Raw genomic sequence first — 144,179 nt, forward strand, 5'->3', positions numbered from 1 at the left:
TTCACTATAAAAATTTGCTTCATTTCTCAGCCGATTTTCCATCTATTAACCGAACTTTTGCCTCAGACGATGATCCCGTAACATCATTTAATAGGGACAGATGGAACTAATTGCTAGCATTGACTTCGAGTCAACAAGTACTCTTCCTCGGTTACATCGACATCAATACTGTAATGGACCTTTTCTGCAGGCATGTACAGAGTCCAGCACTCGAAGTGTAACCAACTTCAGACCGCTGGCCCAGCTTATAGACGGGCATCAGTTGTTGTAAGTTGGCTAAATGACAGTCCAGAGTATTATTTACCTGATACCGGTAGCAACGCGAAATGTCATGGAGATGGTTCTGAAAAGACTGCAACGTCCATGAAATAGTTCAAAAAGTGAAGAAGCGACTTGAGTGAAATCCCCGACGAAGATCTGAAAACATCTAACCGTAGCATCCACGGCATACTGAAAAATGATCTCAAAGTCAAGCCTTACAAGATCCAAAAGGTGCATGATCTCACACCAAAGCAGCAACAAGTCAGACTTGAGAGAGCGAAAGAGCTGCTTCTCTTGGCCAAAAGCGGTTAATTTCCGAAAATTGACGAGAAAATTTCTGTCGAGAAAATTCTTCAAATTGAGCAATTCGTGAACTCCCAAACCAATAGGGCTTATTTGACCGACCGTTCATACGAGAATTTGAGTCATCGATTGGCCACCAGGAGGCAGCACCCGCTACAGGTAGTGGTTTGGACCGCTGTAGCCACAGATGGGTGCTCTCCAACGCGAAATATTATCGGGAAAGTATTATGGAGGTTGCTTTGAAGCCGTGGGTAGATACACACTTTGGTGATAGACCATGGACGTTTCAACAGAACTCATCACCGTCTCACAAAGCTCGAGTGAACCAAGAATGACAAAAAACAACGTTTCGAACGTCATTACGTCCAAACAATGGCTCTCAAATTCACCATACACGAATCCGATAGATTATTCCCTTTGGGCTATTTTTGAAGGCAAGGTCCGAGCTAAAAGATTCACCAGTCTCGAGGCACTGAAAATGCCATTGTCCGCGAGTGGGCCAAAATACATGGGAGTCACATTCGGGCAACTTTCGATCTGGATTTTTGGGCCATCTCAAGGCCACAGTCAAGGCAAAAGGTGGTAATATTGAGAAAAAGTAAATTGGTCCTTAATTTTGTATAATTTTCACACCTTTTACTTTGAATTGAATAAAAGTAATTTTCCAAACTAAATTTAAGGCCTTTTTAATTGTTACACTTCGAGTGCCAAACTCTGCAATGTGAGCGTGGTGCTTCAGGAATTTGACGCTCTTAACATTAATTTTAGAAACAAATCTTGTAAACATCATCAAATGGAGTGTTGACTGGAAAACTCCAGCAAACCTGATATAGTAGATTTACGTTGTTCAAATATAAGTATTCACAAAATAAATTGTAACGCAATACATCAGATTTAAATGAAAGTTCTACACGTCTAGAAAAAACACCCATTTAAACGGTTGTTATACAATCACCTCAGCGTCAGTTTATATATGTTTGTATATATTATATATTCTTGGTTAGGTAACCACTAGTCATCTACTCTTTCACTACATAAATTAATAGAGTTCTCAGACTTGCATAACCTAATCAAACTTAATTTATGAAAATAACTTTAACAAGGATTTGCAGTCCGCATTTTTGTGGCAACTAAATGTCTGACAGCTATTGCTAATGCATCCAAATGTTTACCACTCTGCGGCTTCTGCGGCAAATATTCGATAATTTGACTAATGCGCGAGAAGCAACAGATTTGTGGGCAGCAATAGATGTTGTATTTGGTGTGCTTATTTAGCGGCACATTTCAGATAGAAACATATATAAAAATTGCTGATATGTATGAAATTGTTTGCTACAGATCCTCAATCAATTTTGTTTACTCAAATGGACGTACAGGGCTATCGGGAAGGTCATTTTTGATTAATTTCATTATATGACATGACGTCCAAAACTTAATTGTTTTTGAGATATTCGATTTTGGGGATTATTTAAAAACAAAATAATCCTTTTTTTAGTTCCACGTCAACTTTTTTAATGATTGTTCACGGGTTCGATTTTTTTATGTTTTAGTTAAAGGGAATGCCAATAATAAATAAATGATTCACAGCAATAAAATATAAATTTTGTATGGAGATTTTCTGCAAATTGCTTATGCCTAAATTAAACTTTTACCTTTAACTTCAAATACATTTTGGCTCGTAGACGATTAGAAACAAATGTATGTAATCCTTATCTTCAATAAATAAATATAAGGGATGTCCGCAATTATTCGCTACCATCAGCGGTTTCTGCTTATCTGCCTTTAAAAAAAAATTATAAAGACTATTGAATTGTACCAAGAATTTTTGAGATTCTTATACATTTTTCTGAAAATTCGTATATTTTAGGCTTAGGTGTTGGTCCAGGATTGGAAAAAATATTCGTTTTTCACAAGAAAGAAAGGGATATATAATCTAATATTGTATAAGTCGCTAAAATCAGTGGTGTACTCAGTTTTTTAATACAACTAACCCGAAAGTTACACACGCGACCTAAAGTGACTATTTAGTATTTCCTGTAAGTATACATTTTTCCAAAAATTAAAATACATAAAATATGCGTTAATTAAATATAGGATCTCTATTGCTGGAAAAACGATCTTCATCTCTGGTTCTGAAGTAACTACTTAAATGAAAAGGTTTACTTAAATGAAAGTGATTTCTTTTCTTAAAGATTTATCGCTTTTTTCACCATATGGATCTCAACAATTAAAATTTCTTCACTACAGCTTCTACATATGTAAGGCCTAGTTTTCGCTGATACAAATTAGTAAATACTTTGTGAATTTTTTCGAAAATTACTTATTAGTTCCCCTTACAGACGCATTTTAAAATGGCATCAAAACATCCTCTGAAATATTTAAAAGAGTTGAGTTTTTGAAAAAAAAAATCATTTAGATACGACGCTAATAAAAAGTCCGCATACAGCTCATACACCAAGCACTAGCACGAAAGCAGTTTCAGTAATAAATTCGACCAAAGAAGTTAAGTTCGAAGTTGAAGGTCTGCAATATAATATACCAACTGGCAGACTGTTCGAATATCATAACATCAAACTAGGCAGCTAAATCAGTTTTTCATATCTACCGTCCCATTTCACCCGCTTGCCTTTGAGAGCTTGATCTAATCTGTAGTCGATAACGATCTCCAGTGATGGTTTCAGATAGTTTAAGGAGTGCATAATAGAGGGCACCCCTCTGATCCCACCAGATGCTCAACATAACCTTTGAATCATGAATACTTTTTTTCGCTGTCGATGGACCTGGTTCGACGCTTAGAGTTATCATAATAGATCCATTTTTCATCGCCAGTGACGATGCGATGCAGAAAACCTTTTCTTTTCTACCGTTCAAGAAGCATTTTACGCGTCACCAAATGTCTCGCGATATCCCTCTCCTTCAATTGATGTGGCACCCAGTTACCTGTTACATATCACCAAGGGTTCGACACTCTGTACAAGTTGTATTTAATGGAGTGTGATTTCCGTAAATATTGATCAATATAATACACGTTTCAGCTGCACTTTTCTTTAAAAGATAATACTGAAGCATTACATCTCGCAAAAGTTGTTTTTTTTTTTGTCGTCAGATAAAAAGAGATTTTTACGGTTCAAACGAATGTCAACTAGTGCGATCGAAACCTCACATATGCACCTTCAAATCACCAGTATATTACTAGAGCAACACAAAAGTAGTATCAGCAGCAACACCTCTTTTACGAGGGTGGAAACTTATTCCCATAACCAATATATGGCGCTTACACCCTAATCGGGCGTTTGGCCGAACTTCTCCTGCTATTTTAAACCGGCTCCAAAAGGCAGATGGATTTTTTATTAAGATCTTTTTCATGGCAGAAATACACTTGAAGGTTTGTCACTGCCTCCCGAGAGGCGCCCGCTATTGGAAAAAACTTTTCTATCATTTGATATTTCACACACCAACCCATTCGGATGCGGCACTTGCCGCATTAAGAAATTAAGTACGCCACTCACTTAACGGTTTTCTCACAATAGGATTAGATATCTTTTTTTTCCTCATGCAAAATAAATGTTTTTTTAGAGAAGGTACTAAACTTATAGAAAAACATAATTTTAAATTGCGTGTTTCTAAATAGTGCATGCAGTTTTTTCTGCATTTAATTTGACTTTTAGCATCCCATTGTCATATTCTGTTACCGGAAGAAGGATCTTAAATACTTTAGCAAAATGTATGGAACAAATAAGGCATTAACCCACACGTACCCACGGCATATTGGAAATGAAAATGAATACTTGAATGCTCTCTCAAACAAACACCCATATTATATATATGCAAAGGCTTCATTTTACGTCATTTTACGGTTTGCCCGTTTCTAACAAACCCAAAAAAAAAACACACACACGCGTCACAAACAAGCCGAAACACGCGCCGAGTAGTTTTGCTCGCTCATAATAAATGTCACTTGAGTACGAATACTTGTGCGCACGTAACTAAATGCAATATATTAGATAAGTTTATTTGCACACCCTCTTGTAAACTAAGGCGTAGAAGCATCCGCTAATTCAATTCACATTCACTTCCGTCGGAAGCCAAAGCATTCCTGTTCACTTCATGTTTTGGCCAAGAACCGCAAAGGAGCACAGCCTTTTCCCCCTTTGCCTGGAAATGACATCAGTCATTGAGTGATGTGTCAAACGCTTTGACATTTGATAAAACGCAACTAACTACTAGAAGCAATAAGCGATAAATTCTTCAAGGATGACAATGGACTCGTGAAGCAAATCAACCATCAACCGCAGAAACAACAAAGTCCATTATTATTCCGAAAATAGCAATATGTGCACAAATATATATTAGCAAGTACATATTGACGCCTGGTCACTGGACAAAAGTTGAAGTATTAATACTACAAACAACAATAAGTCCCATACTCCTTCACTTTGTAGTGACCTTCGTTGTTCCTGCTGTTGTTGTCGCAAACGATCAAGGCGTCTTATTAAGTTTCAGTTTCCCCATTTCTCTAACTTAGTTATGTAACAGTGTGGGTATTACTCGTATAATAGCTACAACTACATTAATATTATCTACAACAACAATAACAGTGGCAACTAACATATTATTAATGTGGCAATTAAATCCCTTTTCAAGCTCAGTTGGACGTCATTGTATTACAATAGAGTATGAATAGCATCCCTCTTTATGCTGCATAAGTTAGCTCACCAAGCGAAAACGTTGACGACACAAATGCGAGCTGGTTAAGCACATATGTACACATACAGTGGCGAGTCTAACCAAGTGCCTTATGATTTTTTTTTTAAATAATTTCAATGCTTTTCAAGTTTAAATTTCCTTGTTATATTTTTAAATATTATTCATTCTTTAACCAAAGCCATAAAAACAAACTTTAAAGCACAAAATTTGGAAAAATTTTAGAAATTTTTACCATAATTTTGAGCATGCAGTTTTATAGCCTATTGGTTTTTGGTATAATAAGGTCTTTGCTTTAAGCGGCTAGTTTCATTTTTTTTCTGTTAGGTGAGGGTACTTACGGAATTTTTGTAAAGCAATTTACATTTTTTTTTTGTTAACAATCAACGCATTTCTACCACAAGGATTTTATTTTTATATGGACCAAATTCCATTAAGCCGTCAGAAAAAAAATTATTAAAAATCCAAGCGATTTTTAGTGGTTTAAAACTCTCATAAAGCGATCCGCAAAATAAATTTAAAAAATTCAACCGATTATTAGTCGCTTAAAACTTGATCTTATTTCTCTAAAATTTGTATATGAAATAAGGGGTATAAAGCCGTCAAGAAAAATTTTTTTAAAAGGCAAAGCGATTTTTTAGCTGTTTAAAAGTTAAATTTTTTCCATAACTTCCTAATCACATTACTACATACCAAAGATTCAAATTAAAAAGTTCAAAATTTAGATGCAAAATTTTAAAATTTTTCAAAGTTTAGATGCAGTTTTTATAATTCTTCTAAATTTTGTATACAGTTTGAAAGTTTTATTTATATGATTTTAGTTAAAAATTAAAAATATTGAAAAAGCAACAACAAATTCCAACCCGAATAACACGGTAAATATTAAAAAAACAGCATGCACATAAATATGCTCACCACTGTATACACATACATTTAGCACACAGGTATCTATTTACATTAAGATTGCTTACCCTCGTAAATGTCGAAGTGTCCCATTAGGTCCACATTAACGCTGTATAATGTGGTGGTAATGGTGTGACGCATAAGTTTAGGCTGAGGTCTCCTCCCATTTGTGGTGTGCATATTAATTTTTATACCTGCACGCACTATTACACTAGGCCGTTACAAAATTGTTCTAACAGTCACATAAGCCTATATACAGGATAAGGAGCCTAAAATTAATCAAGGGATATATTTAAAGAACGAACAAACATCGACGTTTTAGGATGAATCGAACTTCAGCCAATGTTAGCCAAGGCGGAATGGAAGCCGAGCCGAAGATCTTAAAGAGGTCAAGTAATAAAAAAAGCACTGATTTTTATAAAAAAGGTAATTTTTATTACATTTACCAACAGACAAACAATGAAGTACGTATAGGCCAAAATAAATATTTCCATCGCTCAAAATCGGTTTTTTGTTTTTAATTTAGTAAAAATTTATTAAACAAAAACATGTTTAATTCTCCGCCCCTTGTTTTTTTTTTCTGGAGGGACAACCGTTGAGAGGAAACTCTCATGAGTACCCATATACTGGTATAGCAGTATGCAAGACTTGAATCCTCACAGCTACACCTACGTACTAAACAATTCTTCACTATCGACCACTGCCAAAGGTATCACCACACGCCCACTTGTACATATATACTTATGCCTGCAAAAACACCATAAAAAAATTATTTTTATGTGCGGACAGGTAGCACTTAATTATTTAGTATTCATTATTGAACTAAATTTTATTTCGTATCGTAATGCAAAAGCAAGAACCTTATACTTTGAAATTACTATACATGTATTTCGTTAGTACCAAGCTTGGAGACGCAACACTTAATTGGAGACCTTATTATAAGTTTTCCATTGATAGATTTGAGCGTATTCAAGAGACCTTTCGTAAAAATTCCATATCTATCCCTTTAAATCCAGTCTCCTTATAGTTAACCTGAAGTCCCTCCCTCTGCCTTTTTTGTTTGAGGTCATAGGTTACAGTCTTGACTACCCGTCACTTCTACGAATTATTCAGTTTCTTGTTCCAATACAAATTTTGCAAGGAATTTCCCAGTAGTGCGATAACTTCGACAACGAAACGGGTTTTGTATTACATTATGCTTGATTTTTCTTTGTCTAAATATATGTTTTTTAATCTATTAAATTAATATTATTTTAGTAAATCCCCAAAATGGTTCAATCTAGTTTATTGTTTTAGTCAGTAACAACTTTGTATTTTTATTTTCATTAAAAAATTAAGAAACAATCAAACCAAATACAAATAGCTCGTATTGCCACCGAATATATCGGTTCAATAGTAATATAACTACTTATAAGGGGATTTCGAAGTAAGATCTTTCTCATATAAAGAAAAAATTTGAAAAGAATAATAAACCGAATATCTTAGAAGAGAACAAATAAAAAGCCATACAAAAGCATTCGTTTCCATTGTATCAAGAAGGCCTGCTTATTAATCTACTTGTTTTTTTGGAAACTCGTTGTCTGAATAGACAAAAAAATTGTTTCATCTACTGAGCGTGTTGAAGTTATACCATGAAACTATTGACAAGTTTAAGATAGCGCACGATGTACCCAAAGCGTACAGTACGAAGAAAATAATCTATTAAGCTGCATAGGTATGCCTCCCTCCATTTGTAGAAAAACAACAAGCATAGTAAAAATAGGAGGAGAAGCTCGGCCAAACACATTCGTATGTGTACATATGTCTATAAAATAACTCTATCAAACTTTAATACACACACTAATATTTTTTAAATTACTGAAATCGGAAAAACCTTCTTTCTATATTTGAGATATTTATTTTCCGCTCGTTCGACCGTCTGCTACAATATAAACACAGTTACACATATGTACATTAGGGTGGTCCAAAAAACTCAAGTTTTTTTTAGAGACCTAGGGACCCTCTCATTTTGTTACATCTAATAAAATAATAATCTATGCAAAATCTTAGCACCCTAGAACATATAGAAGGCAGTGCTCAACAACGTTTAGTTTTCATAAATTTCTATAAAAAACTCATACTTTCGGGTAATTAACGCCTTTTTTTGTTTCAGGTTTGAACTATATTTCAATCAAAATGACTGCTCTTAAGACGCGTCAGGCGGACAGTGTTTACTTAATTGGTGTTAAGGACTTAGAACCTTTAACAAAGAAGAACCAACTTCCTACAACAAAAGAAGTTTTGTTAAGATTTCACTTTTTTTTAAGTGAAAAAAAATCTGTCAGGAACGCTAGTCATAGCACAATTGAAGAATTGAATGAAGTTTGGAGCAAAGCCCTAATCCCGACTAAATATACCAAGGATTCGATTGAAAAACTTGAAAGTGTGCATTCACAGTGGCTACTTTTAAAGAAAAATAAAGGCAGAAAAACAGAAAAACAAAGAACAAACGAGCAATCATTTGTAGACAAAATTGAAAAGCTTTTTGACATTGCCCATTCAGATGCTCTAATTCTCATGAAAATACAACAAGACAAAGATTTTTTAATTGACCAAAGAACTGAGAGAAAAATGATCATTTCATCTCAAGACAAAGAGTATACTACAAAACAAGAAAGAGCACTAGAAAGATTTGAAAAAGAAGAGAAGAGAAAAGTCTGTTTCTGCTGCAAAATCCACGTCTTCTTCTATTAATCCACCCGATGATGACTTTAATGATAGTTCAAGTGCCAAAAGCATTTCTGAAAGTGGTTCTGATGATGAATTATATCAACCTTCGTCCAAAAAAGATTTAGAAAAAGATTTAGGTGGCAAGAGCGAAGATGTTTCTGAACGAAAGGCTAAGAAGAGCCTTTTTGACATGAATGTGGTAGGGGCTTTAGACAGGAATAAAGTTTCCGATCGTGAAGGTGTAAGGCTTATCATTCCTATTGCCGCCGCACTTGGCCATGATCCTGCGGCATTGCCGCTTTCAAGAAGTTCTATAAAAAGAAAACGAGAAGCAGCAAGGCAGAATTTTTCAACAGAGATGAAATCAAACTTAGACATCAAAGAACCAGTTGTTGTTCATTGGGACAGCAAAATCTTGCCCGACATTTTAGGTTCACAAAAAGTAGATAGACTACCAGTGCTAGTTTCCTATGCTGGTGGAAATGAGAAACTACTGGGGGTGCCAAAATTGGCTAGTGCAACAGGTTCGAAAACTGGAGATGCAGTACTTAAAACTCTTAAAACATGGAATCTTGATGATAAAATCATTGGTATGGGATTTGACACAACAGCCGTCAACACTGGTGTCAAGAGTGGTGCATGCTCTTTCATTGAAAATACGCTGAACAAAGAACTTCTATGGTTGCCGTGTCGCCATCACATAATGGAAATCATTTTGAGCAAAGTACTTGCATTATGTTTGGGACCTTCAAGCTCTCCTGAAATTCCCATATTTAAAAGGTTAAAGGAATCATGGAATGCAGTTGATCGATCAGATTACACACCATTAAATTTTTTCCCTGGAGAAGCTGAGTTAAAAAACAGTGCCATCGAATTCCTGATACATCATCTTAGTAAGAAAGACCAGCCTCGAGATGACTACCTCGAACTTATTGAACTGACACTGTTGGTGTTGGAAAAAATTCACTGGAGAGCACCTGGGCCTATACACCACGCTCGGTGGATGGCTAAGCTTATTTATGCATATAAATTGTACCTTTTCCAAGGTCAGGGAGTTTACCATCTCACAAACAAGGAGAAAGAAAACTTGGACAGATTTGTCCGTTTCGGAGCACTTTTGTACGTGAAAAACTGGGTTGAGGCTCCAATCAGCGCCAATGCAGCTTTCAACGACCTAATGTTTTGGAAAGAGGCTAGGAAATACAGCGCGATTGATGGAGAGATAGCTAAAACCATCAAAAAAGCGTTCCAGCAACATTTGTGGTATCTATCCGACGAACTGGTCGGATTATCACTTTTTTCCACGAAAGTGAGCCTTGAAAACAAAGTGAGCATCGTGCACCGCCCAGGATGATTAGAGGAAATGCCAATTTATTAAGTGATGAATGTGAATTGGCAGATTTCGCTAATAGTAGAACAATGATGTTGTTTACTAAGCTAAACATTAAGCAAAGCTTTTTGAACAAGCACCCAAGTGAATGGGAACAGACGCCAGAATTCAAAGAGGCAAAAAATACTGTAAATAAAATCAAAGTGGTCAATGACATCGCAGAAAGAGGTGTTAAACTATTTCAAGATTTTAACAAACTCATAACAAATGATGAGGAGGAAAAACAGCTGTTGCTGCAGATTGTAGAGGCTAATCGGAAACAATTTCCGACTGAACCAACGAAGAAGGTCGTTCTAGAAAGCCTACAGAAACCATCCACTTTTAAAGAAAAAATGTAAAAACTTGCATTTTTATTATGGTCTTCACCATAAAATGTACATATTTTTAACATGATTTATAATGTAAAATAACCAAATAAATTTAAGTTTTTGTATTCTAACATGTCTTGTCGTTTTTTTTCAAAAATTGTAAAAAAACTCCCATTTTCATTTTTTAAACAGCGTTGAGCACTGCCTTCCAAGTGGCTTATGACCTTGAAAATTTAGCTCTTTACTTCTTATATCAAATAGAAAAGAATTGGGGGGTCCCTTGGCTTTTACATCCAACTTGAGTTTTTACCATAGGATCTTGGACCACCCTAATGTACATGCATACATATATTTGACGCAGACATCCTGTGTTTGTTATTTAGCTAAGCTTCTTTTCGACCAATATATTCCTATTCTATTATTTCATTATATTCTAAAGCTTTCATTGAAACATACATGCATACTGATGTACATATATGAATTGTATTTTGTATCCTATTTTCTTACTTAAACGTAAGTATATTCTATTAAGAAAGTACCGGTACTTGGTCGATTTAAAATGACGTTTACAGGGAAAAAGGGTCACACGACCCTAAGGTGGCTGTTATGAGGCATTTGAGCAAGCGAAATCATCGAAAGAGATCAGATTTTTCGATGTTTTTAATTATAATCACCTTCTCGCCTGAGATTACTCCGAGTGACTTTTTTATTTCTCTCAAAATGCTACTTTAGGGCTTTGAGTTGACAGAAAATATGAAAGAGAATTCGCAGAGAAAACTAAAGTCGATTCCGGAACATGAATTTTAAAGTGTACCGATTTTTTTTATTACTTGTTGGCATAGTTGTATTATTTCCGGAATGACCTACAGCGAAATCGATATGATCATTATGTAAAGAAAATAGTAAATCTGTTTGATTGACGAAATTGCGATACTTTTTTGACAGAAAATGCACGCTGTTGGTTCTGAAACAAAGAGCAGACTACAATTTCCGCTGGAACAATATAGAATATGTATGTATATACACAATTTTGGACGAGTTACAAAAAGTCATGCTATTCAGTGACGAGAATTGTACCAGTCGCAAATATATTTTTCATTCTATAAATAAGAACTCCCCCAACGTTAGAAATAATCGCAATGAAGATTAGACAAATATAAATGTTGATGGAATCAATCGCCTGCTGGTTTGGTCTTTTATGAACTAGTTCATTAGCTGGTGCAATGCCAATGCTGAGGAAACGTTATTCAAGGAAACATCACCATGTTAAAAATATTAGTTGTTAGCATTGGAAAGAGGTAGTTCAAAGAGCTGTGATTTAGAATTATATTAGTAACTTTGGCTGCAGGAATTCTTAAAATTTGTATTGTTTTGGAAAGTCATTTATTGTAGGCTTTCGTTTTTTTTTGCCACATTCTCTTCTGGTTTGGAATCCCAAGTGCTTAAAAGTGATTGTAACAGCCCCTTATTTTTTACAAATGTTTCGTTTTACTTTTTATTTTTTTTTTATATGTGCGATTTTATTTTACTTTACTTTCATTCTTTAAATGTTTTAAATTTTTGGTATTTTTTTCATTCATTTAATTTTAATTTTAGTCTTTTCCTTTTTCATTTCAATTTTACTATATTTTTTTTATTTTACTTCATTTTATATTATTTAGTTTTATTTTAGTTTAATTCAATTTAATAATTTTGAGCTTTATATTAATTTACTTTATTTGATTTTACTTTACTTTATTCTATTTTATAATACTTTCATCCCATTCCATTTTAATTTATACGAGTTTACCTTATTTCAATTTAATCCAATTAAATTTTTTTTATTTAAATTTTTTTTTTAATTTTCATAATTTTTTTCTGACTTGATTTTATTTACCTTCATTTAATTTTATTTTATCTTACTCCATTTTATTTTACTTTTACTTATACGATTTTATTTTATTTTAATTTAATCCAGTTAAATATTTTTTTTTGTATTGCATTTTTTTGTAATTTTTTAATTTTTTTTTACTTTATTTTAAATTTTTAGTTTCATTTTATCTTATTTTATCTTACTTCATTTAATTTTATTTGAATTAAATTGAACTAATATTCATTTATTTTAAAGTTTTTCATTTATTTTTATTTTCATATCATTTTGTATTTTATTTTATTTAATATTCTTTTTTTCTTGAATTCATACATTTTTAACTTTTTGTCATATTTTTTATATTTTCGTACTATTATTTATTTAACTTTACTCTCATTGAAGTAATTATCATTTATTTTAAATTTTTCATTCATTTTTATTTAATTTTACATTCATGTTATTTAATTTAATTTTATTTTATTTTAATTTTATTTTATTATTTTTTTTTCTTTCGTATATCGAACTTTATTTTCTAATTTTTTGGTTTAGTTTTTTATCTCACTTTTTATGTTTTAAATTTTTCAATTATTTTATTTTAGTTTTAGGTAATTTTATTTTAACTTAATTATATATTCTTTTTCTTTGTATTTTTAATATTTTTTATCTTATTCTATTTTATTCAAATAAATTTAGTCGTTATTTTTAATTTTATTGTTTTTTATTTATTTTTTTTTAATGTTATTTTATATTCAGGTAATTTTATTAATCTCCGTGAAACAACAAGATGAAGATAACGTTTTTTCTAATAGCGGTCGCCCCTCAGCAGGCAATGGCAAACCTCCGAGTATATTTCTGCCATGAAAAAGCTCCTCATAAAAAATATCTGCCAATTGGAGTCGGCTTAAAACTGTAGATCCCTCGATTTGTGGAATAACAATAAGACGCACGCCTCAAATTTGAAGTGGAGTTCGGCCAAGCACCCAAAGAGGGTGTAAGTGTGAATTATAGACATTTATAATTTTTCTTTATTTTTGTGTTAATTTTAAATTTTTTTTTTTAGTTTTCCATTTTGTTTTTATTTTTACTTTATTTAATTCTTTATATTTTAATCGTACTCACTTGAAATTTCGGCAACTAAACACCCAGCTAGGCTGTTAAAACCCTCAACTCAACGGTAGACATGTGCTGGCACTTAATTCCCACATGTAAGTATTAATGGCATTTTCTTAATGAGTGATAAACACAAACAAATACTACGTCACACTTCCCATCACTAACTCTGCCCACCCATAAGTTTGCAATTCCATATGAGTGCATTGCAGATGTCCACACTTGAAAATATAATTTCACATTCGTCGCGATGCTTTGTTAGTAATGAGTTTGTAAAGCGAAGAGTTAATGAGATATCGGTTGACAGCGGTTATATCCTTTGTCACACTTAATTATATTTACACTTCGTATTATATACATATGTACGAATATATATATGTGAGTATATTTTTCATTACATACATACTTGCTTCAAATTAACAAAAGCAATGAACCATAAGTAATTTCCACTAAAAGCCATTAATCAATAGGCAATATGTATTCGCAGAATCGGTTCAGTGAATATACGTATTTTTACTTTATAAATGACGCAAAAGAAATTTATTGCTGTCTAAACATTTTTTTCACTTCTAACGTTAATTAGCCAAATTTTAAAACTAGCAACCACCCATGCCGACATAATAAATCATATGGAAGAGAAATAATTTCTTTCTTCAATAATTTATGATTGCTTTGGCTGAAGTAAATTTCTTAGGAAAACTCAATGGTTCTGCAAAATAAGAGTAATGACTCTAAATGAGTTAATTTTCAAAGCAGTTACAGTGGATCTAATTCTCGAACCGCTAAGACACTATCACACTGTGGCACTATCGACATACATTCATATATTTGCATGTAAGAAAGGACAATTTTAATTGACAGTAAATGGAGGCAAACTCATTTATTTGCTACCTTTTATTTTTTTGTTCCATTTCTTTGTGGCGCCTGCAGCCGTTAGCAGTGCTTTTGTACAGTGCAAATTTTAGTTACAAAGTGAAAATTTATCAAAATAGAATTCTTTGAATTTGCTCAATTTCAATATAATTGAATTGAAATTCAATTGCTGACTATTACAAATTTCCTAAAAATATTTATTTGTATACGAACTATGTTTTAGAAGTGAAAGCATTAAGTGGCAGCGCCCTCATGGCATTTATAACATTTCGCCAGAATATTTATAAAACCACAATTCAGAATGATTCCTAAAGCTTCACTTATATATTTAGAGAAGCAAGCAACGAACAGCAATTATGATAAACAAAACTTCCAAGCTTTCAGAAACTCCCACTGAAAATTTTAACAACTAAATCGTTTATATTTTTAGCAGTGGAGGCATCAGTGAATTTAGTAGCGCCAATGCTCAAAATTGTTGAAACTTTACAAAATTGTGCATTTATTTTGATACTAAGTTGTTTTTGAAAAAAAGTTTAAAAGTTAAAGCAGCAAAACGGCCAAGATATGACCAATATGTATTGGACCGAGTGTATTGGATATGTAAGAAAGGTGTACTCATCAATCGTACTCACATAAAAACTTCATCGCTTCAATTTTGATGAAATCAGATATTTAGTGAAGATGCTCTGCTATATACAAAAATGACGCAAAATTAATTTTTTTGACTAACTTTTTTAATACATAATTTAAGTGATGAAAATCTTTATTTGACCCCTAAGCGCTGCACTGCTTGTCGACTTATATACTACAACCTTCTGGCTTTTTAAGTGTCAAATATGTAATTTATGTAATGTATGTATATAAAAATTATCTATCTTCTTATAGGCTGATTAATAAAGAAGCACTTTGCAGTAGAATAAATTTTGCAATAGTGGTATGAGGAATATTGATGAGTTGCCAAGATATACATAGATTACACGCTTTGCTGGAAGTTTATCCGTCTTTCTCGTCCAATTTGTAATGCTAGTTTTGATTTATTTTCCACCGCATAATTGCGGTAAATATTTAAAAATTAAAATATTTATGAATATAAAAATACGGACGCAATACAGCACACGCAGTTGCTATTATGAGCGTCGCAACGCGTATATTACACAGACGTACTAACATACACACAAACATTCGTAGGACGCTTGGTCTAAGCAAGTATTAGGTAGTGTAGTATAGGTATACATAATGCCTTCTCGCTCGCCGTGGCTCCGTAATACGCAGGCGCGCACACATACGTACTAACATACATACAAACACACATACGTATGACGCTTGAACTAAACACCAAAGCAAGTAATAGGCAGTGGAATATACATACTACAATACTCACTATACTAGCGTGGCTCAGCAGTACGCAGCCACACACATATACGTATATCAACATATTACGCTTCGTAGCCAAGAGTGTCGCTTTTTCGTTTCATCGAGTCTCAAATCACTTCCAACGATTCTAAAGAAGTTTTCACTTCAATAATTTTCCTTCTTGGTCAGAAATTTGATACATTTTTTAAAATAAAGTCGCTTTATATAAATCAAACGATTCTTTCAATCTATTATATTAATATCACCACAATGGATGCCATTATAAAACTATCAGTTTTTCCTAGTTTTTACATTTTTCTCCAGTAACAAGAATGAAATCATAACCCATTTTAACTATAAAGGGTCTTTCCAAATACGCGCCTAAAATAAAAATTGTAACAATTTGGTTTCTTTCAGGATTCACTAATTTTATTCTAGATACAGCTCTTACGAAAGAATTTCATCATTTAAATGCCCACCATGAGCACGTCTATGGGCAAAATCTGCCAAACAGTCGGTTCATAAATGCCGCATTGTTGAAAACGTTGAAATATCGATTGAAGGTTGTTCAGTAACACTTTTCGCTAAAGCAGCATTATTTTCCACAGAAAGTCTACTTTTTGGTCTAGAAGTTTTTTTTTATTGTTGCCAGAACCAGTTTCTTGAAATTTGTTCACCACCCTTTGAATTGTCGAATCGATCGGGCGATTATTTCCACCAAAAAAGTTACAAATTTTGCGAAATGTTGTTCCTAACCATTTTTATAATAAGTCTCAGTAATTTTAGTGCTCTGTTCTATCGTGTAAATATCCTTGGTAAAAATATACACCTTCCTACTTGACAAACCTTCGTGCATTCTCCAAAGACTTAAAAATTTCAGGAAGTGTTTCTTGAAATCATAAGTGCCCCTTTTAAGTTAAAACCCATTCGTTTGGAGGCAATATGAAACCATAGGTTCACCCATTCGTAAAGCAGTTTTCCATTTAGCGTCTGTAATTCGACTATTCGGCTATAAATAAAAAATATTCGTCCACAATATCACTATCTACATGGGCTATTCAGATTTTTTTGAAATTTGGTAAAATTGTGAAGGTGGATAATGTACTTTTAGAAACCAAAGCATTTGAAAAAAAATTAAAAACACCACATTGAACTTTTTCCTAACCATTACTTTTTTTTAATAAATATTTTCCATTCTTTTGTAATTTCATGTTGAATTTATCTTACAATGCTTTAGCTCTACCCTCATCAACGAATAATTTAGTACATTAAGCACTATTTAAGTGTCCACCATTTTTTTTTTATGAAATCTGAAATTCAATTTTTAAGCCACGTCGTCGTGATATACATACATATATATAAGTAGAGAAAATTCAAAAACGTGCACGAAGTACACTAAAAATTAAGTGAAAAATCGTTATAAATTTTTAATAAATTTTTTAAAATAAAAGTAATAGTATTTTAACTATAACGTTCACCTACCTTAAACAATATCCCTCTTTATATATTGTAATAGCCATAGCGTAACTCAAACCCATTAAGCTATATTTATTTTGAGATATTTAGAATAAGCGAAAACTAACTTTATTTCCCCTAAAGAAAATAAATAATTATTTTCAACAATATTTTCAAAACTAAAAGATTCTTTAGTTTAAAAATTACGCACCATTTTGTTTAGGCAATGTAGAAGTACTAAATTTATACATTTAATGTAAACAAATCAAATATAAATACACTCTAAACAGCCCAGCTGCAAATTGGAAGCAGCCATGCATATTGACGTCCACGGGATAATTAACACTGACCGACAAAAGTGAGCTTTTAATTTTTCCGGTATTTTTTACTTTTATTTATTTGTTTATTTATTTAGTACAAATAATATATAACACTAAAACTAATACGAAAACGAGGGCCTGGCAGCTAGGCGCTACAACTCTTTTCTACTTTTTTTAGATTCCTTTATTTATTTATTCCCTGATTTATTTAACTAGAGATTCCAATTAAATTATTACTAACTGAGCAGTTATAAGTAGAATCCATGAGCTTGTATCCATTTAGGGCTAGGCTTTTGAATGCCGCCCCAGTAAATATCAAGTGGGTATCATCGACATCATGGATTGTGTGCATTCATAACATAGTTGAATTTGCTTAATTGCACATGAAATATATCAAAATGGCGTAGGTTGACTTATAAAGTGTGATTTTTTAAGAGCTATATGAAAGTTTTTCCAAAAAACACACGTAAAATTCAGAAAAATGCATGAAATTTTTATTTAAATCGACAGTACAGTTCATATAATTTACCATAATGTTTGAAGATTATTTCATGCAAATGTTGACAGCGACTGCGCTTCAAATAGTCCATCCGCTTAGTCCAATTTTGACATACTCTTTCCAATGTTTCGGCCGGTATCTCACATATAAATGCCTTAATGTTGTCTTCCAATGCGTTAATTGAAGCAGGCTTGTCTGAATAGACATGAGCTTTAACATAGCCCCACAAAAAATAATCTAAAGGTGTTATATCGCACGATAAAGGATATCGCCACATCTGGGTGACCAATTGACAGGTCCCGAATGTGAAATAAAATGTTCACCGAACTCGCCTCTCAACAAGTCCTTTATTACGCGTGCTGTGTGGCATGTGGCACCGTCTTGCTGAAACCACATGTCATGCAAGTCAAGCTCTTGCATTTTGAGCACAAAAAAGTTGGATATCATTTCACGGTAGCGCTCACCATTCATAGTTACGTTAAGATTCGCAGCATCTTTGAAGAAGTATGGTCCAATGATACCTCCAGCCCATAAACCGCACCAAACTGTGACCTTTTATGGATACATTGGTAGCTCTTGCAATTCTTCTGGCTGATCTTCACTCCAAAATCGAAAATTCTGCTTATTTAGGTACTCATTGATCCAAAAATCGTGGGTCGATTAAACTGACCTTATAATGGAAGAAGCGCGTGATAAATTTTCTTAACAGAGCACGCATTTTTATAATAAAATTCAATGATTTGCAAGCATTGTTCGTTTATAAGACAATTCATGGTTAAATTATAGACCAAACGGAAGATGTTTCACAGTGAAACAAAACACGAAACGTGCGTCAGCTGTTTAAACCAACTGTTTACAAAGATAATAGGTAAAAAATCACCCTTTATGTTGACAGACAATATTCTCAAAAAACCAAGAATATGAATTTAACGTCGAAGTATACCCCTAGATGTTTAATTTGGTCTACATTTTTCAGTCTGGACCCCAAAATATGGTAGGTATGGTCTATGATATTTACTTTTCTTGAAAAAACTACTTGAAAGCATTTGTCACTATTCAAATATAAACAATTTTTTTCTCCCCAAGAATAAACTCTGTCTACAACAGATTGCAGCAATAAACATTCGATATGGCGGAGTAAATTATATCATTAATAATGATTATAAAGAGAAGTGTGCCGAAACTACTACCTTGTGAAACACCAGATAATACTTAGAAAGCGCGGCAAGTTGTGTTTTCCAGTGCAACTGAGCAGTTCCCACCAGATAAATATAACGCTACACAAGATAATAATTTGCTATAAAAATTGCTATAAATGATAAATAATTTGCTTGGTAATATTTTATGAGTGATCCTAAGAAAAGCCTTTGAAAAGTCAGTGTAGACAGCATCGGGCTTATGAGCTTTGCCTTAACAACAGTCTAAAATAAATTTTAAATTCTTGTCAATTTTGTAATAGTTCTATAGTTTGTGACATCATTCTTATTCCCACTTCTGAAGACTTGAGCTATGTGAGCTCTATATGTTTTCTGAAAGACAATTTTGTCACCTAAATTTTAAGCCTAAGTTTGTCTAAATCGACGAAAAATTGTAGAAGTTGAAACTGAAATTTTATAAACTAGTGTAATTGAAAACACTTGCAAATTGGAACCCATATTATGCCTATGATTGTATGAATGACTCAATTGCGTATTTTATGATTTTAATGGTGGAAAGCAAAGAAAGCTGAGTACAATACAATAATGAAGAACAATACCTAAGAGCTAATTATCAACCTGTTCAAAAGAAATTTTACTAGAAAGAAGTGCATTTTTTCAATGAAGTTGAAGCGTGACGCCAGCATTGGGAAATATAAAGTTCGGCTGGTTGTTCAAGGTTGTTTTCAAAAACGCAACATTAAATACCTTGAAACCATACCATATGCACCTGTGGTCGATAAGGGAATCTAAAAAATTAAAAAAAAACGTGTCCTTCAGTTCAACCGAAGCTGAATATGTGGCGATGTGCGAGGGAGCTAAGGAGATAATCTTCTATCGTCAACTGTTGCAAGAGCTGAGTTCAAGAGAGTACTGCAAAAAACAACAGATAACCAGGAGCAGAACTCCTCGTCGTAATCCAGTCACTAAGAAGAGAAACAAACATGTTGATATTATATATCATTATTTAAAGGAAAAATAAGAATCGAATGATATAAATATTAAGTATGTTATTTCGGGCGATAATGTGACCGATTTTTTGTCAAAATGTTTGCTGAAAATTAAGCATATGAATTGTTATAAATTAATTAAACTGAATTTGTAGCTTGCAATATTATTATATTATTTTTGTTTTTGATTGTAATGTGTTTGAGTTGAGAGAGATATTGTTAGAACATAATCGCTTATTTCTCTATATTACAACTCAACTACAAAACTATTGTACTTAACTACAATACTTTTCAAATATTCTCTCTAAATATTCCTATATTGCATTTAAATATTCTGTATCACACAAATAAATTTGCTTAAACAAGCCGGTTGTGTTCGCACTCTATTTCGCAAATACATAGTATCTATGCTAACTTTGTGGAATTCTTGGTATTAAAATGGTATTTCAAATAACTATAGGATACATAGAGGATATCCGAAAAAACAATGTCGGAATTCGATAAAAGACTTGTGGAAATTCACGGTGAATATTCTCTTGGTATAACATATTACTTTAATTAATTGAATAAAGGGCAGAAATACCAGAATTTTTTATGGGAAATAACAAACGTTGCAGGCCAGTGAAAATTTTGTATTTTCTGTAGTAGGCGCGTTGTTTATTTTGATAAGGAGTTTTAAACTTTCTAATGAGATATGAGATGCACGAATTATTTAGCAATCTTTATTTAGAGTTCGGAGCACTTCGTTTGAGCAGCAGCGCACTCGCTGTTTTCACGAACAAAGTATAAATCGCCCTTGCGATCTGCAATCAAAGTTGTAACGCCACTTGCATTACATACATAAGCACCTTCTTTGGAAAATGTCACTCTGTGTCCTTTATCAGTAATTTTGGCGCTCCTGGTGCTCTTTTCATTTCTTTTACATCTTCTTGAACCTTGGCAACAGGTTCACTGCTCCTTACACTCTGGTTATTTGGATGAGGTGAGAACTCCACACTTTTGGGACCGGCGCTATTATTCTCTTCTGCAAATGTTGGCAGCGACAGCAGCTCATCAATATCGCGAGTTGGGGGGGAATAAACCGGTTGTTGTTCATTTATAAACCTTGTTGTCATTTATGCTCTTTTGACAACCATACCCGATAACCCTTCTTATCTCGTGGATATCCCATAAACACGCCTTCAAATGACCTGGGAGCAAGTTTACTTTTTGAAGCTACTTTATCTAGTACCTTAGATCCAAATGTCCTAAAGTACTTCACATTGGGCTTCACTTTGTTCAAACACTCATAAGGCGTCTTCCCTTGTAAACTTCTCGATGGACATCTGTTTCTTATATGGCAAGCAGTTGCCACAGCTTCTGACCAAAAACTTCTACGCAGACCGGATTGCAACAAAAGACATCTAGTCATGTCCAGCAATGTCCTATTCATCTTCTCTGCAATACCGTTTTGCTCAGGTGTACGAAGGATGCTCAGTCGACGTGCAATGCCCAAATCTGAAAGATACTTATCAAAATCATTATTTACATACTCACGCCCATTATCGGACTGCAAACACTTTATTTTTAATCCTGTTTGCCTTTCCATGAATTGCTGATACATCTTAAAAGCTTCAAAGACACCAGACTTCTCACGCAATAAGTATATTTCGCACCACCTGGTGCAGTCATCTATGAAGGTAACGAAATATCTTGCTTTGGAAAATGACTGTTCCCTAAACAGTCCAACAACGTCCAAATGCACTATGTTCAAAGGCTTTGAACAAGGTACTCTGCCCTTATTAAAAGGAAGTGCAGACATTTTACCGGCCACACATACTTCGCACTGTGACAATTGCTTAACGTCGCCAAAATCTGATAAAGGAACGACACCATCATGCATTAACCTTGATAAATCTGCCGCGTTTAGATGACCCAAACGACAGTGCCACTTCAACAGTTCGGAGCACTTCGTTTGAGCAGCAGCGCACTCGTTGTTTTCACGAACAAAGTATAAATCGCCCTTGCGATCTGCAATCAAAGTTGTAATGCCACTTGCATTACATACATAAGCACCTTCTTTGGAAAATGTCCTTTATCGGTAATTTTTGCCACCGAAATTAAGTTCGTACGCAACTCGGGCACAAACAACGTGTTTTGAAACTCAATATGCCGCTGACCATTTTCACTTGACACTGACAACTTCACCACGCCTTTGCCTTTAACATCTGCACAAGCCTGACTTGCCAAATTGAGCTTCGCTTTTGACGTATTTTCCATCGTTTTAAAATTATATTCATCACCACACAGGTGCGCCGTACATCCACTGTCTAACACCCATCCGCGCTTTAATCGTTTAGTACTCACACCAAATGTCCCGTCTGTTGTCCCAGAATGGCATGCAACATACGTATCGTCAACACTATATGCTAAACTTTTGGAATTTCTACCGCTTTCATTCTTTGAAGGACATACGCTGATCTTGTGCCCTAGTACACCACACTTGAAACATCTTATTTCCTTATTACTTTTAGAAAAATGTTTACGAGTATTTTCACGTGACTTAGCAGTCATTCCTATTACTGTACTGCTCGATGACTGCTGACGTGCTTCGCTCTCTTCCATTATTTTTACTTTAAGCACTTCAGCGGTTGGAAGTGAATCACGTGACTCGATTGCACAACGAAAATTCTCATAAGTAGACGGCAAGCTGTATAGCAGCATAATTGAAAGAAGATCTCCATTTATCTGCACGCTCATGCTCTCCAACTTGTCTACGGCATCAAAGAATTTCGCAATATGCTCTTTCACATCTTCGCCTTCCGTCAACTTCTGTAGCATTAGCTGCTTCAGTAACGTTGCCTTTCGCGCCGGACCTTTTGACGCGTAAATCGACTCCAATTTGACCCATACTTCTCGTGATGTCTCACATCCACGTACCTGTTTCAATTCAGATGGATGTATAGCCAAAATCAAATCAGCTTTAGCCTTACGGTCATTTTTCAACCATGTGCTTCTCGCAGCAGGCTCGGTTTCTGACGGTATCGCTACATGACCACTTACATATTCCCAAAGATCATTCTTGACCAGCAATGCTTCTACTTGCATGCTCCAAGTATCGAAATTCTCCTTCGACAACAACTCGATCCGGGATGAGCTGGATGCAGAACTTGAGGCCATCACGCTAAATGTATCGCTATATATGTATGCGTCGATTTGATTTACCAAACTTTGAGTTTTCTTCAAAATATTATGGATGCACAAACTCCTATACTAGATACGCTTTATTTTGCAATCTTTATTTATTATTTTTTTTATTATTTAGCAATCTTTATTTAGAGTTTTACAAAAAACGATATTAATATTGTCACAGAAAAAAGAAGAATCAGAATAATAAGTAATAATAGATGACACGCATAGTGTTGCCAGAAATAACTTCAACACTTTCTGATGAAGACTGACGTCATGGAGCCGCGCTTTTCTTCAACGATTACAAGAAAATTAAAAAAGGTAACTAAGTGATATTTCCTTTTGAACAAACACGGAAAATTATTAATATCACTAACATAAAAAAAGCATCACATTTCTATGTAAACTAAATAGCATATGCAATCGTATTATAGATAAATGGGTAGTTGATAAATATTACTAATTCTTATTTATTAATCTATACAATAAATACATAAATTTGGTAAAAACTAAATAATAATGTACCATTACACCAGTGAAAGCTGATGAGGTCAGCTAATAAATGCTTTCTTTGTCTGAACAGTTTTACAACTCGATGCCTAACCCATTCTCGCCTTTCACGATACGGCGCTAAAACAAAAAAGTAATCTTACGTTGCGTGGACTGCAGGCAGCACTTCTCGTGTCATTTGAGCGCTAGTATATGCGATGGGTTCATATTATTATTATCTTTATTGAAGCCCCTCATCTTTAGTTGTAATAAAACATAAGTTTACATATAAACAGTATGTCTGCTTATTTTATGCTCTCTTTATTAGTCACTGCATCTTCTGATAATCCTGCAGGTATCCACTGCCGTCAATTTTACTATTTGGCTGATTTTATGTGGCACATAATGTTTTTCTTTTTTCTGGCATATAATAATTTGTTTCGTACAGTGACTGCGATTGATAGGCAGTTGAGACTATACGAATACTTAGTTCTCACATTTTTGTACACGTTTATTTATTTACTTAAAGAGCACTCATTCTGCCAAAGAAGTACCAGATTTGATCAAAAAAACACGAAATATTTCTTTAGCATTCACATTGGCCTTTAAAGTAGGTGCCTTCCAAAAAAATATTTTGGTATGCAAATTTGCTTGTGATGACTTTGATTAGATGCCTGCTGTGATAAGTGCTAGTCGAAATAGTCGGATCGAAAATATTTCGCATACACTTTTTTGTACTTTTTAACCATTAAACCGCAATAGGGAATTTGTGCTTCCTCATAAATTTATTCTCTGTGCCAGATGACAGAGCTTATGCTTGTTAAACTCAATCACTAATGCAGTTTTACACCAATCTTTAAGCATTATCTTTTAAAATTTTAAAGCATATTTTAATGAATACAAACTTCTGCAGCTTTGTTGCTCAGCTTATTCAGCTGTGTTCCAGGGCTACTAAATTATCTCTTTCTTTTCTCAGCCTATTTTCAAACGCGGGAATAATTCCATTTCGAAATGAGATTTCGAAAGGAGTCTTGTGAGTATTTTTTCCTAAACTTCAAAAAATGCACCTTTTTCTGAAGGCCTTTGGCGTGTTGAGCGTCAAAGCTCACTTATGCAGAATTTTAGAGAATTTTTTGAGCATTTATCTAATAACATTTAAAAAGATTTTGGTGCAGTGTCTTGGTAAGTAAACATTATAAGAATACTTTAAAGTCAATCCGTGAGCCAATGGAGCGCTTTTGTGCTTTCTGTTTTCCTAACAAAAAGTTTTCAACAATTTTGCATACGAAAATTCGTGATATTATTGCATAGCAATAATTTACTTTTTCCAATTGTACGTATTTTTTTATAATATATGAGTAGTTATTTTACTTTGTTATATTAAAAACAAAAATATTAAAAAATTAAAAAGTAAAAAAACGTATTTTAACTTCATTAAAAAACATTAAAAAATTTTCAAATATGACTCTAAAAAGACTCTTAGAAAAATCCAAATAAGAATACAAATAAGAGTCCAAACAAGCTCCGAAATTCACTGAAACTTAATAATAAAACGTATCGAATTCATCAAATTTAGTAATTTTTTTACTCCCAAACCCACAATGAAAAAAAGTGGCCCACTTGCACAATCATTTATATGAAGTCCTCATCGGGGGTTTCTACTAAATAATACAAACTTGTATGAAATAATAAAATAATTTTTAATATCTTTCGGAATTACCTATTTATGCATTTATTTGCAGAACTAGAGCTTTATTTTATAACCTTTTTCCATTATTTCAAAAATACATTTTTCCATCACTGCCCCTAAATAAAGTTTGGTATACTAGATTGCTGTACGTACTGAAAATTTGTATACCAAATTGGTGAGAAGATGTATTAAGTGCGACAGATTCTATATAAAGTCCAACGAAACATGTTCCGATACAACAAATGCAGGCGGGAATACTTCAAGGAAGCGTATTAGGCCCAATGCTATATCTCATACATAAAGCAGACATACCGGCTCCCGACGATTCCAGGTCAAAATCCCGAAAACACATGCCCGAATGGACATTCACCCGAAACCCAATCACCCGAAAATAATTTACCCGAATAAATTTGCCCGAATACGAATACCCGAATCTTATTAATTTTCCCGAAAAATGCCCGAAAAATGCCCGAAAAAATAAAAATAAATTTTATATAAAAATGTTAATAAATAATTAAAATTCAAAATTTTGTAAACAAGTTTTAATTATATGGCATGGTGTGAAAGAAATTGAATTGTGTGAATTTAGGATATTTGAATGTTGTATGCTAAATTAGTTAAGTATTCCAAAATTTTGTTTTCTTCTTTATATCTTTGGTATTCTTCCGTTATTGTGCGTAATCGTTTTTGGAGTGATATCCAGGTTTGACGTGGTGTCGCTCTAACTTTGCGTCCAAGACTCAGCTCTGTGAGGCTCGTTTCAGTGTCTTGTCCAGTGTCTTCCATTTTTATGAATAATTAAGAACGAATGACTGACTGATGAATTTGACACAAGAATTTTGACAACATTTGTTATGAATAAATAAAGGAATAGCACTCTTTTGTTCTTTTCTTGCATGTACTTCAAGTGTATACTAATTCTTAATTATTTTAAATTTTTTTTTCTTTTCGGGTAAAAGGATTCGGGCAAATGGGTTCGGGCGAAGACGTTCGGGCAAAAAAATTCGGGAAACTGTCAATTCGGGGAAATATACATTCGGGCGTGTGGATTCGGGCGGGTGTTTTCGGGCGTTTGGGCGTAAACGGCTCCCGACTACAAGAACCAGCATGTTTGCAACCTTGTCCAGCACTACAGTTCTACTGGTATCTGCCAGTACTGAAAGACACGCCACTCAGAGACAGCAATTAGCGCTCAATAAATTGCTTGATTGGTTTATAAGATGAAGAATGGATATTAATAGCAAAAAGATAGTCCAAGTTGTCTATTCCGACAAAAAAACTAAAAATACGCACATTGGAATATATAATATATTACTGACGTGATCATAGACATTAAAATCCAAATATATGGGGATCTCTATCGGCGCGAGGCTAAATTGGAAAATTCATTATGTAAATACACCACACTAAAATATTTATACCCATTTTTGGAGTGTACCATGAGGTTAACATTTTCATTTTCTAAAGAAAGCTGTTTTCTTCAAATCGGTGCATGTTTCATTGAAATTGTATACTCAACATATAAGACACGTGGCACTTAACGTATAGACTAAACTTTGAAAACCAATATGTTCATTTCTAAAAGAAATTCAGTTAGAAAACTGAAATTTGGAAGAATGCATAAATTTAACATATCGTTTTCATGGTGAAAAATGGTGTGTATTCGAAAAGGGGGAATGGCACCTTCCAAATAAACTGAAATTTCGAAATGGCTTTTCTCCGGAACCATAAAATCTAAGATAACAAAATTTGTACAATTACACAAATCGACAATACCTGTATTGTGGTGAAAAGCGGTAGGTATTTGGAAAAGGTGACGTAACTCTTCACACACACGGATGATAGATTTACAAAGTTTGCTCTTTAACTATGTTAAAAAAGACAATTGTGAAGAGAAGTTCGGCTTCTGAATTCTGCACGATCATTTCACATGTATTCACTTACTCGTCCAATCACACGTTGTTCAGACGGCAACGAAGTGGCATTGTGTTGATTTTTGTGTGTATCACCAACACAATCTCAGTATTTTTGTTCGCACATCCCCATTCAGTAAAATTATTATAGCTTAGAGCCGAATAACGGCCTATTATTGAGCACATATTCTCAATTTTTTTCACAATGGTCCCCAACCAAACTGAAACCTTCATATAACTATTTTCAGGAAACGCTTATGCTCAGGCACTGAAATTTCATACAGTTACAAAAATTACGAATCTTGTATTTAAGACGAAAAGCATTACATATTGATATGGTGTGTACAAAACAAATGAATCAACTAGAATTAAGAAATAAGGTAAAAAAAACAAATTCAGACAACTGAACTTTCTTTTTCCGAAGACAATCGAAACTACCACTTACAAATAACCTCTTTATATGCATGTAAGACTATAATATTTCCAATACTGGCGTAGGGCATAGAAGCTTGCTGTTGTAATTTTCACAAAAATGGTATGATTAAATATATGTTTTTCCGAAAATTTATTTGATCGGATTTTATCCGAATGAATACTTTATCGGAAGGTATTAAAATGTTTTGAAGTAACATTGAGGGAATAAGTTTTTGAGTAAATTTCCAGTTTACTCAAACCTACAAATAAACAAATTTTCAGAAAAATTTGCGGCGATATCCAAAATAATCACTTCACGTGGAATCACTCGACTGGGTAGCCTGAAAAATGTACACTTTAAATAGATACCTATGGATTCATATATACTTACATATAGATAAATATGACGTACAAGCCGAGACGATAGCGATATAAATGGCTTGCCCACTTTTCCTCAAAATATACAAACATTTCTGAGCACAAAAGATAAATAAACAAACAATAAATAAAGTAACGTCACATGTCGTAAATTTTGCGCATCTGGAATGGGAAAAATACCAAAATATTTGTGCACAAATGCATAGTAAGTTACGAGTATTATGCAGATGTAGCAATAAATTTGACAAATTCGCTAACAAATCCAATTTAATCCGCATATTTGTATTTATATAAGTACAGCTGGTCAATAGAGAAAATCTATGCACACGATAAAAACATGCTTATGGGCTCACTGGTAACATAGATATATATGTGCATACACACATGCATACATATATACATACACAAAAGCGTATTTGCTTGCATATTTGTATGGCCATCTAATTGTATGTGAATATTTCCAATAAATCACGTGAGCGGGCAATAATCTGCTTTGACATGTGGAAATTCTACGTACATATAAATGCGCCTAATGAGCATGGAAATACCCGAGCGTTTGCCTTTAATTTGTAGTGCATGCATAAAAAGTTATCCATAATTGGATAACTTTTATGTCGCCTCTTAAATGCAAATGGTTTTATTAGCAGATTTTTATGGCACAAATGTGAATAGGCGACAGCGATTAGAGAAATATTTTCCTTCCTACATCTCAACTATTTTTGTTACCACTCCATTAGCGTATGTCGACCTACTTGAGTTTTGGTTTTAACAAGCGTTTATATATGGAGCGGCAAGTAAACACCGTGCAACAAAAATTAAATGTTCTGTTATACTGGAAGAATTTTATAAGCAGGTGAAACAAGATTTTATATAGTAATGCTGTGTACTCGGATTTTCATTTGCTCATTAAACTCATTTTTAAAAGATTGTAGAGTGGAAAACGTAAAAAGGGATGTACATTGTGTATACTTTATTTTTAGGGAGAAGGGTTGAATTATTTTCTTTTAAGTTTTTTTTAAGAGTGAACAGAGGAGAGTTGAGCGATGTATTACTACCTATTATTAAATACTTACATATATACAACTTTAACATACATTTTTTCAAAAGTTGACGGGCCGTAGCCGATTATCATTCGGAAGTGCATAGGCTGGAATCTCCCCACATGAAACAACAAAATGATAAGGAAATATTTTTCTAATAGCGGTCGCCTCTCAGTAGGCAAATACAAACCTCTAAGTGTATTTCTGCTGTGAAAACGCTCTTCATAAAAAATATATCTCTTTCGGAGTCTGCTTAATGTATATGTATGTAAATTAGGCCGGGTCGATTTGTGGGGAGGCAAGAAAATCGCCCATTGCTCTGTGAAAATCATATTCTAGGGATCAAAATAAGAAACACTAAAAATTCGACTCAAATTGGGGGACATCAGAATTCGTTTTAGAGGTATGGTTCTCTAAAACGAATTCTGATGTCCCCCAATTTGGGTCGAACTTTTAGTGTATTTTGTGGGGAGGCAAAAAAATCGTCCATTGCTCTGTGAAAATCATATTCTAAGGATCAACATAAGAAACTTTGCCGAAGGAACCATACCTCTAAAACGAATTCTGATGTCCACCAATTTGGGTCGAACTTTTTAGTTTCTTTTCTCATGTAAAGGCCAAACATGGTGATATTTTTAAATTATTGTATGGGGAACCCCCCAGGGGAGTTCCAGGGGGTGTGCCACTGGCATGGGTGGATCGGCCGTCCAAAGTTAGTGGGGGTCGGTCATACATTTGGACTCGATTGGAGCACTCTAAATGGGTCAAAGTGGAATTTTTCGTTCGACCCAAATTGGGGGACATCAGAATTCGTTTTAGAGGTATGGTTCCTTCGGCAAAGTTTCTTATTTTGATCCCTAGAATACGATTTTCACAGAGCAATGAGCGATTTTTAAATCGACCCGCCCTAATGTACATATATATAACTTTTGTTTGGAAATTAAAAATTATTGTATAAGTACCAAAAATGAGGAAAAAAATCGATGCTGAAGGAAATCAATACTTTCAGAATATTTCGGTATAATTGGGAAAATCTCTAGTTTCGGGTAACAGTTTCGACACTGCATACATATATATTAAATGCAATTTCACACACTTGCACAAATGCTAGTTTCTGAAAAATAACAGTTTTACGGAAACTTATTGAATTATCTCTGCTCTTTGTTTCCATTTCCAATTGTTTAGGAAAATTCAATTATGTAAAGCAATTGGGAAGGATTGTGGTAATGAAGACTGCTGAGGATTTTTTAAATAAAATTTTTCATAAGATTTTGTGAAGTACTTACATATATAATTTGAGTGTAAGAAAAAACAAGAGACGTAATATGACCTGTCCAACCTACGCTCTAAAAATAACAAGATTTGGAAAAGTGTTAAATATTTATTTTATACTATTTAGAAATGAACTTTGGCTTGCCTAAAAGGATTGTTTTTATCATTTAAACACACATGTATACTAGAGTATAAAACAAAAATGTCATGAAATTAACCTAGTTCTACTTAAAAAACTATTTCAGTAGTTAACTTATTCATTAAAAAGAACGCTTCGCTTGGGCGTCCAGAACAGATGGAGCTTTTTCTCTCCTCACTCCATCATCCACTTTCGATGGCTAAATGTTTCATATTGTGAATAAGCTTATTGTCATACAAGAAACCCGTAGGCCTCAAGTTCAACTTCTCTTTCTTTTTACCTTAATTTCATAGGAACATAGCGCAATACTTTCCACAATAATTATATGCTTTTCATTTCAATCGAATTATAAGGTGCCTTCTAGATCTCAATAATCAGCAGCCAATTGTGGCAGTTTGAACTTCTTAGGAGATGTTTTACCTGCAACTACAAATACTCCTGCTTCAACTCATATCAGAGTGATGAGTTCAAATTTTGTCTCCAGTATTAACTCAAAAACTCGCGTAAACTCTCAAAGCACAGCTGTTTCTGAATTGGTGCCATTGTGGTATCTTTCTTGGAACCCACTATGCGCTGTCCGTAGACACAGCATAAGTACCAAGAAGATTAGAAAGAATATTCTTGTTAGTCTTAGATGATATTTATTTAGTTCTTTAACTTTTTCTTTTCTTTGGTTGCGCGGGTTAGGCCGAGCCTAACGAAGCGCGCCATTTCTTTTTTTCTTGTGCTATATGGCACCAGTTGTATACACCGAGTGAGGCCAAGTACTTGTCGACCTTATTTTCTTAATGCTGAGGAGACCTTCCTCTTCCTCTGCCAACAGCAGCTGGTACCGCATCAAACACTTTCAGAACCATAGCGCCTGAATCTTTATTCGCTGCACTACGTATATGTCGGTGTAAAGCTCATACAGCTCATTGTTTCCGTTGTCTGCTCAAAGATCTTCCGCACACTCCGAAAAAATATCTCATCGGATATTATCTTGCCCACGCTTCTGGGTCATATAATAGGAGAGCCTAACAAAGGAATACAATTTTATTATTATTAGCTATAGACTTATAAGTAAGATCTATGAGTTTATATATGAATTAGGACTAAGTTCTTCAATGCCGCTTCAGTAAATTACAAAGTATATTTAATTCACTTAAAATTCACGCAATGAGTTTATTCGGAGCCTGATTTAGTTTGTTCAAATGCACACGGAAAATGTCAAAACGGTGCAATTCCCTAACAGGTATATTAAGCGATTAAGATATCAGTACAACCAATATCAGAAAGGAACATAACAAAAGAGTTATTTTACTGTGTTTAACCTCAACACACAGTGCTCAAAAGCTGGCATTAAAAGTTACATGAAGTTCAGCTGCCGTAACGCAAATTTTGTAAAACTTTTTGTATAGGCTCAATTGTTTTTAAGTAAGTGGGTTGGACGGTCCGTTAGATAAAGCATCATATTCTAAACGATTTCTGCAATATAGTTATTTTGATAACATCGCCACAACTGCTACATGAGCTGTTATTTGAATTTTCCCTTCTTATAAATCACTGTTTCATCTGTAATCAGAAGGAATATCTGTCATAATGAACCAGCTCAAATCTCAATTTTCTTCATAGTTGAGGCCTTCTTTCTGGCCGACTGTCAATATGTATGTCAGTGAACGGATTTGACTCAAAACTAGTAATGTTATTTTTCACATCAGTCGGACTGCAAGCAGCCGGGGAAAATAGTTAATTTCAAAAGTATTAAACTTGTCCTGAGTAAGGTAGAAATTATATATAACTATTGTACTTATGTTCGGCCACCGTAGCCGAATGGGTTGGTGCGTGATTACCATTCGGAATTCACAGAGAGGTCGTTGGTTCGAATCTCGGTGAAAGCAAAATTAATAAAAACATTTTTCTAATAGCGGTCGCCCCTCGGCAGGCAACGGCAAACCTCCGAGTGTATTTCTGCCATGAAAAAGCTCCTCATAAAAATATCTGCCGTTCGGAGTCGGCTTGAAACTGTAGGTCCCTCCATTTGTGGAACAACATCAAGACGCACACCACAAATAGGAGGAGGAGCTCGGTCAAACACCTAACAGAAGTGTACGCGCCAATTATTTATTTTGTTTTTTTTTTTATTGTACTTATGTATAAATCAGAGGTTATGGATTAAAAATTATTAATATCACCGTTAGTATTATTTTTCATTTAGGAAATGTTTACTATTTTAGTTAGTCTATTTAGGAGAGCCAATATATGTTTTTATATACCTCATGGAAATAAGTATATGTGCATGACAATTTATGTGAAAAAAATATATTTCAAATGAAATAAAATTTATTGACTTATTTTTTACTTATAAATCTAATCAAAACAATTAAAAAACAATAACAAAAACTTCATTTTTTTTTTAACTTACAAAAATAAAAAATAAAATGAAAAAGTTTAATAGGAAATAATTATATGTGCATTTCACAATTTTGTCGCATTTCTTGCCGAAGTTCAATGATTTCAACTTATTTTTTTTAATTTAATAATTAATATGGTTGCCTTTGGCTGAAATAACTTTGTTTAAGCGAGTGGGCATTGAGTCGGCCAATTTTTCTAGCGTGGATTTGCTAATTTTTGCCCACTCAGCGACCACAGCATCCTTGAGGTGCACAATGGACTCAAACTGACGTCCATTTTTGTAAACCTTGGCAGAAAGTATGCCCCAAAGGTCCTTTATTGGATTAAGGTCAGGACTTAATGCTGGCCACTCTAAAACATCAATATTTCGTGATGAAAAAAACATTTTGGACAAGTTTGCAGTATGTATTGGAGCATTGTCCTGCTGAAAAGTCCACTTGTCAGGATAAAATGTTTCCGAATAATCAATGAGCTCTTGGTCAAGAAGCTGTATGTACATTTCCGCGTTGGTTCTTGTCGGAATAAAGCATATTCGGGACTTTCCGGCATATCCAAAGGCAGCCCATACCATTAACGACCCTCCACCGAAGTTGCGTTTGTGACGGGTTTGTCGGGGCAGTCTTTTATCTTGCCAATACTTGTGGCAGCCATCTGGACCGTCTAAATTAAATTTTTTCTCGTCGGAAAAAACCACATTTCGGAACTCGTGAGTCCAAAATTTGTATTTTTCCGCGAATGCCAAGGGGGCCTTAAGGTGGGCCTGGTAGTAGCTTTGGTACAGGCTCTCGCAAAGCATATGACAGATTCTTATTTTCGCAAATTATTTGGTTGACTCGTCTCCTGGAAACGTTGAGGTTCAGATGGCTGCAAAATTCGCTGCAGGACATCTCTTTTTGGGCAGCAAGACGCCAAATCTCCCTTTTGGAGCGTTCTTTAAGAGACGTTGGTCGGCCGCTGCGCTTGCTTTTACCATAACTGGATGCATTTTTGCAAAAGTTTGCTATGGAGTTGATGTGACGATCTACGCGGGAAGAAATTTCTGCAATTGTTTTGCCACTTTCTCTCATTCCCAGGATCAAACCACGCTCTTCAGCGGTCAAATGGGTCCCACGTGGCATTCTACAGTTCAATTCAACAACAATATGACAATTTCTAATTGCTCACGCTTTTAATTAATTACTTACGTGATTAATAATTAAAAAAAAAAATTAAAAAGAATTGCCAAAATATTTTAATGTGATCGCGATCGCTGCCAAATACCCACTAATGTCATATTGCACATATACTTATTTCCTATGAAGTGTGCTATGATGACACACAAAACTATGATAACGGTACCGCGAATGGTGACGAAGAAGAATTTTACAGTAATATTCTTGCAGTAGGCTCAATTGTGTATACCAAAAATAAATAAAAAATAAATGTACCGTTAATTTTAGTAGAGATACAGAAAAAAAAATTTGTGCACATATACATACTTATTTCCATGAGGTATATGCCAGGTATATACCTATGAAATGAGACGGCTATTAATCCATAGATGTCGCTAGGAGTATTTTTAAACCTTCCCAAATTACTTGTTTTTTGTCTGCCATCTGTCAACAATATTCAGTTCATTATTTGTTACATTTCATACAACAATGCATTTTTCTCGCTCTTAAAAATGTCGAATTTCGTGCCTTCAAACTACAATTTGCGGACATCGTTGATTTACTGTTATCAATTGAAGAAAAACGCTTCTCAAGCTCATCAAATGCTTATAGAAGCTAATGGTGGGCATGCTTTAAGTAGAGCACAGTGCTTCAGGTGGTTTAAAAAATTCCGAAGTGGTGATTTTAGCATGGAGAACCGTGGCCGGCCACCGAAAGAGTTTGAGAACGCCGAATTGCAAGCATTGTTGGATAAAGATAATGGTCAACGCAAGAAATGATGGCAGGCAGTTGGGAGTGACCCAAAAAACCATTTCCAAACATTTTAAAGTCATGGGCATGATTTCGAAGGTCGGAAGATGGGTGCCGCATGAACTGACAATGTGACAATGCACCGCCACATCGAACAAGAGCGACCCGAGAATCGGTGGAGACGTACGATTGGAAACCGCTGGTGCGTGCGGCTTACTCACCAGACTTGGCGCCTTCCGATTATAATTTGTTTGCATCGATGGGCCACGCACTTTCCGAGCAGCGCTTCAATTCTCACGAAAAAGCCAAAAAAATGGATCGATGATTGGTTTGCGGCCAAAGATGGCCAATTTTAATGTAAATGATTAAGAAAGCTATAACTCTTGTTATTGGTGGGGGTTTTAAAACTATAAGCAGTCAGCGATAAGAATTGATGTGAGGAAGCACAGAATAATCAAGCGTCCTCTTAGCGGTAGTTAGCCAAAAAATTAAGACATAGAATTGTCTCAGTAACTACATATTCCCCAAATATTCTGGTAGCGAATTTATGCATCTTAAATCAGTCTTTTTAACTACGCGCATTGTGTCGAAAGTGGTATTGAAGCCCAAAAATGGAATTGTTTATCAAAACACTAAACAACAAGATATAGCAATGAATGTTGTGAAACCGCCTGACCACCATATCAAGCAATGCAAATATTTTCATTTCTATATTTCAATTTCTAATACTCAATTCTCATGTTACGTTTCTACAAACATACTTATACAAGTATATTTACATATTATACATACGTTCATAGATATATAAAAGGAATGTCATAAATTATTCTTAACTTACCATTAAGCAATTCTTTTATGCAGTCTGCCTTCATTAGTCTTCTATTGATAAGTAAATTATCGGTATTCCACCAATAAATAGTTAGATGTACAACAATTGGAATCAATATGAATTAGAGACGCAGATGAAAATGTTGTATAAAAATTATTTATTTGAAGTGCTACAATACTCGCTATTTTAATATAGTACAAGTGCGAGTGCCTAAATTCCATTTCGAACTGATCGCAATTATTCGATAGGCTTTCCCCTAACCCAGCCATCAGTTATTATAGTTGCTGTCACTACAGGTTTGTGACCGTTGCCTATGTATTACCGCAATGTTTTGTACCGCAATCGTTGTCGTTGGTGTCGCTTGGTAATCCATCGACGCTTGCGTGCGCTGTGCCTTATTTCCTCTTACTCGCACGTGCTGTGTTAGCTTAGCCCACATCCAAGGTTTTGGGTAAACCTACATTGTCATGAGCGGATATTAATCAGACATTGCTTATGAAGGAGTTCGCTGGTTGGTGTTTTGTATTAAGTTACGTTTTTATTAGAAATATTCTTATATTTATTTTCCATGTATTTCATTCTTTTCAAATATATGCACACATGTACATATGTAGAAGCGTAAGTGCATATTACAGGTTTGTTTTGACGATTAAATTATTATTTTCAATTGCTCACTTAATTCATAGTGGCAGTTAAATACGCCCACCAACACTCACTCATATGTACAGGTATCATCCTGAATGTTCGTCATACGACCTGGCGCACATGACCCATTCATTTTGTACACTATTTAGTTATTTGTAAGTGTTTACGAGGTTTTTGCTATTGTTAAGAATGTTTTTTGTAATTGTTTACTTTGTTAGTGTTCTAGCGTTGCGTACAAAATATCTTGGAAAAAAATAAAAATTAATGCCTTTCGTAATAAATTTGTCCACATAAACTTATAAGTCATTTAGTATTTGTTATTTTAAGCGTATGCTTATTTTTAATCAACTTTTGTGCGCAAAAGGCTTTTGAAGTGGCAAAAAACATTCAGTGGAATATATGAAAAAAACGTTTTTATATTTTACTGTCAAAATGTGAAGACAATTTTATTTAAAAAAAGAGGTCCCATTGAAATGTATCCATGGGAGGTAAAATGAAATGTTATCAAGTATAACTGCAAAGTGTAGCTATAAGTATATAAGTTTATAGAAGAAGTTACATCAATTTTTGTGTAGAAAATGGAATTAAGTGCTCAAAAACACTTGAACTGTTGACGGTGGTATACGGTGATAGTACTCTGGTTCCAATAAATGTTTACAAGTGGTACAAGCTTTTCATAGAAAGTCGAGAAGATGTGAATGACAACGCTCGTTCTGGACGCCCCAGCACATCAACAACCGATGAAAATGTTGAGAAGGTGAAGAAAATTGTTATGGAGAATCGTCCAATCACAATTAGAGAAGTTGCTGAGGATGTCGGCATATCAGTTGGCATGCATGCCATGCAATCTTTTCGGAAATTTAGGGCATGAAGTGTTTGGCAGCGAAGCTCTTTTGTCGTAACTGGTGATGAATCATTGGTATATGGGAGTATGGTTATGACATCGAAACCAAAACTCAATCGTCCCAATGGAAGACTCCAGGAAAGCCAAAACGAAAAAAGCACGCCAAGTTCGATTAAATGTCAAGGCTTTGCTCACCGTTTTCTTCGATTACCATGGCGTAGTGCATCGGGTCGTACAAGGTCATACGGTAAATAAGGAATGTTACCACGCGATTTTCGGGAAGCAAATGCGTGCCTGGAATTGTGAAAAAATAATTCACAGCTTTTGCATCATGATAATGCACCTGCTCACTCATCTTTGCTTGTGAGAGCTTATTTGGTCAAAAACAACACCGTCATCATGCCTCAGTCACCGTATTCATTAGATGTGGCCCTCTGCGACTTTTTCCTGTTCCAAAGATTGAAGAGAGCCATGAAAGCACGGCCTTTTTGCAACGATTGAGGAAATAAAAACCGAGTCGCTGAGAGAGCTCAAGAACATACCAACAAGTGCATATCAAAACTGCTGCGAGGATTTTTTTAGTGTGAAATGTCACCTTGACAACGAGCATAAACTTTAAGTTGTTTGATCCATACTTTAGGAGATATCGATCTCTATACACAGCCATCTCTTCTTCTTCTTAATTGGCGCGATAACCGCTTTCGCGATTTTGGCCGAGTTTAACAAAGCGCGCCAGTCGTTTCTTTCTCGTGCTAACCGGTGCCAATTGGACACACCAAGTGAAGCCAAGTCCTTCTCCACCTGATCTTTCCAACACAGAGGAGGCCTTCCTCTTCCTCTGCTACCACCAGCTGAATACTTTCAGAGCCGGAGCGTTTGTATCCATTCGGACGACATGACCCAGCCAGGATCTTTATTCGCTGGTCTATATTTATGTCGTCGTAAAGCTCATACAGCTCATCGTTCCATCGTCTGCGATATTCGCCGTTGCCAACATGCAAAGGTCCAAAAATCTTCCGCAGAATCTTTCTCTCAAACACTCCAAGCGTTGCTTCATCGGCTGTTATCATCGTCCAAGCTACTACGCCATACGTTAGGACGGGCATGATGAGAACCTTGTAGAGTGTTAGTGCCAGTAAAATTTTTTGATAAATGTATGGGAAGGAAGTAATATTTAATTATTATATTCTCAATTCTATTTTTTTAAGTGCAATTAATAAATATTTACTATTTTTTTCTTTTATGACTATAAGTAATGAATATTTTCGAGTTCGTTTTTCTATCTGAATATAATATATATTAGTATAACTTTTCCTCAATATAGTATAACTTCGTCTTGATTTTAATATTTCGTAACAAGGCTAATGATTGTCATTTGATTTTAATTTTTCACCCATCAACATGCAATTTTTTTGCATAGAAGTACTGATTATTACGTAATTTAGTTTTTTCCACATAAAACTCAAAATCTTATATATCCTAGACTATAACAATTGTATTGAAATTGAATATTAACCTGCCCTTTATCATTAGGCATCTGGAACTTGTGCAGTTGCAAACAGCTAGATACCTATGTAATATTTTGACCATTTTGGATTACTTATTTTTATGCATTTAGTTTTTATAAATTTTTTATAAAAATATACATAGTTCATTCTATAACAAAATCAAAGCCTGAAACTTTGTAAAGGATTTATGAATTTCGTCGAAATTTTAAGTGTTTTTATCAGAATTAAAAAAAATGGCCGCTTTATATCCCACGAGAAAAAATTTACAATCTAATCAAATTACAGCGGCCGTCGTAACCAAGGGGGTTAGTGCGTGACTACCATTCGATAGTGTGTAAGTGCGAGTCTCCGTGCATGAAAAACAAAATGATAGATAAAGTTTTTTCTAATAAAATAGGCCACTTCTGCAAGCAATGGCAAGCGTCCGAGTGTATTTCTGCCATGAAAAAGCTCCTCATAAAAAAAATAGTATCTGCCGTTCGGAGTCGGCTTGAAACTGTAGGTCCCTTTTTTTGTGGAACAACATCAAGACGCACACCACAAATAGAATGAGGAGCTCTACCAAGCACCTTAGAAGTGAACACGCCAATTATTAACTTTATTTTATAATAAATAATAAAAACAAAATAAAAATTTCGAATATTATAATCTTTATTGGTAAAACTCTAGAAATAAATATCCTTGTAGATTATTGTAGTCCCTATAAAAACAAATATGTGAGAATAAAGTATAATTGCTTTAAGAGGTTTAAATTAAAAAATAATAATAATTATAACAATAATTGTTTTCCGTCCCTGTCTTTTAACTCACAACAAAGCAAATCGTAGTTTTCTCATGACACATATGACAGCCATGAAATATTTAAAGTGCAGAAACTTTTGTTGCTTTTAGAACCTAAAGAGGAACTTTTACGATTTAAAATAAGTGAGAGGCCGAAATTTACCTACGCTGCGTATACGCAATGAACGCTTGCTAGAGCTTCACTTAAACCTGTGGTTTTTCAAGCAAAACAAAAAAATAGCGGGGACAGCATCAATTCTGATTTGAACTGTTTTATAGAGAACAGATAACTTTTGATAAAAGCGGTTTAAGTTGTAGCACATCAGGGCTCAGGAGTATAAATATAGAAACTATACAAATATGATCAAAGCACTATTTATGAGGTTTCAACCATTTTTAAGAAAAAGTGATGGAAAGTTTTTAGCCCAAGATGCGAATTAAAAAGATCTGCAAGATTTATGCAATTTTATCTGTACATCTCAAAAATATTCAGCTTTATCGCACGACAAAAACCATGAGTATACTTTTCTTAATGTGAATTTCACAACATTATAATTAATTCTGCAAAAATTCCTCGCCCACACAATGTCTCTGACTTCAAGCATAATCTGAGAAGCTTCAGGAACACTTTAATCTGTAAAGAAATTTGATTGTTTAAATTTTATGCATAAACTGAAGCTCAAAATGGCGAATAGATGATACAAGAAGGCATTCTTTTGTCTATGCCCTAGAAGTTTCGGAGTCTCTCTTAAAAGAGAAATGTTTCAACAAAACAAATATTACGGTAACAATTTAGAAAGAAAATATGGAAGATTTTTGTAAATACCATCGAATTATAATACATATATAATAATAAAAAAACTGCATACAAAGAGTTTCAGTAAAAACAAGCCCCGTTTTAAAGAGCAAGGTGAATATTAAGCTAAAACAAAAAATATTATATAAGTACATTTAGAATTTTATTTCCAATAGCATATTAAACAGATAAAATTAATTTTTTTACTATACACTCAACATCTTTTTTTATTGTTGCTCGAAGCCGCAGACTTTTTACGTTTATATTTTCTTTCCGTTCATATTTCCCAGAACTGATACTCATCTAGAACTTACTTTACATTTTTTGCTAACATATCTTGTTCCTTTTTTTATAGTAGGAATTCTACATATTTCCTGCTTGCTTCACGCACAACTTTTAACGTCAAGCCTGACAGTTTTGTAAACAACTGAATACGCCAGGCCATCACGAACACACGTATGAATACTTGAATGCATAAATGCAGATGTGTTTGCACTAAGGTGGTACAAAAAAGATGAAATATTGAATATATATTATATAGAATACGGCCACAGTAAGACATATTTTTCTTATTTTGTAATCCGTTGATATTAAATGGCGCCACTAGACTCATGAGTGTAACCATGTAGCTTATGTGCGAAGAAATCGTTTTTTCGGGAAATTGAAATAAAACCGCCTAAAAAATAGTCTTAAAATATAACTAAAAATTTATGGCCTTCACAAATATTTGTTAACAAAAAATTACACCAACTGCTTTTTAAAAGGCCACAAACTAAGCTTTCAGATGAAAAAGAGTAGATAGATATTTTATATTACTTCTAAAAAGATATATTTTCTTGACTACGCCACTTTACTTATGTTTAATAGCAAAATATTACTGATTTTTGGCATTTTTTGCATAATTGCATATTTTTAAATTTCTTATTTTTAAACTTACTTATTAAACTTATAAAATGAGCAATGAACAAAGCAGTATAGGCATTAAATTTTTTTTTTAATTTATTAAGCTATAGAAAAACTATGATTAGGCAACACGCACATTAGATATTGATTTAAAAATTTTTATTTTTTATTTTTTTTTTACCCTTTATTATTGTTTCTATTTCAACTTAAAATATTTACAATTTTTCTTTCTTTTTGGGTTTCAACAGTATTTAGAAGCCAATACCACTATAGGTATACATTAATCTAAGAAAAAAAAAATTAACTCGTTATTTAATTAATTGAATTATTTAATGAATAAATATATTCATAAAATTGTGACACCATTTACATCTGCAGGTCAGTTGGTCGTTTGCGCTGAAGTCTCCTCATCTCGGTTTCCTCTTTTAATGGAAGTTGCCGAATTTCCCTGTTAGAATGTTGTAGTAGTCGGTTTGTGTGTCTTAAGCTGTTGTTGCGTATTTCTTCATGGACTGTTTTTACTTTAAGTTCTCGATGGATATTATCATTTAGTATATACCACTCTGCTTTTGATATTATACGGAGTATCTTATTTTGCGTTTGTTGTATAATTTTTATATTTGTTCTGCTCGCAGTTCCCCAAAGCTCTGAACCATATTTCCATATTGGTGTTATAATTACTTTGTATATTAGTATCTTATTTTCTAGTGAGAGCGTTGAATTTTTTCCCAAAAGCTAATGAAGTTGTTTAAACCTAGTCTTGATTTCGCGTCGTTTTTTTCCAACGTGTAACTACCAGTTAAGTTTATTGTCTATAATCATACCCAAGTGTTTTGCCCTTGTGTCGTGGTGGATTTGTTTATTCTTTATGGATATTGGATCGTATTGTTTTTTCTTTTGTTAGTGTATGTGACGTGGGCGGTTTTATCTTCGTTTATTTTGATTCCCCATTTCTCATTGAGTGGTGTTGTCAAGTAATTCCTGAAGTTTATAAGCAGCCGTTCTTGGATCTTTGTCTGATGCTAACAAGACAGTGTCGTCTGCAAATGTTGCTATTAGAGAATTCTTAGTTGCCGGTGTAGGGATATCAGCTGTGTAAAGAAGGTAAAGAAGCGGCCCAAGGACACTACCTTGCGGTACACCTGCTTCCATTGTTAGTATATCAGAATACTTATCTTCGAATTTTATATAAAATTGTCTTCCAGTTATATAACTTTTCATTAGTTCGTAGTAGTCTGTTGGTAAATAAGTCAAGAGTTTTTGTAGAAGTCCTGCGTGCCATACTGTGTCAAAAGCTTTGGCTACGTCGAGATATACTGCTTTACACGTTCGTTTTTTATCGATGTCTTCAAAAATTGTGTTTGTAACTCTGTGAACTTGTTGGATGGTGGAATGTTTTTGCCTGAATCCGAATTGGTGGCAAGGTATTATTTTGTCCTTTTGTATAATGGGATTGATTCTGTCAAAAAGTAACTTTTCAAAAATTGTTGATAATACTGGTAGTAGGCTTATAGGTCTAGGTACGAAGTTACTTGCGTAGGATCTTTGCATGGTTTTGGTATTGCGATAATTTGACCAATTTTCCATACTTTTGGGAAATATTTCAAGTTCAAGATTTGATTGAATAAGTTCCTTATATAGATAAGCCCCATCTCTGGGAGTTCTCTTAAAATTTTTCCAGTTATTAGGTCGTATCCTGGCGACTTCTTAGGATCAGTTTTCTTACATATGCATTATTTTATTTCTTCTAATGTAACATTTTTTGGTTTGCATGGATCCTTTTTTGCGTGGGTCGGGAAAAGGTTTACATTAGGCGTATTGTTCGTAAAAGTACTTTTGAAGTGTTTTGTGAGAACTTCAGCCTTTTCAAGATTTGTTCTAGTCCAGCTGCCAACAAGTTTTCTGATAGGTGGTTTGTATAAAATTTTATTTTCGATTTTGTTTGTAGCTTTCCATAGTGAATAGTTTGTCGTTATACCGGGTCCAAGTTTTTCGATGCGACTCTTAAGTTTCATATTTTTATGGTGGAATAGCATTTGCTTGATTTCCTTTGTAGCAGCGTTTAGCTTGCTTTTGTCAAGTGGCAGCGTTGTTACTTGCCAACGTTTACGTAAGCGGTTTTTGATTTTGGATGTGTGCAGGTATATTGTAGCTCGAGGAACAGATAGTTTCTTGTGGAGTTGATTTCATAGTGGCGTTCATTATTGTGTGATTGAAATAGGCTATCGCACTGTCGATTTCGTCAAAGGTCTTTAAGCTTATTTTATTGTTAAGATTACGGATGACCATTTCTCTAAATGTATCTCAGCAGGTTTTTTTGTTATATATGTTTCTATTCGAGGATTCCTTCGTATATGAGCTCTGATATATCATTATTATTGGGGAATGGTCAGACGACAATTCAATTAACGATTTAATTGACATATCTTCGTGGTTAACGTTTTTTGTTATAAAAAAGTCGATCAGATCTGGACTTTTTTTTGGATCAGTTGGCCAGTATGTTGGGTCGCCACTACTTATGAACTTGCTGTTGTTCCTTTTTATGGCGTCCAGTAAATTACGTCCTTTGGAGGTCGTCAATCTTGAACCCCAAATTGCATTTTTAGCATTATAATCCCCGCCAGCTATGTATCGTTTGCCAAGTGTTTTCAAAAAGTCGTAGTATTGTGGTATGGAATTTATGTATTTTGAGGGACAATATACAGCAGAGATTGTTAGTTTGCCGCCTTCATCTTCAATTTGGATCGATGTCGCTTGTATGTTTTCTTTTTCGTATTTTTCTAGCTCAATGCATTTAATGTCTTGCCTAATTATTATCGCTGTGCCTCCATGGGCTTTGTTGTCAGGGTGGTTTGTGACAAATATTTTATAATTAGGTATTCTTGCAAAGCTTTTGTCAGTGAAGTGTGTTTCAGAAATTAGTAATACGTCTATTGAATTATGGTTTATAAACACTATCAGTTCTTTCAAGTGTTGGCCCAAGCCGTTTGCTTTCCAAGCGACTATTTTCAGTCTACTTGTGCTGCCCATCTATTTTGTTCACGAGCAGTGTTATAATATTCATTATGTTTGACATTTGTGCGAAGACCTGCTTCATCATTTCTTTTAACTCTTTGATGTCGTCATTTGAAGTTGCTTCAGAATTTGTTTTAGAACTTTTCACACCCGATTGTGGGTTGTTAGAAATAACTTGGGCATATGACATTGTCGGTTTGACATATTGTGAATCTATTTGCCGATTTAAAGCGTTTTGCTGTTTATCAGTATTCAATTCTTTGTTACGTTGCTCTGGGTATTGTTTTATTTTGAGTGCTTTGTACCCCGCGCATCCTCTGTAGCTCGCTGTGTGTTTGCCTCCGCAATGGGCGCATTTTATGTTGCTGCTATTTTCTACAACACACTCTATAGTTTTGTGATTACCCGCGCATTTTACACAAACTGGGGTTTTTGTGCAAAAGTTTTTAGTGTGTCCGTATTTTTGACAATTTGTGCATTGTGGAATTGTTTTCTTTTGATGAGGCGGATCAAAACTTATTTTGCAGTGTAATAGATTATTTATTGAATAAATATCTTTATTGTTTGCACCTTGCTTCATCTCCAATGAGAACAATGGCAGAGGTTTCTTTGTGCCTTTTTGCAAAATATTTTGAATATTAATTATTTCATGGCCTAATTCTAGTAGTTCCTGCTTAATTTCATCGTTATCAGCCGAATAATGCATTCCCCTTAGGAATACTTTGAATCCTCTTTCTTCCTTTAGTTTAAAAGTATAATACTGGGTTTTCTTCTCCTTTAAAAAATTAATGATTGCAGTATAATTGTGTGATTCGAGTGGCTGTAGTTTAACTTCATTGTTTTTCAAAGCCTTAAATTCATATTTGCAATCAGGAATGGTACCCAGTGCCTGCATTAACTTATCAATGCGTTCTACGTTTTGTATGTAAATCGGGGGAGGCTTGCGTTTTTTAATTATTGGGTTTAAGTTTTCTGCAGCGGTTGGTATTTTTATTCCACTGTTATCGGTTGGGTCATTGTCTGGTTCGTCGTCTGAAAGCAATTCGAACATGTTTGACGATGTTTGCTGGCTGAGCCAATATGACGTTAGCTTTCTTTGGTTTGTTGTTTTGTCTTTGCTTTTATGTTTTTTGTGTAGTTTGGACTGCCGTGTTTTTGTTGGAGCTTTCACATTCGTTGTTTTGTTTGTTGGACTGCTTTACTTGTGTAATTTCCTTCGTTGTTTCTGTTTGCTGTTGTTGGATTGCTGGGATAGCTGTGTTCACTGTTTGCAGGGTGTTTCTCTTTGTTGTCATTATCGGCGCTGATGTGAATACGACTGATGTAGTTGTTGTAGCTGAGTAGAATGACGCGAGAGTGGTTATAGGCGTATTTGTTATTGAGTATTTGTAGTTTGTTTGGTAGGTCGTGCTTGTTGGGGTTTTGTTTTGTGTTCACTCCATGAAGTTGGTTCGCTTGGTGACAGTACATTTGGTGTTGTTGTACGAGTTAAAAGTTGTTTTATATGTACACATGTGTTCGCTGCGTTATCGCGAGGTTCGCTGAAGTTTGTTTTTGGCGCAAGTTTTGACGAATTTTGTCGCTCTTGCGGTGGAGAATGCCCCACAGGCATCTCAAGTTGTTTCTGTTTTTGTTTATTATTAAAATTATTTTTTGTTTTGCACTTTCACTTAAGTATGTAGAATGTCGAATAAGCTGATGTATATTTTATCACTTTGATAGGCTATACTCGAGAGCTGTTAAAATGACGTCCGTTCAAAAGTAACGTCCGAAATTAAGTTAAAGTTAAAAATTAATATTATAATTGTTACAATATTTCTAAAAAATGAATTTTCAAAATCTGAAATTTGAGAATTTAAAATTGATTACAAAATTCATATTTCAAATGTTTTTGAATGCTTTTCTTTCACGAAAAAATTATTTTAAAGTAATTTAATTAAAATTTATATTTATTTACGTACAGTTGTCTACTTTTTATGTATTTCCCAACTTATATTACTTGTTGAACCGTAACAAAAATGGCATTCAAATGTTTTGAAGTAAATAATTTCGCTTAATCAGCGACCCCGAACCCTTTTAAATAAAAAATTTCAAGGATATGTACTCATATTTTAAAATCTTTATGACCTATCAGCATATTTGAAAATCATTGAGTAGCGAGCTTCAGGATAAAGCAACTGTGTAATTATGGATAGTATAAAAAATGTTAATAATCGATTTCTTTTATGAAAAGAAAATTTTAAAATAAATACTTTTTTATAAAAATTTACATTTTTATTGTATGTTACATTTTGATGTAAGAACAAATAAAATTAATACACATTAGTTAAATAGTTATTACAATTTTTTTTGATAATTTTTAAAACCTTATATTGTGATAATTGTAAAGTCAAGTATCGTTGTCGCATTTAAAAGTACTCATCTCAAGCGATTTTATATCAAATTTATCAAAAAACTTTTTACCATATAAAATATACGAAATTGTTTGAGCTTTGCGGCTCAACTAAATATCGAACATTTTCAAAAAATAATTATACATATATAATAGGCGGCGCAAAATTAATCACTCCATCGGAAAATTGAATATGCTTACAAATGGTGTCGTGCGTCAATCAAATTTGACACTTGTGAACTAAAACGATACAAAACGCAAAGGTCGAAATAAATATCAGCACTCAAAATATTTTTGTTTATGTACAGCAATAAAAAAATTATTCGAAACCAAAATCGGATGATTAATTTTGCGCCATATTGTAGATATAAGTATTTTTTGTTCTTGTTTTTTCAAAATAAAAAAACTTTGAGAGGTGTCGTTCTCAATATTCAGCACTTCGATTTGCTGTGGATAACCCTAATGTACATTTCGGTGCATATATTCATATTGACATACTTGTACGTATTTGTACGTGAATACCACCAGTGCTTTGTCTGTATAATTCCACAATAGAAGTACTCTTTTCTGCGTTTTTTAATAATGGGGTTTTCAGTAGGGACATAACTATTTTGCTTTGAAAAACAAATTAAATTTTTTTATGGCCTGGCAATGTCGAAGGGTCACTAGAGGAGTACATTTTTATCATAACTAAATCACGTAACTTGCTAAATTTAGGAATTATTAAAAATTACTTTAAAAATGTCTGAGCTGGTGGTCATAGGATTAAGAACACCCCACCACAGAGGCTGAGCGTCCAACAGTGGAAAAACTACTACTTACTTACCATAGAATGCCTTTCTTTTACAAGTGAGACAACGATATGGCCGAAATGCTGATACCATAACAGTGAGGCTTCTCAGTGTATTTTTCGCTGTTGGTGGTGAAACCAAATGCAACCATTTGCTCATTCAAAGCAGCAAAACTTATCTCTTATCGTATTATTCCGCTCCGCAAAAGTTTCAATATAAGTCCCTAATATCTCCCCTATCTAATAATAGTGGTTTAGTGTAAGACATGCAATGTTCCATATACGTGCGTCTCCAAATGAAGAAATGCATCGTGAGATGTTGATTTTGTGCCGGAGCTGTTTTTATACTGCATTTGCCTTTGGACATAGCAAATTATGGCCCTGCTACGGTCGATATAAATGGCTATCAGGTTTATTGGAAGACTGTTTTCGAAATGGATAGATTGGATTAACGTCAGGAATATGTGGTTGCAGCAACATGCTGTCACACGCCACACAGCTATGCACATAATTATTGTATTGAAGAGAAAATAATTTTATGGTGTTCAGGAATTATGTTTCTATTCAAGGCCAACTCGCTCATGCTATTTAATGCCATTGGATATATATTTTATGGATACAATGAGAGGTTGGCATATATTAACATACCGTCAATATGAAGGGAGCTCAGATACAAAGTTGAGCGCGTAAGTTTCAACTTTCTTACCGATAGGAGTGAAACAATATTAGTTCCATAGAGTCAATTGCTCATCCAGTCGAACTCCGAATTAAATAACTATAGCATAGCGACTTATTGGCAAGTTTTGACTACTTATTTATTCCTCATTTAATTTTATAAAGTTTTGTATAAAACATAGTGCATTTGTCTGCAAGCCCCATACATACCAAACTTTGTGTAAATTAAAAAAAAAAAATCAGAAAATTCGTATAAAAATTCCACATTTCTTAACCACAGTCTTTAGAAAATTTTGGGGTATATATTTTTATAGTCCATTCAAATCTGATATAATAATGTTCATATCAAAAAATTTCGAGCATTCGCTGTGTGGAGAAAATGCCAGGAAAAAAATTCCCAATAATCAACATCGAATAACACAATACCTGTTCTTGAGGCACACGAATCTTGCCCTTTATTGCACTAGAATTCAAAGGCTATAAAATTGTGAAAATTTAATGGAAATTGTGAAAATTTAATGGAAATTTTTTAAATTCGCACAAAGTTTCAAGCTTAGAAGAATCAACTATGTTTTCCCAAAAATAGATGAAAATTAAATGATAAAGAAATAAATTGGCAAGACTTCCAAATACGTCCTTTTATAGTTATTTAGCGCTGTTCGCCGTTGGGCAAACGTTATTAGAAAAACTAGTAGGTGTTTTTTTGCTGCATGAGAAATATCGATATCGCTTACTATGGTCTGGAATCTGAAAATGGCAAACTGAACTGTTGGCTCTATGTCTTGCCATACAGCGCGAAATCAGTTTGGTAACAACTTTCTTTCCAGAAGTGGTACTGTTCACTGGCCCCTTGGTCTTTAGTTCATGTGATTTAATGCCTCTGGATTACTTTTTATGGTGCTATGTCAATGATTGGTGTATGCCGACAAACCAGAAACTTTTGAAGCATTGGAAGTCAATATTCAAGTCACCATTGCATCGATATGGCCAGATTTATTTGAAAATGTAGTCTAAAATTCGACTTATGGAATGAACCATGTAACTCATATGCTGCGCACATATGCCGGATACCATATTTAAAAAATAAATGCCATGAAATGATCTGCCGGATTTTAATAAAAAAATCTCATTCCAACAATATTTCTGTTTTGCATTATCATTTTAAGTTATCAAGCCCTTACAAAAAAAGTCCGATACCTACCGTATAGCAGTCGCGCACAAACCCATTCGACTGCGGCGGCTGCGGTATTGCATACACCGAGCTGGACTAAACCTCTATTATGATTATTATTCTGTGCTTTATTTAAGTTTTAAATTATTGTGTCCCTATTGGCATCCCCTTTATCTATTTATACAAATTTTACTTACCACATTCCGGGCAAATGTTCCCCTATCAACAACTGACTGTTGGCTTATCTTTTACTTTTTCCTTTCACACATTGCCATCGACTATATTTTCCATTTTTTTGTTGTTCTTTGCTGCACGCATGCATGTCTTGTTTAGCCACTTTCATTGCAAATGCATGCATAAACTTTCAACATGAGGAGCAATCAGATAAATTTGCTTGAATTTCCACTCTATTAACATATTCTCATGGGTACTATTGGGTCGAACTTCTAAGCGCATCACTTGTGCTACTTCCTCCGCTATTCTTCCTCAGCTGGCAACTCCATCGTTATTGCTACCATATTGTGACGAGTATTTCAGGGTACTCTATTGCTAGCTAAGCAACTGTTAAAACAAAGCAACTCACATTCAATGCTTCTGATGTGCCACCCTATTTGATTTTACAAAGTCTTGTTATTTTTGATTGCTCTGACAACCGACTTGTGTTTTGTTGCCTCATCATCGCGGTGTGTCATTATTTGCATGTCTATTGCGCTGCAGTACCTGGTGGTCGCGAATTTTAATTGCCAGTACTCCACACAGTACTCCCCATTGCAACTTCGCTTCACTTCATCATTGGCATACTCGGCACAGGCGCATTTCTTGTTTTGAATGGTAAATATTTGCTTTGCTCATTAGTCTCTGATTGCATTTGACAGTCAATTGGAAATGCATTGTTTACGGAATTTACTCTGTGCCAACGGCAGTGCAATTGAATCGCAACGGCTGTGCAGCTATGAATATTGAGGCAAGTGCTCATAAGTGCTTACATAAATAAATACAAATAAATGTATGCGCATACTCGTATGCGAAATGATAAAATTCTTATAACTATACATACATATGTAAATATTTTTTTTTGGTGCGAGTGTTCAACTGCACATTGTTATTATTATTTTTTTTTTTGCGCTCTGCTTAGCTGTTGTTGACTCGGTGGTACAGTGCAAAAAAGGTAAACTGAGAGATACGAAATTTTTTTACAAGTGATTGGCGTTGAGTGATTCGTCAAACGTTTCCTATTTTTGCGCTTTGTATATTTGCTATAGCACTCAGGCAATTGACGTTTAAATAATTTATAATTAGTATGTTTTTTTCGTTTTCCATATTTTTAAACAAAGTGAATATTCAAAGTTAACTTAGTGACAAAAACTCACCCATGACAAAAACTGTTATGTTTGCAGTGCGCCCTAACTTTTTTTAAAGGTGTTGAAAGGGATAAAAATGGATGAGAATGGATGACAACTTCACATTTTTTATGTTTTAAAGCCTCCCACGGTTTTCTGAATTTTTTTCGAAATTTATTAATGTCAGCAAAATTCAGAAACAATAAATTACTAATTCACATACATATGTGCGCATAATTATGAAAGTGGTCTAAGTCATACATAAATTTCTTGTTTAGAGATGTATAATGGACTGCGTTTGAACGAGTTAAAAAATGCTTTTATATTGTGCGACATTTTAATTTATAAATTTCTTAGTCTTGATTAATGGAAATTTATTATCAATATCAAATTTTGTATAAATTTCATACGAAAATGTTGTTTTTAAAGCTCTAATTGACTTAGTGCAATAAAGAGAGATTAATTTTATTTGAAGCAATAACTTTAACGAATTAATTCATGAACATTTATTAATTATTTTTAAAAAGTAATCCATTTTTATCATTTTTTCTAGTTTTCAAGATTCTTAAAATGTTCATGGTGAGATGTAAGGTGGGAAACACATAATATATTTATGTTTTTTTTTTTCTTTACTGGTTTAAGGGTGGTGTATAATGGAAATAATTTAATATTTTTGGTATTCCCCTTTTAGGTGACAGATCCAAAACGTGGAATTTAGAATCATCTAATGAAGTTTTGTAGAACATTTTATAAGGTCCATTTTTCAAGAAACGCATCCATTGAATTTTCAGCCAAGAGACAGATTTTCCACGGTATTTTTTATTTTTTTTTATATTGATTCTTCTAGTGACTTCGTCGAAATAATATCCGGCTGCGACATTCGTTTTACCAAAAATGGCTTTTTCCTTTTCTACACTTTTCTATCAATTCATAATAGTGCTCAGGGTTGTACTCGTATAAGTGTGTTGCTTTTTTAATTTCATTTCTATCAATATTAATATTATTGGACTGAGCCATTTTCATCCATGTTAATGCTACATTCATGTTACAATTGTGTCCTGAAGACGCATTACTGTAAGCCATTACGCATTTTTGAGTAGTTTTAATGTCCTCCATAAGCGCTAAAATGCATGATGATACTTCCTGTGCACCTCTTGATGCTGTATTTTCATCCTATACATACATATTTTCATTACGGAAGCCCAAGTTATAAACGTACATATATCGCTTATAATAGGCTAACAAAACAGACAGTTTAGGGTACGGAAGTGATTTTTGTAAATCAAACGAGGATCCATAGTATTCGCTAGAATTTTCTTTGGCTTTTTTCTGGTCCTCTGCAAGGCAGTTTCTAGCTCTTTCGGCATTTTGCAAATGTACATCATGACTTTATAAAAGATGTAATTTATCTTCCTCATTATTTCATGCTTGGATTTTTCCATTCAGAAAATGGCACTTTTGGCATGAATCTCTTCGCGGAACATGGAAATTTAAGTTAAATTCAGTATTAAAGATTTTCCTGTAGATCCATTCCTTAACAAAGGATTGGTTCTTCCCCCCACATTTGTCTACATATGGTGTAGGTCAGGACTCAAATATTCGCGACCAGGAGTATGCAGTGGCTCTCATATGCTGGAAAACTTAAAATATGTTCTCGCACAGCTTTTATCTAAATTTCATCTGTTGGCGTTTTCGCCAACATTTATTTTACCAGCCTACCATGTAGTTCAGAAGCACATCGAAAAGAGTCAAGCGCTATTTTCAAGTTTTAATTACAAGTATATCTAATTTTTACAAGTTTTTGACTTAGATCCCTTTTATAATTAACACTAAACGAATATCGTAGAGCATTGACGTTATTGTGAAAATTACATTAAATACATATAGTTTGAGATAATGTGGATGTGAAATAAGTGATAAACTCATTTTTTTGAAATTTTAACTTAGACCACTTTTATAATTATAGGCACATTTATATATTTTACTTTACATTAATTAGTGACTTTCTTCAAACTCTTTTTGACAGAAACTCACCCTGGTCTTATTTTTTAAAAACGACAAATTTTATTGAAATTGGTCAAATGATTTTTCACAGAAAATGGGTTCACTAGCTTTGGCTATGGTCGAAATATCTCAAAATTTGAGTTTTGAATGAGACCAGAATGTAATATATTTCTGCATTGTATCGCTACGCTCTATAAACGATTTCAAGTTAATATTAAGGATATTCTCACAAACCACATAAAATGACGTATTTCTATTTTTAAATAAATTGTAGATGGAGATTTTTATCAATCTTTAAGCTAAGCAAGATAATATCGTCTTCTTAACGGCGAAAAGTAAGTCCAATATTATATCGAAAGATATAAAGATCGAAATATCCCATCAAGTACGTAATTTAATTTATATAGTCTTAGAAAATAATACTTAAAGTGCTTTAATGTATTTCCCACTAAGGTCAACTCCTCAAGAACAAATGACCTAAAAAATTACTCTGTGGGCGGTGTATCCCCCGTAAACCATAATCTCTTCTTCTTCTTGTATGGAGCGATAACCGCTTACGCGATTTTGAATTTTCGTTTCAAAACTACGGTCTCAGATCTTATAACGGAATAATTATTATATACAAAAAGCGCATAAAATATGTTATGGAGATGTGCTTTCACCCTCTCCTTATCTTCTTCTTTATTGGCGCAGAAACGGACTAAGCAATTTCGGCTGATGCGATTTAGAAATTCCAAGCTAAGCCGAGTCCTTCTCTGATTGGTCTTTCTAATAAATCTGGATCATTGTTGACGTCATTCAACAATTCCTGAGCAATGCTCATGCGACGTTGTTTTTGGTAAAAATTCAGCAATTTTGGAACAAACTTCGCTGTCATATGCTTCAAGCCCAAAATTTCCAAAAAGATTGCATGGCAAGAGTCAACCAATATGCCGACATCCTCACACAAACGCACAAACATTATCTTTAATGTATTTGATAGACATTTAATATATAGATTTCCATTGCACACTTTCCAGTAATGCATTTGCCTACTAGTTATGGTTCTAGCAAACCGTCTTTAAGGGAGGATATTCATCCTAAAACATCAAAATTAACAGAAAAAGAAATTGTAAGCGCATTAAATAGAGATAGGGGAGTTTAGCTAATTTACTATTTTATTTATATTTATATAAGAAAAATGGCAGACGACAAATTGTCATGTCTTATGAAGATATATGAACAAAATGAATTGTAATTCATTTTTTTTTGGATTTCTAAAAAAAAATATTATATAATACATGTATACATGTATTACTACTACGAGTACTACTACTGCTAGTGCTTTTTACAGTTGCTTTAAAAATTTATCTGGACACAAGTATGGAATTAAATGTGTCTGGATATGTATCAACAGGAAAGTACTTCATCAATGAACTAAAATTATTATACAGCGTGGAAACACCTTCTTCTAGCACCGTAAAAACCCGGTTTTTGGAAACTTTCTCATCTGTTGTGCCAGAAAATATCGTTGCTGTGCGTAAAATGATTGAGCAAATCGTCATGGCCCATCACCAATGCTAAATCGCTCCATTAAATAGGCATTCTTGAGCGCATTAATAAACTAGCATTAATCTGCATGACCTCCTTGGGGAATAAAAGTTGTGTTCACTTTGGATCCCACATAATTAAAATAAAGTACTGGAAATATGACCGGTTGAAGTGCTTCGAAAATTGATTCAAACAAATATACAAGTATATTGATCAAAATAGAGGATATTTTTAAGCACATTTCTCATAGCTAGGCCAGAAATATATTTATCAAATACCTCTGTCAAACACCAACCACCAAACGGATCAATGAACGGACTGCTGATTAAGTTGTGGTTAAATAATTGTAAATACTTCCTATAAATTGAGTTAAGATTTTTTTTTTAGCATTATTTACTTTTATAAGTACCGTTCGGTGGGCCAATTTGTTGAAACTGCATTTGCTTTACTTAATGAATAAATGTATTGAATACTTTACAGTATAGTGTAATTTTAACTTCTTCTTCTTCTTGATTGTTGCGATAACCGCTTACCCGATTTTGGCCGAGTTTAACAAAGTACGCCAGTCACTTCTTTCTCGTACTAACCGGCACCCGTTCGACACACCACGTGATGGCTTTACTTTCTTCTCCACCTGATCTTTCCAAAGCAGAGCAGGCCTTCTTCTTCCTCTGCTACCACCAGCTTTATGAGAACTATCGATATCGATGACTATGGTTTGACAGCTGATAATAGCAAACTGGGTTGACATTTCTATTGAGTGAGATTTGACTAGTTTTATAAATTACAAGTTATCATGACGCCAGAACAACACTTCCGAATTGTGGAAATTTAAAACAAATATATTGTATATATATTCGCGAAGTTCATAGAGCACTTCAGTGCTTATTTCTTTCGATATGAATGAGCTGCTGTTACGCTGAATGGTGAGCGTTATCGAACCATGCTGAATGAATTTCTGTTTCCAAAAATTAATCAGCTAAACATCGACGACATTTGGTTCCAACAAGATGGTACAGCTTGTAATACAGTCCGCTTAACAATTGATTTATTGCAAAATTCATCCACCATAGACACTATATGACCAGATTTATTCGAAAAAATTATCAAAAATTGGACTGATCGATGGTACATTCGATGGTAACTCGAAGTCGCGACGGGCATATGCCGGATATCATATTTAAAAAATAAATGCCATGAAATTATCTACCAGATTATAATAAAAAAAATTATTTCAACAATATTTCTGGTTTGCATTATCATTTAAGTTCTCAAGCTCTTAAAGAAACCCCTGAGAGAGACACCGAATGGTACATGAAATAGAATTTTTGAAATACTACGATGCAGATAAAATTAATAAGTATACAGATAAAATTTATGAAAATGATTTTATAATATTATATATTGGGTTGGCAACTAAGTAATTGCGGATTTTTTTTCGCAAATCAAAGACAGTTTTCGCACTAAATAACTTTGTTCTGAAATTATTGCCCATTTTGATCAATGACCTTTTGCAATCTTTCAGTCAGCATCATAATCCCACATTCATAAAACTTCTGGTACGATTTCACATCATCATCATTATTGAAATTTTTACGATTGAAGGAGGTTTGTAAAGATCGAAACAACAAGTAATCAGATGGTGCAAGGTCAGGACTATATGGTGGATGTGGCAAGACATCCCAACCAAGCTCCAATAATTTTTGCCGAGTGGCCAAAAATGTGTGTGGCCTTGCATTGTCGTGATGGAAGCCAATACCTTTTCGATTTGTCAATTCGGGCCGCTTTTCTTCCACTGCATTGTTTAATTTCGTTAGTTGTTCAATGTAGACACCTTTGAGTGAAAAATCACCAGAAGGAAATTTGGCAAACCAATTTTGACACTGCCGTTTTTTTAAGGCTTCGCCACGATAAACAGCATATAAATGTTTCTGAGCTTGCGATGCAGTTTTCCCTTTGTGGAAATAAAAAAGCAAAATATGACGAAAATGTTCCTTTTGATTTTCTATTTTTCAACGAAGGTCAAACGAAAACTATGCTACCGATCAAAATCTTTTTTTACTGATTGACAGCTGAATTGCCAACTATCAAATAATAAAATGTGTTTTACATTTGTACTACGTCTGCAAACCTAAAAATTCAACTGAAGCCATCTATGAGTGAAATCCGCAATTACTTAGTTGCCACAACCAAACGTTTTTTGTTATTTATTATTTTTTTTTTTAATTGGTCCAACTATTTTATTATAGTACGAGGTGGTTCAAAATTATCCAAATTTGTTTTGGCATAACTTTTTCAATAAATGAAAAAAATATTTTGAGTCATGGAAATCTTTAGTTTGGCCTTTACGCCCTCCATTGCTTGTCTGTTTGTATACTACTGCTGTGTAGTTCACAAGTGTCAAATTTGATTGACGTATGAGCCCATTTGCAGAAATAATAAATCTTCCAAAAGGGTGATTAATTTTGTATTTGGATAATAAGTACTAAGCCTCTAGTAAACTAATAACAAAAACAAATCCAAATTCCCAATAGCTCAAATGAGCATCTTACTTAATATCCAACCATGATTTTTGTTTATTCATTTCGCTCATGTCAACAGCAAACTAGATAACATTGTAATTTAGAAAACTCAGTGGAATTTTAGTGTTCTGATTTTTTTTAGCTCTTCGACGAATAAATATGTCATAAGTCAATAGCAGTAGTCACGCAAGTAGACACGTGTAGCAAAGAGGCAAGTATATTTAGCTAGTTAAGCATGTACCCTGCTGGCCACTTGCCATTATGCTCCACAATACTTGCCTTGCACATAAGCAAGTAATAAAATGGTAGTAATGTACATAAATACCAAATTATTCACGTGTGTGTGAGTATGAGTATTTGCGAATCAACAAGGCAGATGTGTTTTTGTTTATGTGTAAGCACGGAAGCTAGTTTCTATTGCACGAGTGGATAGCTTATACAAACATAACACTAAGTGGACGGAGTCACACCCAACCGTGAATTTCCGCACACAATGAGCAGTAGAAGCTAAATTTTTATGATGCTGATAGTTCCAGTGAAGTCAGATATTGCCATTCCCTGAATATTTTCACGAAATTGTAGCAATATTTCACAAAGGAGCGAAATAAGATTTCGGTTACAATGGTTGGCATGCAAAAAAACAAACGCAATGCTCAAAAGTGTTGTTGTCTTTTTTCGATTGCTTTTTTTGTGTGTTACGAAACAGTTGCGCTGAAATGTGAATAGCCAGAAAATGCTGCGCATAAAGTTTAAAATAAAATAACATTTTATCCAACTGACCACAATATGCGAACAGCAACATAGAGTTGCTGAAGAAAAAAGGCAACAACAACTTCAGTCATCAGTTTGAGGGGGAAAAAATGCTATAAATATTAACATTTTTTTTATGTTATTTCCTTTAATGTGTGCCGGGTGATGTAGTCGCATCGAAAAGTCGGAAAGTGAAGAATACAATCACAAACATCTGTGGCAGTGGTGTAGGTTCACGTGAATATAAATTCAATCAAACTAACGAATTGACAGACTAACCGACAGGAGGATTTACCAAAAAAAATTGGTTGGTTAATCACAACATAGAAATGTCATTTTAGAAATTTCCAAGAAATCTTCTATGCAGCATATACATTTTTCTTTTTAACTTTTTTCTTTCTTTTCTTTACAGCAAAATTTAAAAGTGATTTCCAGCATCTACATGCCGCAAGTGTTAACGGAAAATAATATCGCATAAGTAATGCAAAAAGCGGCTTAAAACTTTACAACCGACAAGTTATGTAAAAAGTTGCACGAAAATATTCAATAACAAGCATAAAATTGGCCGATCCACAAGATGTTACAAAATCAGCAAATCACAACAGAGGAGGGTGTTTATGCAAATAATTTCAAAGCAAAATAAACAAAGTTAAATTATAAACAAATAAACCCAAAATTCATAACCCAAGAAAGGTGTAAAGTGGCAGCCGTGGAAAAATGCTCGATTCACACTTGCAACCAACGGCGAGTATAGTGGATGGTCTACAGCCGCACAACATCGGCTTCTTTGGAGGATTTGAGGGCAGCGGTAGCGGCATCATGGACAGCGGCAATAGTCAAGCCACTGATATTGGTGACATTGCTGAGGCCCTAGAAAACAATTATTCACAGTTTATTGGCACAACATCGATTTCGGATTGGTGTAATCAATCGTTGCTGCTCTATGGTATGAGCAATTGCAGTTCGGGTAATAGCAGCAATGGCAACAGCACAATGACGTAAGTGTGAAATGGCAAAAAAAATGCTTTTATTCTACACCCTGCGAAATAAAAAGATGGCCCTCTTGTGGTTCAGAATTTTGATATGTAGTGTTTTTAATGTAATTTTAACTAGTTTTTAGTAAACACATAGTTTATTTTCTAACAAAAGCCATATGAATAAAAATTCCTTATTTCGTACGAAATGCAGAAAAATACATAGATAGCTTTTTCATAAAAATTGCCAAATGTTTAATACGAAATTCATACGAAACTTTTGAGTACGCAGTTTTATAGCCTATTCATTTTTAATATAATACTGTAAATAATGAAGTGCATACGCAAAATTATTCTAAAAAAGTTACTGAGAATTTTATGAATTATTCTACATTTCGTGCAAAGTTAACAAATTTAATGTTGAAAAATATCCAATATTTTTTATTGAAAACTTGGTTAGAATAAATTTTGAAATTAAATGTGAAAATGCATGAACCCGTTTATTTCGTTACAGTATGCTTTTTTAGATGCTAAAACTTTTTTTTAAGTAAATCACAAAAAAAAGAATGCTTTTTTACTATTCTGGCTTCACTAACTTTTCATTTTTTGTGGTTTAGTATTTATAAATAATTTCGTGATTTTGGCTAACTCAACTGCATTTAATGGAGACAATTCGAACAGTCTAATTTTGTAATATTCTTTCCTACACATTCCATTACGCTAATAGCGTGGCAAATATTAGCACACAAGAATATTGTCGAAGATAACACAATTAATTTACCTAATAAATTATCTTCAGAATTCCTTCATATAAGCTAAACCTACATATATATATAAAGCTGTAAGCTCTGCTTTTCAAACGTTAAACTACGTCCAAACAGGCATCTAATTGGCAATTAAGAGCACTTCAGCAATTTTAGCAATTTAATCTTTATTTGCAAGCCTACGAAATCTACTTTAAAATAATATCAAAGAGTCTGTGTAATGAGAAATCAAAACACTATGAAAAAGAAATGGAATTCAAATCAAATAGAGTGAAAACAAAACAACGAATTTTCACGAAAAATACGTTTTCATAAAAACTTTCTTTGGAAAATAATTCTTCCTGTATAACGAAACCCCAAAAGGAAGAGCCTTGGATGAAGTGAGGGAGGTGAAGAAGTTGCTGTTCCACACAAAAACCAAAAAGACAAAAGACAGTCGATTCTACAAGGTGGCGCAAAATTAATCACTCCATCGGAAGATTTATAATTTTGAAATCATATTTGTCACTTATACATTCTGTCAAAAATGTACCGGAAATTGTTCAATAAAACCCAAAATAATTGGTTAATCATCAAAATTTATTTTTTCGCATTCAAATAGGCTCCATTCGAAGCAATATACATATGCCAACGATTAGGCCAGTCATCAAAGCACTTTTTAAACACGTTTGAAGAGATCTTCTTCAGGGAATTCTCCTTAAAGGCCTCTATCGACTCAAAGTGGCGTCCGTGGAGTGGCAGTAGTCGAGTAGCCACGCGTCTTGGCGTCTCATGCCCATTTGATGGTGTAAAATGTTGCGAATCGATTCGTGAGACACGTTATGGTCACGAGCTACCTCCCTCAAACTTAAATGATGGTTTTCCAGCACCATTTCCTTGACATATGTATGTGTAACGCGCGCTTTGAATGATTGTAACTAAACTTATTTTAAACTAAAGTTTGAAGGACTAGCAATCTATCCTCATTTTTCTTAACAAAGCCTGGTAGGTAGGTAAGATGGCAGTGACCAGTGAACACCGATCACCCAGTGACCAGTGAACACCGCAATAAGTTTGGAAATTGAATGGCGGGGGACTCCCATCACCTTAAGCGTTCTGTTTCTGTCGTATTGAGGCCATAGTGCTCTCGAAATAGCACACGATGAGACAGACCTCCATCTGTCTTGCTTTTTAGAAAGAAATTGTGTATTTTGCCTTTCCGGTTCTGTCGACCCCTTCCTGGCAAGCTCATCTGCAATTCCATTTCCCTCTATATTCCTGTGCCCAGGAACCCAGATAAGGGAAATGTTTCCTCCACGTTCGAGACGTTTGAGCTCCCCCTTACAGGAGTTCACCAGAAAAGAGCTGATCGCAGTTTGACTATCGGAAAAATATTAATCTCTTCCTCCCTTAGAGTTAACCCCCGCTCCCACTCCAGACTCCATCTTGGATCCTTCAGTGAGAACAGAGGAAAGATGGCCCTAGCACAACCCTCAAAGTTTGGACGATGGAGAGGTCAGTGCGAAGAACAGAGAAGGAAGGGGAGATCTGCTTCAAGATGCTACTATGTCCTACAGGAAGTTGTCTCCAAAGGCCAATATCCTTCAACCTAATAGCACTCTGAGCAGAAATGGATTTAATCTGCCGATCCACAGGAAGTAAGTGCAGAATAACGTTGAGGGCTGCAGTGGGACATGTTCTACAAGCACCAATGACGCCCCCTCATGCAGTTCTCTGCACTCTCTCTAGTTTAGTGGTGCTGTACCCCTTCTGAAGGGGCAACTAGACAACCGTATGTCAAAATTGGCAGAACCACTAAGTTGTACATCCAAAGTACGTCACGTGGCTTGAGACCCCATTTAATGCCGAACATAGATTTACAGGCGTAGAAGGCTATATTGGCCTTCTTAACTCGATTTTGTATATGCAGCTTCGACTGGAGCTTGGGGTCAAGTATTACACCAACATACTTGCCTTTCGATGAGAGAGTAAGACACTGGTTGTTTAGTCTTGGAAGCCTAAAAAATGGAGGCTTGTATTTTCTGGTGAATAGCATCAACTCCGTTTTGTCAGAGTTGACTCTAAGACCGCAACTGGCAGCCCATCTACTGAGTGTAGCCAGTGCACCTTCTAAAATTTCAGCCATAACTGATGGGAAGGGACCTGAGACCATTAGGACCAAGTCATAGGCATATGGTACCACCTTTACCCCACCCCTGTTTAAGCGAGATAAAGCTTCATCCATAGCTACTAGCCAAAGGAGAGGCGAGAGGACGCCGCCCTGCGGTGTACCCCTGTGCACGAATCTAGTGATTCTAGCCCCTCCTGCCACAGCATTTATTTCCCTACCACCCAGCAGGGATGAAATCCAGAAATAGATAGGTCTTTCTACCCCTAGGCTATTTAGAGCAGTGACAATTGACTCAGCCGTAATATTATTAAAGGCGCCCTCTATGTCTATAAAGGCCGCCAAAGTGAATTGTTTTCCCTCCAGAGGTAGATTTCCCTTTCAGGTAAGCGTGTTGGGCTGGAGAAAGTCTGGTTTCAAAGTGCTCTTGGATGTGATAGTCGATCACTCTTTCAAACACCTTAAAAGTAAAGGAGGTAAGACTTATAGGTCTGAAGTCCTTGGCCAGGGCGTGAAGTGCTTGGTTTTCTTCCAGCTTACAGGAACGTGGTTTAGCGAGATACACGCCAAAAAGATCTTTTGAAGAAAGGAAATCACCAAGGATTTAGTCTTCTGAAGCATTACTGGCATGATACCATCGATACCTGGAGATTCGAAAGGGGAAAAGCTCTCAATTGCCCAGTTTATTCTGTTGACGGACAGGACAGGTATCAGGGACATCACAGGTAACCCCTCTTGCTGGTTCGCGCCCTCGTTACAGACTGGAGCAATACATTTTTAAAGATTAGCCTGCAGATTCAGCCCACTTCCCATTCTCTCTTTTGACAAGAGTTTTACAAGAGTGGTCCTTGGATAGAACCCTGCTGAGTCTGGCCGAGTCTTTTACGGATTCAATGAATTCGTAGTACTTTTTCCAAGAATTGCGCTTCACATGTCTAATGGCTTTCTTATACTCTTTCAAAATTCCTCGGTAATGTTGGAAGTTCCCTATTTGATAATATTTATTGAAGACTCTCCTAACCTTCACTTTCAAGTCGGTCAGCGTCTTACTCCACCAGGGACGAAAGCCTTTCTTGCTAAAGGATACTGGACAGGCCATTTTAAAGGCAGTCTGATAGGACCTCACTAAGTGTCTAACTTGCATGTCCAGTTGTTCCCTAGTGGTAGTCAAAAACTCACTCTTGTTTAGCTTCTTGCAGAAAACCCTGTGGAAAAGAGACCAGTCAGTTCTTTTAGGGTTATCAAATTAGGGTTAATCAAATTAATTTTAGAGTTAAATCTTCTTCACAAACAAAATGCAAAACCTTTCAGCTGTCAAATACTAATCTGAACTTGTGGGAACACCAAACTCAAACGCGCAATTTAAAGCTTAGTTTTCTCAGCTCACTGGTCTGTTTGAACGTAGTCTAAAGGATAGCGTTATTTTACATACTTTAAAGTAATCTTCATCATATAGAAGAAGTCCGTATTTTCGATTTTTTATTGGTAAAATATAGCATATAAGTTTGCCACACTACTTTTGATACTGATAAACCTTAATAAGAAAGAAAACTTTGAGACTATCTGTAATACTGACACACACGACTTTGCAGTGATACTCGACTTGCAGAAAAAAAACTACTAAAAATAGGTTATTCGAAATTAAAATAAGAAAATGATAATAAGCTGCGAAAAATCTGTATTTGTTCTGGTTTGGTTTTTTTTTTTTTGATATCTACATTTTCACTGATAGCCAGGCGGCTATAAAATCACTCACAAAACAATAGACAACCTCCAAGGTATCCATGAAATGCCGCGCATCTCTTAACAAGATGGCTGAGTCATTTCATCTAATGATAGCATGGGTTCCTGGCCATTATCACATTGAGGGGAACTGCAGTGCCGATAAACTAACGAAAATCGGTACCAAATTGACTGATGAGTGCATAGACAACGATATAGGTATACCCTTGTAAACTTGTAAATTACTTATCCTCAAAGAAATTGTAAGAGTAACGAATGAAACATGGCGTAATGAAGCCACTTGCAAAATCGCCCGACAGCTGTGACTGGGTCTCAATGCTTAACGCACGGTACTTCTACTAAGAAGAGATAAGCACAGTCTTCATACACTGATTTCATTTATTACGGGGCACTGACTTCTGCAGAAGTTGTCTAGACGAGAAAGAGGAAGAGACGATCCCGTGCCTTCTACGTCACTGTCCTGCTCTATCCAGACGTAGACTCGCCATTTTGGGTAGACAATCCCTTAATGAATTGGAAGATCTCGGCTCTTTCGGAATTAAGGATCTTATACAATTTTTGAAAAGTAAACATTGGTTTTAAAAGGGATAAGGGCTAGTTCCCCAATTGCCCGATTGGAGAGCGCCGGTTTGCGGTTACTCGGCCCAAACCATTACCTGTGGCGGGTGCTGTCTCCTGGTGGCCAATCGATGACTCGAATTCGCGTATGAATGGTCGGTCAAATAAAACCTATGGTTTTGAGAGTTTACAAATTGCTCAATTTTAAAAATCATTGTCAGAAAACACAATGTTCGGAAATTGACGCTTTTGGCCAACCGAAGCAACTCCTTCGCTCTCTCAAGCCTGACTTGTTGCTGCTTTGGTGTGAGATCATGCGTCTTTTGGATCTTGTAAGGCTTGACTTTGAGATCATATTTCAGTATGCGGCGGACGCTGCGGGTAGCTATTTTCAGTTTTTCGCCATTTGATTGGCACTTTGTCGAGGTTTTTGCTCAAGTCGCTTCTTCACTTTTTGAACAGCTCCATGACGTTTCGGGATGCTTTCAGTATCATTGTAACGAGGTGCGAATGGTGTGATAAACAAAAACTTTATTTACTTTAAGGTGCTCGAACTCACGAACAATCACTGGTTGTGATAATTCAATTACACTATTACGTTTGAAATATATTACAGATTTTTTTTTCGATTTTACTGTCGGCAAAATGCTTCCACGCGCGTGTAAACAGTACTCTGGACTGTCATTTAGTCAACTAACAGACAGCTGATGCCCGCGCAAGATTTGGGCGAGCGGTCTGAAGTTGATTTCACTTCGAGTGCCGGACTCTGTACATGCGCGCAGAAAAAGTCAATCACAGTATTGAAGCCGATGTAACCGAGGACGAGTACTTGTCGCAATTAGGTCCATCTGTCTCTATTACATGATGTTACGGGAAGCGCCGTTTGGGTCAAAAGTTCGGTTAATGGATCGAAAATCGGCTGAGAAATGAAGCAAGTTTTTATAGTGAAATTACTTTATGTTAGAATAAGTTTGATATTTGACTTTTTCTAATTGGTGATCAGTTTTGCGCCACTTTCTATCACATTACCACCGGACCATATATATTAATCAACTCTTGTTTGGCGATGTTTAGGTCACTAAATTGAGAAAGCGTCAGCATAGTAATTTTGACCTAACCCTCTTTGCATGCTACTTGCTGTGGACTTGTAAATATTGCTATATAAAATCTGCAATTTGACATGGATATTAAATTTTTCGTAGATAACTTTACTGCTGTATGTTGTATTGATCTCCGACATTTGCCATTCCCATTACATTTACAAAGGGTTTAATTAAAGAACGAACTTCTTTGCTCAGGCTCTGATTTATGGGATTTCGGGCAGGGTTTAGCATTATTTTTAATTTCCCATTCAACTCAACAATTCAGCAGTGCGGCATTTCTTATAGCCTTTATAGCATTCAGAAAAAGTAAAATATTAACATTGCTTGACAGCCAAATGGGCATAACACAATAAAGCAAAAAAGGAGCGGCAGAATAAAAAATGCAAATAAAATATAATACATAAATAACTAGTAGTTCGAGTAGAATGAGAGACTGCTGTGTAACAAAAAGATTACCTCGGATTTCAAATTGTACAACAGTGCATTCGATTATTGCCAATTTTGCTATCCACACAACTTCCATTTTTATTCAATTGTTAATGCAAATAACAAAGCTGACAATAATGGTCCAATTTTCATACACTTGGCAGCCACAAGCAAGACACAAATGAGCAACATAAGTATGGAAAAATTTTGCTCAATTTAGGATTTATTTTAAAATAGATACGTTTAAAGTAAAAGAAAATGTCAACAGAAAGTCTTTAAATGAATCTTACATTCTAATGAAGGCTGTATAAAGTAGACTGTAGTTTAAAGTATTTTATTTCATGCACTAAAGGCCAATCCACCATCTCAGCATTCCAAATGCTTGCGTTGGCACTCACGTGTATGTATAAGTGTGTACATGTGTAAGTGCTGAAGTGTAAAACCCAAATAGGTGCTGGCACAAATTATCACAGGTGCGCTTGTGCCCCCACATACACGTACATACATGCATACGTAAGGAAGTGGCAACCAGAATGTCCTCCGCAGTGACACATTAAACACGCCCTGCCAGGCTTAATTGCAACATTTTCACGACTCCATATGCCTTGCATGTTAAATTTTAAACTGTCACAACTCTAAACCATTTCTTTTTTGGGTAAAAGCATCAAAACTTTAAAATAAACCATAAATTGTAAACAAAATTTGCTTAGAAGCGTGCGCTCTTTAAATTTCCATGCAGTGTGGCCCTTGTGTATGCATATGGAAATGTGCTGTTTTTGAATATTTTTTTTATTTTTGACTTGTGCCATTTAAAAGAATAGGTTGCGACACGTCAGCAAACAAAGCTCGACGAGATGTGTTGACAAAAGTAACAGCAGCCCGACATGTAGTATTAAGTAAGTGCTACATATATTTTTACTTAGCTATGTACGAATATTTCACCTTTCACTTGTTTTAAGCTACAGTGGGTAGTCAACCGATTGGCACGTCTCCAAAAATTTTTATTTTATTTATACTCCTATATATAAATATATTAATATATAATATAAATGTGGTTGCAAATCTCTGAAAACAAACGATATTAAAAGTGGATGGGCTTCTCGAAATTTGGCAGTCTTTTTCGCTTCCCTTGCCACGATCAGGCGACTCTCCGGATCTCGATCCGATTGAGCGTTAGTATATCTGAAACCACTGATTGTAGCCATTGAAGTTTTGAAATATGGCAACTCCAGCGCGGATATGTAAAATCTGTCAGCTCAAAGTTTAACATTTTTAATGATTATCGTAACGTGCGTCATGCTCGTGATATTTCTGTTGCTTGCAGGAACCTGAAGCATTCAAATTGATCAAAAAGCAATAGTTTTCAATAACTTTTACGTAATATAGCTAAACCCAAAAAACAATGTCCCAATCAACTTCATTCACTTTTGGTGCTGAATCACCATCTCGAGCACTATCGTTCACTTTTCTTCTGAACTCAGTTGTAGCCACACTTTAGGTTTTTTTAGTTTACGGGGGTTGTTAATCTCTACAAAGGTGTAAAAAGGTATATTAAGTACGAAAGCCTATGATATCACAACACCAATTGTTGGGCTCTCGTTTTATTTATTTCTTTATCTAATAAGTCTAGAATTATAAGTTAAACTGTTTCGTCTCTCGAACAAGCGATAAAATACTATAAATCACTAGGAATTCCAAGTCTGGCAGACATCCAAAGAATTAAGAGTTTAGACAGCGATTTCACGTTCTGGCAAGATCGAAACGATGACAGGAAATTCCACACTCTCCACTTTCTCCTCGTTTCTGCAGCTGTGACAGAAGTTATGAGAAAGTAACTCTTAAATGTTGTTGTACCCACTAGGCAGTGCTCGGTGATGATACCAACCATTGTACTAATGGAAGGCCGATCTAGATTGACGAGAGGCCTAGTTTGGTGTTCATTACTTCTAGGCCAGTCAAGTTATCTCACTAGTGGGCTTCGTGTAAAGTTGACTTAGTGATGTAGACCGGTCTAATGTAGAGCTTAAATAAAATAAATAAATAATGGACGCGTACACTTCTGTTAGGAGTTTGGCCGAGCTCCTCCTCCTATTTGTGGTATACTACTGTGGGCAAAAAGTAAGGTGAATTTGGTTGTAAAATGAAAAATCTTTATTTATTCTTGTAAATCAATTTCATCCCCTTCAAAATAATCCCCTCTCGATGAAATACATTTATGCCCACGATTTTTCCAATCTCCGAAACATGCCAAATAGTCCATTTCCGGTATAGCCATCAGCACCTTCTTCGATTCAGCTTTTATCTCCTCAATCGACTCGAAAAGCGTTCCCCGGAGTGGTCTCTTGAGTTTTGGGAATTGCCAGAAGTCACATGGAGCCAAATCAGGCTGATACGGTGGTTGCGGAACGATATGCGTGGAATTTTTGGCGAAATGTGTTGGTCATCTGTTGACGTCGATGGTCGTCCGGAGCGCTCCAAGTCATCAACACGTTCTCGACCCTTTTTGAAGTCTTTGTACCACTTATAAACATTTTTCTGCGACATGGTGGAATCACCAAATTCCTTCTGCAACATGCTAAACGTTTCCGCAGACGAAATTTCATTCCGCAAACAAAATTTGATGGCACTTCTCTGCTCAATCAAATCAGACATTGTAAAAGTCGAAAAATGCACTCTTGGTCGTTTGGTAAACACAAGCGTAAATATATTACTGATAATGACATTCACATGAAAGTTAGCCCAGATCTTATTAACAGTGCTGCCAACACATGAAAAAATAACTAGAGCGAAATTTTAATCCCGCGAACTTTGACAAATAAATTCACCTTACTTCTTGCCCACAGGTATACATATGTCTTGATGTTGTTCCACAAATGGAGGGACCCACAGTTTTAAGCCGACTCTGAACGGCAAATGGTTTTTAGGAAGAACTTTTCCATGGCAGAAATACACTCGAAGATTTGCCATTGCCTGCCGAGGGGCGACCGCTATTAGAAAAAACGTCTTATTTATTTTTGAGAGAATTTGAGAGAGAGTTTCATACCTACGCACTCCCGAATAGTAGTCACACACCAACCCATTCGGCTACGGCGGCGTCATTGAGCTCTTAAAGGGATGCCCATATACTGATCAGGATTGCCCAATTTAAACTTAGCTCACTTAGTCCACTCCTAGGCATCTCATCCGCTAGGCAATTTCCAGGAAAGTCTCTATGCTCAAAGAGCCAGGCAACGTTCGTGATGCACAGCTTAGCTAGGTCATTTAGAATACCTCTAGATTCGATTGCCACTTTGGATAAAGTACAATAGCACTGTAAAGAATTCATGGTATCTTGGCTGTGAGAGTAGAGCAGCTACACTTTACTGTAGGAGGAATTTCACAAAACCGCTGAAATGGGTTTTTGTACCTTACTGTTCCAGATCATTAACATATTTTGAACCATATTTCCTGGGTGTGGGAATCTTAGTCTTAAGTGAGCTGCTCATTCGCAGAGACACTTTCCTCTACTAATCCTGGTTTCATGAAATAATAACGAAAACTATAATGTTGCATATAAGTAATATCCAGTAAAAGTGCATTAGATCTCACTGTTTTGCCTACCGTTGTCGTAGAGTTTCCGCCTAGTCTCATATGAAACCCATGTCTTCCAGTCGTTGGTAACTTCCATAGTTCATGAACTAGAACATGCTTGACCATTAGCTCCACTCGCATACATTCAACATTGCAGAAACGTGGTGAATATTTACTAAATAATTTGGCAATTTCTCAACAGAGGCTATTGTCGGTTAGTACAAAGAAATGTTGACTAAATTTAATCAAGATAGATATAATCATTTCATATAGCGAATCGTGGATGTTCACACAACCCCTCGCTGCGGCAGCAGATGAGCCAAATCTAACAAAATGTCTTAGCTCATCTCGAAGAAAATGGTCGCTTGTTTTGCTATTAGAACAATATAGAACTATTAATTCTGAATAGTTAACTCCCTTTTATTTGCCGGATGTGATTGAAATAATGAAAGAAACCAATTGCAGAATGCGAATCATTCCCCACCATCACAATGCAACCTCTCACAAATCATCGGCTGACATTGACTGGAAAATTAAAAGATCATTCGCCGTACAGTGCTGATTCAGCATTAACCGATTTCAGCTTATTACCGCATACCAAGAACAAAATCTGAGATTAATATTTTTATGACGCTGCTGCTGCAAGCAATAAAATCACTTATTTTTAAATGAACTCAATCAGAGTGACAAAACAATTTGAAAATTTATCGAAACGCAAGCAAAAGTGTATCGTAATAAATAAAAATTAGGCCGTGAAAAACTCGTATGCACGTATTAGAAAAGACTTAGTGAAAAATAGGAAATTCAAGCAGGCATTTTAAACTACCAGGAATTGATTTAAATTATATTAATGGGCTTTATTAATTAATCACCTCTTTAACTAAAACGAGAAAAAAATTGAAACGTACAGCAAAACAAATATTTTTTATAGTAAACTTTAAACCAAATTAATCAGAAATTACCTAAGTAATGATTTCATTAAGTTACCCCTGTAAACCTGTATATACAAAGTGCGGCAAAATTAATCATCCAATTTTTTTTTTTAATAACTGCACTAAGTGAAATATAGATATGGAAAAATTAAAAGAACTGGGCCAAAGCCGAAGGTTGACGATAACTGTAAGGCAGAAATATAGCGAGTGACTGTCAACAAAACCATCAACCCTAACCAAATTAAGTGTGAACTTTCTCTCAATGTTACGAAGAGAAGAACATAGTAAATTTTGATTGAAGATTCGAATTTAAAATATCAAAACAGCGCTAAGTGTGCAAAGAAGTTTTTTGCGTCGAAAAATATTCTTGTGCTAAAGTGGCCCCCCATTAGACCAGACTTAAATCCAATGGATAATCTCTGGAGTATTCTTAGCAAAGTAGTTTATAAAGGCGAACGCCTGTTTAATAGCCTATTTGACCTTAGAAAAGCTATTCGAGAAGAATGGGCAAAAATCGACCATAGCGACTTTCAGTCTTTCGTAAACTGGATGCCACAATGACTAGTGTCAGTTTCAATAAAAAACGGACGACATAAAATCTATTAAATATAATTTTATATTGTTTTCTTAAGATTTATTATTTTCTTAGGTTTTATATTAATTTTGTCTTAAATACCTATTTCCATTTACGTCCTTGAAAATTACTAAACTTTTACTATAAAATACAGAAATGAATCTTTTATCATGTTCTATTCTTAAGTTTGTTTTCTTGCCTTATGCTAAAAAAAAAGTAGTTTGTTCAGCGTCCTATATAACTACATTTTTCGTTTAGCGTGTTTTACTATTTACTTTGAGAGATGGAAATCTTTATTTTAACCTTTACGCGCTCCATTGCTTGCGTGCTTGTATACTGCAGCTGTCTAGTTCACAAGTATCAAATATTATTAATGGACGGCGCCATTTGCAAAAATTATAAATCTTCCGATAGGTTGATTCGTTTTTCGCCACCTTGTATATACACCAACTCTCGTAGGCAGTGCTGCATTTTCATACGTTTATACAATATATGACTACCATTCGGAAGTACGTAGGTCTGAATCTCCGTGCATGAACATCAAATCATAGAAAAAGGATTTTCTAATAGCTATCGCCCCTCGGCAGGCAATAGCAAACCTCCGAGTGTATGAATATCATGGAAAACTTCCTCATAAAAAATATTTTCCTTTCGGAATCGGCTTAAAGGTAAAGGTCCCTTCAATTGTGCTAGAACATCAAGACGCACACCACAGATAGGACGAGGAGCTCGACCACACACCTAACACGTGTAAACACCTAACACCTGTACGCGCCAATTATTTATTCATTTTCTTTTTTATATAAATTTTATAAACAATCATTATTATAAAGGCACTACACATTGACAAGTTTCAACTTTTTACTTATTTATTACCCAATTATAAATATTTTTTTATAAAAACTTTGTTCATTCTACAGCAAATACCATATTAAGCCAAGTTTCAAGCTTTGTACAAAAAACGGCATGAGTGCGCAGTTTTATAGCACATTAAATTTTAGTGTACCGAAGTGCAATTTGAAGTAGCCAAGAATTCAAGTTTATTTGTGATACTTTTTTCCCCTGAAGGTGTTGCACATTTTCTTCATATAACGATTGCGTGAAATTTTTTTACTAGGATATATTTTAGTATTATTACGTTTTGTGCTACGCACACTTGTCCTTTAAGTTTGCTTGAAAGTGAAAAAAGTAAACAGTTTTAAAACTGCGAATGCAATTAAATAAATAAATACGCAAATGGGCTATTGGTTTTGCCATCTACCACCGATGTTTCATAAATTTTCGAACAACAACAGAACGAAGAGCAGCTCTAAAAATAGAGCATAATCAGCTGAAAGGAAACAATGTCGAATATGAAAGCAAACGCTTTGAAATATTAAAGGTAAAGCAAATATAAACAAAGTGATTGGTAGTCGGATTTAGGTGTAAGTGAAACTGTGCTGCAACCAAGCGTAGCTAAAGGAAAAGTGGAAGAGGCACTAAAATGCAAAACAAACTAAACAAAGGCTTTTGAAAACACTTCGCTACACTTGGCCACAAAAGTGGGCGATTTGGCTGGTGTAAGGAAACGCAAACGCAACCGAAAATGGTATTTAAATTCAAAAATACCCTTGGGTGCGTTTATTTGCTTTACTTTGCGGCATCGATTTTTGTGGCAGGTTGCCGCAACCAAATCCAGTGTAAATCCTTTAAGCTTTTTTCGCATTATCTTTTCTGCAAGCTCCACGCTTTCTAGGAAAACCATTAAGCAAAACCTTGTATGGACAGTTAATGATGTACACTTTTTTGGCTTTTGGAATATTATTTGACGAGTTTTCGCCTTGCCTGCTAATAACGATGATCCCCAACACCACGGCAGCATTTGTTTACAATCCCAGGCACAAATTGCAAACCAAACTACATTTTTTTTTTCTTTAAGTAGATTATGCACTTGGCTCTGAAAAAAGCCCCACTACCGAACACCACAGACATAAAATTATACCACAGTTCAATCAACTGTAATATGGAAACCAGACAAAGTCGAGTTATTGTAACTTTCATACATTATTTTGCCGGACCTTTCTACGAAGAAATTTAAATGAGGTATATCAAAGTTGACTTTCATTAAGAGGCTTTGCAAGACGTTGGCTCTTCCAAATTATTAAATTTTTTTCCAAATATTTTCAACTTTTTTTTGTGGTACCTAGACCGCTGAAAATAATAATCATTTAATAAGTTTTCCTTGCACTCAATTTTACGATTTAATTTACACCTAATTAAGATCGCTCAGAATGACGAATCGGCTTTTAACACGCAAGTGTTATTCAATCGCTTTCGAGAAGAAACATTAATTGCCATTAAATCACTAAGCAAAATTTATTTTTGCACATTGCATGTCTACCAGACTGTCTGGTTTATACAACGTCATTTGCTTGCAAAGGCAAATGTATTTCTATGTGTATATGTGTTTATAAATTTTTCCTTTTGCATGCCACCTGATTTTTGCTTTTTTTTGTTTTATTTTTCTTCTTTGAAATAATAAAATCTTATCGTCTTTAATTTACATAATTATAGCTAAGGTAAATCACGTTAAAACGAAAAATGGCATTGTGAACGTTTTAATTTTTGATTCAAATTGCGATATCATTTCGAATATATTTTAGACTAAAGTGAAAAAATTACTGAATTATCGTCTTTAAGCTTTTTCGCTTTCTTATAAGACTTAGTTCATTGAACCTTCAATTTACTTGTTTTGTAAACCCTCTTTAAGCACAGTTACATTATGCACATTAACCAAAAAACAGGCGCGGTGTGTCGGGTCGTATACGCAACACTGCGTTAATTAATTCTACAAAGTACTAGGGCGTATTAACAAATTTTAACAACCCATTTGTTTAATATTAAATTGTAATCATTTTTATACGAAAATATACTTTATTTTTCTGCAAAATCTTATTAATCCAAGTCTAAATCTTTTTGCAGATTACAATACAAAAATTAATAAAATTACAATCTTTTTAATGAGAATTTTTAAAAAATGTTCAGATAAGCAGTTTTATAGCATATTGAATATTGTTATAATTAAGTGAAAATTTGAAGTGGCCCAAAAATCGTATTGATTTATAAACATTTTTTATTTTGCTCGCAGTCTTGTGCATTTCCTCCATACAAAGAATGTTCGAAATTTTTTACATGTAAGAAACACCCAATACGAACTTCGGCTGGAGATAATTTGTTTCAGAATTACATGAGCTTAGGATAATAAGCCGAATTTGCTCAGTGTATATCATTTCGAAAGTGGTCTATATAGTGATCTCGCTTTCCCGGTGGAAATCTTGGCAGAAAATCAGTAATTAGTAACTTCGCGTTTATTCTCGGAAACTAAGTTGGAACATAAATGTAGAGGGTAGAGTAAAGAAAGCTACTGTAGCTCTATTTCATGGAAATAGGTCATAAAACACCCGTTGGGTATTTCTTCGAAAAGCACTAGCTGGCTGTAGTGGACCGTTATCACACCTATTCTTCTTTATGGGATTACAGTCTGGTGAGCGGCTGCCTCTCTACAAGACTACGCTTAGCAATATTCTTCAGAATTCAGAAGGTTTAACGTATGGCACTTATATGTATCAGCACCGCTCTTAGAGACACAGCCTCTGATGCTCTGAATACTCTTTTTTCTTAACTCGCCTGTTTAGTTGGTAAGCAGAATGCAGATATCGTCGAATTGCCGCAACTAATCAGATTTAGGTGTTGAACACTCGGTCATATCACTCGGTGGGTGTCCAACCAATCCTGTTGACTATTATTTGAATGAACCATATTTTAGCAGGTTTTTTGGCACAAGAATTCCAGCTAGACGCGAGTGGATTGACAATATACCTAGTCGAAAAAATTGCTTACGGTTCTTTACTGATGGCTCAAACCTTAACTATAAAGTTGGCTTTGGTGCCTACTGTAAGAAGCTACAAGTAAGTGTTTCAGCTCGTCTTTCTAATCACTGTAGCATGTTTCACGCTAAAATTCTAGCCATTAATGAGAAAGCTGGCCGCCGTAGTCGAATGGGTTGATGCGTTATTACCATTCGGAATTCACAGAGAGAACTTTGGTTCGAATCTCGGTGAAACACCAAAATTAAGAAAAATAGCGGTTGCCTCTCGGCAGGCAATGCCAAACCTCCGAGTGCATTTATGCCATGAAAAAGCTCCTCATAAAAATATCTGCCGTTTGGAGTGGGCTTGAAACTGTAGGTCCCTCCATTTGTGGAACAACATCAAGACGCACACCACAAATAGAAGGAGGAGCTCGGCCAAACACCCAAAAAGTGTGTACGCGCCAATTATATAATATATATATAATGAGAAAGCTGCCTCGTCAGAAGTCTATGTTTAATTCGATAGACAAGTGGCTTGGTACAGTTGTCACTAATTCCAATACCGGGGATTTCTTAACGAGGTGGCAGAATATTTCAGTTACCATTTGATACGGGTGCAATGCATAGCAACATACCAGAGAATTGTAAGGCTACCAATTCGGAGGCAACAACTGCAAGGCACTACCACCTGCGTACGCCTTGATATGGAGATTGTCAGTATACCCCTCTCAACCTACAAACTGCGTGGTATAAGTAACACTGTCACTGCAGCCAATACGAATGGGATTGATGGTCTGACATGTAATGCTATAAAAAGAATTTAGCTAAACTGGGACTACAGGCGCTCAAAGGCGCTACTTAATCGGTCAAGGGAAAACGTATCTACATTAATAGCTTTGGTCACAAGCTACAATCTGTTATGTCGACATGCTCAAAAATTGAACGCTGCTCCTTTTGACTATTGCAGATGCTGCAAAAATAAGGAGGAGGAAGAGTCTGTCAGACATCTTCTCTGTCAGTATCCCGCATGGCATATCACATGCTCAAAAATTGAACGCTGCTCCTTTTGACTATTGCAAATGCTGCAAAAATAAGGAGGAGGAAGAGTCTGTCAGACATCTTCTCTGTCAGTATCCCGCATGGCATATCACATGGTTTAGATACTTTGACTCATCGTTAATAATACTGATATTATTAGGGATATAAATCTTACCCAGGGTTTGCTCTACTAATGTAGTATCAAAATTGATCGGCAACGGTCTAATTGAGTTGGTTTACGACGGCCATTGCTTATTACATACTAAGATAACTTCAAGCTTAAACAACGTTCGGAAATAGTGCAAAATTGTTTCCGAAGCGCATTTTGTATAGCCGAAGCAGTTCCTTTATTGAATAATGTTTTTGGCCAAAATGTTCTTTTATTGAACAATGTTTAGACCCACCGCACCTGCTTTCCGGAAGATTATGCAAAAAGTTGGCAAAGTGCGGCGGATACGCTAGTGGGCAACACTCACGATGCCTGCAGTCCCCCGGTGTGCACTAATGAAAATGTGGCGGTCGTAGCCGATAGTATGCGACTCAATCCAGGAGCATCGACTCAACAACTCAAAATTTCACTCACCAACCTGATGTGAATTTTGCGAAAAGCTCTTGTATTAATTGCTTACAAAGTCGAATCGACTCAGCACTTAAAGACACATGAACATCTACTTCGTTATTGCATCTATATTTAGGCCTTAGAGTAGCTCAAAATGGACAACGATTGTGCTGGAAAAATCCTCTCTTTTGACAAAGCACATTTCACGCATCCTCATAAAGTAGCGGCTTACATTTTAACACGGTCGGATCATTGACTATTTTTTTTTTCATTTTTAAAAACGATGCTGTAAACACCATTTCTGCCAACGGTGAAATGATAAACGATTTTTATAACCGGAAATTGAGTACATGGGTTTGCACGGTCTTTGATTGCGCAGACTGGCGAGCTATGCCACCACCAATCTTTTGTGCACAATTCTCGGGAATTATTGTATGTTATAAGCCATCCTGGTGTTTTAGTGAAAGACATATGTTATGTGAGTAGTCAAGCTATTCTTGAAATAGAGCCCCAGATTTTGGAGCACTGGTTGAACAAAATGCGTAAGGATGAAATCAGCCGAGGCAGACACATATATGAAATCGCATTCCACAAATAATACACAAACCTATAAAATACCAAAGAGTGCATATCTATTAATTATTATTTACATTAAAAAACATTTTGAAAGTGACTTATAATATAATATATGGGGGGAGCTACAGTTTTATACCGCCTTCGAGCGGCAGATGTTTTTTATGAAAACCTTTTTCATAGCAAAAATATACTATTGCCTGCTGAGTGGCGACTGCTATTAAAAAAACCGTTTACTATTCTTTAGTGTTTAAAGCAAAACCCGAACTCCTGCACTTTCGAATTGTATTCACGCACCAACTCATTCCGCTAGGGCACGTTTAGGATATTATGAGGGTTACCTTTTATATTATATTTATCGTCTAATAATGAAAATACAGTAAAATAATAATGATAATGATTCCCGTATTCATTTGAAAAAAAATTGCAAAGCAATTTTGCCACTCAGAAGTAGATACCTCCAAACAGAGCTGTTTAAAGGATCCAACAACTACTTCAGGTATTGAAAAATGTTAAACTCGAACTTGATGTTCGGGAGAAGAAGAAATCATTAGATGCCAAATCATGGCCAAAAACTATCTTGTGTGAGCAAATACGTGAGAGCTCGCATTGTCTTGGTGTTAATTAATTAATTCTCCGAATGCTTCTGGGAAACAAATGGTTTGATGTGCTTCTTCCGCGAAAAACTTTTGTTGAATTAAGCTCGCCTTGGAACATCCATAATGTTGATTGCTGATATTTTTCTAGTTCATATTCATAGACCCAAGATTCACCAAGTCATCTGTTACAAAGGCACCTGTTCTTTGAAGCACCGCGGATGAACTTCTTCAACATTGCTTTACACTAATCAACACGAATCCGTTTTTGAGCAATTGTCAAATTATGTGGAATTAAAGTAGAATTTTCATGATAGAACAAATCTTATTGCCGACCAAATATTCGTGCAATATGGAATGCATGCTGCTCAAACTAATGCCTGAGGATGCTTTTATCCCGCAATATAGGTATCACAACACGGTTTTGCGTTATCAGTAGACGCACATTCTCGTCAGTTTCTAGCACAAAAACCGTTTTCGTGATCCGTGATCGAATTACATTTCATCATATGTAGTATTGCAGAAGCGTACATTTTATAGACAGCCCTCGTTGTTACAGAACGCTTTACGAATCAGCCTTAAAACCTTCAAATATCGGTTTTTTGTTCAATTTATTTATTTAAAGTAAGAAAGCGAAATAAATAAAATGAATTTTTAGTAGATATTAGTTTTTTTACTCAATGTAATCTCCCTTAACTTCGATTCATTATTCCAAATATCCTCTAATAAATTACACCATGATTTCAACCATTCTTTGGAATATCTGCAACATATTCTTATACTATAAATTTGGACTTTTACAAAAAGTATTATATTATACATTTAAACATTGATTTCTCTACTAGGTTATTGCACTTTTGGGTATTCACTACATGGTTCATATCCCCACGTTTAAGCTATAAACCCCGACGATGCACAAATGGAAATAAAGGAGCAGTTGGTTTACCACTTTTACCATTTTTTTTATCCAGTTCTATTGCTGATTAGTCTAATACAAAGAATTTTGTTAAGTCACGCAATTTTTATAGTAAAACAACTCATAAAGGCGTCAACTTCAAATGGATTGCATGTAAATGAAGAATCAATGGGCGGGTCGAAATAAAATTTATTTTGTAGTCAAATGATGAAATATTAAAATGGTTTATAAATTTTGATTCTTCTTATGTCTAGTAGATGTGCTTCTAATATTTTTCATCCAACTCTTATCATATCAGTAATAAATATTTAAAAGGTAAACATCAAAATTAATCAAGAATATATTAACCTTAAATAATTTGTATTACAATATTTATGTACAATTTCATCTATATCTGAGTAAGAAGACACTTTTTACACTGCAAATTTTACAAATAAATGACTTTAAAAATAATTTTTAATTGATTTCTATATAACTTCGGCAGCTGTGCAGCTGGCAGCTACACAGTTCACAGTCGTCTTATAATGATTACTGTACAAAGTAAACAGAAGCCCCCAGCATTATCTTACATGCTTGATTCAACTAAATGTTTATAAATCGGTACACACATTAACATATGTATTTACTTGCACCCACATTTCATCAATACGTGCCCACATATGTATGTATACATATATACATTTGTAGGTGTGTATTTACATACGCAATTAATTCGTGCAAAATGGCATTGTTTGCATTAAGCCATCATTCCATTGAATTCATTTATGTCTGCCTTTATTTGTTGGCTTACCTTGCACGCCCACACACATGCACGAATTATATAATTTCATCCAACAACACGTATGTATATGTGCTGAAATTAAGGCACACGCATTGGCATGGTTCAACAGCTTTATACGCATTATTGTCCTACGAGCACGCGGACACTTATACGCCCTGTCACACCAATCAAGCGCAGCCATGTACGAACATTTTACTGTTTGGCTCCCCAGAAAGCATTGAATGCGGTTAATTTGTAACACCAATTGCCAGTTGTATTTTTTTTTATTGTGTTTTTTTTTCTTTCCTTTTAATCTTTTCATTTCTTCTTCTCTTACCCTTTTTGCTTGCAGTGACGATGATATTTCATTCATTTTACCCTGGTGGCGCCAAGTACTGTGGTCTATACTATTCGGTGGCATGGTTATTGTGGCCACCGGCGGAAATTTAATTGTCGTTTGGATTGTCATGACAACGAAAAGAATGCGGACCGTTACCAATTACTTCATAGGTGAGTCATAGCAAAAGAAAACAAAAACAAAAAAACACGGCAACGTACAAATCTTTGTCAGCAATAAAAATAATCGAGTTGATAGGTGTGTGTTTTCATTGTCATGTTTTTTTTTCATTCAAGCTACGTATGAGTATTCAAAAATAAATATGAGTATGTAAGTGGGATGCAATCATGCACTATGGGAGGTAAACAATTCGGGAGAATGGCATTTTATATATTATAGATTTTTCGGCTAGCGAAGTCTATTCCGATATTATCTTTTTCTGTTGTCAGCAGTAATTTTATTATTCTTTTTTTTCTCGTTTTTTTCGTTGTATATCGTCCCACATATACACATTTTAAACATTTAAGTGAACATGAACTCAAGTCATTACTGCACTAAGTATAGCATCATATAAAACTGAAATAAAAATAGCTGACCCCACAAATACCAATGGTCTCACGTCGAGCGAATAGTCGTAGCTTGATGAAACGGGTGATTTATTGCACTTTAAATACGTATGTGGAAAATATGTACGTGGAAGATAAGAGAATTTGTGTCAGCATTTATATAAATGCTGGCCATACGTGAAGACATATTTACGTAGAATTAAATAAATTGCGAACAGCGGCTCTTTGCCAAGTGATTCAAGTATTTGGGACATAGTTTTAACTCTTTCTAAAAATTGTGTCCAATGAGGATTGAGTATAATAAAAAGAAAGTTGTGAAAAAAATTTAACAATTCCGTGATGTGCCCAAAGCTGAAAATTTTGGTATGGAGTAGTTTAACAAAGGTCAAAATAACAATTTCAATCACTTAGAATCATAAAAAAGTTACACACAAAAATTAGGATGATTAATTTTGATTAAATAAAATAATAAATAAATAAAATAAAATGATATAAAAATATTATATACACATCCTTGGAGTTATCGATTTTTTATGAAAATTTCATAGACATTTTAGCATAATTGGCGCTCTAGCTTTCAACCTTCGATTTATTTCTAGTTTATTTAGATAAATTCCATCTTTCAGCTGGTTCTATAGAAAATAATTGAAAGATTTTAAAGTGGACGACTTTGACGGTCAAATTGCTGCAGAATACAATGAAGCAGTGATGCAAGTGGAAACTGGGGTGTTCGATACACTTATCTTTCTGTGCCACTGCCAACTGATCTGTGAGAAAATTCTGTTTTAAGCATTCAATGAGTTAAACGAATTCCTGTAATCGATTTAGAAGTTTGTTGAACACCTAATAAAGCATTTCTCGCCAGAAAAAAAATATTTTCCGTTTGCAATTAATTTATGGTTTTGTTCGCTAATTTGCTTGGCTCACCGTCTTGCTGAAACCATATAGTATCAGCAATAATATCAGCAACAATAGGCCAAAAATGTTGTTAAAATACCTGCATTACTTCTTTACCCCAAACTCTGTTAGACAATAACTGATATAATATCGATAACTAATTTCTCGAGTTCTTTTGCGAAAATAGATTTGTTACAGTAAATTGCAAGATTTCTGCTGAAAAATCGTTTTGCACCTTTACGAGTACACGTTTCAATTATATAATAAAAGTAAATTAATATAAGTGTGGGGAAAAAGAAATTCAGTATTTTTATTTTTATTTTGCGCAAATGGTTTGAAATTGTTTTATGGTCGATCTTTAACTCTTGGGCGATGCAACGACTACTAAAACGCCGGTCAACTTCGATTATTCCTGTTCTTTTATCGACTTTTTCGACATTATGGACATTTTCTTTAACATCAAAAATGCCTGAACGCAATCGACGAGACCGAAATTGCACGTAATTAAATATTACAGTATCGGCATTAGAAATACCATTCACAAGTTCAGCGGCCTGGATTGCATTTTTGCCTTTATCAAAGAAAAACTGTAAAATTTACCTAATTTTCTCTTTGCTCACTTCTATTGTTAACCCCCTGTAACTCACAAGTGAATGGAACAAAAAAAAACAGCAAAAGAATTTAGTATGAAATGTCACCTTAACAACGAGCGTAAACTTTAAATAGTTGATCCATACTTTACGAGATATCGATCATTGCAGATGTCTACAGAGAAGATAATGGATTTATTTCTCCCCAAATTAATATTTTATTTTTTCACTTTATGTGAACTAGGCAAAGTTTTTAGTATCAAATAATGGGATCAAAATTGGAAGTATGGCAAAAATGGTTTCGACTTATGTGCATTACGAACTCTGAATATTGAGAAGAGAAAAATATTAAAAAGAGTTGAGACAATTAAAATTTGATACAATTAAAATTTAATGTTTTCCCCCAGTGCAAATAGCATTTTAGTTCTCCTTTTCTTAATCGTTTTGAAACAAAAATATTCTTGTTATTTTTCACTCAATAAATAACGACAAGACATTCGTTTAATATCTGCGGTCCTTACTAGAAATTGGTTCATTACGATATGTGCTTAAAGAGATTGTGCTTGCTTGTACAAAACCTTCTCTGCTCGTTTGTGAAACTATCTAAGCGAACGGCTCAAGCACTCGGCCGGCACTTCTTTGTAGAACTTATGTTTAGCAAAATCCGGAGCTTAAAGAAATTCCTTTTGAGTTTGGTTAATTTAGTGTTTGGAAACAGAGCTTTATATATGTAACATGAAATTTGACATTTGAATTGGTCAAGCCAAGGAGCACAAAGAGATTTGGTGGGTCCTAAAACACTCATGCTAAAAATCGCACTGTATTTAGAGCTCTGGAAAGAGGATAGATAGACAAGAAGGAAAGGAGAAAAGTATCAGAGAAAGAGAAACTCATATAAGAACAAACCTGTTCTGTCTTGCGACAGAGTTAAGCTTCTTCTTACATTCTTGAACCATCTTTGAGAATTGCTTCGCGTTCTCCAGGACCTTCAGTGCAGCCTGGCTATCACTGAAAACTTATGTGACATCGCAAAGCGCCAACAGCTTTGCTATGCTCACTGGAGGTAATCGCCCAAACTAACTTATATGGTAGATAATTCAATAACTTTATCATAAATACTAATTTTCTTCTACTTTGTTTTAATTTAATTAAACTTGATTCAAATATAAAAATAGTATCAAAAGATAAAGTATGCAAAATTTCATCTAAGTTCGCCCAATCAAATCAGAATCAAAGTCAAATATAAAATTGTAAACACTTCTCATCTCTTCTTAGTCAACTGGAAAAATTTATGAAAGCTTAAAAATGAGGGTTAAATCGTTACCACCTGCATAAATCATTTTCCAACCCAATAATTTTTAAAATCAAAGCAAGAATTCGGTCAATTATCAAGTTCAAAAGGCTCATTCACATGTAATTTTTCTGATTTACAAATTTACCAACTCATATACTTATGTATGTACTTTATTTACCCATGCATTCTTCCTATGCTTGGTTCATTTAATAACTTTAAACGAAAATCAAAATTTAAAATCTTAAATAAACACAAATTGTGCAGCTCCAGCAACGTGCTCTTAATATTCACATACATGTGTTGATTTTCTATGTTATACATACCTACATTTCGTGCCAAGGTCCGCTGCAGGCAAGCCTGCTAGTTCTGAACCAATTAAATACTTAAGTAACTTATATTATATATGTTGTCAAGGCTAGCAACTAGGGTCCCGCTGTTTTGTTTTTTAGTGAAAATACAACTTTATACTGAAAAAATGATTACAAGTGAATCATTCAAACTATTGCCCATCGCTGGCTACTACTTTTCCCCATCTTTCTGGTAGATCTCGTATACCGTCGCGGTAAAACTGTTCATCTTTTGAGGCCATCCACAGATCAAGCCATTTTTTATGTCTTCATATGAATGGAACTGCTGGTCAGCTAGACCATATGCCATCGATCGGAACAGGTGATAATCGGACGGCGCAATATCTGAAAAATATGCCGGCTGGGGTAGGATTTCCCATTGCAGTATTTCTGGGTAGGTTTTAACGGATTTGGCAACGTGAGGCCGACTGTTGTCATGCTGTAGAATCACTTTTCCTCTCCGCGTATTGCAGACGCTTCTCGCGTAGTGCTAGGCTCAATCGCATTAATTGAAGTCGATGCCGACCCCCAGTGATGATTTCGCTTGGTTTTAACTGTTCATAATGAATTACACCAACTTGGTCCAATCAAATACATAGCATGACCTTCGCAGCGTGAATATTCGGCCGAGGTGACGACGTAGAAGCAGGCAGAAGACCGGGCAGTCCTCATGACTTTCTTTTCTTTGGATTGCTGTAATGAATCCATTTTTCTTCACCCGTCACGATGCGATGAACAAAATCCTTCCCTTTTTGCCGTTGGATCAGTTGTTCACAGGCGAAAAAATGACGTTCAACATCCCTTGGTTTTAACTCATAAAGAACCCAAGTCCCCTGTTTCTGAATAATTCCCAAGGCATGACATCGCTCGGAAATGCATTGGCGGGTAACTCCTAATACTCAAGCAAGCTCTCTTGCGTTTGACATGGATCCTTATTGAGCAATGCCTCCAATTCAACGTCTTCAAAGGTTTTTGGCTTTCCTTCACGCGGGCGGTCGTCAATATTCAAATCACCTTCTTTGAAGCAACGGAACCAAGCTTGGCACGGTGTTTCACTTAAACCACCAACTTTTTGAGCTCTCGATGCGATTCAGACTCAGTTTTTTCGAATGAAAGAGAGAAAATCAACACTTCATGCAAATGACGATTATTCGGCACAAAATCAGACATTTTCATAAAACCAAAAATATATGATACCCAAACAAAATCAGCATCAAATGTGTGGATACATACTCTGAAATAGTGCCGGGAGACAAAGATTTCTTTAATGTCTTTTATGTATTTCAATTATGAAAATGAATATGCATTATGTATTACCTCAATACTCGCCAAAATAATATACAGTTAATCAATAGTACATAAATGCTGAATTCAGAACTTGTTGGAAGTAATATTAAAACTGAATTCGGTTCCACCAACTCAAATTAGGAGATATGTTTCATAAAAATCATGTAATAATAATTTCCCAAAACTCCGCGCAACAGATATTTTAAATATATAGGTACATGTTACCTATTTATGTATAAAACGAAATCGATTAATTTTTATTACAAAAAACACTTTAAATCTGTGCAAAGTTAAAATTCTACTCATAAATGCATACAACATATAAAAGTTGTCAGTGGAATTAGAAATAAAAATCCGTGTCACAGCTGTTCATCGCTACTTGATGATAAGCGTGCAAGTTATTTGCGTACTGGATAAAAAATGGTATCATCAATATATACCATAAAATGCTATGATCGATATGTCCAGCCCACCCATAAGGTTTGATTAAAATTATTAACTGTCTCTTTTAGGATTTTTCCTGTAGCTAAGTCTATTATTAGCAAATTTTTGGTTTCTAAAGTTGCTTATAGAATTATTGACATTTAAATACACAAAACCAGAGGTTACGCTGAAGTTTTCAGGCACATTGCATATCAGGATCATGAGTAAAAAAATTTGGTTCCCGTCGGTCTTGGCTAGTTGTAAAATATACATACTGCATCCTTTCAAGGAAAATATTTTTGTATGTATTACTGAAAAACCTTTACTAATTATACAGGGCCCGCCATTTATCGTTACGAATTTGAACCAGGTATTATTTGAAGAATGGTAACACTTAGCATTTTTATAGCACTTTTAATTCCGTAAAGTTATATGGCGGACCCTTTATAAGGTTTAGAGAAAAAAAATATTTTTGTTTGATGCTCGAGCAAGAGCGAAAAGTTCGCACAAGAACATTTGTTTGTTGGTGTCGATGTTTTTCAAAATCAAAAAAAAAAAAAATTGGGTGTATATTATAAACAAGTAAAACATATTTAGTTCAAAGCTAACAAAGCACCTAAGACTAACTCAATCCTTTATGTCACATGTGGCCATCAATAGGCAGCCTTCATTTGCCTATTTTATACATAGGTTAGTATACACCTTAAGCTGTAAAATTTCATGATATTCTGTTCATTATTCGTGAGTTATTGTGCAAAGAATAACGCAACTTTGTTATATGCAAAACAATGATTATTATTTGACTATGAAAGAGCTCTGTTCAAAGTGGGTGCCGCGTTTGCTCACGCACCGTGTAACAAGCCAATAACAAAATGGCAAAATTACATGAATTGAAATTCTAATTGCTTCCACATCCACCGTATTAGTCAGATTTGGCTTCCAGTGACTACTGGCTGTTCGCCACTAAGAGATTTAGCTCCAATGAGGAGGTTATCGCTGAAACTGGGGCCTATTTTGAGGCAAAAGATATATCGTTCTACAAAAGTGGTATTCAATTGTTAGAGTGGCGCTGAAATGATTGCGTTTCTCTCGATGGAAATTACATTGATGAATACAGCTAATTTTGAAGAAAAAACAACGCGTTTTCTTTGTTAGGCCCAGCACTTTTCAGCCCATGTATTATGTATATACTATATATCCGATGAGGCATCCCTTGGAGTGTTTGGGAGAAAGGTTCTGTGGAAGATTTTTGGACCTTTGCACGTTGGTGATGGCGAGTACCCTAAACGATAAAGCAATGAGTTCTATGAGCTTTACGACGATATAGGCATAGCGCAGCGAATAAAGATCCTGCGGCTTCGTTTGCTGGATCATGTCGTCCGAATTGATACAAACACTCCAGCTCTGGAAATATTCGATGCCATCTTAGCTGGTGGTAGCAGAGGAAGAGGAAGCCCTCGTCTGCGTTGGAAACCTCAGGTGGAGAAGGATTTGGCTTCACTTGATGTTTCCAACTGGTACCGGTTAGCACGAGAATGAAACTAATGGCGCGCTTTGTTAATCTCGGCCAAAATCGCGTAAACGGTTATCTAGCTAATCAAGAAGAAGAATATGTAGGTGGAACATATCTAAAAAAGTTTAAAAGTAAGAAGCATTAAAGTACCAACTTCAATATAGTTTGTAGTTAGTATTTTTATAGCCGCGAACTGGTGTCCAGGAATATTAAATTTTGTCCACATAACGGTTGTAGCAGCTTAAATTAATCGACTTAGATATAGGCATATATCATACATATTAAAATTCGCAGAATGATGAGGAGAGTCGGTTTAGCAATGCCTGTCTATTCGAGTGTCCATGCGCAAGATACTTCGAGTAAAAGCTAATATATTTTATTGTAAATTGGTACCCTTTGCCCAAGGTAAGTTAGTATTGAAAACTTGTGAAATCCGGCAAAACCACGACCACCTGCTATACATTGGTAATTTTCAAAAAGACTATTATTATTATTATGATTATAAATTCAGTTAATTTATATAGTAAATATAAATTTAAAAAAAGCTCAAAATATAGTCACTGAAAGCTAATGTTTTCGGCCTAAAAGTAAAAAAATAATAATAAATAGCAAAAAATTAATTCCCTTACAAATAAAATTTCGAAAAAATAGGTGATTCCACGCCCACTTTTGCGCAAATGCATATATCTCGATAAGGACCAAAATTTGTACACGCACTGCTCTTCAGTTCTGCTAGATTCAATTTAAATATTACCAGAAAAAAACCATGGCCACGTTTTAAATGTTAATACTAAATTTCCCTTCGTCCTTCTAAAGCGTTTTTCAGTAAGAGCGCTTCAACTTTTTTTTGAATAAAACACAAACGGTTTGACTTTTTTAACTAATTTTTTTTATTATCGAGTTTGAACATATACATTTAAGTATGAAATTCGATTTCTTTTGCATGACCACCGCGTGCACGTTTTACGAAGTCCAATTGTTGAACCCAATTTTCGACCACTCTTTTGCATAAATCGGCCGAAATTCCAGCAATTTCGCGTTCAATATTGGCTCTCAGCTCACAAATCGTCGCCGGCTTGTTACTGTAGACCAATGACTTCACATAACCCCAAAGAAAATAGTCTAGAGGCGTCAAATCACACGAGCGCGGCGGCCATTCGACCGGTTCATTTCTGGAAATAATGCGCTCATCGAACTTACTCTTCAACAAATCAATTGTAGCGTGTGCTGTGTGGCTTGTGGCCCCGTCCTGTTGAAACCACACGTCGTCTAAGTCCATACTATTCAATTGCGGCCAAAAATAATCGTTTATCATGTCGCGGTATCGATTTCCATTCACAGTAACGTGGCGATCGTTCTCGTCAACGAAAAAATATGGGCCAATTACGTCGCCGGCATGTAAACCGCACCAAACAGTGATTTTTTCGGGATGCAACGGTGCCTCATGAATCACGTGTGGATTGCTTTCTTCCCAGTAACGCATATTTTGCTTGTTGACAAAGCCATTGAGCCAAAAGTGAGCTTCATCACTGAAGATGATTTTTCGACTTTAAACTTTCTTAACAGAACACGCATTTTTATAATAAAATTCAATGATTTGCAAGCGTTGCTCAAGTGTGTAGCGTTCCATGATGAAATGTATACTAATGAAGTTTACAAATGACAAGCGAAAAATAAAAAATATTGCGACGTTCGCCCTCCCTATCGGAAAAAAGTTGAAGCGCACCTATTGAAAAACGCTTTAGTATTACAAGCTTTAACTCTGGCTTAGCAAATGAGTTTCTTCGATTTCAAAAATTCACAATCAACCCAAATTAAAATGTACTAAAATGTGCGCTGGTTCGGTCTGGAGGAAATTCGGCACTTCCTGACTTGTTTTATTTTAATTTTAATTAAATTCGTACTAAATACATTCACATGTACCCTTTTACTGTACTCAAAAAAACATTCACTCTTGTTACTTACTCAAAAATTTATTTTTGACCATATTCCCCCACATTTCCCTTTTAATGCAATGAATTTAATTTAATACCCCTTTCCTCTATATTTTTACCCACAGTGAATCTCTCCATAGCAGATGCCATGGTCTCGAGTCTCAATGTGACGTTCAATTATATTTATATGCTGGACAACGATTGGCCTTTTGGTGAGCTCTACTGTAAAATATCCCAATTTATAGCGACGTTGAGCATAAGTGCCTCCGTGTTTACACTAATGGCGATATCCATCGACAGGTGAGTTAACAAACCACAGCGAATGGCACTTGCAGCAACAAAGTGTGACGCAAATAACATTAAATTGCCCCAGTGGCAGAATACAGGTATGTCTGTGTGTGTATGTATGTGTATAGTCTACGTATATTAGAGGGATCGAGTGCACCTGCAACAAATTTCCGTGGCAACACTTTGCTGCTGCACACAGACACAAATAATTCAGAATTTATGTGCAGTACTTCATTTGATATTCCCTTTCTCCCCATCTTTACCTCTCCCGCTTTGGTGCATTTCAGATATGTTGCCATTATGAAACCGTTGGAGCCGCGTATGAGTAAACGGTGTAATCTGGGTATTGCGGCGTTCATTTGGGCCGCATCTATTACCATTTCATGCCCCATGCTACTCTTCTTTACAACCGGTGAAGTGGAGCTAAAGGATGGCACAAGAATTGTTTGCTACACCGAATGGCCGGATGGTCCGACGAATCACTCGCAGCAGGAATACGTGTAAGTATGTGATGTTATGTGCTTTAAATAACTGTAGCTCTGATCGGCAAAGAAACACTGACCATAATGAATTGAAATCTGAAAAATGGAATATAAAGGTTGTTTTTTTTAGAGGTTAGGTTTTCAAGATGAAATAAAACGTATATAATTTAATGTTATGGCCAAGAATTTAGCTTTATTATAAAGATAAGGGTTTTCCATTATGTTTTAAAAATGATTTTGGGCAAGTGGCCGCCGCGGCTGGCTCGAATAAATTCCAGCCGAGAAGCCCAATTTTCGACCACTTTTTGCAGCAATTGGGGCCGTATGTCAGCAATAACGCGCCGAATATTCTCTTCCAAGACATCAATCGTCTCGGGCTTATCTGCGTAGACAAGCGACTTCGCATAGCCCCACAAGAAATAGTCCAGCGGTGTTATATCGCACGATCTTGGAGGCCACGCCACAGGTCCACGGCGCGAGATAATGCGCTCACCAAAAGTTTCCTTCAATAAATCGATTGTTGCGTTGGCTATATGGCATGTAGCGCCGTCTTGTTGGAACCAAACGTCGTCCACATCAACATCGTCCAATTCAGGCACGAAAAAGTAATTAATCATGGCTCTATAGCGCTCTCCATTGACTGTAAAATTATGGCCAGCTTCATTTTTAAAGAAATATGGACCAATGATTCCCTCTGCCCATAGAGCACACCAAACAGTGACTTTTTGAGGATGTAACGGCGTCTCAGCAATGGCTTGTGGATTATGTTCACTCCAAATGCGACAATTTTGCTTATTGACATACCCATTCAACCAAAAGTGAGCTTTATCGCTGAACAAAATTTTCTTCGATGCGTCGCGCGAACCGAACCATTATTTTCGTAATAAATTTGCACGATTTGCAAACGTTGTTCAGGTGTAAGTCTATTCATTATGAAATGGCAAACCAAACTGAGCATAAATCAAGTGACAGCTGTCAAAAAGACCATCTACGAAAAAAGTAGTGCCAACTTGAAAACCTAACCTCTAAAAAAACACCCTTTATATATATATATGTATAATTGGCGCGTACACCCTTTTTGGGTGTTTGGCCGAGCTCCTCCTCCTATTTGTGCCCGCGACGTCTTCTAAGAAAAAAGGTCCGATGACTCCTCCAGCGAAAACAGCACGCCATACATTGACTTTGAGCGGGTGTAATGGCTCTTCGTAGGTTACACGCGGATTTTCAGTGCCCCAGAAGCGTAAATTTTGCTTATTTACGTACCCGCTAAGATGGAAATGGGCCTCATCACTCATGATTATTTTTGATGAAAAATCATCTTCCTCTTGGTGGTGATTAAGGATGGCTTGAGCGTATGTTAGACGCGATTGGCGGTCAGCAGCTAACATATAAAAATGTCTTATACCAAAAATAATTCACAATCATCAACCAAAAATGCAACGTGGTTTTTAAACCAATTCATACCTCACTAAATATGAATGGGCTATAAAACTGCATACTCCAAAGTTTTATAAAACGTCTGATTAAAAAGTTGGAAACTTTCGTAAAAAATTGTATCAATTCTTCGCATTTCGCACGAAGTATGAATCCTTGCCTCACATGCATGGTTTATGTTATATTAAAAAAATATAATATATGAATATATATATATGAATAAGTTCGTGCGGTTTTACAACAGATGGCGTAACTTGATTATTATTCCATCGATCCACATTTCCAAACATTCATTGGAGAGCTACTGTCGTAAGGCACAAACGTCAGTATAAGTTTTTTATTTGAAGCGTAAACAACAATATTTTTACCACACTTGAAAATGTCGAATTTCGTGCCAAATAATATGTTTTTGCGGGGAATTTTTTAATATGAAGAAAAAAGCAGCCGAAAGTCATCGTATCTTGGTGGAAGTTTATGGTGAGCATGCTCTAGCTGAGCGAACGTGCCAGAAGTGGTTTGCACGCTTTAAAAGTGGTGATTTTGGCTTGGAAGACGAAGAACGCGAGGGTGCGCCGCCAAAGTTCATGGATACCGAATTGGAGGAATTGCTCGATCAAGATCCGGCTCAAACGCAAGAAGAGGTTGCAAAAACTTTGGGAGTTGATCAATCAACCATTTCCAAACGTTTAAAAGCCATGGGAATGATCCGAAAGGTAGGCCATTGGGTGCCGTATGAATTGAAGCCAAGAGACGTTGAACGCCGTTTTATGGCATGCGAACAACTGCTTCAACGGCACAAAAGAAAGGGTTTTTTGCATCAAATTGTGACTGGCGATGAAAAGTGGGTCCATTACGACAATCCAAAACGTCGGGCAACGTATGGATACCCTGGCCATGCTTCAACATCGACGTCGGCGCAGAATATTCATGGCCTGAAGGTTATGCTGTGTATCTGGTGGGACCAGCTGGGTGTTGTGTATTATGAGCTACTGAAACCGAATGAAACGATTACGGGGGATGTCTACCGACGACAATTGATGCGTTTGAGCCGAGCACTGCGAGAAAAACGGCCGCAATACGCCGATAGACACGACAAAGTTATTTTGCAACATGACAATGCTCGGCCACATGTTGCACAAGTGGTCAAAACATACTTAGAAACGCTCAAATGGGATGTCCTACCCCACCCGCCGTATAGTCCAGACCTTGCGCCATCCGATTACTATCTCTTCCGATCGATGCAACATGACCTGGCTGACCAGCACTTCCGTAATTACGATGAAGTCAAAAAATGGATCGATTCGTGGATTGCGGCAAAACCGACCGAATTTTTCACAAAGGGAATCCGTGAATTGCCAGAAAGATGGGAAAAAGTAGTAGTAAGCGATGGACAATACTTTGAATATTAAATTTGTAACCATTTTACGTCAATAAAGTTTCAAATTTCGAAAAAAACCGCATGAACTTATTCATAGTCCTATTATAATATTTTTTTTTTATTGGAGGAGGAGTGCATGTTGAGTGATGAGCAAGCAATATTATTAGTTTTTATTAAAATCACCTAAAAACCTTCAGAATGAAATTTTGTTTAACACATCCGGAATGCAATTTTTCGCCGTAACTTAAGTGAATTATTTTTAAATTTCATTACCTAATTACTTAATTTGAATTATTGAATTTTTCTTCTTTCTAATAGTTAAAGTTTCATGGCATGCGTCATTCGCGTACATTTTATTTTCAGTTCAGGTTCATCTAATTGAAGGTAGAAACCTTCATCTAAAACCCAGATTCCCTCTTTTCTTAAAAGCCTAATAAAATAATATATCCAAGCTCAAAAGCCCTCCTTAGTTTAAATTCTCCGCAGGCGATTTTTTTGCGAATATCTTTTGTGAATTTACACAACCGTAGTTTACCTTGTATTCGTTTCCATTGGGGTATTTGCGGCTCTAAAAGTATTCGATGCGGTACAGCTGGTGGTAGCAAAGGAAAAGGAAGGCCTCTTCCGTATTGGAAAGATCAAGTGGAGATAAATCGCGTAAGCAAATATTGCGCAATCAAAAAAGAAGAAGAATGCATGCTGTATTAGCCTTTAATTTTTTGGTCTAGCGAGGAGGAGTAAATTGTCCTTACACGCATAGTTATGACACATCTATCTTTTATTGATTTTTTTTTTTAATTATGAGAACAGCATAAGCATAGACTCCGAACACGGCGCGACCTGAGCTATGGGAGAGAGAAAATATGAAGAGATATGGTAAGATTATTTTTATTTTACCCGCACCACTACAGAGGTAGTAAATTACATATAAGCGGCGGGAAATATAATTCCTCAGACCGTTTCAAGGTTACGTACTGACTGTCACGGGTAGTGTGAAGTTACTTCTATCTCCAGTGTTTTTCGTATCGACGTGCTTACTCTTGCTAAGTGTGTTGTCGCCTTTTGAAGCAAAACAAGTCAGATTTCCTTCAAGAGAGAGCATCGCCATTTATTCAGATAGTCGATCTGTCATTTTAATTCTTTCGTTTTAATAACCAATTTCGAACTGGTTAAGCAATAAATAAATTAAATATGCGGTCTTAATAGGTATTGCGATGATCATCAGAAATATTATTTAAAACTAATAAATGGAGATCGCCGTAGCCGAATGGGTTGGTGCATGACTACCATGAGGAATTCAGAGAGGACATAGGTTCGAATCTCGGTGAAAGACCAAAATGAAGAAAAAGTTTTTTTTAATAGCGGTCGCCCCTCGGCAAGGAATGGCAAACCTCCGAGTGCGTTTCTGCCATGAAAAATATCTGCCGTTCGAAGTCGGCACGTTGCTGTAAGTCAACAACAATAACAATGTCAAGACGCATGCCACAAATAGGAGGAGGAGCTCGGCCAAACACCCAAAAAGGGTGTACGCGCTAATTATATATATATATATATAATAAAAATGTCAGCCTTGAGATCCAACGGAATACTTGCTAATTTGGACTAAGTAAGCAATTGAGTAGTAAAGTCCTCCCTCAACGACCGAAAATCACACTTTATAAACACCTCATCATGTCCGTCTTATTGCATTACACAGTACCTTAAACGAAGACAATATCCCTTGGCGTGTTCGGGAGAAAAATTCTGCAGAAGATATAGTGTCGCGAATAAATATTCAACGACTACACTGGCTTTGTTTTATCATATAAATGGCTATAAATATTCCAGCTCTGTTGAAAAGATCAGAGGGAGAAGGAAAAAGTGCAACTGGCACCTGTTAGCATGAGAAAGAAACGACTGGCGCTCTTTCCTAAACACGGCCAAAATAATAGTTGATTATGTAGCAGATCTAACAAAACTCACTTATGCTACTTTAATTATATATATATAATTGGCGCGTACACCCTTTCTGGGTGTTTGGCCGAGCTCCTCCTTCTATTTGTAGTATGCGTCTTAATGTTGTTCCACATATGAAGGGACCTACAGTTTCAAGCCGACTCCAAACGACAGATATTTTTTATGACGAGCTTTTTCATGACAGAAATACACTCGGAGGTTTGCCATTGCCTACCGAGGGGCGACCGCTATTAGAAAAAACTTTTTCTACATTTTGGTCTTACACCGAGATTCGAGCCTACGTTCTCTCTGAATTCCGAATCGTACTCAGGCACCAACCCACCAAAAGCTACGACGACCGCCTGCTACTTTATTTATTCCTAATTTTATTCAGCTCACTTATTGCTACTTTAATTGAGCCCCTGAAGTAATCTAACTTCAACGAATCAATGCAGTTTATATCTATCCTTCATTTTTTAGCTCAGTTTCACATTTCACACTGTTTGTTAGCGTTTTATAATATATTTTATAATGAGAAATAACATTTTGCAGAAATATCAAAGCTATTCCATAAAAAGAACAATTTTATTGCTTAATCCTCCAAAGGCACCATGTTGATTGCGTGCAGACAGTCAATTTATATAAATACCATCTCCATATATTATAATTGTAAAGTAATTTGCAATGCATCGCATACAATTGTAATTTGTACTCGACCACTCTCCCAGGAATACAAATATATGATACGTATTTTTCAAAATGCACACCCAATTAGATTTTGCATAAGCCGTTTACAGAACTTTTATATTCCACACAAATCCCAAATCCCACAGCAGTAAGTCTGAGGTTAATGGCGAATTCGAATTTGCTTGTACTTGAACTGTCCCAATGTATATTTTTAAGATGAATGTGATGCATTTTTTCATAGCTCATTTTCTTTTGCCCTTTTGCGTTTATTTACAGCTATAATATCGTTTTTATGATACTCACGTACATACTGCCCATCATTTCGATGACAGTCACTTATTCACGAGTCGGCATTGAGCTTTGGGGCTCAAAAGCAATTGGCGAGTATACACCTCGTCAGGTGGAGAATGTCAGGAGTAAGCGGAGGGTAAGTAGAAACACAAACAGACAACGAAAGAAGATTTAGCAGACTTTTCTGTAAATTTTGTATATAAAAATACATTTATTTAAAAGGGGTAGAGTAGTTAACGATTATATTTATTTTTTTACGACCAAATGCATTAAACGGAAATTAAAAAAGAAATGTATCACAAGTTTTAACGTTTTCTTGTTACTGGCATATGTCGCTTCCTTATACGCAAAACGGAGTTTGCACTAGCTTCATGTAGAATAGTGGCAGGTGAAAAAAGAAAGAATAGTAAAAAATATAAAAACACTAATGCTTTCCTTATGAAATGGGAAGCATTAACTTTTTGTATATGAAATATGGATTTTAAAATGTTTCATGTAATAATTGAAAAAACAAGTGCAATCGAATATTGTTAACCATTACCAAATAGAGTCCAGTGCTATTTTCTCCCGTTTTCGAGAAAATCGTTTTTTCTGCATTGAAGCCAAAAGATATGAAATACTTAAGGTCACCTAAAGTGTATAGACTGGAAAAATTATGGCAACTGTTAAGACTAAATATTTATGATTTTCCATTTATTAATTTTTTCTTCTTTTCTTTATCGTCATAACTCAACCTCTTCTCATGTAATGCCTCAATTATACACACTCACTTACAGGTGGTCAAAATGATGATGGTTGTAGTGCTGATATTTGCCGTTTGTTGGCTGCCATTTCACACATACTTCATTGTCACATCATGTTACCCGGCACTGACGCAAACTCCATTCATACAGGAGGTATATTTGGGCATCTATTGGCTGGCCATGAGCAACTCAATGTATAATCCCATTATTTACTGTTGGATGAATTCGAGGTAGGTATACGAGCATGCATATGACATGTATTTGGCTCAAAAAATACGAAAACATACATACTATACATATGAATACATTAGGATGGCCTGAATGTAAAAATTTTGTTTTGCCTGATGTTTTCTCATACATTTGCTCCTTGGCGTTTATTTTTTGTCGTTGTTTTGCAAATGGCTATTGGTCACAAAAAATGATACCAGAAATAATAATAATAATAATAGAGGTAATATTAATATTAATGCATAGTACTATGTATGAGGTCAGTCCATAAGTTCGTACGTATATTTCATAATTTCACTTTTGTACGATTTTTGCATACAAAAAATTATTCGCGGAATATAACGGAACTATTTATATTTTCTTTGATATATTGTGTTGTGTTGTTAAAAAATAAAATGGGATCTTCGAATGCGTATAAGATATATATTTTGTATTTTTTTATAAAATTGGTAAAAATGTAACAACGGCTGCTGCAGAAATAAATACTGCTTACGGAGACGATACCGTGAGTGTAAGGACTGTGCAAAAGTGGTTTTCCAAATTTCGAAGTAGTAACTGCGACGTGGAGGATGCCCGCGCGCTGGTCGTCCTGAAGTCTTTAACTCCGACGCCTTGCTCGAACTCGTGGAAGCTGAGCAAAATTTGACAGTCGATATGATAGCTCAGAGGTTAAATTAATCGCATGGAACAGTTCACAGGCACCTGGTTCAGTTGGGAGAGGTTTAAAAGCTGGGAAAATGGGTTCCGCATAGACTTTCCGCGGCCAACCTTCAGCAGAGGGTGAATGTGTGTTCTCAGCTGCTGCAACGGCTTGAAAATGAAAGTTTTTTGAACCGTATCGTTACTGGTGATAAAAAATGGGTCCTTTACAATAATCCTGTTCGCAAACGCCAATGTTTAGATAAAGATGAAACACCAGAACCGACCATAGATCACCTGTCTATTTGGTGGGATATGGCCGGTATTGTTTATTATGAGCTTCTGGAACCAAACCAGACGATAACTGCTGACTATTATTCCCATCAGCTATCAAACCTTAATGAGGCACTTAACAATAATCGACGTCTTTAGTGAATAGACACAAAGTTTTGTTTCACCAAAACAACACACTGCCTTGCGGTAACTTTAGGCAAGCTGAACGAGCTCGAATGGGAGCTAATGCCGCATCTACCATACACTCCGGATATTGCACCTTGTGATTATCACCTTTTCCGTGGACTTCAAACGCATATGAGTAACAAGAACTACTCCTCAAAAGAAGCTATAAAAAGGGATATCGAAGAGTATTTTGGCTCCAAGGACAAACAATTTTTTGAGCAGGGAATTAAAAATTTACCTAAACGTTAGGAAGACATTGTAAATAATGAAGGAAAATATATTATTGATTAATAAATACTTTAAACTTCTTTTTTTTAATTTTAAAACCACCTTCAAAAAACGCACGAACTTATGGACTGATCTGAAATATATACAATATATATCTTTTCTTTAATTAAAACTGTTTTTAACAAATCATAACAATATACGAAATATGTACATATATCTTTTTTTAATTTTAAATTTTTTTGTAATTTAGAGCTTTTTCAGAATTCCTCTGAACATATTTTTATACAAAAGGGTATCATTTTAGACATCGATCTGTAAACATTTGATACCAAATTGACGAGAAAGAGCATGTTTGGAAGTGGAAATGGAAATTCATTAAAAGTTTTCAAAACGTTGGCGGCAGGATAAATATTGAATAAACAGAATAAAATATTTGATGTATATTTTGTTTTGCCATAGAAGAAATAAAGGAAGAGACATCAAGAAAAACGTAATTTTTTCTGGTCAACCTAAGACACCTGCGTACTTACACATACAAGTGTACAATATAATATGCAAATGTAAACATATTGAAACACTTTTTTTTTTACCCCTGCAGGGTAAAATCGTACAAATTGACGAATTTTTTGTTTAGCACTAGCGCTTATACAGCAAATAATGTACAAATTTGTATCAGATAAAAATAAACAGGAATAGTAACAAATATTCATGCCATGTTGCTTAAGACTGTGTTTGTAAAAATAGGACACTTTTTTCAACCATTTCAAATACTATGATATATATATATATATTTTTTTTTAAGTGCTTAAGACCCCAGTCTGTCTCTCCTTGTCCACATGTGCCAGGTTCCTCTGCCCTGCATCGTCACAACATCAAAGTATTACTCTCTTATGTCCCTTTGTATCGAATTTAGCCAGGTCGATTGTGGCCTTCCTTTTTTTCTTGTTTGCCCAGTTATGTTCATAGGGAGTATGATGATGTGATCTTCGTCTCTACGTATTACGCATTTAGTTTGGCCCCGCGATAGTTTCCACATTTCTCTACATCTCCTTTACTTTTGTATATTGGTATCAGGTAGTTATTTCTCCATACATTCTGAATACGGTCTTTTTCTTATATTTTGGTAAACAGATCCCTTAGCCATTTTACTCCTTAAATACCACATTACTTCCATACTTCCGCTAGTATCGGGTAGGGTCCACAGCTTTTGTTTTTTCTCATTTTGTTGATAACTAGCGTTATTTCCACTTCTTAAATTTCCTCAATTGGCTCTAAGACTGAACTACCTAATTGAAAAGTTTTGCCCTTAATGTATTCCGTAGTTTTGATATCGATAGCATTCATCTGCTTCTTTTTAGAAGTTGTATATATTAGTTTTTCAGCTCCGGATTTGTTCAGCTTTTCGTATACATCTTTAAGTGTTTCTTTTTGGCTTTAGCTACCTCAACTTTTGCCTGCTTTTGGCTACTTGGTATAGCTCTTTGAATTCCTCGTTCTGTAGATTTTGCCATTCTTGAAAAGTATCTTTCTTTTTCCTTAACGTACCTTCTCGTAGACTATTTATCCACCACAAGTTGTTTTTATCATTTTTGTTGTGAAGTAGATCTTTTGACTGTTTAACAATTGAAAACGAGGAAGGATGTAGGGCAAATAGTTCTTCGTGGAGCATATCGCTTTTCTTTGATTAGAATTTGATTAGAAAACGAAGGTTACCATACATCTATTCTGTACTCCCAACACAAAAGTGAGAGAACATACAATGGCAGAGCTCATTTTAAAAGCTCACCAGAATCTCTATGTATTGTATATTCACCATTAGAAAATAGTATACTTTCAAAAGGATCTAGTGGTCTGCCAGGCTTACAGTACGCCACGCAAAAGGTACTACTTATAAAAAACTAAAACGATTTTTTTGAGACTCTGTCAACTATTTTGTCAACTATGATTTGAGTACATGAACTTTGACTATTTGATCCCTTCCAGAAGAAGATTCCTGCACCCGACTATGTTACATTCTCGTAAACGCAAAGTTTGGCATTATCCCCAATCAATAAATGCATTGACACATAAAATCAAATTTTAATATTAATTTTTTTATTCCAATCAAAAATGTATCCCGTAATGAGTTAGTCAATACGTCTCGATTCACGCTTGATGTCTCTTTGATATTTCAAACTGAAAGTATGTTTTTGATATTAGAGCTGTGCAAAATACAGCTCTAGCAAGGCCCTCGTGTATTACGTCGGTTTGCAAATCGATTCAAAAATAAATAAGCAGTTACACGGTATTTTTCCTTGATTCCACTATAAGTATTTCAATAAATGGCAGCTCGAAAATGTAAAGGAATGCCTGAAACTTGCAGAGATTATTGAGTATATTCTCAGTTATTAATGAAGGGAATAAGGAGAAAATGAACTGAGGGGGGTTTTTGACAGATAATACAAAACTAAAATTTTCTCAGAAAGCTTGTCCTTACTTCCTCAGAAGTTTTGAACAAAAAAAATAAAATTTTATACCAAAAAAGTGTTTTTAATATATATAATATATTTTGTGTACAAAAATTACAAAAAACTAAAAATTTCTTAGGAAGCTCACTCAAAAATTGTGAACAAAAAATTAAATTATAAAATTGTTAAAAGCAACCATAGATATTTGATTTAGAAAATTTAACCCAAAATTTTCAACAAATTGTTTATAATTTCAAACAATGTTCATGAACAAACCCCAAAATTATTAAATTTTTTTTTTCAAAATGCCTCTGCTCAAAACTACTTCTTACTATGCTAAATCCCGCAAATAAACCAATTCGCAGAAAAATTCAAGACCATATCCATAACACTTGGACTGCTAAACATAGAATCGCTTAGATATATTGAAATGTAATGCATAAATTTGGCTGCTAAAACAAAATTTAGTCACTTTTTTTATTAAAAAAAAGTATCCTTACTATATAAAGTACGAAACACTTAAACACAAAAAAATGGCGAACTTAAAACTTTATGAAGCAACCATTTTTAACTGTCTGGCCTTGATTACAATTTTATTGATCACTTGTTAATTAAAAAAGAGAAAAGTCGGGCCATTGAATTAACATTAACAACAAAGCGAACGTATAGCAAAAAAACATTTATTTGTTTTAAGTAATCATTAACATAGAAACTTTTGTAAAACTGTTAATATTATTTAACCAAATTAATCGGAAACTTACAAAAAAAAATATTCTTAAGAATCTAGGGCAACTTTCCCGGTAACCTTGTATAGTTGATATATACGCTTTATCAACATTTACCAAATAATGTGGCCTCGATTCTTTAATTATATCAGGTCAGTCCATAAGTTCGTGCGTTTTTTAAAAGTGGTTTTAAAATTAATAAAAACTATGTTTAATGTATTTATTAATCAATAATATATATTCCTTTATAATTCATAATGTCTTCCTAACGTTTAGGCAAATTTTTAATTCCCTGCTCAAAAAATTGTTTGTCCTTGGAGCCAAAATACGCTTCGATATCTCTCTTTTTAGCTTCTTTTGAGGAGTAGTTCTTGTTACTCACATGGGATTGAAGTCCACGGAAAAGGTGATAATTACAAAGTGCAATATCCAGTATGGTGGAGGCGGCATTAGCTCCCATCCGAGCTCGTTCAGCTTGCCTAATGTTTTTTTAAGTGCTTCATTCAGGTTTGACAGCTGATGGGAATAATAATCAGGAGTTATCCTCTGGTTTGGTTCCAGAAGTTCGTAATAAACAATACCGGCCATATCCCATCCAATAGACAGGGGAATCTTCTTGGGATGAAGGCCATCTCTAGGGGTCGGTTCTGGTGTTTCATCTTTATCCAACCATTGGCGTTTGCGAACAGGATTATTGTAAAGGACCCATTTTTCATCACCAGTAACGATACGGTTCAAAAAACCCATTTTCCCAGCTTTGAAACCTTCCTTGAATTAAACCAGGTGCCTGTGAACTGTTCCATATCGACTGTCAAATTTGGCTCAGCTTCCACGAGTTCGAGCAAGGCGTCGGAGTTAAAGACTTCAGGACGACCAGCGCGCGAGGCATCCTTCACGTCGCAGTTACTACTTCGAAATTTGGAAAACCACTTTTGCGCAGTCCTTACACTCATGGTATCCTCTCCGTGAACAGTGTTTATTTCTGCAGCAGCCGTTGTTACATTTTTACCACTTTTATAAAAAAAATACAAAATATGTCTCTTATACGCGTTTGAAGATTCCATTTTATTTTTTAACAACACGTGCTTCTATCCGCGATTAAAATCACTTGTTGAATGCACAAAGAAAAGAAAATATAAATAATTAGTTCCGTTATATTCCGCGAATAATTTTTTGTATGCAAAAATCGTACAAAAGTGACATTATGGGTAAAATACGCACGAACTTATGGACTGACCTGATATTAACGAATATTGGCATGCATTTTTCACCACATTCCTAGAAGTGTTTGTGTAAAATTCGCTTTTGTGGCAAATGGCACCATGGCCGAGTGGTCGAATATTGTCGAATGGCACAGTTTCTAGTAGATTTTCATGCAGGATTTACTACCAAGGCATATACATATGTTATGTAAATAAATATCACTTTGCTTTATACTTTACACTGTTCTACCTATACACTGTTATATGTATACATACTCATATTGCTTATGCAGACTTATTTTAAGCGCTCACACCTGTGAATTCTATGAGCAGGACTAGCAACATTGAAAACGCCTTTAATGCCGTATGAGCTATTTGTACTCGGAAGCTCATAATATGTATTATGTGTATATATTTGCGGGAAGATAGACGACATATGGTTATATATGTATGAGCACATATGTAGATACAAACATTTACACTTAATGCTGCTTGGTTGGTTGCTTTACCACTACTCTATGTGGTAGTACTTTTTGAGTTTGAGCAATGAATAGTTTCTATTTTGTAATGGCAATCATCCGTATTAAATAGCCTGTTTGTGAAAGACATTATGATGGCCCGTGTATTGTGGCAGGTTATACACACATTATGGCCACAATGGGAAGGAAATATGTTCATTCAGTTAGCCACTAAAAGCATTGTGGGCCATTGTATCTTTCAATCAACCATGTAGTATAATAGTAGATGAGATGATATTAAATTTGAGATGAGATGAGGTATAGAGATTTATTATGGAAATATATTAGAAGCACTGAAATATATCCAAAGTGCTCAAAAGGTGTGAAGTCTTCGCACCAAATGAAGAGGTTTGTGCATTTAATAGTAGCCTATGAAAGAGACTTCTTTTCAATTTCAAACGTTTATTAACAAAAAATGGTTACAAATTTAATCTTCAAAATAATAGCCATCGCTAGCGACAAATTTTTCCCATCTCTCAAGCAATTTGTGGATGCCGCGCCAAAAAAATTGGCCGTCTTTGGCCGCAAACCAATCATCGAGCCATTTTTTGGCTTCTTCGTGAGAAGTGAAGCGCTGCTCGGAAAGTGCATGGCCCATCGATGCAAACAAATTATAATCGGAAGGCGCCAAGTCTGGTGAGCAAGCCGCATGCAGCAGCGGTTCCCAATCGTACGTCTCCACCAATTCCCGGGTCGCTCTTGTTCGATGTGGCGGTGCATTGTCATCAAGAATATTACTTTGTCACGCCGATCGGCATATTCTGGGCGTTTTTGGTGTATAGCGCTGTTCAAAGAGACAGCTGTGCCCGAGACAGTGGGGCAGCTGTTCAATGCACCAGTTATTGCCAAGCAGGCTGGTCAAAACTACCAAATAGTTGTTTAGTAGTGATTTCTTTGGCTTTCGGCCACCTGATATGGGAGATATAGGTTATGATGGGTCTACATCCAATCAGATCGTATACATCCAATGAATCATTTAAGAGTCTATACTGCATGTTCTGCTATAGAGGCTCACATGGCTCTAAGGGCTTTTTATATTCCCGTTTTGAGGTGAGAGTTCCAATTTAGACGATTATCTACGATATTATCTATGATATCAACGATAATTATTTGGTGAGAGCAACATTTAGTTTACCCTTATAGGTAAAATTAATTAACTAAATTTTAAATATAAGTTACTTCGTATTGAATAAAATAAACTAACTGTACAGACAAACTCGTTTGTTTGTCCGGCGGCAATGCTGAGAAAAACGGTTTGAATTCAATGAACTCCAAAAGTGTACTGTTTTATTTTTAATGTAGGCTTGCTTATATACATACACATATACTTAATTCTAAAGGTTCTAATTCTAATTTGGTCCCCTTTAATCACCTAATGTTCAAGGTTGGTACCCTTTAATCACCTGATGTTCAAGGTTGCGGGAATGCAATGCAGGGGCGGATCAAGTGATGCGGTCAAAAGGGCGCTCATAATATGACCAATCATGTGCAGGGGCGGATCAAAGGATGCGGTCAAAAAGGGCGCATATAATGTGACCAAACATCCCGGGCCCGTTGAAATGTATTTCAAGCAGGTAGTACAGCTATTTTATGACCCAGAATTGACGACGTAGTAATGCCACCAGTGCTTTAGCACCTGCATGGTAATGCATGATGTGTAAATGTCGAATATAGAGCTCCACGAAGTGGCATTTTCCTGGCAATATGATAGGGTGTTTCTGAAAATCTGCCAAATCTGCTAGCTCAAGACGCCCACCAACTAGTAGTAGACGAAAACCACCATGAATCTGCAGAAACGGGTTGAGAAATTTAAGTTGCCCAGATATTGTTTTGTTTTGGTTGATCAGCCGTATTTCGTCAGCGAAGTGCTGTTGTTGCACATTCCAAACAATGCACCACAGCGCTTGCTTCAAATCTTGAGGTGATAGAGTTCCTTTGTCTAGGTGAGTTTCAAGCGGCCTGCTTGTTAATTGATGAAAACGAAATAGCCAGGCTACAACTCGTAAGCAATGATTGTATGTACTGTTTCTCTCAAGCACCTTCAAAATGTAGTTTTCTTCGATGACTGCTTTAAAAGCTGACTTACGTTTTTCTCGAGAAACTTCTTCCATATCGAGTTGGCCACATTGATTGCTGGGCCAGTTTTCAGGTTCAAGTTGTAAGAATGATGGTCCTGAAAACCAAATTGAATTGCTTAGTTCAAGTGCAGTACAGCCTCGTGACACGATATCAGCCGGGTTGCACTTTGTTGGGACATGCCGCCAACTTGCATCTGCTGTGAGATCTTGAATCTCTGACACTCGATTACCGACGAATGTTGATAGGGTAGCTGAGTGCAGTTCAAGCCAATGTAGCACAATTTGTGAATCAGTCCACAGAAACACAGTGGTGTTGGCGTTGAATAGAGGTTTTATTTTTGCTAGTAGACGTGCCAACAGCAAGGCGCCACACAACTCGAGTTTAGGTAGCGATTGCTTCTTAATTGGAGCTACACGCGACTTGGCAGTCAAAAGGGTGACAGTAGGTTTGCCTTCTGTTGATTTCGAGCGAAGATAAATAGCACAGCCATAGGCTCGAATGGACGAGTCACAAAACCCATGAATTTGTAAAGAGTTGTGATTTGTTGATCCAGAATACCTTGGAACTGAGAGCGTACTCAGATGAGCTATGTCCTTGAGAAATCGTTCCCATGCCGTTTGTAGGTTCTGCGGCACCGACTCGTCCCAATTCAGCTTCAAAAGCCATATTTCTTGTAATATGATCTTTGCAGTAATAATAACCGGAGCGAGAAGTCCCAAAGGATCGAAAAGCGCTGATGCAATAGATAAGATTGATCTCTTAGTTCCACGTCCATTTACAGTTTGTTTCGACTGAAAAGAAAATAAGAAAATATCTCGTATTTGATCCCATTTTATACCTAAAGTGCTCGTTGTAAAACTTTCGTCGATATTTAAATCTTTCATGGTGTCATCTTCTCGAAATTTATGGTGGTTTGAATGCCACTTCGCCAAGGGGAAACAACCACGCCTCAGTATCTCCGTGACTTCGTATTTGATTCGCGATAGCTCTGCCAGGGTATCGGCACCGCATAAAAGATCATCAACGTAGAATGACGTTTTAATTGTGCTGGCACCGAGCGCATACTCTGATTCGTATGCATCAGCAATGTAGTTTAGGCTCTGTACAGCGAGATAAGGAGCGGACGCCGTACCATATGTTACCGTGTTTAACTGGTAAGTGCGTATTTCATCGTGGGGCGTACTTCTCCATGAGATGTATTGGAATTTGCGATCGTTTTTATCCACCAAAATTTGTCTATACATCTTTACGATATCAGCAGTAAGTGTGTAACGATATAATCGAAACCGTAGTAGCAAGATGTATAGATCGTTCTGCAGAGTAGGCCCCACAGCAAGAATATCGTTGAGCGATCTTTGGGTTGTACTCTTGCAGGAGGCGTCGAATACTACCCTGAGTTTAGTTGTTGTGCTAGTTGGCTTCAGGACGTAATGATGAGGCACATAGTAATGTGAATTATCGAAATCCACATTTTCAACGATGCTCATATGCCCAAGGCGGGAATACTCTTCCATAAATGCGATGTATCGTTGGTGAAGGTCAGGACAGCGCGTTATATGCCGCTCCTGAGCAATAAATCTTCGAAGTGCAGTTGCGTACGACTGGCCAAGACAATGAGGGGCCTCTTTAAACGGTAGCTTGACAACAACTCTCCCCTCGACGTTTCTCTGCACGGTTTGCATGTAACTTTGTTCACAATTCCTTTGCTCAGTGGTCCACATGTCTGCCTTTGATGGTTCATCCAGCTTCCAGAGGCGTTGCAAATTTGCATCCACTGATTCCTCAACCGACAGTAGGCAAATTGATGATGAATTCTCTATAGGTCGTTGATATCGGCCAGAGACGACCCAACCTAATAAAGTCTTCTGTAGTGACGGTAACCCAGGTGCTAACTTTATTTGCCCAATAGACAGGATGTCGAAAAAGATTTCTGTGCCGATGAGTAGGTCTACACGTGTTGGCTTGAAGAAATTTTCGTCGGCGAGTTCAATGTTAGCAGGCAAGTTCCAAGATGTGATATTAAATTCAGCCTCTGGCTGATAAGCGATTTGCGAGGTAACATGGAACGATAATGGTGTCTCATAGTCACACATTCGAGATTTGACAGTGGCTGATGTCTTGTGTTTGATGTTTGTTACCGAGTCCCCAATGCTCTGGATTTCAGCGTGGTGCCTTTCCCTTGGGAGGCGTAATTTTCGGGAAAACTCCTCGGTAATAAAATTTACTTGGGAGCAGGAGTCGAGTAGCGCTCTACCCAACTGAAAACAGCCAGACGCATCTCGGATGAGTACCACTGCAGTTGCTAGTATGACTTGGTCTTGTGGCGATTTTTCTTGATGTGTGTGCGCAGCTGCAGTACTTACAGGTTGCGTTGGTTGCTCAAGTGATGATGTAGGAAGCGATACTGACTGCATTTTGTTTGAAGTAGGAGCACGATGAAGTAGGCTGTGATGAGAACGAGCACAATGTTTACATCTGAATGCGGACGAGCAATGTGCTAGTTGGTGTTTATTAGATAAACAATTTAGGCACAGACCTAACCTTTTAACCTCCTTGAAGCGGTCAGCAATCTCCATTTGCTTGAAGCGAGAGCAACTGCCAATCAAGTGGTCTGAATTAGAACATAATGCGCAAGGGCGATTTGTACATGAAAACGAATAGCCCTTACGTGGCGGCTTATTCCTGTTTTCCTGTTTGTAGCTGAATTTTCCAGAATCACCAAACGAGAGGGAGCCCGATGCTGACTCTAAAAACTGACAGCGTCGTTCAAGAACCTTTGCGCACTGTTCCCAAGATGGTAGCGATGTGAAGTCTAACGACTCCTTCCACTTGTTTTGCGTTTCTTCATCAACCTTGTCCATTACAAGGTGAATGAGCAGTAAATGCGAAATGTTTTTATCAGAGCCGATTGACAACAGCGAACTATAAAGTGCAGACACGTTGTCGACCAAACTTTGTAACTGAGAAGCACCACCCTTTGCAGCAGAAGGCAGCTCGAATAACGACTTGATGGTTTCCATGAAGATGAGCGTGCTATTGTCGTAACGGGACTTTAATCTGTCTAATGCCTTTGAGTAGTTCTCGCTGGTGATTTGGAACGCCTTCACAGTCTCCAAGGCCTGTCCTTGTAAACAATTGAGGAGATGGTTGAACTTCTCAATATTAGACAGCGATGACTCATTTCCGATGACGTGCATGAATGATGCGATGAAATTTTTATATTCCGAGTACCTTCCACAGAATACGGGTAGCTTTAATGCTGGTATTTTTGAATGCGAGACAGGAATTGCTGCTGTTGATTCACGGAACGTTGAGTTGTGTTCATCTTCACCGAGCTGCATTTGGATGTTTGAACGGATGGTGACGTAGAGGTCTTCCAGGTCACCCCGACCATTGTCTTCTGGATCGAGCTTCTCGATTTGCGTTTGATAGCCCAATCCTTGCTTAAAATAGGAATCTAAAATTCCGAGTCGACACTTGAGTTCGATGGGCGAAAGTATTTTTCCAGTTTTACTTTCGCTTGTCTCCACTATTGTCCTTATGCGGGACATGTTTTTCCGGGTTAGTAAGCGCTGCTGCTTGACTTCTTCCAGCGACATGATTCACCAAATAAATTTTGCGAAAAGGTATGGATGTGTGAATTGCGAAATAACAAAACGATGAAAATGCTGAGCCGAAAAATATTTGGTGGTTGGTGAATCACTGCAGTAAAACTTAAGTTGTATGCCAAACAGCAGAAGTTGACAATAATCCACGGTTGCGAAAAATGTAATTGCTGAACCGATATTTACTCCGTTATCAGCGATTGCCACTAAAAATTAAGACACACTATATATCGTGCCCCACGTTGGGCGCCAGAAAATGTACAGACAAACTCGTTTGTTTGTCCGGCGGCAATGCTGAGAAAAACGGTTTGAATTCAATGAACTCCAAAAGTGTACTGTTTTATTTTTAATGTAGGCTTGCTTATATACATACACATATACTTAATTCTAAAGGTTCTAATTCTAATTTGGTCCCCTTTAATCACCTAATGTTCAAGGTTGGTACCCTTTAATCACCTGATGTTCAAGGTTGCGGGAATGCAATGCAGGGGCGGATCAAGTGATGCGGTCAAAAGGGCGCTCATAATATGACCAATCATGTGCAGGGGCGGATCAAAGGATGCGGTCAAAAAGGGCGCATATAATGTGACCAAACACTAACTAAAGTAAAAAAAATGAAGAAATCAAAGAAAAATTTAATGAAATGTTCACAAAAAAAAGTATTAAATACTATTCAGAAACCAAAAGATTAAACTCAAGGAAGAGAATGTAAAATTGTTAGAACTTGTTTGTTTAGACCCACTTAATGGCGCTGGGTAGTCACTTTTTTTAATGAATTGGAAAGTCTCAATACTGTAGAAAAGTGGAATCTTCTAATATGCTTGAAAAGTGCGCACTGGTTTTAGGAGAGATAAAGATAAGTTCCCCAAGAGGCATCACAACCAGATATGATTGTGTCATGTAGTGAACAACCCCTTCAACCTAACTTAACCTAACGTAATATCCTTCCAGCTCGATAAATTCCATATCTTAAGCCAAAACAGCCAAGTACGTATTCTATGGATTCCATTTCTGGGAAGGGACCAGGAAAGCGGCGTCCTCTCTATTTATAGACCCACACATTTTGTGTCATAGGAAAGATAACTTATTTTCTCTTGTTCAGAAAATAGAAGAAAGGCAAAGAAGATCATACTGGGACAATCTACTACTACAATCTACAATCTACTACTCGCAGTCCCTATCAATGATTTGCAATTGGCAATTTCAACCTAAATCGATTTAAAGGATGTATTGGAATTAAATAAGAATAATTTTAGAATTATTATAGAACTCTAACGGGGCATTGTAGATTGAATTACCTTCTTACGAACCTGGGAATATACTCCATTCGAACTTGCAGTTTCTGTAGGGCGGAAGAAGAAACCGTGCTGAGGGCATGCCCAGCATTGATGCATAAGCGGCACAAACAGCTGGATAAACATATTTCATCAGAGGAAATGCAATAAAGTAGCAATACTATAATTTATGGAGAAAGTTAGGCTCAGAGAAACGCCAGAACTCATGGTCTTGTGCCCCCAATTGACTTTCCAACTCGAGGTGCCAAATCCCATTACAATAATAATGAACTCCCAACACTGCCAAAAAAAGGTTTAAATAAAATTTTCAAAAAAATAAAGCTGAATACTCAAAATGTTTTTGAAAACTCTGACTAAAAACCTTGAAAGTTTGATGAAATTTTTTTTTTCTTAATTTGCGCAAAGTTTGAAACCTGGATTCATATTAAATTTTCTTTAAACCTGCACACTCGAAATTGGTTTGAAAATTCTGATTAAAACCATGAAAAGTTATTGTTTTTTTTTAAATTTGCACAAAGTTTGAAACTTGTATTTATTTTTATTTACTTTAGAACAGCATACTCGACGGTTTTCTGAAGATTCTGATTAAAAAGTGGGAAATATTACTGAAGATTTTATTAATTTTTTTTTTTTAATTTGCTGCATACTTGAAAATTGTTTAAAGACTCTGATTTAAAAGTTTGAAATTTTGAAGCACACTTTTTGCATTTTTTTTTTTTTAATATTTTTTTCTAATTTGGATTTATGTGGTTTTTGTAGAGGAATTAACTATATTTTCATAAAATTTACTAAAATTAAATAAAAAATTAAAAAATTGTCAAAACAAAATTAGTCCATGTACCATAATAATTGTTGTCTATGTTTTACAGCATCTGTTTCATTATTTAGTAGCCACACCTCGTACCATCCAGTATACAATAGGTTTTTCTGTCCCTTCCGGCTGAATTTAACTTTGAAGTTGAACAACTACTCGTATGACTAACCGATGGCTAATTTACAGAATTTCCATTTATTACTTCTATTTTGTTGCAAATGTATTTAATGTTAATGAAAAACTTCGTTACTGGAAAGCACACGCAGTACTCATAAACTTTTCCAATAAAAGTACTCAAACTTTGAATGGGCACTAAGTAATTAAAATACCCAAAATTCGGATATTCAAATTTGTGTAGCAAAATTTAAATTGAAGCAGCTTCAGAATTTCCGTAGGCTACCTTCTCTATACACATCCATGGTGTTGGTACTATAGATATTTAGCATAAATTTGTATATGTATGCGAGTGCACTGTTTGCGCTCGCGGCATTATTCCTACGCTCAACTAATTCATCACGTGCCTGCTTACTTAGCGCGACTCCATTGCATTAATCAAATTTCACCGAAAATATGCTTTTATCGCGTAGGAATAAGCCGCAACGAGTGGTACCATTTTCTAAAATCTATTTAAACAGAAATTCCCTGAATGTTCAATGGGTAAGTGGGTACAGTGCAATTTAGTAGCACAAAAGCGTACTTTTCAATCCAAAAGTAGTTAGGGTGTTCATAATGACATTTATTCACAACCATGAACATTAAGTTTGTGAAATTTATTTAAACGCAACCACAACGTCTATGTATATATGAGTGTATGTAGCTCGCTATCCATTAGATGCGTGCATTCGAAGACGCATTCGGCTGGTGCTCAATGCCAATCCGACTAACTAACACTCAAACGCCCCACCAATTGCTTGCACTCTATGGAGCAGTCAAAGTGCATCGAGTGTGGGGTTTATGTGCTTGCAGTTGAATTTAGCGAGAAAATGCGCACTTCCGCTGTTACGAACAAAAGCCGCAAAGGCGGCAACTTGAATTAATTGCAGTGCTGTCACCTGCAGTTGCAAGCTGTTGCGCCAAGTTGTGATGCACATAAGTGGCTGGTGCTCAAAGATTTGCGTAGAGTGATTGCAATGGCTTGCCATGAAATACACAGTATTCACACATGCACACGCCCACACACACATTCAAATACACAGACACAAGTAATAGGGCACACTTGGCAAATATTAAGTACAGCTACATTTACACGTGCAGCAGTTTTCTATGTATAGTTCTAAATTTCAGCTGTCCCTTATATGCTCACACCTACATATTTACATACACACATGCTTATAGGTATATCTATATATGTATGTATTTTTCGGTATTGATTTTTTTTATTTTTCTCCTCTATTTGCACAGATTCCGTTATGGCTTCAAGTTGTTCTTCCGCTGGTGCCCCTTCGTGCATATCGGCGCTGAAACATTGAATCGTCGTGATAATATGACATCGAGATACTCATGTTCCGGTTCGCCAGATCATAATCGCATCAAACGTAATGGTAAGTGAACTGTCGCTAATAGGCTTCGCGTGTGTGTAATGTAGCTGATAATTGAAATTCTCCAATTAATTTTGCATAACTGAAAAACACTCGATTCTTCCCCTCTTCATGCATTTTTCATTCCACGCCATTTATTCAACAATTTTGTCTGATTTTCTTCCGTTCGACCACTTGGTTCTGTATTCTCTCATCCCCAGTTGTACATTTCCCAGTCAATTCATCTTTTTATGTGTCTCTTCCAGATACGCAACGATCATTTTTGTACACATGCCCGAGCTCGCCGAAAAACCGGCGCGTAGCTTCACACTATGGTAAGTGAGCAAAGATACGTATAAAAACTATTATTAAATTTTAATGTGAACGCTATTTTAATGTTATCTTAAGCTATGATTTTAAAATGCTACTTTTTATAATTTAAGAGGAGTGTGCGTCGATTACAGTTATGGCTTTGTAAATGCATGCCAAATATCAAATCTATTATTAGCCTATTGAGTACTAAGAATCAGAGCTGAATGCCAAATTAGTCGTAGGGAAAAATTGCTGTAAAATTAATTTCATAATTTGATCACTTTCTTGGGGCAGAATGGCAACCCAAACTAGGCAGACTTGGTGATATGCACCAAGAAGTACGAAATCAGTCTTCCCTCAAATCTTGAAGTTATTTTGATGCGAAAGCTGACATGAATGTTAAAAATAGGGGAAAAGATTGATATGATTCTCAAATAAGTGTAAAATCATTGATAGAAAGCAATACAAGAGAATGAGCATGCCGATGCGCTGGCCAAAACTAGTGCAATCCTATCTTCGGTCAACGTATCACTCATCCATTCCTCTTCTAGCTATATAACTAAACTCGTCAATACTATTGCTACCATTGCTTGAGAAGTTAAAATACCTTATCTAACGGTGCATTAGAAGATTAATGTGCAAGCTCATACAAATTATCATCACATTTTGTTATGGATTACAGGACATAAAAACTTTGGAAGTTGTGAAAATTTCGAAAATAAGCGACACAAAATTGATAGATACTAATTATATAGTGAAATGAGGCAGTCGTAGAAGTCGAAGTTAATTCTCAAATAAATGCCTGTCATTTAAACTTGTTTAGCTTAATTTTAGAAATTTAACTGCATCTACGATTTGTGTTAACAGCCCATAACTTCCTCTTGTGGACTAGCTGTCAACTTTTATTTATCTCTCGTCAAAGCGGCTTAGGACAACTCCTACATAGAATTTGCACGTAGACAAAGTTTTACAATATGAATTACCATCAACAAAATAAACATTTTATTTATGTATGTGTGAGTATTACTATTTGCTCTAAGTTGGTACAGTTTGCCTAGAAAGTATCCTATCAATTGTCTTTTATGTTTTCTCTTGTTAATAAAATGTTGCTATGATAAACAAGATTTTAACTAAATATAAAAAGAGTAGGAGAGTTTAAAGATTCCGAAAATTTTTGTATATATTTTATTAAATTTTATTGGAAATTTTTAAATTTTAGAAAATTCGAGTATTTTTGTTAAAGTTTTTAAAATTCTCAAAAAATTTCAACATTCTTAGAATGTTTGAAAGTTTCCAAATGCAAGTTGCAAAGACATATTTTAGCAATGTCTTTTTACAAAATAATAACAACCAAAATTAAGAAAACTTGTTTACATAACATTTTTAAAATCTTTTAAGATTTTCAAAAATCTTGCTGTTTAAAGATTTTAAAATTTACAAACAATTTCAAATTTCAATGTGCGAAGTATTTTAGCAATGTTTTTTACAAAGTAATAACATAAAAAATTAAGGTACTTTTTTTGTTAAATTTTTTTTAAATCTCAATCAAAATCAAAATTATTTTCAAAGTAATGAGATAAAAAATGGAGAAACATTTTTTTAAACTTTCGAAAATGTTTCTGTTTACAGTTTTTAAAATTACTTAAAAAAATCTTTAAAATTTTCGAAAATATCAACGTGTCTAGAAAATATTTTCGCAATGTTTGTTTACAAAGTATTAACTTAAAAAATTGAGAAACTTTCGGAAGTCTTTTTGTTTAGGATTTTCGAAGACGTTTCCTTTTCAAAAATTAAAATTTCAGTAATTTTTGTGTAAAACTCTTAAGATTGTCCAACGAGGGATGAAGTATTTTAGTATTTTTTTTTTTGAGTTTTAGAAAACTGAGAAACTTTTTGGGAATTTAAAAAACAAAAAAATTTATTTATTTTTTTTAACTTAAATTTCGAAAATTTCATTATGCGAAGATATATTGTAGCGATGTCTTTTTACAAAGTGATAACATTAAAAATTTGGAAAATTTTGTCAAAAACTTGTTTGTATAACAATTTTTTAAGCTTTCGAAGATTTGTCTCAAAAAATTACAAAATTGCCTAATGAAAATTCTCCCAAGTTTTCGAAAATCTCAATTTTCAATGTGGAGAGAAGAGTTTCAGAATTTTTTTTTAACTTTTTAAATTCTGAAAAAAAACTTTTTATTTTTTATTTAAAATCTTCGAAAATTTCAAAGTGTCGAGAAAGTATTTTTGCAATATGTTTTTGCAAAGTAATATTGGGTAGTCGAAAAAGTCTTTTCGTGTATCTAATCAAACTTCAACTCATTTTGTTTTATATTTTTAATGAACTTTATTAAACCAAATATGCACCATTTTGGTCGACCTCCTTTTGCCATTTTTCTTCTAGAGACATTATTCCATCAGCGTAAAACTTGTGTGGTTTCTCGGCGAAAAACTGCGACAAGTAATTTTCACAGGCTTCTCTTGAGCCAACTTTATTCCATTAAGGGAGTTCTGCATTGACCGAAAAAAATGGTAGTCCGATGGTACAAGGTCAGGGATATATGGTGGATGCATCAAAACTTCCCAGTTTTTGCCGAGTCATCAAAGATGTGTGTGGCCTAGCGTTGTCCTGATGGAAGACGACGCCCTTTCTGCTGATCAGTTCTGGCCGTTTTTTTTCGATTGCTTGCTTCAATCTCATCAGTTGTTGACAGTAAAGTGTAGAATCAATCGTTCGAGCAGGCTGGAGCAGCTCATAGTGGATTATTCCTTTCCAATCCCACCAAACACACAGCATAACCTTTCGAGGCGTCAATCCTGGCTTTGTGACCATTTGTTGAGCTTCACCACCCTTGCGCCATGATCTTTTTCGCACGCTATTATCGTATTTGTTCCACTTTTCGTTACTATTAGCTTCAGAAATTATTCGATTTCATTTCGTTTCAGCAAAGAATCGCAGATGTTAACTTTTTCACAGACAATTCATGTTGTACCCAAACATCGAGCTTCTTTTTGTAACCAGCCTTTTTTAAACGGTTCAAAACCGTTTGATGATGAATGTTTAGTGCCTTGGCGATGTCATAGCAGCTTATGTAACGGTCCTGGTCAATATTTTCCATAATTTCATCGACTTTTTCAACGATAGGTCGACCGGAGCGAGGTGCATCTGTCACATCGAAATTTCCAGAACGGAAGCGAGCGAACCATTGTTGTGCTTCATGAACTGATACAGCATCGACTCCGTAAACTTCACAAATTTCATTGGTGGCTTGCGTGGCATTCTTCCCTTTTTTATACAAAAATTTCAAAATATAGCGAATTTCTTCATTATTTTCACTCATTTTTGAACAGCTATAACTTTTTTTTCAACTTCTCCGAATTTAATTTTTTTTAGTTAAATGAATCTTAAAATGTCACCTTTCTAACGCCATATGATATGACACAATGTGATTGGTAGCACTGGAGATAGATGGCTCCAACGACATCTATTGACAAAATACGAAAAGACTTCTTCGACTACCCAATATTATAAAAATTGAGAAATTTTCTGTTAAAATTTTTGAAAATCTCAAAAAGAAATCAAAATTTTTTATTTAGAATTCTTAAAATTTTCAAAAATCTCAAATTACAGAATTGTGCAATATCTCTCGTAAGTTTACTTAGCTTGAAATCGGCTTATCTTGGAGTAAATTGCAGTTTCTATGTATGTACGTCTTAGTTACCTATAATTTCCTGTTATTCGTTCTGTATTACAGTCTTCAACTCTGCTAAATTTTTTGTTGCTTTCTTTGCCATATTTTCTTCAATAGCGCCAAAAATAATTTACTAATTTCATCTTGCTTCTGGGTTGATATCCAGCTAGTCTTTTAGAATTATAAAGGCGGCACACATTCACCATATGGGTTCTATTTAGCTTGGCAGCTTTATCTTGATAGAATTTAAAAGTAGGCCTGTTGGCTTAAAAAGTGCAAGTTTTATCGCTCTACTGGTTAAATTGGACTTAAAAATATATACATAGCTAATATGCGCCATCCATATGAGGGTTTTCAATTCCTCTCTTTGAGATGTAGCCCCCAATTCACTGGAAGTTTCGATTTTTATTTTTTTTTTGTTTTTAATGTATGATATATACAATACAGCGCTTTTAATATTTGTCACTGAAATGGGTAACCTCTCTCGAGAGATGAATTACACAGTCCTGCGAGGGTGAGTTTCTAGAATGGCTGTACTTGTTTCTTGTAGTTTTTTATGCGCTGAAAACGAATCTGACCTTCAAAATGCTCCATCACGTCAGGATTTTTGGTAAATGAAGCCTAAAAGGTCAAAAAATGGCCATTTTAGCCATTTTTGATCATTTTTTTGGGATAGAAAATTTTTTTTTCAATTTTCGACGAAAAAGTTGCATAGTACAACTCTTTAGCTTTAAAACCCATTTTTTGAAATTATTGTACGATTTTTTAAAAAAAAGTTATGACATTTTGAAATTAACAGTTTCAGTTACGTATACGTTGGGTATAACGTCGTACAATAATTTAAAAAATGGGTTTTAAAGCTAAAGAGTTGTACTATGCGACTTTTTCATCGAAAATTGAAAAAAAAAATTTTCTATCCCAAAAAAAATGATCAAAAATGGCTAAAATGGCCATTTTTTGACCTTTTAGGCTTCATTTACCAAAAATCCTGACGTGATGGAGTATTTTGAAGGTCAGATTCGTTTTCAGCGCATAAAAAACTACAAGAAACAAGTACAGCCATTCTAGAATCTGAAAAAAGTTAAATTTCGCAGGTGTGTGTTATTAGTGCTTCATGGTAAACAACTGCACCCCACTAATCTTCAAATCACTTGAAAAGCTGCTTGTTGGAATTTGCGGCATTTCGCCAACTTTTCAGGTAACTTCCTTTCCATCAGCTATTAGTTGAAGTAAAAAATCTCTTAATTTTTCGCTTGATATCACACTTCATTTAATTTTCATTTTCATTCTGTTTATTTTTAAATAGCATAGACTAAGGATACAAAATAACTTAAAGACAATATCTAGGGTTAAAAGAAGGGCAAAATAAAAATCGAGGCTATCCAAAATTATTTAATTTCATTACAGACTCAGTAATGGTAACCGTTAAAATTGTTTTAGTTGAAATTATTCCTACGTAAATGGTTTCAAAGAGCTAACTAATACACATTTTCTGTGATTGTGCCAACATTTGTTTCTATTGGTTAAGCAGAGCGCGTTTTGTGTCATTCAAGACTATATTGGGCCCATAAATTATTTAACCCTTTTGGTCACCTGTTCTGTTTTTTCGCACTGGTAGTAGTACTGAATATTGTAACGAATTATATATAGGGTTTTCCAAGAGTTGTTATTTTGATATTCAAAGAAAAATACTATTTTTTTTAAGATAAATGATCGGATGTTTATTTCATTATGAAGAGGAAGGTATTCCGTTAATAGTGGAAAGTAACATCAGGCAAATAACCACCACGACCACGCTTACAGGACAATATCCTTTTCATAAATTTGTTCATAACCGAATTGCAAAGTGGCTGCCCTATGTCTTCGATAGCCTCACGAATTCCATTTTTGAGATCTTGAATCCTTACTTCTGGTATGGAGCTTTTTTTTTATTATAATCGACGTATAGTATGACCCGAAGTAATGTATTGTAAAAGGTTTTCCAATAACAAGTGTTATTTTCAATAGCCCGCTATTTCGGTAGATGCCACTTTTGAAGCCGTCATTTTTTGATATTTGACAAGTGAAAACTACGCCATTAATAAAAATGGAACGATACACGCTTAAACAACGCATTGAAATTATTAAAACTCACTATAAAAATGGTGAAAATTTGGCATAGACGGTTCGTAAAACTCGAACATTTTTGGGTCATCGTGAAGCACCTTGTCGGACCGCAATACAGGAATTTTTTGAAAAAATGCGTGCTGTTGGGAAAAGTAAGTGATGTGAAGAATAAAACCTGTGCACGTCCCTCAAGAACAGCCGAAAATATTGCTGCTGTAGCCGAAAGTGTTGAAGAAAACCCAGGTTTGTCCATTCCTCGCCATTCTTTGGAATTAGGCATTCCACAAACGTCATTACATGGTATTTTGCATAAAGATTAGGGTCTTACGGCTTATCAAGTCCAGTTAACACAAGAACTCAAGCCGGCCGATCATCAGCAACGTCATGTCTTTGCTGATTGAGTCGTTGAAATGCATGAAAATGATCCGGAATTCCATCCAAAAAGCATCTTGAGTGATGAGACCCATTTCCACCTCGGTGGTTTCGTCAACAAGCAAAATTGTCGGATATGAGGCTCAGAAAATCCAAGAGTTATTGTTGAAAAGCCTCTCTATCGTCAACGTGTGACTGTTTGGTGCAGTTATAGTCCGGCGGAGTCATTAGACCTTACCCTTTCGAAAATGAAGCTGGAGGAATAGCTACGGTGAATGGATTGCGCTATCGAGCGATGATTAACGATTTTTTATGGTCGAAATTGGATGGTATTGATCTAGACAACGTTTATTTTCAACAAGACGGCGCTACGTGCCACAAAAGCACGAAAAACCCTTTATTTAGCAAGATTTTCAAAAAATCACAAAAACAAAAAAATGTATGAACCATAAATTTATTTACACGAGAAGACGTAAAAAACGTTCTATTCACATTTGTAGGAATACTTTATTGGCAAACGATATCTGTTACCCAAAGCCAGCAAGCAGCATGTCTGTCACAAGCAGATTTATGTCACCAACATAGACAACGTGTTGAGCCACTGCCCATTCGTGTTGTACATTTATCTCTAAGTGGCTGCGGACATCGACTTGGCGTTAGGACTTCCTTTTTTGTTTGTTTTGAAGCACAAAAGAACCTCTGGGCTGGCTGGATTAAATGGAATACTTGGGAATAAATGCTTGCCTGTACTTGGCAGCTGTGCTAAGCTATTAACTATTGTACAGATTAACATAGGCATGTACAGGGGGCTTGTATGAATATTTCCATGGTTTTTGTATTGTTACTTCAGAACGTAGAAATTATCTTAGACATTGAGTTGGGCGGCTTCCAAATCCTAATCCATCCGCTTATACGCCCACACTTTGTATGAGGTGTTTATGTACATATATTTATTTCCTTTAGTGATATATACATACATATTATCCACTTTCAGGCATGCTGCGCAGTTCCACAATACTATCCCATCGAGATCCAATACGACACTCTGCGCCAATTGGCTCTAACAACTCCGGCGTATATCATCAGCGCTTCAGCATTAGTAATTGCAACAACAGTCATGAGCTTACATCACTGACTTCGCTTAGCGGTGCGCCGGGTATAGGACACTATGGGTTCGTAATAAAAGCGGACCCCATTAAAGGAGCCATGCGAAATGGTGGCACACAACAGGTCGCCATTCCTCCACGACAATTGTGGCCAGCGACTGCAGAAAAACCCGACACACAACCGGACACACCACCAATACTATCTACAGTTGTTGGTGTTGATGTTAGTGTCGACGCAACAAATGTAACTGCCATATCTTGACAGTACGATCGCACGCGCAGCTTCAACAGCAAGAGCAGGAGTAATGGCGTCAAAGCAGTTGAAGAACGTGACGTGGGCTATGGCGGAAGCGGTTTGGATAGCTTGGCATACAAAAATGTTAACGGTAGTACAAAAGTGTTTGATTTGAATAATAGTAGCAACAGCATTAGCAACGGCAACAATAACAACAACCACAGAGCAAAAGATCCTATGCGAAATGGTAGCACAATAGGGACGGTAACTGAAACAAAAAATGCAACAACAACGTTACTATCCACAAATACTCCACGTGGCATTTTTGTCTCAGCAACAACGGATGATAAGACATGGCTGTAAATTAAGTGCATAGGATAGAGTTAAGAAAAAGTTTACTTGGCAGTTAGATACATACTTCATAACTGGATCGGCTACTCATTCTGCATTAGGGGAGTATGCACAGTTTGTCATGATTGTGGTTGTGAGAGATACAAACAGGTAGAGTTTATTTACACCTAGCACTATGCAATTGAGTTGAGGTAGAGTTTATTTACACCTAGCACTATTGCACTAATTCTAGCACCAAATGAGGCTAGTATGTCAAGAGGAAACATTTTTAGGTTATGAAGAGAAATTTTCGTACAAAGATAGGCATACCCCAAGAGAAAACGATAGTGTATCAACATTTTGGCAAAAATTGTTTTTTTCCTAATACTCATTGCTTTTTTATGTAGAATTTCTAGAAAAATGTTTGGCATACAGTTTTATTGTTCATTAGAGTTTAGGATAATTAAGTGCAAGTTTTAAATTGCTAAGATCCCATTGAGTTTTTTATTATAATTTTGTTTTTGACGGTGTTGCGGAAATTGTTATTTCAATTTTTTGACAAACATTGGTTTATTTACAGGCTTGAGTATAATAAAAAGGGAACTGAAAACATTTTGCAAATTTTGAGATTTTGAGATTGTTTTGAGAAAAACACTTTTTTAGAAACAGCCTCTTCAGTTTATTCAATGCCAAAAACTATGGAATTTTTAAAAGCAATTATTTTTATTGAAAATTGTTGAGTATATTCTTTGACATTTTAACATTTAACAGTTTTGTCTTAATTTTCAAGGTTAAAATGTAAATACGTTTTAAAAAAAATACTTTCGTTGACAATTTTTGAAAAAAAAAAAAAAATTGGAAATGAAATATCTCGGTTCCGTTCAACATTTTCATAATTTTTTTACCCTTTTCTAAGTTAAAATAGACTTTTTAAAAAAATTATTTTTGTTGAAAATTTTTAGAAAAAAAAATTTGATAAACGCCCTCTTCAATTTATTCAATATTGAAAATTATGCTATTGTCATTTTAACATTTTCGTAATTTTTTTATAATTTTCTAAGTTACGCTATGAAATATATTTGGTTCCGTTTAACATTTTTAAAATTTTTCTTTCATTTTCTAATAGATTAAAATATAATTTATAAAACACATTATTTGAGAAAAAAGTATTAAAGTTTTACTCAAATTATTGAAAAAATTTTTTGGGAAAACACCTTTGTCAGTTTTTTTTTTTTTGTTTTTTTTTTTTTGTAGTAATAGTTTCAACTATGCTTAGTAATCACTGCAAATTTCCTAATGGGATTTCCAAAACTTTTCGAGTTGTATCTCAATTCATCTTTACTTTGACAAGTTTTGACCATTTTTTTTTTCTTTTCTTTTATATTTATTATTTTTTCTAATAAAAGCCACAAAAGTCCATTTTCAACCTTTATAGAAAAATTGGGAAAACTTGCCAAACTTTTCATACCAATTTATTTAAAATTTCTAGAAAATATTTTGTATAATAAAACCTAATTAGAGTTGCTGAAAAAAATCGTCGACATTTTATAAAGTTTTCCTCGACGCTGTTGCGTGTTTTCTGCATATAACAAAAAATTCCGTGCATTATCCACCGGTGAAACAAAAAAATGCTTTTAGTGGGTATTGTAATAATTTAATAACTTCGGAATGTAATTTTTTTTATATTTTACACACTGAACAAAAAGGCAATAGGTAAAAAGTAATGATGAGAAAGGGAGCTAGTGATTAGTATTAAATAGAAAGAATTAGTGCTTATCTGGGTCCGCATTTCTTGGCATAAGTGTGGTCTGCTCTTTTGATATTTTAAAACCTGCCGTATCAAGTAAATAAGAACCAGCCTGCCCACATAAATATTGTAAAATAATCTCTATAAAAATAATAATAATATAGCACCACTAAATACAGTTTAAATTAATATATATTAATATAATGTAATGCAGACTGGATTGCAAAGTTGTAAAATATTTTAATGTTTGTTCTAAAATTTGAGGTACATGTGTATATATGTATATGACATGGTATGTTGAAAAATAAAATAGATATAGAGCATTCGAATTAAGGACTCGTTATGACTTACAATTCGACAAAACTAGTACTAAAAATGAAAACGAAAATAGATGTACAGGGACTTTAATGTTGAAAGTACTTTACTTAAGGATATATAGTAAGAGTAGTGAAATAAAAATATTACTATTTTTGAGTAAAAAAAAATAAAACAAGAAAATATAAGAAAATGAGATTTTAGAAAAATTTAATATAAGAATTAATTTTGCAGTTGAATTTGGATGATATAATTGAACCAATAATCTACTCTTTCACAATATTCACAAAATATAATATTTGAAAGCAAAGCTGAATATTCCAGTCATGATAAATAAGGTATTCATAGCGTAAATACTCAATTATCAAATCCATTTAATAAAATATTTTACTATACAAAATATGTGCTAGTAAGACAGTGAATGAATAGAAAAAAATATTAAAAGTAACCCCATCTTCTGAAAGAGCGAACAAAAATTTTACAGTATACTTTTTTGGCAAACTGTACTCTTTTGTATTTAGCGAGCAGGGTTATATAATTTTGCAAAATATTGCAAAAATAATTAGTAAATGGGCATATATATGCGAAAAATATACAAATGTGACTTCTTTTACTACAGAGTTACTAAAAAGTAAAAGGCTAAAACAGGCTAAATGCAAATTTATTCCACGGACGTTGATATCATCAATGTGCAAGTATATGGTAATAAGGGTATTCGCTATGTAAACATGTTAAGGAGTAATAACTTAAACTTTTAGTAAAGGAAGCTAAAGAATTTAGTGCAAAAGGCGTATATGTATACAGGTATGGATAAATTATTTAAAAATTAAAAATTGAAAGAAATGTAACACCATGTCTGCAATTGATTATATGTGCATAAAAAACATAGTAATACTATAAAACTCGTATAACCCATATCCTCAAAATGTAGCCTTTTATACAATACATAACTCCTCATTTTACTCAAGCTGTAAATACTTTGAAAAAAAAAATTAACAACTTTGAGATTTATGCAATGTTGAAAATTTTGGTATGGATTTGTTTAAAGTGAAATTTCTTCGGTTCTTTTTAGTAATCAAAACTTTTTTTCTTTTTAATTATTTTGGATAAAATATCCTTTTGTTTTGGTAAAAAATTTTACGTAATTTTTTTTGTTTTGTAAAACACTTCTCCTTTATTATTTTCATTAATGGCTGAAACTATGCTTGGTAATTCCTGAATGTTTCATTTTTAGATTCTGTTAAGTATTAGGGTTCCATTCAAATACGAACAGTGAACCCGTGAAAAAAAATTTAGATCTTAAAAGGAGCCGAAGATATTTCACTTTAGAAAAATCTATCCCAAAACTTTAAACAGATCATTTAAAAAATCAGAAAACAGTTTGCTTCTTATTATATTCAAATGCACAAATAGACCAATTTTCAGAAAATGTCCGAAATACTTGTATCAGTTTATATAATAAGTAAAAATAACGATTAGCTGTTTGTGTTCTTCAATTCCTTTATGCCTTGGAACTTGTAAGTAACTAATCGAAAATGTTTATGTAAAGTTCTTATCAGACTGATGCGTGAAATACTGAGTTGTTGAAGTTGATGATGATTCCTTGTTTTCGATGGTTTTGGCGATTTTCGAAATTTTACACAGTTAGCCTACAGTGAGCTTCATTGGGTATTTCACTAAAACCCGAAACTTCTTCAGCAGTAAAACACTCAATTTTCAAATAAATTTGCAATATTTCTTGACTAAGAAAAAGTGTCAATAACAAAATAACCAACCCATCATTCGAAAAAAATATGTGCATATATAAAGAAGCCTCATAAATAGAAGTTGCGATTTTCCACCGGAATTATAGAATCTATTATATTTTGAGACTTCCACCCAATTATATTGGAAAAGTTATAAGATTTATATGAGCTGAGCCGATTTGAAAATAACTCCAAAGATCCAGGATTTTATAAATAAAATTAGTTTTTAAAAATATTTTTACCAAAACATCACATCAGATGATAAAAGAGTTTATGCTTAAGAAGTTTGCAGTAAAATATTTAAAAATTGAATCAACAAAATTAAAATAATGAAATTGAATTAATGAAATACTTTCCAGCCGCTCCAACTCACATAAATCATAATACATATAGTTTTTCCAAAAATTTGGCGAAAGTTTTAGGATTTAATAATTTATATAATTCAAAGGGAAAATACTATTTTTTTGTACAGGGAACAACGCATCCTAATCTATAAAGATCACGCTATACATACAACTAAGTACTTCTACGATTTTGCACTAAAATCTTCACTTTTAAAGCAAAAAATAACTATATGATGAAAAATGTGATTATTTTACCTTTGAGTGGGAAATTTTAGTATTTTAAGCAGGGAGTGTAAGTAATTTATATTTTAAACTTCACATAATATATGTATGTATATATGTAATTGAGCATAGATTAAATGTTAATTATATACACCCTTATATGTGTGTACGTATATATGAAAGAGTTGTTTGCAAGAAATCGTTTAAGTGAATCTGTTTCCACACAAAAGTAAAGTATTAATTAATTGTTGAAGCTGTAAGATATTTATCGATGTTGCACTGAATATATGTATTGTATAAGAATTTAAAGTTATGACATAAAATTACGTTTTAAGCTTTGACTTGATACTCGAAATACATTTAATCCAAAATCAGAAATATTTTTATATTGATTTTAACAAAATTTCCAGGCAAACTTTCTCGCCATTATAACTATCGAATTTACTGTAGTACATCTCTGAATATTATTTAAATATAAGATTCGGATTTTCCTACAAAGAACTTTATAGTTTTACTATAAATGGTCAGTATTGCGCAAAAGTTTAAGGTCACTACAGTAGAAGCTGAAAAATAGCACATTAAATTTATTATACCATTTTTTTTTTTCTTTCAATATTACTTTTTTTCAAAATACATACCTATTTCTGGTATACTATATACAATACTACGCATCATTATCTCGCATTTCTTTATTCATTTCTTACATACCCCTGACAGTTTTAATAATATAATTTACAGAATTAGTTCTGTTTAAAAATTTAAAGCCACCCTGCTTTCTTCGCAGCAGTTTTAGCAGTATGTGAATTTTATGTAGAATTTCCGATCGGCCAGTTGTGCTTTTGGGGTCACAGGGGTCACAAATCAATATAGTCGTCTTGGGTGCGTATATAGTATAAAAATATATATACATAATATATATACGTTTTCCTTTGAATCCTTGTGGAGCATAGAACGTTAAATACTCCAGCACAGCAACGGGCTCGACTTTGCATTATGATCCTCAATTCGCTCCATTACAAGCCAGGAGTTGCCATTTCGGATTCAGTTCATTTTCGCATTGTTATACAAGGTATTCTAACTGCACGACCTAATCTATGAGATGGACTCCACCGTAACGCATGTTTCACCACATTGTCGTCAACCTTTCAAAGTGTGTGACCAATCCATTGCCATTTGCTTATTCGCACTTCGCAGGCAATCTCGATCTGATTCGTAACCCTAAGCAGCTCGGAGTTGAATATTTTTCGGCGTCAGAAGATTCGTAGTATGCGTCGGAGGATTTGGAGGCGTTTTTTGATTGCCACTGTAGCTTTCCAAGTGATGCACCCATATAACGCAGATTTAACGCACGCATTATCCTTGGTACTGAAGCAAACCGAATTCAGACTACGCTTGCATACTCTTTGCTCAAAAAAGGTGGTTAAAGTTATTATTATTGAGGTGATTTCTAATTATTTCAAAACAAACCTATTTTCGAGATATCAGATTTTAAAAATTATTAAAAACAATATTTTGTTTCTGCTTGTACGTCCACGTTTTTTAGTGTTTATTTAAGGGGCCTACTTTTCTTCTTTTAATTAACCAGTCATCAATAAAATTTGAACCCGGCCGTGACAGTTAAAAATGGCTGCTTAATAAGACGGTTTTTTGAATAGTAAGCTTTTCCTACTTCACATTATTAAAAACCAAAATTTTTGTATGCATCTATTCTGAAAAAAATTTTAGAAACTAGCATGTCGTCTTAGCTATCCAAAATAAAACTTAAATTAGAGAAGTAGCCCATAACCGGATTGCGGGTTCAACTAGTGGAAGGTAAGAAAAAAATTGAAAAATACAATTTTCCTGTTAACCCTGTATAGGCACCCTTTGGCAAGAATGATTTTGAAGCGGATTTGTAAGCAAGAGTTACAAATACAAAAAAACATGGTTTCAATGAGTCAGAATTCGTTTAGAGGACGACTAATGCAAATACTTTGAAAATATACTGTTTTGTTTTAAGCCACAAAATCAACCTCGAGATTGCAGTATTCTCAGGTGAAGTATTTTCCAATGAGCATCTCCAAAATCTTCTCAATGGAGTGAGCTATAAAATCGACCTACTGCAAAAAACTCACAGATTTCGCAAAAAAATACAGAAAACTGCAAAAAATAACAAAAGATACTTAATCAATAGAGTCTCATTGTTTAGTAGTAAAGTACACCCCAGCTGGTACTTAATGCAAAAAAATTGGTGCGTCCGAACTGCACTACAAATCCAAGTCCAAGAAGGTGAATGTAAGCTATGTTTTAGTAAGGCTACTCTAACCTTTTCATTGTTGACAGCATAATGAATAAAGGAAAGTGATTTGAAACGAAAAGCCTGTTCAAAGGATAATCTTCGATGCAATAATCAAGACTGGTGAAGGGTTTAAAAGACTTTAAGTTCTGAAGCGGCCATCATAAAGGATAATCTTCGATGCAATAATCAAGACTGGTGAAGGGTTCAAAATACTTTAAGTTCTGAAGCGGCCATCATAAAGTTCGGATCTTAATATTATTAAAAGTTGCTGAAAAGTATTAGGCGAGTGCGTTGCTTTTCAGGGTTCTTCCAATAGTACTCAAATAAAACAATTTTTGATTAATGCAGAGAAAATAATGATGATCGTAAATTTATTCAATTTTTTTCCACGAAGAATATAATATTTGAATTTTTATCAAATGTGATCCTAAAACTTTTTTACACGTCTAAAATTGTTGAGTCCTGTTCTTATTTTCCATCCAGTATTTTTTTTTCATCTTATTTTTGTGCTGATTATTTGTTTGTGAAAGTAAAGCTGTAAAAGTATAGTATAACGAAAGTCATATAATCCAATTTCATCCATCAATAATCCAAGGCCGGTCAAAATGTTGAAGTGCTATGATTTGTCGCGGGCTGCACAAATTAATAATAAATAACACTTTTTAGCCTTGCAGTTATGCTCTAAACTTTACTTAAGTTATATATAAATTACAGTGGTATTAAACTTTTGTCCAATACTGTATATTATCAATATCTAAATTTTAAATGTTAAGTTCATGACTTTGTATTACCTCTACCGTCAAAAATATTTCGTAAATTTTAATGATATTTTATCGAAGTGAAAAATACACGAACACTTAACTGTCGAACACTTGTCGTTTTCTTTCGAGTGTTTATTTATTTAAACACCTTGGAAAAGCACCCAGGTATACATATTTTTAAATAAATCTTAATATTGCAATATAATAATATAATATAATCCTATACTAAAAATGATTGCGTTCTTGACCTTTGAACCCATAAAGGGAGAAAATTAGAAGTGTGCTCGAGTTGTAATAATTACGGCAGTATTACTTTTTATGAAATCGCATCACGTACAAAATTTCTACAACAATACCAACGACACGCGTTCTCATCACTTTTCATTGTATACGGAAGAGGAGCTTTTGGTAAAATCCAATTTAGATAGGAGCAATGATATTAAATATTAAGCAATGAATTTAAATTTTTTATAACGGAACTCTAAGTTTAAATATTTCCGGTCACGCTTCCAGTAGACAAACTGTATGTTGATGATGATTAATTGCTGCCGCGGCGATCGCCGAGCGCATGATGCCAAAGGATATAAAATAAATTTGCCTAAAATTTAACTCGGTTTTGTTTTATTTAAACATTCCCGGCACTTTTTGATCATAGGGTATATACCTCTCAGACTATCTAGCTAGCGGTCCAAGTTTTCCAGAATTTCATTATACACATTTAATTTCGGGCCGTACTTACAATTGACCCTCACCCCCATGTGGTCTCCCAAAAATTCGATAAGGGTTTAATAAAATAAAAGACAAAATCTTCCCACGCCACTTTTACACTAAATCGAAAAACTTACCCACCCGTTAAGCTCAATAATAAAATCATCCTTCAAACTAACGTCACAAAATACTTTCACCAAATAAAACTTAGAAGCCTAAATTGGTTAATGCATCGAAATTCCCATGTTTCTCTCGCAAGTAAGCTCTCACTTTACTCATGTATCTTGAAACCGATATAACTTTAGGCACTGCAGCTAACTCCAACAACGAAATACTTCAAAGATTCTAGAAACCCTCAGAATGATGTTTTTTTCTCCTTAACGAATTAAACATGTAGCTTTAAGTAAAAATATTGCTTAATATTTAAAAATCAGATCACAATAAAAAAATGGATTTAAAAGAAATTAAAATACACGCACACCTATTTATACCTGTATATTAAATTTTATGCTTTTAAATTATTATGAATAAAATTAGAAAAACAAACATTTAAATTTGAGCAACCCCATCTCACACTTAAAACATTTGCCTAGCATTAATTTACTTTAGATTTTGCATAACCAGCATGCGCTTCTATTGGTAATTTGAACATTTTTTGAATAAAATTACAAGAACACAAATAATAAAACGCCACTTTTGCTTAGAAGAACCAATTATTTCACCAAAAGCCCAAAACACTGTAGGTTACAAATGAAGGCACAGATTCAGCGCTCATGCGGCCACACATAACTGGCCACTCGCCAAGTGCACTCGATTTTTGTTAAAGTTGTATAATTTTGTGAATGTCGTAACAATGTCTTGAAATGCAAAATTGTATTATACCAAAAGTATTAGTTTGTTATAAACAGTGGCGCAATAAACATCGCGGTATTAAAGATGTGTTTGGAGTATAAAGGGTTGGCCTATGATGAGAAACTGCGTATTTTAACTTTGTATGAAGAAGGGGTGTTCAAACGAAAAATGGCGCAGAGGAAGGGATTGTACTCATCAAGTAGTGGTAAATTTATTAAAAATGAAACACCAAAAAGATCGTTTAGAGACTCCAACCAAAACAGGGATTCGAAAAATAACGACTGCTCGAATTGACAGTATTATCCACCGTATGCAATTCAAAAATCTATTTAAAATAAACCTTTATCGTGTTGGAGGCCGTTCAACAAAAAAATCCTCTTCTCACACGAAAAGACTCGTATAGAGCGAAATTGTGCTGCTGCGTAATAAGGAAACGTGTGTAAGGTGTGTTCGATTCATCATGAGTTAGGAACGAACAGTTGCGCGGTTTAATTATACTTGTCTAATAACAGAAAAGAGAGCGGGCAGCATGTAATATAGTGAGTAATAGCAGTTTTTTGAGGTATAACCATTCTCACTAGTTTCGAACATTGATCTATAGCTTTATTATTGCTTTCATTGCAAAATAAAGCGATCATAAAAATGACAAGTCGAAGACGCTTTTAATCACTTAAGAGCCAATTCAATTTACATAGCGCCGATTATCTTCCATACTTTCAATGACAATGCAGATAACAAACAAACCAAGAAAATTAAAAAAAAATTAAAATATGCGTGAACGGCGGTGTACATATATATATGTATTTGCAATTCAAAGGGCCCTTCGTAAGTGCCAGCCTAAGCTGACAAGTGTACATTTTTCAACCTTTTTTTGTATCAGTGAGTCAAGTAGTTGTTGAAACTTTTCTCTTTGCAGTTTTTCGTATGTAATTAAGGTCTAATTACTTTTGCGCTGAATTGTGCTAAGCATTTCCAATACATTTAAATGTGAGAGCGGGGTAATATAATATTCTTTTATTCTAGAAAAAAATAAATTGAACGTCGTCTCCGAACGGTTTACAGTTCCATTCTCAGCTTTGCCATTGTACTCCATGAACGAGTGTTTTTTTAATTATTATACAGCCGAGCAAGTGCTCAAGTGGAATGTGCGCTATCTTTTTTCAGTGTCGCATATGGCATTCAAAATAATATAAGGGCAAAAGGCGCTTATCTGACAATCGCGTCGAGTACGATAAATGACGCAAGAATGAAAGAAATGTATAGCAGAATATCAAGTAAATAGGAACTATGAAAAATTTACAAGCGAATGTCATAGGAATGAAAGCAATATAGGATGGAATAAAGAAATTTAGGAAAAACGTAATATTTCAAAGCCAGTAATCCTGGTTGTGGGAAATTTTCACAAAAGGTATAATTATATTCCTCCTCGGAACCCTCTGCAATAATATGAGCGATCCTACTACTTATATATATATATATATATATGAAGCAATCCAAGTATGTTGATCATTGCCGTAAATTTTTCTGAAAATTGATTTATTTGTAGGATTGAGTATTATAGTAACCTGGAAAAATGTTAAAAAAATGTAAAATTTTGTGGTTTATTTGATGTTGAAAATGTGTATTATATATATTTCTTTTTTTATGACGAGAGATTAACGGAGAAAAGGAACGGGAGAAAAGAAAAGAAAAGAAAAGAAAAGAAAAGAAAAGAAAAGAAAAGAAAAGAAAAGAAAAGAAAAGAAAAGAAAAGAAAAGAAAAGAAAAGAAAAGAAAAGAAAAGAAAAGAAAAGAAAAGAAAAGAAAAGAAAAGAAAAGAAAAGAAAAGAAAAGAAAAGAAAAGAAAAGAAAAGAAAAGAAAAGAAAAGAAAAGAAAAGAAAAGAAAATAAAATAAAAGAAAAGAAACGAAAAGAAAAGAAACGAAAAGAAAAGAAAAGAAAAGAAAAGAAAAGAAAAGAAAAGAAAAGAAAAGAAAAGAAAAGAAAAGAAAAGAAAAGAAAAGAAAAGAAAAGAAAAGAAAAGAAAAGAAAAGAAAAGAAAAGAAAAGAAAAGAAAAGAAAAGAAAAGAAAAGAAAAGAAAAGAAAATAAAAGAAAAGAAAGGAAAAGAATGAACTGCATTTGAACAGCCCACATGCATTTGGTATTAAAAAACAACCGACGGTGATGCGAATGGAATGGTCTTTCTTTATTTAAATTTGAGCTGGCACATTAATGTACATCTTTGATAGAATTCCACCATGAAACTTTCAGAGATTACTTAGCATAGTCTCAGCTATTAATGAAAAAACTAAGCAAAAAAACTTAGAGGTGGTGTTCTTTAAAATTAAAAAAACAATTATTGTTTTTTCAAAACTTCTTGAATTTATACTCAGACTACAAAAAATTTTCAGTAAAATTTGCAAGAGATTCCAAAATACTTGGACCTAAGGTCTTGGGATAGCTAACCGATAGGTGATCACAAGAATATGTACACATAGTACATATGCAAATTTTAAGTGCGATTTTATTTCATGTACTAGTGAAGATTTTAAATAGCAAATTGTAACATTTATTTCCACACGCATTCATTTCAGAAAATATGTAATCTATAAATCTGCGCTGCGATCCTACGACTAAAGCTCTGTGACAGCACTATCGAGAGAATAAAGAGTATGAGTTCGAAAAGCTTTGAATGCAGTCCGTCAAGAAACATCCACAAAAATTGTACTGTAAAAAAATGAGAATCCGTAGAATTTCTTTGGGATCAATATGGATTGAGTCCGGGGACTAAGTAGTGGTTAGAGAAATGAGAAAGCAAAGGAGTGTATAAGAAAAAGATCTGCGACCGAATATGAATCTCTCTGGGTTTCCTGTTTTCACACGTTGGGGCGAAGGCTAGAGCAACTATAAATACGAAGTATACTTATCTGGAGTCCTCAAGAGTATGGCGTTTATTTTGGCCAACACTCAATTAACATAAAATACGGAAATTACGAGGACCTCAACGATAATGCCAATAGCTATAAGGGTGCCAGGTTCAAGACTTCACTTAGTGATTTTGGTTGGGGATATAAAGATGAGAGGTAGGCCATTAAGTACTTCCTTCTTCCTACGCTTGGAATCGTAGCTGAGCTTAACATTTCTGAGAAACCACTTCTATAAGGATTCGAAGGCCTTTTGAGCTGCAGCTTAATTAAAATTTCGTGTCTGAGTTCGATTATAGGTAAATACTACTTCTTCTACTAAATCATAAGAAAAATTTCGAAATACAGTTGGCATGTAAAATCAACAAAGGATAGACTGTTAGTCTTCTACAATTATTACATTCAAACAAGGCAGGTTAACTTTTGAAACTTTTATAAAAGGTATTTGATTAGCCTTTAATACTATCGTAATCAATTTGACTCGCAATTTTACTTGTAAGCATTTATTTTCATACTTCTCGTAATCATACGAGTACTTATTGTATTATATTTAGAAGACATTTAATTTTCTGTAAATTTTTTCAGACATCCTTACTGAATTACTTATATAAATGCGAAAGTGAGTTTGTTTGTTTGAATTATGAACTTTCACCCACTGGTATCATTTAGCCCATCTTAAGATATAGGATAATTTTTATCTCGATTAGACAAGGGGACGTGGGATCTCAATTACAAACCGTATGCAGTGTGAAATCATACCTCTGGAAGTATTTGTGGTAGAGTACTGAAACGTGGTACGCAGGCATATAAAATCAATACAGTACTTATGGAGAAAAATGGGCGGTACTGTAGAAGAAACGCGGCAAATCCTATACAAACTAATTTTTTATACGGAACATCTGTGGGAGTATTAGAATACTAGTGAAAATATACATAAGTATAAATGAAATTCATAACCAGCTACAACTTTGGAACTAAAGCCATTTTTATGGCGTTGCCGTCAGAATTTTATGGCAAAGCACGCTATCAAAAGCTTAACTGGAATATAAAAATTTAAGTATCAAATAAAAGTTATTTAAAAAGCTTTAATAAAAATTAGTTTTATTTGGTGTTGCCACTAGATTTTTATCACAATATCACAATAGCAATATATGACGCATTTTATTTAAATACCAAAATATTTATATCGGATATAGGATTTAAATACGCTTTAATAAGAAATATTTGAAGCTAGTGATGCCACCTTCTTTTCAGGAAATTAATCAATTTGCCACGGAAATGTATTATTTGTAAAAAATCATATGTATATACACATATAAATGTAATGGGTAAGATAACTTGAAGCCACTAATATTTTTACCGCGCTATCACCTAATTTTAAAGAAAAAATTTAAATTAATAACAAAATTTTATGAAACGTCTAAATAAGAAATTAAAATACCTAGGTTGTGCAATGGCATACATTTTAAAGTTAAAAACTACGAAGTAATATTATTGAAGCAACTATTTTTACTGATTGCAGCAGAAGAGAACTTGTATTAATTGGTTGAAAAATCAAACAAATTACATCTTCAATTTCAAGCGACTTCAAGCTCCGATTGGATTTTAATTAATGGCAATTAATAAGATACAAAAATAAACTTAAAAAACAGGTATTGATTTGCGTACTGAGGGTTTCTTCCCCGATCAATTATACATTGGCTGCTCCCCAGTAAATTTGCGCTACCGATAATAACAGAGACAGAGTAAATAAAAAAAATGTCAATTGAAAACAAAAATTTTTTGTCTTTTCATTTCAAAAATTTAAAGTGGTAAATGTTTTACTTCATTTGTGGAACAACATCAAGACGCACACCACAAATAGGAGGAGGAGCTCGGCCAAACACTCAAAAAGGGTGTACGCGCCAATTATCTATATACAGGGTGGCTGATGAATTTTGCTACATTAAGAAACTCAAATAACTTTTTTTTAGTGTATGGAATTCATTTATTTTTTTTTCAAGTCGAAGATCATTAAATTTTATTAAATGTAGCTTAACTAGTTTTAAAAATAATTGAATTTAAATGCCCCCCCATGCTCGTTGACACAAGTGCGGCATCTTAGTAAAAAGTTGTTCATTGCTGCTTTGAGAGTTGCGACAGGAATAGCCGCAATTGTTGCCCGAATGGATTGTTTTAGTTCATCCAAATTTGTTGGCTTTGTTTTATAAACTTCTTGTTTACATAAACCCCACAAGAAAAAGTCAGGTGCAGTAAGGTCAGGCGACCTGGGGGGCCAACGAAATTCGGAGTTTCTTGAAATCAGTTTATTGGGAAATTTTCGTCGCAACTTTGTCATAACAGTCTGGGCTATGTGAGACGTTGCCCCATCTTGTTGAAACCACACAGAGTTGAAAGGAATTCTCTTTCGGCGTAGTTCTGGATAGAAAAATTCTTTCAGCATTTTCAAATAACGGTCTCCAGTAACCGTAACGGTGTGACCATTTTCTTCAAAAAAATAAGGCCCGACAATACAGCGTGAAGAAACCGCACACCACACTGTCACGCGAAGAGGATGCAATTCCGTCTCGTGGAGTATCTATGGATTAGAAGTACTCCATATTCGACAATTTTGTTTGTTCACATTGCCGTTTAAATCGAAATGGGCCTCATCAGACATGAAAAGGCAGTTTAACATGTTTTGTTCTTCTTCCACCATTTGCAGGATCTTCTGGCAAAATTCCAAGCGAATCGGCAAGTCTGCTGCATTCAGTTTGTTAACCATTTGAATTTTGTAGGGAAATAAGTCTAAATCTTTGAGCATTATTGTTTGCAAAGACTGTCGGCTGACACCAAGTTGAGCAGATAAGCTTCTTATTGAAACCCTTGGATTGCTTTGTATAGCTGCAGCTACAGCAGTGATCGTTTCCTCCGTCCGAACTGGTGGGTTTCGATGATAAGGCCTTCTTGCGACTGTTCCTTGCTCAGCAAAATTATTCACCAGTCTCATTATGGTCCATCTGCTCGGGGATCGCCGCCAAACATCCGCCTGTACTCTCTCTGTACCAAAACTACGGACTCCAGTGCGTGATAGCGGCGGACTATCCAAATTCTTGTTTGCGTGTCCCAGTTATCCATTTTAATAAATTTTAAAGATCAATCTGCAAATTAAAACAAAAATGGAACAGATAACTTAAAAAGAAAAAAAATTATTCAATTTTTTTTTGGTAGCGGCTTTCATCAGCCACCCTGTATATATATAAATGTTTTACTAACACTAGATTTACCAGAGCAGACATTTTGACTGGTTGTGCGATTTCAATTCAAAATTCCTACTACATAGGTATAACATTTGCTTTCCGAAATGATGCTATGACTTTTGTAGCTATAAGTGGATAATACATTTTATGAACTTAATTTTTTTTATTAATAATGCCGTTTCATTATCGGCATTGAGCCGTTGCTATTGCGTTCCTGTTACAACCATATTTTGGAACATATAAGTATTTGTACTGAGTTAGAAGCCACTCGAGTTTTGGGGAAAAACTGGAAAAACGCAAGCAAAATTGAAGGTATTTATTACAATATTGTTCGCACGTGGGGCGTTCGGAGGAAATACTTTGAGGCTTCAATATTTGTAGAACAACAAGTGGGGACGACCATCATTTTTCTCCAGCTCTAGACGAGATTTTATTCAGATTCTGCGATACACTCGTTTCGACAAAAGAAGTCAGAGGAGTCAACGTTTGCAAATAGACGGATGCTCTAGTTTCAGCAGTTTGGGACAAAGTTATTGAAAACAGTCAAAACTGCTTCAAACCGGGAGGTCATATTGCCGTGGATGAGCAACTGTTTCCAACGAAGGCCAGATTAACTTCGTATATGCCAAGCAAACCACATAAATTTGGCATACATTTTTGGCTGGCGTCTGAAGTAGAGACGAAATGTGGCTAACCGTATTTATAAAAAGACGAGTCTCGAAATATACCAACCTCCTAAGCGAGTTTGTCGTAATGAAACTTCTTGAGTCGTATACTAAAGTATTCCTTTGGCGTTAAAATTACCATCTAAAAATACTTCGTTTCTTGGAACAATATGTGCAAACAAGAGGGAGTTTTCGAAAACTTCCACGTTTCTCAACCTTGTTGTACCAATCCAATAGATGCACACTAACCGTTTATATGAGCAAACCAAATAAAAAAGTGCTTATACTAAATACAACGCGTAAACACATAAAATTGATAAAGCTGCTAAGAAACTACCTGCAACTGTATCGTTTTACAATATAGCCGGAATAAACAGCTGAATATATTGTACAAAAGCACAACAGGAGAAAATGTTGCACATTCTCATAGACTATTTGTTTAGATTAGTTGTTGTTGTTGTAGCAGCAAAAACATTCCCCATACCTGTACGAGGAGTGCTGCTGAAGTGACAGTCCTTGACTGGATATATAGTAAATCTGGGTCGTTCCGGTAACGTAGAACCGACTGTCGGGGGTACGTATTTAGATTAGTAAAAGAACTTGCTTCAAAATTTCAGACTTCACGGCAAAAACTACACGAATATGATTTTCCAACTACAAGTGTCACGGTTTCTGTACGCGCATGATGCCAAGTAGAATATTGCAATAATAATCAGACTACAAATATTTGTAAGGCATGCAAAAAAATATATGCGGAGAGTATACACACATGAAAATCTACCTATGTAGAAATTGTGACCGGCAAACTGTAAACAATTAAGTATTTTGCTATTTGACGATGTCTATAAAATCATTTATCCATTACAACTAATATTGTTCAACAATTTTTGTATTTTTTAGGAGTGGATAAAGATTGGAAGTCACAATAAGCAGTTTTTCTTATACACCAGTCATTTTGACTGGTTTTGGTAGAAATAAGTATAAATAGCTGGTAAATCTAGTGCTAAATGTATTTCATTTATCATACGCAAGCGAAGCCGCGAGCATTAGTTGGTAAATTCGTAAATCCATTTTTTCAAACTTTAACCTAAAAGTAATTTTATCAAACCGAATATTAACATAATGCTTGGCAGTGTAAAGTTCACATTTTATTAAAAAATTCTGGTTAAATCTCAGAGCAAGTAAATTTTTAAAAATTAGAAATCAAATTAAACCATATTTAAAAGTCAACTTCATTCGTGCAGTGGTCCACAAAATTATGTATCTCATACTCGTACACATGTACTCGGAGCATATGGAGCAAGCAAATTCTTCCACAATCTGAATATGTAAAAGGCATTTAATGGGAAACAACCTTTTAATTTTTAATTAAAAACTAAATGTGCATGTAACTAAATATCTAATTAAAAATATAATAACAGTTCATATTTTGTATTCCATATGCAACCTACATAGAAATTACAAACCCTGCCACACTTACAATATATCTACTGACGCAAGCATACACTTACATACATATGGGTATATAAGTATACCCGTGTATGAACTTGCATATAATTGGGGATGTATGTAAACTTTTCCTAACAATGCTTTGCAAATTTAACTAATTTATGAATCTTGTAGTCTGGCTTATTCTGCCTGCACTAACTGCAAATGCCACACTGTGACCAAAAACTGGCAAACAATTGTTGTAGAAATCGCATGAAAGCACCATAGCAAAGGAAATATAATTAGAAAGGAAAATAAAATGAAAAATATTCTTAGCCACATAAAGAGCTTATTCTTTCATTGGCATTATAATCGTTTAAGCAAATATGCGTTGGATTTGAAATCCAAAAACAGTGCACAACAAAACAGATAAAGCTCTGATTGGGACGGCAGCACAAAAATGCATGCAATGCATTGAAGAAGCCTGGCTAAATACTCGACAAGTATGCAAGGAGGATTTATAATTTTTGCAAATGGCGTTGTCTCTATCATATTTGACACTTGTGAACTATACAGCTTCATTATACAAAACTTACAAGCAATGAAGCGCCTCCTTTTTTTATTTAGTGAACAAGTTATTCCAAAATAAAATTAAATGATCAATTTAGCGCCACCTTATATTACTGTTATAATATACAAAAAATACTGTGAGCATTTCGAAAAACGTTTTAGAACTTTTGCATACCTTCTACTCAAATATGAACGAGACGTTATCAATAAAACGGTCCGCGGATGACATATGGCAAAAATAATTTTTTTGTTTTTTGGTAGGACTGTTATAAGCTTACATGGCAAATTTCAGCGTGATATGTCACATAGTTTGTTTTCTGTGCTACTGTAAACAAGTCAAGCTCGAGTGTGTTCTTCGAATTTAACGATGGAAATTCAAGTTGAACAAAGAATTTGTTTGAAATTTTGTTATTCCAACAAAATTTCGGCTTCAGACGCCTTAAAAATGTTGCAGACAACCTATGGGGACTCTGCTCTATCGCGTGCACGTGTTTTCCAGTGGTACAAATCGTTCAAAGAGGGCCGTACATCAACCCAAAAAACGTCGCTCAAAAATTAAGGTTATGCTGACTGTTTTTTTCGATTACGAAGGTGTGGTGCACTCGGAGTTCCTTCCGCAAGGCCGATCGGTTAACGCTGAATATTATTTAGACGTTTTAAAGCGTTTGCACGAGAACATTCGTCTTAAAAGGAAGGAATTGGGGGACAACAAGTCATGGTTCTTGCATCACGATAATGCACCAGCTCACACATCACGTCTTGTTCGCGATTATTTGAACAAAAATAATGTTAATATCGTTCCGCAAGCACCGTATTCGCCTGATATAGCTCCATGTGACTTTTTCCTGTTTCCCAAGCTCAAGTTGCCGCTCCGTGGAAAACATTTTGAGACAATTGAAGTCATAGAAGAGAATTCGAAGAACACACTCGAGCTTGACTTGTTTACAGTAGCACAGAAAACAAACTACCTGACATATCACGCTGAAATTTGCCATGTAAGCTTATAACAGTCTTACCAAAAAACAAAAAATTTATTTTTGCCATATGTCATCCGCGGACCGTTTTATTGATAACGTCTCGTTCATATTTGAGCAGAAGATATAGCTTTTCAAAGGGATATTAAACTTTCGCTTTTATATGGAATATTTGAATATATTTTCCGTTTGGGTGCAGGGAGGATGAGGCCCGAACGATGACTGAATTACGTTTGCGCTAACCGCTTCAAGCTGTTGATGAAATTGATCAGGTGGCTAATATCTAGGCTTGCTATATATGCAGGCGTAGCAAAGAAGAGAGAGCCAAGATGTCTAAATCTTGTCCCCACGAAAGTAGGACAACTTAAAAAAAGTTGCTGAGATGATTCCACATCATCCTTCATACAGTTGAAGGAAACAAGTCTCGAAGCAATGGCGAGTCTCACAGTATGCACACCTCGGGGCAATTTCCGGTAAGAATATCCAAAAAATTTGGGAGCTGAGGCCTTTTTACCCTTAGAATCTCTTTTGAGCGCTTTAGATGAAAACGTGGTCAGATGGATCTCAAGATCTTACAAGTTTGTATATTTGCCCAGCGATCGCCAACTTAAAGAAAAAGACACTTTTTCAGGATTAGACCACAGAAAAAGAAAGTATTAGAGGCGGAAAACTATCACACAGGTCACCTATCTAGCTAACACATCCCTTTGCCCAGGGACTCAGATATTAAATATTAAATAATTTGGATACGATCGAAAAAGAAGCCAAGCATTCCCTGACCAGTTTCGAGTGCACCATAATCTAGTCTAAGGCCTTAATTGCTGCTTGACTGTCGGAGTAGATATTTACTTCCTTATAGTAAGCCGCCCATCAGCTGCTGTTTTGATTGTTGCTACCTCTGTTTGGAAAACCCTGGAGTTGTCTGGTAGCTTGAACTTGAGATTGATGAAGAGCTCCCCGCTCTTCCGAACACTATAAGAACTTAAGCATCCAAAATACTCATCATCTTTATTTGAGATGTGCAAAATTCTATTCTATTCTAGGGAGGATATCCCTTGTATTTTTTATTTGATATGGAAATATAAGAACTTACATTGCAACTGACTTACAATTTCTTCCTCGTGGAAAATTCCAAGAATGAGCAACGCTTGTCAGCCATTTAAAATTATTACAAAAATTCAACTTTTAATGATACTTCCACATTATGTCGTTATTTCATTAGAAGTGACTAAAAATGGGCGTATGGCTTGGAAAAAGCAGCTCGAGAAAGAAAATGCTCTCAGAAAAGCACCCTAAGATCTGGTTGTGCGCTGGGCTTAAGACCCGCCTCGTTAAAATTACATGAAAAGTAATTCGAAAAGTAGGGCTATGATTTAGGGTAAATACTTGAAATATTAAATCGCTTAATGGAAAAGGTGTCTCTATTCGGCTCGTTGATATCCTCATTAAGTCGAGAGTTGGTATCATTGCTAACCAAATGATTCCATGGGTGGTACAAAGCAACAAAATTTTTGAGGCTTTTGACATATATTACAGCTATTATATAAAAGAGCGCAAAGAGCGGTGTCGCGTTTATTGGGAGAGACACCTCGCCACTAATTAGTTGACAGCTAATTCAACAACAAAGCAGTATCAAGGTGGGATTCTTCAGCAACTCACTTATTTATGTCCACGTCCGACGAAATAGCATGATGGATGGCGTGAGCAACAATTGTTTCTATGAGTCAAGTGCGCCTCATCCTACATATAAAAGTCGTGGTTACCTATTTTCAGGCTAGGGCAATCAAGGTTTCTTTTAAACCACACTCGAAAATATTCACTACCAAACTGAGGCTGATCGACTTCGCCGGACATCGGAGGATGAAAGTCTGCAATCCCAGCTGCCAGTAAAAAAGGATCCAGTTCAGTTATAGGACCTTGAAATCTCGCTCCTTCACTGTAAGTAACCTCCAACTACTACTTTATCCTACTAAATCTATGTTGGCCTTATTTTCGACCTGAATGACCATTGTCCATTGAATTGTCCATCAAGCTACGTGGCTATAATCTGCAATAGATGGAAGGTGCGCTTCCAGTGTTGACATTGTCTCGAGCCATTTTCTTCACATGCATCGAAAGTTCTACATTGAAATGTTTCAATTGCTCGTTTCTCACTCCTGATATCATTGGTAATGTTAGCAAAATGGAGCCCAAGAAAAGAAAAGATGCTGCCTATAGGAGCAACGCGAGCCTCATGAAAACGTTTCTGGGTGTTGAGTAAATAAGAGGAACTTACATATTATAAAGAAAGAAACTACCGTAAACGTCGAAGTTGATTCTGGCGATGAACTTGAGATGCTGGGCTACAGCAAAAAGATTCAAACATTCGATCAGAATGATCGGGGGCTTATGGATAATTCAATTGTTAAGTAGTCTCGAGGAACTCTAAAAAAAGTGAAGGTAGTTGATGTTTTCGCGCCGAAAATGGGAAGCTACCAAAGCAATGAACCTTAACCCAACAAAGGGAATTAGCTATATTTCAAACCTTATCTTTATTGTAATACTTCCACTTACACATTAAGCACCTTACTTTTATTACTTGAATATTTTGTTGACTAACAACCCATTGTATACGCTGCAACATGACAAGTTTTAACAAATACATTTAGGATCCCAATGACATTAAGTCAAAATAAAATGCTTTCATTGATTATTTTCCATGCGAAAACATACACGCACAAAAGCTTACATAAATATAATATGTACATAATTATTTAAGCTGGAAAGTGCAAAGGAGTAATTAAAGGAAATAATTAATGAAGGATAAACTAAAAATAAAATAACATGCTTTTGAAAAATTTAGACAGACAAAAATTATTAAATCAACCATAAAATATGTCACATTGCTTTTCATAGGCTTTACAACAGTTTTCGTAGTCAGCTTGTCAGCTTAGCTATATATAAGTATATATGTATATAAGTAATATTTATTTAACAAGCACAAATAGCTTTAATTTTCAAAGATTGACAGTTTAAAAGTATTTCATCGAAGATTTCATTTCGAAACTGCCATACGCAATAATCCCCTTGATGTTGCACTACGACTTACGCTATATGTATAAGCGCTTACATAAATACTATGTACTTCAGATTGAATTCACATGCCTGTCTGTATACAAATAAATTTGTGCAAAACCACTTGTCACACTTTTCGTGTGCTTTCAGTTTCCTTGGCTTGCCATCTTCCTTATACATACCTGCATAACTATGTAAGGTATTTAAAGCACAACCATTTATAGTACAATATTTCAACACATTTCAGATGAATAAATATATTCTTGTCACTTAAAATAAGTCAAATGCAGAAATGCGCCACTGTATTGCGGTATTTTTTAACGAGATTGATAGGTAAATTCTATCACAGCCATATCCTTTTCACATTCGTACCTTTTGCTTTGCATCCTTTTTAATTTAACATTTAGAAAGAAACTTTCAACACGCTTCAACGGCATTCTCCCTTAGATGAATACATACATACCTATATTTGCACATCTTTTCAATTTGTGCTCTTTGAATTTACTTTCGCTAGCTGTGCTTTAAATCATTTTTCTTGGCAGGAAATTTCCAGACTTTAATTACATCATCGGCATTATTGCTATGCATTAAGGTGAATGTTTTTTGTATTGGCATAGCAATGAAATCCTGCCTTCATAAGAATTAAGGATGGTTGCATATGTAGAAGTCCACGCAAGTGGGGAAAGTTACTGATCGCCATTCACTTGGGAGTGGCCAGAACTATTCTTCTACATATGGTTCAAGCAGCTCCGGGATTAGCCCAAGATCCTCTGGGTAGCTTTCGAACACCCGTTCGAAAAGAGAAGATGAAGCATCCCAGGATAGCTGGTTGTGCGCTGGGTTTGGTGTTGGATTTCTTGTGGTAGAGAGGCTTCGTCGCCAAGTACTGTCGTTCACACCGGTGGACGAACGTCTCGCAATAATCCGCATCAAAGTGCAATTCTTCAACATGTCGCTCATTTGGGCCCACGCCCCGACGGAAGAGAAGGACGATGCGACCAAAGATTCCTTCTATGAGCGCTTGGAACATTCCTAAGAGCTGCCCCCGTCACGACATAAAAATCGTGCTTGGCAATTTCGACGCCAATGTGGACAAGGCGGAAATTTTTGGTCCCGCAGTTGGAAAATTCAGCCTGCACAACGAAACATCCGACAGGCTGATCGACTTTACCGGGGCCCGAAGCATGGTAGTCTGCTGCAAGATACACCAAGCTACCTTGCTGTCTCCTGCGAGAAAAACGCGAAACCAAATCGATCATGTTGTGATAGATGGAAGACACGCTTCTACTGTTTTAGATGTCCGTACGATCCGAGGACCCAACATCGACTCGGATCATTACCTCGTTGTAACCAAACTGCGCACACGCATCTGTGCAGCAAAAAAACGTACATCTACCTACGCAAAGAAAGTTCGACATCGAAAAGCTGCAATCACAACAGACAGCCAGAAGATGCGCCACGCGACTCTCACTCCTGCTCTCAGAGAGTACTGCCCAACAATCCGGCATGCACGAGCAATGGAGCAACATTTCTCGCTCTCTACGTACCGCCGCCGAAAAGGAATCGGGTTCCGGCGAACCCGAAAAAAAATTCTGGAAAGTCCAGCAATATAGAATAAAGCGTGTGGAATTTTCTTCTTATTAATGCTCGTTGTAGACGCAGTAGGGTCAATAATTTCTTCGGTAATTCTTAATTCTTCTTCGTATTTCAATAATTGCAAGAATAACACTTTGGGGCAATGTTTTACGATCAACTGGTAGACGCGAAAATTTTCAAATTGTTCAACACCGATCTAGTGATACCATATATGAGTTAAAACCTTAATTATATATTTCGTCCGAATGCAATCCTGCGAGCCCCGAATAAATAGTTGGCCAACTAAAAATTATATAGTGTACAGTGGCTAAAACAACAATCAAAAGTTTGTCAAAAATTAATGGTGTAGGGGTCCCTCTTAACCTGCGATGAGTCAAATAATATTTTACATACTTATTTCTGGGATAGAAAGCCAAGCAGAAATGTTGGGCTGTCAACAGCAATTTAGAGAAAAAAATCGTTCCACCCTAATGTACATCCAAATATACACTATGCTTACACTTGTAAGTAAGCAGACATGTTTGTAAGATATTTTTTATAGCAGAAGGCACTGAAGCGCTCAACAATTTCTACAGTATTTCCATACGGTAGAGGACATCAAATGACAACCCAACAGGAAATCCGAAGAGATTGTTCGATCGCGTAAACCTTTTTTTAAATAATTTTATATTAGTATAATAAAAAAACTACACAAATGCGCTTTCAGTATTCAATAAAATTAAGTGAATTAAGTAAATTTAAGCGATAAGTGGCGGCCGATCAGCATTGCTCTCACTTAGACTTGAACTGATTCCTAGTTTCTGTAAGAGATTTTATGAAGGATCCTACTCTTCATGTACTATTTCGCGATTTTCGGAAATTCTTACTCCACTGATCCGTAATATTCCCAAATGCGGGGAAGAACGCGGAACCCAAGTAGCGTTCTACATAAGGTTAGACAGGTCACAAAAGGTAATCCATGGCTTTCGTTAGCAGCCAGCTGTCCGGTTGTCCGACCCAGAGGGAAGTCTAAACCACCTTGGTGGTCCAAGCAGCTAACCTCGCTACGACAATCCCATAGAACACTATTTAATCTGGCCAAGGCCACGAGAAGGTCAGAGGACTGGCAAGCCTATAAGGCTGAACTGAAAAACTACAAAAAAGCAGTTAGAACTGCGCAGCGTGAATCATGGCAAAATTATTGCAAAGAAATTGAAGAGACTTCAGAAGCGGCCAGATTAAGAAAAATTCTCTCAAAGACGCCATGCAACCTAGGCTACCTACAAGGTCAAGGAAATACATGGACTACGTCAAGTGAGGAATCATTAGGTCTTCTCCTAGACACACACTTTCCAGGAAACAAGCCGGTGGAACAAAACGATTCCGCCAATAATGAAAGGCAATCCGACCTAGGAAATCTCTTAGTCACACACTCAAAAATCGAATGGGCTATTAATACTTTTGGTCCTTATAAATCGCCAGGAACGGACGGTATATACCCCGCTGAACTGCAGCAATCACGGGACATTGTACTGCCGTATATCAAAATTGTCATTAGAAGTTGTCTTAACATGGGCCACATTCCGCTAGGATGGAGGGAGGCAAAAGTCTCCTTCATACCCAAGGCAGGTAGGTCCTCACACACTAACCCTAAAGACTTCAGACCCATTAGTCTAACGTCTTTTCTTCTCAAGATCCTGGAGAGAATAATAGATGAATACATACGGGGAGTCGTGCCTTTAAATAGGCTCTCTTCGGCGCAACATGCCTATACTAAAGGGAAGTCCACAGAAACCGCCTTACACTCACTGGTCGGGTTGGTGGAAAAAAGCTTATTAGACAAAGAGTTTGCATTGGTTGCTTTCGTAGACATAGAAGGCGCCTTCAACAATATAAATGCAAACGCTATAGTAGATTCATTAGAAGATTTTGGAGTTGAACCACATG

The 144,179-nt window shown here is 35.2% G+C and overlaps 1 protein-coding gene across 1 annotated transcript; it reads left to right on the forward strand.

The window, feature by feature from the left end:
• The first annotated feature begins 58,192 nt into the window (after positions 1–58,192).
• On the forward strand, positions 58,193–118,774 carry LOC129236075 (tachykinin-like peptides receptor 99D). Its single transcript, XM_054870277.1, has 9 exons — positions 58,193–58,473; positions 78,871–79,028; positions 87,832–88,006; positions 88,282–88,494; positions 94,187–94,337; positions 94,978–95,174; positions 110,585–110,724; positions 110,967–111,035; positions 118,174–118,774. The coding sequence occupies exons 1-9, from the start codon at positions 58,193–58,195 to the stop codon at positions 118,545–118,547; spliced, it is 1,758 nt and encodes a 585-aa protein (XP_054726252.1). The 3' UTR covers positions 118,548–118,774.
• Positions 118,775–144,179: the final 25,405 nt, after the last annotated feature.

This window comes from Anastrepha obliqua, chromosome 1 (assembly GCF_027943255.1).
Source record: "Anastrepha obliqua isolate idAnaObli1 chromosome 1, idAnaObli1_1.0, whole genome shotgun sequence".
Classification (NCBI taxonomy): domain Eukaryota; kingdom Metazoa; phylum Arthropoda; class Insecta; order Diptera; family Tephritidae; genus Anastrepha; species Anastrepha obliqua.

Coding starts and splice junctions, on each gene's coding strand:
- LOC129236075 (XM_054870277.1), top strand. CDS start 58,193: ATGCTCGATTCACACTTGCAACCAACGGCGAGTATAGTGGATGGTCTA. Junction 58,474..78,870: donor AATGGCAACAGCACAATGAC/GTAAGTGTGAAA, acceptor TTTTGCTTGCAG/TGACGATGATATTTCATTCA. Junction 110,725..110,966: donor TAATCGCATCAAACGTAATG/GTAAGTGAACTG, acceptor TGTCTCTTCCAG/ATACGCAACGATCATTTTTG.